The sequence below is a fragment of the Scleropages formosus genome, chromosome 3, assembly GCF_900964775.1.
Source record: "Scleropages formosus chromosome 3, fSclFor1.1, whole genome shotgun sequence".
Lineage (NCBI taxonomy): Eukaryota > Metazoa > Chordata > Actinopteri > Osteoglossiformes > Osteoglossidae > Scleropages > Scleropages formosus.
Window position 1 is genome coordinate 30400621 of NC_041808.1, and position 123720 is coordinate 30524340.

The 123720-nt window shown below is 43.9% G+C and overlaps 1 protein-coding gene across 10 annotated transcripts; it reads left to right on the forward strand.

The window, feature by feature from the left end:
- The first annotated feature begins 21137 nt into the window (after positions 1 to 21137).
- LOC108925945 (protein phosphatase 1 regulatory subunit 29-like) lies at positions 21138 to 92572 on the forward strand. 10 transcript variants are annotated; one of them, XM_018738320.2, is made up of 6 exons: positions 21138 to 21475; positions 23683 to 23844; positions 42211 to 42544; positions 84214 to 87202; positions 87359 to 87447; positions 89917 to 92572. In XM_018738320.2, exons 4-6 carry the CDS (start codon positions 84527 to 84529, stop codon positions 89954 to 89956), a joined length of 2805 nt encoding a protein of 934 aa, XP_018593836.1. In that variant the 5' UTR covers positions 21138 to 21475; positions 23683 to 23844; positions 42211 to 42544; positions 84214 to 84526; the 3' UTR covers positions 89957 to 92572. The 10 variants fall into 10 exon arrangements, with proteins under 10 accessions (XP_018593836.1, XP_018593833.1, XP_018593835.1 ...); XM_018738318.2 differs by lacking the exon at positions 21138 to 21475 and adding an exon at positions 22820 to 22904; XM_018738321.2 differs by lacking the exon at positions 21138 to 21475 and adding an exon at positions 22820 to 22904 and having other exon boundaries at positions 23683 to 23832.
- Positions 92573 to 123720: the final 31148 nt, after the last annotated feature.

The following is a 123720-nucleotide window of genomic DNA, read 5'->3' on the forward strand; positions in this document are numbered from 1 at the left end:
TCGAGCAAACAGGTCTGTGGATGATGCAGTCAACATGGGACTGCACTACATTCTACAACATCTGGACAAACCAGGGACTTATGCGAGAATCCTGTTCGTGGACTTCAGCTCGGACTTCAGCTCAGCCTTCAACACCATCATCCCACACCTCCTCCTGTCCAAATTAACCCAACTCTCTGTGCCCACCTCCATCTGTCAGTGGATCACCAACTTTCTGACAGACAGGCAGCAGATAGTGAGGCTGGGAAAATTCTCATCCAAAACTCACACAATCAGTACTGGCGCCCCCCAGGGATGTGTGCTCTCCCCACTGCTCTTCTCCCTGTACACCAACGACTGCACCGCAAAAGACCCCTCTGTCAAACTCCTGAAGTTTGCAGACGACATCACACTCATCGGCCTCATCCGGAATGGCGACGAGTCTGCTTACAGACAGGAGGTCCAAGAGCTGGCTGTCTGGTGCAGTCATAACAACCTGGAGCTGAACACGCTCAAAACAGTGGAGATGATCATAGACTTCAGGAGAAACACCTCAGCATTATCCCCACTCACCATCATGAACAACACTGTGGCAACAGTGGAGTCATTCAGGTTCCTGGGCACCACCATCTCACAGGACCTGAAGTGGGAGCTCCACATAGACTCCATTGTGAAGAAGGCCCAGCAGAGGTTGTACTTCCTTTGCCAGCTGAGGAAGTTCAACCTGCCACAGGAGCTACTGATGCAATTCTACTCCGCAGTCATTGAGTCCGTCCTCTGCACCTCTATAACTGCCTGGTTTGGCTCAGCTACGAAGTCAGACATCAGAAGACTGCAGCGGATAGTTCGGACTGCTGGAAAAATCATCGGCACATCCGAGTCAGTAAAAGGGCTAGCAAAATCATTCTAGACCCCTCACATCCAGGCCACTTCCTCTTCGAACCCTTGCCATCTGGCCGGCGCTACAGAGCACTGAGCACCAGGACAGCCAGGCATAAGAAAAGTTTCTTTCCTCAGGCCATCTACCTCATGAACACCTAAATCTCTCCCCTAGAGAGTAAACCGTGCAATACATAATGCTATTTATATTTATAATTATTTATCACATATCTCTTACTCACACTCCCTTGCATTTGTATCTAGTGACTATTTTTGTATATTGGGTACTTCATATTTTTAAATATTTTTTATCCCTTGCTCACATACTCTATCTTCTCACCTGTCTTGTCACTGTCATTCTGTCTGTGCTGTGGTAGTTCCTGTCACCAAGACAAATTCCTTGTATGTGCGAACATACTTGGCAATAAAGCTCGTTCTGATTCTGATTCTGATTCATATTAATGACCTTAAACATATGTTTTCTTTTTTTTTCATGTAAAGTCGAAAGTGAAAATAGAAGGCTCTGTGATTTGTGAATAAAATACTCAAAGATGCTGACAAGTTACCCTTGCAAAGCTCTGTTTGTTATTCTTCTATAAAAATGAGACTGACCTTTTCGCTGGTCAGAGTGGGATCTATCAGTGCGTTTCAAAGTATTTGCTGAAAGTACATACAACAGTATATAACATTCACCACCAAAAATGCAGCTTAGGATCAAAGGAGTGGCACTAAGATGGTTTGAGTCCTACCTACTGTCATGCCCCTGCTCCCACGCAACCAGAGACACCTGCGGCTGATCAAGAAATAGGAGTATAAAGGGCTGCTCTGGACACAACGGATCGCAGAACCTACCGTTCAGCATTCTTCAACCATTGCGTACAACCCTGTTCTCCTTGACTCCCTCTGTGTTCCCTCTTTTTTTGTTCTTCTGCCTCCATGTCATCATCTCCCCGGTTTTCTGACTCTCGGCTTGTTTCCTGACTACGTCTTTTGGCTCTTCCCTGAAATCATGTTTGCTCCTTGGTGACCCTTTGCCTGTTTTTTGGACCACGAGATTTCGACTGCCCCGTTGAATAAAACACTTGAGCACCTGCAATTGGGTCCGTCATCTCTCTCCATGCGGAAACCATGACACCTATCTGACAGATCCTATCAAGTGGTTTACTGGAGCTCCTGTTCTTCTCCTCTGCCTCTCTCAACCGGTGTCCCGCAGGGCTTGGTGCTGGGTTCTCTTCTCTTTTTGATCCACACCTCTACCCTCGGCCTGGTCATAGCCTCCCATGGATTCAAATACCACTGCTATGGTGATGATACCCAGGTTTTCCTCTCCATTCCACCTGGAGCATCATACATTTCTGCACACATTGTTGCCTGCCTGTCAGACATATCTGCTTGGATGTCAGATCATGACTTCCAACTCAACCCCTCCAAGACAGAGATTCTTCATCTCCCTGCTAGCCTGTCCTCCTCTCTCTATCGATCAAACTGGACAACTCACTCATTTTGCCTACTTCCTCGGCTTAGAGTCTAGGAGTGACGATTGACTCAAGTCTATCTTTCTCCCAGCACATCAAAGCCACAATCCGGACCTGCAGATACATCCTGCATAATACCCATAGGATCCGTCCTACCTCACAATTGACTCTCCCCTACTACTTGTCCAGGCCATGGTGACATCTGGACTACTGCATCTCTCTCCTGTGTGGCCTTCCTACTACTGCCATCAAACCTCTGCAGCTGATACAGAATGCTTCTGCACGAGTTGTGTTTGATTTGCCAAAGTGTTCCCATGTATCTCCTCTACTCATTTCTCTGAACTGGCTTCCAGTAGCTGCCAGGATCAAATTCAAGACCTTGGTTATTGCCTACAAATCCATCTATAGAATTACTCCTGGCTATTTACAACACTTAATCAACCACTATACCTCAACCAGACTGCTTCACTTGTCCACTTCTGCTTACTTGGTGGTCCCACGCACAAAAGGTAAAGCGCAGAGGTTCTCAGTTCTGGCTCCGTCGTGGTAGAATGACATCCAACTCTCACTCAGAACTGATGAAACTCTGTCTACATTCAAGAAGGGTCTGAAAACTCACCTCTTCTGGACTCACTTTTGCCCATGATCTCTCAAGCTCATGTATAGTGTAAATGTTCATGCACCATAACTTTATGATCATGCCCAGATAAGCCTTTACATAGCCGCTACTCCTGTATTGTATGTAAATGTTTGTGTACTTTTAAAAGAAAAAAAATTGTAAGAATGTGATCAGCATTAGTCTATCCTGAGTTTTGTGCACCTACTCATGCGATGAACATCGGTGCATAAAGTGGAAAGAAACAAACTAGGTTTACTGAAGAATCACATGTTTGCAACCGTCTCTCTTTCTCCTGATGTAATGCACAAGTTGTATCTTTTCTGAGATGCACAAGACACTACTTACAATGGGTCAGTCATCCATACATTAGTGAAACACACTCTCTGGGTCACTCACACACTATGGGGGACTCTGAACAGCATGTCTTTGGACTGCGGAAGGAAACTAGAGCACCCAGAGGAAACCCACACAGACACGGAAAACATGCAAACTCCACACAGACTGAGCAGGGATTGAACCCATATCCTCTCACACCACCCAGGTCCTGTGAGACAGCAGCACTACTTGCTGTGCTACCATGCCACTATATACCAAAAGAGCAACAACCTACTGTAATTTTTTTTAGAGTGGGAATACAGTTTGTGTCCAATGAGACTGACAGCAGCTGGCAGGCAAGGATTTCTAAATATCTCAAGTGTAAGTGAATTTTTAGTCAATATAACTTTTACAGGGAGGCGCAGTGGGTTGGACCGGGTCCTGCTCTCTGGTGGGTCTGGGGTTCGAGTCCCGCTTGGGGTGTCTTGTGATGGACTGGCATCCCGTCCTGGGTGTGTCCCCTCCCCCTCCAGCCTTATGCCCTGTGTTGCCGGGTTAGGCTCCAGCTCCCCGCGACCCCGTATGGGACAAGTGGTTCAGATGGTGTGTGTGTGTGTGTGTATAAAATTTTTACTATATATTGACCTTTTTTCTATGTGCTGTCCAGTTTTAGTATAAAACTGAGAATGTGTTCACATTACAAATTATTCAACATTATATTCACAGAGGCTGGTTTTTGCACTTTTTCTTGGTAACAGTCTGGATAGTTTCTCTCATCTTTGGTACATAGAATCCGATGTCCGTTTTTCCCAAAAATAAGCTGAAATGTAGACTCGTCTGACCACAGAACACGTTTCCACTGTTTTTCGATCCATCTCAGATGATGTCGGGCCCAGAAAACTCGGCGGCGTTTGGGCACAAAATTAATAAATGGCTTCCTCTTTGCATAATACAATTTCAAGTTGCATTTCTCGATGCAGCGACGGACTGTGTTGAGTGACAATGATTTTTCAAAGTACTCCCAAGCCCATGTGGTTATGTCCATCAAGGTAGCATAACGGTTTCTCAAACAGTACCGCCTGAGTGCTCGATGGTCACGCGCATTCAGCAGCGGTTTCCACCCTTGGCCTTTACGCACTGAGATTTTCCCTGACTTCCTGAATCTTTTCACGATATTATGAACTGTAGATGGTGAAAGACCTAAATTCTTTGTAATCTTGCGCTGAGAAACACCGTTGTCACGGTGTCCCCCTGGAGCGGAAGCACTGGACCCAAGTGCGGAGCACAGGAAGGTTTCTCAAGGGGTCATCTAAAAGACATGGTCAAATAAACAGGCAAATGGTCACCGATGTGCAAACGAAATCCGAAAGGAGAATCCGAGAGTCGTAATCCGGTAAACAAGCGAGAAGTCGTGGTAAGCCAGGAAGTCATGCAGATCCAGGAGAGGGCACAGGGAAACAAGGAAGAGGACGCAGGTGACAAGGACAAGGACTCAGGGAAGTCAGGAGAGCTGAGGCAAGGAACATGAATGAGTAACAAGGTTCTGCTAATGCCTGTGCTCCACGCTTTCCTTTTATACACTCGTCTCCTGATCTGCCACAGGTGTTCTTCATTGCGCCAAGGTGGAGGGCGTGACAACCGTCTTTGAACTGACTGACAATTCTCTCACAAAGTTTGGCGCACACACACACACGCACACACACACACACACACACACACACACACATTTTCAGAACCGCTAGTCCCATACGGGGTCACGGGGAACCGGAGCCTACCCAGCAACACAGGGCGTAAGGCCAGAGGGGGAGGGGACACACCCAGGACAGGACGCCAGTCCGTCGCAAGGCACCCCAAGCGGGACTCGAACCCCAGACCCACCGGAGAGCAGGACTGTGGTCCAACCCACTGTGCCACCACGCCCCCCTTGGCGCACACAGTGGTGAACCATGACCCATCCTTGCTTACAAAGATAAAGCCTTTTGTGGATGCACCTTTTTTACTTCATCTTGATAACCTCACCTGTTACCGGTTGAACTGCTAATTGTGGAACCTTCCAGAAAAGTGCTACTTGTAACCTTTTCAGCTGTGTTTTGTCTCTGTCCCAACTTTTTTTGAGTTTGCTGCAGGTGTCACTTTCTGTTGTTTTTTTATATTTACAGAATACAACTAGTTTTGTCAGTGAAAAAACTGAAAATGTTTTCTCTGTACTTTTATCAGTTAAATAAAAGTTTCAGTGATTGAACAAATCATAGTTTTTAGTTGTTGTTGCATTTTTAGAAAGTCTCCCAACTTTTCTGGAAATGGGGTTTATATATGTGTGTGTGTATATATATGTGTGTATATGCAAAGATATATATGTAAATGTTTTTCTCAGGCATTTATTAATTAATTGAATTAGAGATAGGAAAGTGTTAAATGTATCATTACCAACTGTATAACATTTAACACCCAGAATATGGCTATTTTGTTTTTAGCTGAGAGATGGTGTAGAGGAAATATTTGCAATAACAAAATCAATCTTTCAAAGATAAACCACTATTATATATAATTTTAAAACTATTACTTCTGTCTCAATGCTTCTGTAAAGTTTGGGACTGTGCTGCTTGCAGAAATAATTTTCAGCAATGTGCCATCTTTATTTCCTACCCTCTTCCGTTCCCTGTGCTGTCCTAACCGCAATACTACCCACTGCAATATTCTCAGAGTTGTTCACAAACGATGTCAGCAGAGTCTTTATTTAACCCTTTCTTCCTTTCTTGACTCTCTCTGTCCTATGACTTCCACACCAGTGCGTCCAATTAGGCCTGTCTGATTACAAATCTCTTCTGACTATGTGTGAAGTGTTGACTGAAGCGTCAGGTCATATCCCTTCAACTGACAGATGGACAGGGCATTCAAATTATGCCTGCTCTTCCCTCTTTTACCTCCACCTTTCACAAAATAAAATACAGCTTCCGCAGCTTTTCCCATGTAGCCAGCCTTTAAAGTTTCTTAAAAGTTTGAAACTAGACTACAACCACATCAGAGACCTCCATTTTTGCTCCAACCACACACAACAACACCCTGTGCTTCCCAACCTCATTTCTTTAAACTTACAGCATAACCATATTTTTTTCATCACTGCTGGAGCATTCAGAGGCATACCAAGGCTTAGAAAACTCTATTTGGCAGAGAACAGCATAGGTTCCATCAACTGCAGTGCCTTCTTTGGCCTGAAGCATCTCCAAAAACTAATCCTGTTTAGAAATGCAATAAAGGCCTTGTATAATGTCACATTCCAGGGCCTGAGCCAACTGAAAGTCCTAAAACTTTGGAACAGCCTCCTGAAATCAGTATACAATGAGACATTTGGGAGCCTGCCAAGTTTACATGTGCTGGATCTGGGAAGAAACATTCTGGAATACATTGCACCAGGGGCTTTTCAAGGTTTTCCACAGCTCAGGTACTTATACTTGGACCGCAACCAGCTCGCAGTTGTGGTCAAAAGAATGTTCCTTAATCTGGGAAAGCTTCAGGTTTTAGATCTGGTAAGCAACAACCTTAGATTCTGTAATGGGGTTTCCCCAGCATTCCAAGGACTTTCAGGATTAAAAGCACTTAAGCACCAGAAGCAGCAGCCCTATGGGATCCATCGGTTACCAGGAAATGTCTTTTGGGGATTGTGGAACCTGAAGCAACTTTTCCTCTCCTCCAATAAACTTTACAGCCTAAATTCTATGCCTTTATTTCTGCTGCACAACTTCACCTACCTAGAAATGAGAGATGTGTGCAATGGGAAGGCTCAAATGCCCAATGCAAGATTCTCTTCTCTTTCAAAACTCATCACTTCGGTTCTGGAAAACTTTGGCCTCACAGAGATCCAAACAGATATCTTCAACAACCCACCGCTGTGGGATCTGGTCCTTACCAAGAACATGATTCAAACAATCCCCTCTGACATTGACAAGTTTCTGCCCAGACTCCATTTCCTGGATATCCGCTTCAACCCCCTGGCTTGCGTTTGTGCCAACGAGCCCTTCCAACTATGGGCAATCCATTCCAGGGTCCATGTCATCCTCTTCTACTACATTAAGTGTCCACCTAGCAGAGCCACAAATAACAAGATGGAGTTTTTTGTACATGGGCAGCCTGCAGTTTGTGCAGACCCTGCTGAGTTCCTCGCATTCATTATCAGCACCACAGTTCTAACTGGGGTGTTGGGTGGAGGCCTGGGATATGGCAAAGGCAAATGGTACTTCTTGTATGGATATTATATGCTGAGAATCTGGTTAAAAGATATCCAGCTCCGCAAGACTGGTCCCAAGAAATACAGGTACTAATAATATCAATGTTTCCATAAAATGCACAAGGACATAAAAACACATGAATCTATAGTTTTCACAGGGCAAACTGGTCAATGTCATATTTATTCTGATTTAGTGTTATCCATTTAATTAGACACCCTTATTCAAAATTACTTACAAAGTACGCAACAGTCCACCAGTATAGATGTTTAGATGGTATGATAATTTCTAAAGATATATCTTTCATTTAATGTCCTTTCTGGGTTTCTAGGTATGATGCCTTTGTCTCATATAGCTCTCAGGATGAACAGTGAGTTTTTGAGCAGCTGGTGCCCAGGCTGGAGAACGGTGGTGAAGAGAATGGTGGAGGCAGACCATGCCAGCTCTGCTTGCACCACTGTGACTTTCAGGCAGGCCAGACTATTGTAAGCAATATTGTGGAGGCTGTCTACAGCAGTCGCAAGACCCCGTGTGTGGTGTCACCCTATTATTTCAACAATGAGTGGTGCTCCATGGAGGTCTAGGCGAGGAGCAGAAGGGGCACCAACACAATCTTTAGGCTACTGAAAAGTGTGCTGCTTGGCTTCTATGTGTTCTATATGCATATTTTATCAGGAAAATTTTATTTTACTTCACACTAGTTTACTTTAAAGACCATTTTTATGCATGTACTCCACTGTTCTGCATTTTTTTTTTGTTCATTGCTTCCCCACTTTTCTTCTTTCACTTTCATTTTCTTTTTGTCCTCAATTCTCCTTCACTCTCCTTTTTCCTGCCATCTCTCCACCACCTTTTCACTCCCAATCATCCTCCTCAACTCTCTGCTGTCTCCGTTCCCTCCTTGTTTACTGTCTGCTGCTGTAGGTGGCATTGTACTGGCTCTTTGATGAGCACAATGATCTGCTGGTCTTGCTCTTCCTGGAAGCTCCCCCAACTTGGGCCCTGTCTTCTTTTCACAAGCTGAGACGTGTGGTGCATCAGCGGACGTACCTGCAGCGGCCCAGTGATCCATGCCAGCAGAAAGTCTTCCGGGCTCGGTTATGGCTCTCCCTGCAGCTTCCTGAAAGAAATAACATGGAGAACAGTTGTCTCCTTTAGCTGTAACCACAGCGAGTGCCACACTCCATCTTGGAATGTCGACCAGGTGCAAGTTTTAAAGTTTGTGCTTGACTTTATGGCCTTGGATCAATCCTGTGGCACCAGGTAGTGTAGGCTCTGAAGGACATGGTACAAGTGATTTTTGTAACTTGAAGGCCATGTAGGTGTGCTCTTGACAAAGATACTTATGTTATATTGCCATGATAAGTATACACACACACACACACACATTTTCAGAACCGCTTGTCCCTTACGGGGTCACGGGGAACCGGAGCCTACCCGGCAACACAGGGCGTAAGGCCAGAGGGGGAAAGGGACACACCCAGGATGGGACGCCAGTCCATCACAAGGCACCCCAAGCGGGACTCGAACCCCAGACCCACCGGAGAGTAGGACTGCAGTCCAACCCACTGCGCCACCGCACCCCCCTTCCATGATAAGTATATAAAGCTTTAAAATATTGTATATATTTTCTGGAGATTATAACTTGGTATAGCCATGGTTACATATTGTCACAGTTGCGCGTAGCGCGGAGGGACTCAAGTGCAGAGAGTTCGGATCGACGTGCACGGAAGCCGAATCAGAATCCATAATCGTAGTCGAGTGGCAGGCGAGGGTCAGGCGATCAGCAAACGTCATGGAAAGGGCTAGGCAAAGAACGTGGTCAGGGCAGGCGAGGGTCAGGCGATCAGCAAATGTCGTAGGAAGGGCTAGGCAAAGAACGTGGTCAGGAAGAAACAGGCAAAGGGTCGAATTCGGAATGGGTCTCTCAGTAATACGGTTCGCAGGGAAACGAGGAGGCAAAACAAGGTTCCGCATCTGGGCTTCCTCGGCTTCCCTCTTTATAGTCGTTCCCATCAGGGAACGGCAGGTGTCGCGGATGTGCCAGATGCGGAGAACATGACAGTACCCCCCCTCCACAGGCGGCTCCGGACGCCCTGGGCCGGGAAGGGGGACGCCCCCGGGGGCGCGGAGCCGGGCACTCGGGATGGTCCCTATGGAAAGCGGCCACCAGGTCGGGGTCCAGGATGTCTGAAGCAGCCACCCAGGAACGCTCCTCCGGACCGTACCCCTCCCAATCCACCAGATATTGCAGTCGACCTCTCCGTCGGCGGGAGTTCAGCAGGGCTCGGACCGTGTAGACATCGTCCCCTGCGAGGGGTAGTGTCGACGGTGGCGTGGTTTCTACCGGTGGCTGATGCAAGGACACCCCAACCAGTTTCAGGAGGGAAACATGGAACGTTGGGTGCACTCGGAGGTCAGGAGGCAATTGAAGGCGGTAAGTAACCGGTGTGACACGACGTACTACCTTGAAGGGGCCGATGTAGCGGGACCCGAGTTTCTTGGAGGGGGTCTTCAGGTGAAGGTCTCGGGTGGAGAGCCAAACTCTTTGTCCGGGCAAGAACGAAAGGGTACGCCGGTGCCGGTCCGCCTGACGTTTGTGGCGTTCCCCACTGCGGAGCAGGTGGGCCCAGACCGTCCTCCAGACGCGGGTGCTCTCGTGGTGCCATGTCTCCACAGCCTGGACAGGACTTGGAGAGGTCTCGCTAGGAAACAGGACAGGTTGGTAGCCTAGCACACACTGAAAGGGCGACATACCTGTGGATGTATGAGGCGCAGAGTTGTGGGCATACTCTGCCCAGGCCAGGTAGCGTGCCCAGTGATGGGGTTTTTGGGAGCAGTAGGCTCGGAGAAACCGTGCAACATCCTGTTGTAAGCGTTCTACATGGCCGTTGGCTTGCGGGTGGTATCCCGATGTAAGGCTGACCGTTACTCCGAGCCAGCCCCAAAAGGCCTTCCATACCCGAAAGGTGAACTGGGGCCCTCTATCGGACACAATGTCTTCGGGGAGTCCGTAGAGTCTAAATACTTGTTCGAACAGAATCTCTGATACCTCGAGAGCGGTAGGCAGCTTCGGAAGGGGCACCAGTCTGCAAGCCTTGGAGAAACGATCTATGACGGAGAGGATCACAGTCTTACCCTCTGAGACTGGTAGGTCCACTAGGAAATCCAGCGCCACATGGGTCCAGGGTCGGGTCGGCGTAGGCAAGGGTTGTAGGAGACCCGCTGCCTTTTCGGGGACGGTCCTGGTCTGAGCACAGGTGGCACAGGCCTGGACGAAGTCCCTGACGTCATCAGACAGTGAAGGCCACCAGAACCGTCCTTGGACCCGGGAGAAGGTACGTCGGATCCCGGGATGCCCGGCCTCCGGAGCCTCATGGGCCCATTTCAGCACCGTTGCGCGGAAGGAACTGGGGACATACACACGGTCAGTTGGCCTCCCGGGCGGTTCTGGCTTGCTGTCCTGGGCTTCTTGGATGTCCTGGAGGAGTTGCCACTGGACCGGGCCCACCACACATCCCGGGGGTAGGATCTCCTCTGGGTTGGGGGGCAGTGGTTCTGGGTCATGAACCCGCGATAAAGCATCCGCCTTCCCATTCTTGGAACCTGGTCGATAGGAAACAGTAAAGCGGAAACGGGTGAAGAACAGGGCCCATCGGGCCTGGCGGGAGTTCAACCGTTTTGTGGTCTCTAGGTACTCCAGATTTCGGTGGTCTGTGAGTACCACGAAGGGATTGACTGCACCCTCTAGCCAGTGACGCCACTCCTCAAGCGCGAGCTTGATAGCAAGGAGTTCCCGGTTCCCAATGTCGTAATTCCGTTCGGCAGGGGTCATCTTCCTGGAGAAGAAGGCACAGGGGTACAACTTGGGAGGGTCCCCTTGCCGCTGCGACAGGACTGCACCCACCCCTACCGAGGAGGCGTCGACCTCCACCACAAACGGCAAGGAAGGGTCCGGCTGTTTCAGCACTGGGGCGGAGGTGAACCGTGTTTTTAACTCCTGGAAAGCCTGGAAACGTGACACATGTAAAAAAAAAAAATAGTTCATGTTGGTTGAAAACCAAGAAAAAAAGCTTCATAACCTTTCATGCTCTACATGGTTCACTCTTTAGTCAATTATAAAAACAGCTACACCTTTTCAAATACCTTTACAAACATATCCTAATTTGAATGGATTCATGGATTTCTTAGACTATACCCTTTTTTAATTTTTTTCTTTTATAACATCATTTTCAATATGTACCAAGGAAAATTATATTTGCAGTTTATTATGAATTTTATCTGAAAAAAATGCATGACCGCTTGGAATTTCGTAAGGGAAGTGTTTGCAATTAACTGCAAAGGGTGTTAAGTGACACAAGAACTGCATATATCTGTTTGGCTACAGATGCATAATACATTGGCTGTTAATGTGAATTGTAAGGCTCTTTGAAAATATGATTATTTGGGATTTGCATATATTGGTGCTGTCATTAAAAACCATATTTCACACAGAAAAGTGTACAATGCATGTAGTATTTTTGGAAAATGCCCAGAGGTCTGTACAATTACTTAAAGTTTATTTTTGTTCCTTTTGAGCACAAGCCTTATTTGATAATTTGTTAACTTATTAAAAATGTGTTAGAACTGTGCTTCTAACAAGAATTTAAACAAAGACAAGCAGACCATTGTGAGAAGGGATGACTGAGAAAATGAGTATTAAAGCAGATTTGTGTACTGCCTGTATTTAGAGTATTATTCTAAAAAATGTAACTTTTACATTAGTATTTACACTCTGCTAATGACACTACTCTTGTTCATATTATTAAAATACAATCAAGATCTTATGTATGTAGAGTTAGAATTTTCATCTTGGCATTTAATTTGCATTTGTCCAGCTGTAATGACACTTATGCATGCACACAAACACTGGCTGATGCAGCTTGTCCCGAGTGGGGGCACAGCAAACCGGAGCCTAACTGAGCAACACAGGGCGTAAGGGTGGAGGGGACACACCCAGGACGGGACTCCAGTCCGTCATAAGGTACTCCAAGCAGGACTCGAACCCCAGACCCACCAGAGGGCAGGACCCAGCCAAGCCCACAGCACCACCACACCCCTCTTATCACACTTATGCTGATAGTCAAATGTAAGTGATGTAGCAGGAGAACATAATGTACATTTTTTCCTGACATCTACTAATTGACCTCTTTCTTTATAGCCTGGTTATTCTGTAGGAAGCTGCAATTTAACTTAACAAAGAAACTTGGGGGGCACTGGACAGCATACTGTCAGACAAGTGGCTGGCATTGGCTTTGGTTCATCAGTCCCCTTGACGGGTGTTAACAGCCTAATGTGGCTAGTGAAATAGGCCAAGTTGAAGAGGATCATAGAGGGGGAGGGGTCTACTTTTCCAGTCCTCTGTCTTTCCCAAGAAAAGTCTGGTACAAAAGATATCATGATGGTTAAAAATACAGAGTTATCCAAATTATGTCATGACCCCCGGTGTGAAAACTCCAATGGCCACCTGAGACAACAGCACACCTGGCCCCAACTGATCTGACAACATGCTCCCAGCCCTAAAACAGGCTGAGGTCACGTAGGTGGTTTGCGGATTCTCAATCAGCGCTTTGCTACTCTTTTGCGATTTCTCTAGCGATATTTGTTCTCTGACTTGTTTCCCAAGTTCTGTTCCAGTGTGTCCTGTCCCAGTCCCGTGCTCCTGTCCTTTGTGCTCCTGTCCAGATCATCGTACATCACTTTAGTCCATGTCACGCCTCAGTGTATGAGTATCGTGCACATAGACTCATGTCACTTACTGTCAGAACACTCCATGTGTCTCATTGTTCAGTGTTGATCGTGTCACCCGTGCATTTCATTTCTTAATTCGCACATCGCACTTGTATGCACACTCTGCTATTGTTGTTATAGTACTTTAAAATACGTCCATGTTCATTTCACGTCTGGACGTTACTAGTTATGGATAAAAACGATCATGCACGCAACATAAGAATAATAATAATAATAATAATAATAATGTTACTGCAGTATAGCATTACATACTATTTACGACATACTCCTCTTTTCACGTCTCTGTACTGCCTCCCCTTTACTGCCCATTCAGTTCAAGACTCTCACTGTAACCTTTAGCTCTTCATATGGATCTGCCCCTCACTGCTTTCAGAGTCTCATCTCTCCTTATTATTTAGTGCAAGCCCTCTGTCCCATCGCTGATGACCACAGCACAGTAGGTCAAGGGGACCACAGTACCACATTCTCTTTCTTAGCTTCAAGTGTGTGAAATGAGCCTTGTCTTAGCATCACATCTCCTACATTTCTCCTGCTTTTTGAAAAGCCATCTCCTCCTGCAACAATTTGACACTGTTTAGTATCTGTTGTACTGACCCGCAGTGACTTTTGCCAGCACATTTACAGTATCTCCCTGGGTTCCTAGTCATAACATATCCTCGTTTTGATTTTGACACATTGCTCTTGTCAGTTTTCGTGTTTTTCTGTAGGTAGATCTTGTGCTTATCTGTAGTGTAGTACTGTATCTTAGACTGTCGACGGTGTTTTTGGTATTCTATATTTTTGCAAGAACGAATGTGTTATAGAAGCCTGACACAGCATGTTTTGAGTGAAGACAGTACTGTAGTGCTGATTACTTTGGTCATATCATCATTAAATTTACAATTTCCATACTAGTGCCATATGTTAAGTGGGACATCCACCAGTCACGGAGTGATTTCCATCACTGATTTAAATAAGAAGAAAAAAATGAATGAACCTGATAGGTAAGTAATAACTGAAATGCAGTTTTGAACCACAAGAGAGCAGTGTCCCACCACTGATTCCAAGAGATTGCATTTCCTGCGCTACAAACGTTCAAGTATGGACACTTTTTCTCTTTTTTTTTTTTTTTTAAATTTAATAGATTGTTCTGAAACCATCACATGCAATTCACAAAAGGGAACACAAATTTGCACCTGAAAGTCATCAATGAACCAAACAAGAAGGTTCAACCTTGATGACAACATGATAAAAAAAGAAATTCTAAGAAAGATGTTAAGGGATGACATGTACTCTGAGAGTGTTAAATCTGGACTGGAGTGCAATAGAGTGCCGAATCTTTCTCCCTGGGGTGTAAGCCAGGCTGCTGCATGGCATTCACACAGGCACTGTTTGACTTGTTTGATTCCTCACTGACCACATCTGCACCAGTAATCCTGTTGCCATGCACTTTAACTTGACACAACTTGGAAAATCTAGAGGGTTACTGATACTTATTCAGCAGCAGCGTATCTAATAAGCAGTTCTAAATAAGGTAATATTCTTCGCACGGTTCCTTCAATGAGATTAGCTGGGACCACGCAAAAAGCCTTTACCCACAGCAGGAGACAAGTACACAGCCCCAAGGAAGAGTAAATTAATTTGTGTTCACAGATGAATTGATTCAGGCCTCTCAGTACTTTTGACTGATGCCCTATAATGCAGGTTGTTACTGGCTGTATAGAAGTATTACTAATTAACAAGCTTAAAATGGGCAGCAGAAGGAGCTTTGCGGATTAGGAGATATATTAAAGAAAAAAAAAATCGCATTTAGCGCTCAAGTGATGCCCTGTTTTATGATTGAACAAAGTAAGAGATCTGTGCTGACCTGCATAAATGACTAAAATTATAAGCTACCTTGAATGAAACTATCTAATATGCGGAGTAAAGGGAAATGCCTGTGTCTCTTTTTCTGGGGGCCAATGAAACAAGTTTTCTGAATGTCCCAGAATGTCAGGCTCTATTTGAGCATGTACGGCACAGGGTTTTCCAGCTTTTTAAATTAACTTTTAACCGCATCTTCTCTGCCGTTCAGTGTTCTACAGTTTTACTCTTGCAGCGTGAAGAATGGCCTGCATTTTCACTTGCCACCGTTTTTTGGTAAAAAAAAGAACAGAAACTTAAATGACACTTTGAGACAGCAGCGTGATGAACCAGTTTCAGTCTGTGTATTTCTTATTAATTATAGCTATATCCGAGACTTTTAAGGAAACTACGTAGCAAATAAATAGAGGTACATGTTTATTATTATGTTTTTTGTTGCTTAAGCTTAGTGGACCAGATGCTGACAAAAATGACTGTGATGAATTAGTCCTACTCTCATGGCCAGTAACAGAGAGTGAGGATTTTAAGATGAAACACTTTTTAATATGTTCTCAAACTGTCATTCTCCTTTGGCACCCAAAACAGAAGGAACACCATACTGTTGTGTGTGCATTAAGCAGAACGCAACATATAGGATATTTACATTTATTTAGCAGACACTTCTCTCCAAAGCAACTCCCAACAAACTCTGTGTAGTATTATCCACTCACACCTTATTCACCAAGGTGACTTACAGTACTACTTACACTGGGTCACTCATCCATTCATCAGTGGAACACACTCTCTCTGTCACTCACACACTATGTGGGAACCTGAACAGCAGGTCTTTTGACTGTGGGAGGGAACCCACACAGACACAGGGTAAACATGTAAACTCATCAGAATGAAATGGGAATCAAACCCATGTTCTCTCACACAACCCAGGTGCTGTGAGACAGCAGCACTACTCACTGTGCCACCACACCACCATGCAGCCAACCTTTCAAAAATTGTATGTTTATTTTATTTTATAATAGATTTACCTTTAACATTGCTTTGCATTATAAAAAAAGAATATACCCCGTTTCCAGAACATCCATCCATCGGCAACCACTGCTTGTCCCAAGTGGGGTTGTGGCAAGCCGGAGCCTTACCCAGCAGCACAGGGTACGTGGCTGAGGGGACACACCCAGGATGGGATGCTAGTCCATCACTAGGCATCCCAAGCAGGGCTCAAACCCCAGACCTACCACACAGTGGGCACCACCATGATCCCCTCTTTCTAGAATACTAATATCCTGCACTGTAAAAACTGTTGATAAAAAGAGAAGGTATAAATAAGTCTTACTCCAAATCATCAGTTTATTTGGTCTTTCTTTGATTTTTTTAACAGAACCTAACCTGTTAATAAATTGAGGAATTATTAACGTTTCATAGATTGTGAGGTACTGGTTGGATTTATGAACAATTTGAGTTACGAGTAAACTTCTTAACAGTTAACAAGTTGAGTGCATGTCATGAAGAGGTATGTTCCAACATATACTGGAAAGGCAAACATTCCTCTGCATTTATGGCCTCAGAGTATATATTTTGAATACAATTCCTGCATATAGTGTATGGCTGTCCCTTTTTGATGGCAAAAACAGCTTTATTGCCCCCTGGTCTTGTTCTGGGAAATGTCAATGCCCCAGAGCCCTGCTGACACAAAACTACTTTTGATGAATGCTACAGCCAGCATTGCTTTTCCTGTAACGTGCCTTGGAGCGTTGGAAGATTACAAACTGGAACAAACTCCTTGGTACTATAGCAGCCCCAACGTATACCTTCCACTTAGAATCTCATGCAAATTTACACCTGAAATATTTTAAATGATAGGGAACTGAAAAAGTGCATTAAATATTTAAAACAAGGACAAACATTCGCACCATATGATATTGCTTCTGAAATTTAAAGGAATGTTTGCAATATTCATTAACTGATCACAGATTAATACTTTTATAACTTCAAAATTTCTTTGTGAGCCCGTCTCTTACTTTCATAAATTTAGTGTTTATTGAACACATAGCCACCGCCTTTGAGGTGAACATAAATCTTGCACTTCAGTTGTGCCTGATCTGTAGCTGACCAACCAGCATCTGTACATCCACTTGCTTATTTATCTATCTACCTGTTTGCCTGTCAGCTTTACACTAAAATAGCAAATACTCGTGCAAGACGCACCTCAAAACAACAGCGACAGAGACTACCTTTCAAAGGAGAAGGAGAGAAAGAAACAGAGAGCAACAGAAAGACAAGGAAAAGATTTTTTCCTCACTCGCTTTCGATGTCACAGCGCCTGTGTGCATTTCCTTGGCACACAGCTTGGCTCACTCTGTGCACTGTTGCCATGGGAACCCAGCTGCAGTACTTGATTCAAGCTGTTTTGTAAACACTTTTGCAGTTCTAAGGTATCACCCAGCTCTGCACAAATGGATGGATAAAAACACACATCACTGAAGATATAAAATAATGCTTGAACCCCACTCCTTTGTTTTAAGATGCTGCTCAGTGGTTACATCTGAAGCATGGTCAAGCTTCTGATGCAAATCCACCAGCATCACTCAGCACCTTAAAATGGACTCCCGAATAGCTCTACCAGTAAAGCAGCTGGTTGCTGGAGCTTAGATCACATGAATGTGTCCTGGGGTTTGCCTGGACTTCTACTGCAGGAAGGGGAACAGGTTAAGTTGACCAGGTTACTTCCATCAGACCTGCTATGATCTGTAATTTGATGAATATGCTACTGCTCGAGCTGTATATAGTTCCCTCCTGATTTGCGTTCAAAGGCAGCAAGTGGTTTTACAGAGAATATATCTAAGCTTACCTATTTTAGATTCACAGCAATAATTGTTATAAACCTCAGACAGCAATAATATAACGCTAGACTGATGGGACTGCTCTGTCTTGGTGGCTTTGTAAGTGTTGCCAAGTGCCCAGGGGCAAGGTTATTCATCTGGATCAGCTACATAAAGACGGGGTGTTTTTCAGTAAGCAAGCAGTTCATGACAATTTACAAGGCCACATGTACGAGATAATGTCTTGGACACCCTGCAGAGTTAGTACACCCATTAAGGGACATTTTTACCCAACATGGCCTCCAAATGAGCACTCTGAACCTTTTAGTCTGGTTGTAGAAAACTATGCTGTTTCATTCCATTTTCATCCATATTACCACAATTTGCGTTGAGATGATGGCAAAGGAAGGCAACAGGTGCCAGCTTGATGCAACCATTTCATTTGCTTTCCTGTTTCAGTTTGGCATTTCTGAGCCTGGTGTATCAGGCCCCGTCTCTCTTGAATGAACTCTTGAAGCCCTCCGGAGAGGCGGGGGGCTGAGGAAAGGCACAAACTTCAGAGCTGAAATACCATTCCCAAAGTCCTTTTTACCTCCGGCTCTTGGCCCAGGTTTAAAGTAATAATAGAATAGTGTGATGAATAGGTTCCTCGTTTGTTATTTGTCAAGTTGCAGTATCGATCTGCTGGTGAACCATAATGATGCAACCATGGAGGAATATGTCTGCCTGGGGGGTGTTGTTGCAGACATGTTCTAAAATTCTGTCAACACTATCTGTTTGGTCCATTTATGAGACCCTTATCCCAGCCTCTGTGGGTCTCAGTTTCTCACTATAAGTCATGTCCAAACTCTAAGCATATGCACTGCACCAGAAAACCATTATTTATTAGGCTTAGCAAATGGTTTCATCCAATTTACCTTGCTTCCAACTTTATACTACATATTTTACTTAATCAATTCTAGTGCTGTTTTTCAACGTTAAAAAAAAAAAAAAAAAGCAGACCGTCCAAGGACTTGGATCTGCCACAATTTTCTACTTTTTATCTACTATGCTACCTGATGCTTAAACAGATTATGTGTTGACAAGTGTCAGCTTTTGGATTGAAGGACATTGATTCTAGACTCAAAGAGCATTACATTGTGTTGTCTGCATACCCAGGATCATTCCTTTACCATCAATCAGGATGTATCCAATGGCATCCAGAGTATGACATCTTATCAATACTCTCATCACATGTTTTACCATACCACACAAAATATCATATCCATACTTGCAAACTACTACCATACCCATATCCATAAGATGACTGCTGGCATCTCCTGAAGTGCAGAGGCATGGAGTGCAATGGATTGAAGGGATAAAGGTGAAAACTATGGAGTTCTTTCTCACCAGAGTGTTTCATGGATGAATTCCATCAGGGCCTTTGGGATCATCTGGACCTCACTGGGCAAAAATAAACACCAGCTGAATGTCCTGAGATAAGTTCTGACCTGGAGCACTCCATTACCTACAGACACTGAATTCAATGGGGCAAGAAGTAATGGGAGTGTCACTCAGTTCAGTCTCTGGAGTGCTAAAAATGATGCATGATAGTTTGCATGCACACGTATATAATATAAAAACAATGTAAAATGAGAAATGCAGAGCTAAGATGCTTTTCACTCTATATTCAATAGCATTTTACATATACAGAATAATATGAATTACTTTGAGTGCATGTAAAATTTTTGCAAAAAAAAAAAAAAAAAGATTGTTGAGGATACTGTTGCTCCTCATAGAGACAAAATAGGGACCGGAAGGCTGTCTGTAACTTCAAAGTGACGTTCACCTCTGAATCACAAGCTATAAAACGTAAACAATACAGACATGCCTTGGTATATTTATGGACTTGGTTCATAGGCCATAGCTACAATAAAAAGTGGCATGGTGGCACAGTGAGTAGTGCTGCTGTCTTACAGTGCCTGGGTGGTGTGAGAGGACGTGGGTTTGATCCCTGCTCAGTCCGTATGGAGTTTGCATGTTTCCTCCCACAGTTCACAGAGATGCTGTTCAGGTTTGCCCATAGTGTGTGAGTGACAGAGAGAGTGTGTTCTACTGATGGATGTATTGATGAGTGACCCAGTGTAAGTAACCTTGGCGAATAAGGTGTGTGGGCTGATAACACTACATGGAGTTCATTGGAAGTTGCTTTGGAGAAAAGTGTCTGCTAAAAAAAAAAAAAATGTAAGAGACTCAGTAGGAGGGCATGATGTCATCTTCAACTGTGGAGAAAGAGACTTAAGTAATATATGTGAGGAAAATACAACATGACTGAGATATGGATAGGATCTGTGAAAACGTGCATGCTCAGTCCAGTGTAAAATGAGGAGCATGGTGTGTGCTGGGCTCAAAGCCCTGTGTCACCATGAGGGGGTGAAGCACCCATGTCTGCATCTCTCCCTCATGCCCCACTTGGTGTGTGTAGCTGTGCCACCAGTAGAGTGCTCTTCGTCCAGATTGGACCCGCTGAACACACTCAACGCTGTTTCCACTTGGAGGCACCATGGCACCCGCCGCCCTGAATGACACTTACTGTGGATTTACCACATCTGTTACCTGCAGCGCACGCTTCAGGATCGCAGGCCGCCCGAGTCGGTCAAAAACCACACAGACGCGTGATAAAAAAGAAAAATTTAAAGAACTTGAGAAAGAATGCGCCTTTCCTCGCCGATTTTAAGTATTAATCGCGATTTTCGACAGATGTCTGAAATGACTAAGTTCTGCCCACCGAGGTCCAGTGAGAGCCGCAGTTGTTGGGGGGTGACAGGGCTATTCAGGGGACAGTGAGGAAAATCGCAAAAAAATCTACAAAAATGGTTCAACACCCGTCTTTGTCAGCATTTCGCACCGACGCTTCGGGGCGGCGGGGACCGACTGCGGGAGGGCGCGCGCTGCCGCTCCTGTGATGCGCGAGGAATCGGGCGGTGCGCTCCTACGTGCCTGGAGTTCAGAACAGACACAAACCCCTCGAAGACCCTACTGTAAGCGCGCGACGGGGTGCTACTTTCCCCGTGGTCCACATGCACAGAACACGTTCTTGTCCTCATATATGCGGAGGGGAAGCAATATATTTGCGAATCCCAGTCTTTCACTTTTTGCACTCAGCTTACGATAAACGGAATTCCCTTCACCATTTTTTTTTTTTTTTTTTAAATCTCAGACTCACTAGGTCAGCGCTAGCCGAAGGTATTTTACAAAGGATCGTCTTTAGCTGTGTTTCGCGCTGACAGGCCAGCATTCGTGTTCGCGTTGCCTCTTGGTGTTTGTGCGCGCGGGAGTGGCAGCGGCGGTGGCGCGGATCTGGACTCCCTCTGGAAAGCGTCCCTCTCCGACACCGCGCGCGCACACATATCCCCCGCTCTCTCTCTCTCTCTCTCTCTCTCTCTCTCTCTCTCTCACACACACACATAGACACACACACTGCGTGTTTCAGGAAAAACAGCTCTTAATTCGTTCCACGCGGCGGAACGGAGCTCCACCGAGGAACTGCGGCTCTGCGAGGTACTGTGCCGTTTCTTTTCTGTCATTTTTCACGTTTATTTTTCATTTATATGAATCGCCGCGCAGCGGAGGCGGCTGTCTTGCTGGAAAAGTGAAGTGGAACAGAGTGGGTGCCGGGGGTGGGGCGACCACCTGTCCTCCGTGGGTTCTTCCACGCGGACACTGATGTGGAAAAAGCGCATGATGTTTCCATGATCGGGAGTCGGCCGGGTTGCGTGCGTTGGCTGCGATGGTGACTGTAATGCCGCACAGACAGAGCCGACGGTCAGTGGATGCGCTTCGTCTCTTTCGCCGCGGTGCTTGTTTGTGCGAAATGGAGCGTGTGTGTGAAATGGACACGGCGCGTGAAACAGCTCACGTGAAGTGTGATGCAACGTTCATGTAATCGGCCGCTTTCCAAGAACGCGAGCGAACAAGGTTTACGATGCCGTGGTGGGAATGTGTGTGTCGTGCGATGCGCAGAAACGCAGTCCAGTTTCCCAGGTTAAAAAAAAAAAAAAACACGCGACGGGGAAAATAGTTGCTTTTTTTTGTGCGGTTTTTTCCCCTCACCGAAAATTCAGTGTTTTGAAAAGTAAACGCGCTGATGAGACGCTGCGTTTCAGAATATAACTCCTCCCGATTTCGAAGCTTTTAGACGGAATTTATTAGAAATAAATAAATAAATAAAATAAAATAAATAAAGAAATATGCACGAGTCGTGTGGCAACAGTAATCCGTGTGAGTCTCTCGCTCTCTGTCTCTCTCTCTCTCTATCTCTCTCTCACCCCCCCCCCCCCCACACCCCCCCCCCCCCCCCACACACACACACACACACACACACACACACACACACACACACACACACACACACACAGAGCGGAAAGAAGCGCAGTGCTGGGCGAGTCATGCCTTCTCGCTGTCATTTTGCCGACTCAGACTGTCCGAGAATTATTGTTATTGGTATTATTCCATAGGGAAGGACTGGATCTTCATTACCTGTAAGAAAACGCCTGGCCGCCACTCCATGCTGGGCTAGAATGCGCTTCAAAAAGCACCATGTGGAGGAAAGGAGCAGGAGCTTTCGCTCTCTATGTGGGTCAGTCTGACCACACAGGGCAGCACAGAGCATGTGGACATGGAGCAGGGACCGCGTGCTGAGTCGGAGTACGCTGCACTGCACCGCACCGCTCTGTCCAGCTCCTCTCACTGGACACTATCATCCAACCTTTCATTGACTTGCAAGGGACGCTGAGTGGACAGCAGGCGAGCACCCTGGCCGTGCAATCCGAAGGTTTCCGGTTCAAATCCTCCTTGTGCTGATGTGCCCTCGATCGAGATACCTGCTATGCGGTTTCCCTTGGGCAAAGGAGTCAGCTCAGTGATGTAGACGATTCTTTTTCAGTCTTAACTGTATGAGTCACTTTGTGGTGCGGATAAAGCGTCCCAGGTAAGTGCACATGAGCAGCAGTCGGGTGTGACCGTGCTCCATGGTTACCTCCCAGCTGTCACTTTGTGTGTCTCATCTATTAAATAGTCTTAATGCCAATGCTTGCATGAAAGACACATCTGAGAGGACAATTCAAACCTTAGTGGATATGAGGCAAACTTGAATGGATACATTAACAGTGGAAATATGGCCTGCTGTATGCTGCGGACGCATTCCTTCACACCTCTCCGCTATGGTGTTTTTTTCTCTGCCTGACCGAAGGATTTTTACTATGCTATTGACAGCTGGCAGCTGGCAGCTGTATTCCTTAAGGCCCAGGTCCCTGTAGGTGCCCTCCAATTAGTGACTGACGACAGCATGGAGAGAGCGAGTTGATTCAACTCCTCTCTGGCAGTGAGGGCCCTGGGGTACCTGGGCAGGAGAGGGAGGGTGGTGGAGGTGGTGTTGGTGGGAGGGGGAAAGGTAGTTGCTCATGGAACCTCAGCTGCAGAGAAAAGTCTGTTGAGAAGGACTTCCAAGCACAAGAAGCTTGGTGTGAGGAGAGGTGCTGAGGTGGGAAGGGAGGAAATTGAGGTGTTGAACTCTGTCACAGAGACTGCAAATATGTGGACTCATCCAAGGCATGGAATCAAGGAGAGAGAGATAACTCTTACATAGTGATAATACACAGAATCTGTGACTTCTATAAATGAAATAAGCACATGGGACTCTTACTATCCTTCCAGGAAGACAAAAAGTGCAGTAGAACTTAGTGCTCATCATGCTTCTTTCTGGACAGAACCTCTGGAGATCCCACCGTCGAGGGAGGAGATGGTTTCAAGGCAGAGGAAACCAAACAGCCAAGTGGTTTGCTGGATCAAGTCTGGGGTCCCACCTGCAGCTGAGCAAGCTTTTCACCCTGATCCACCACCTCTGCCTCTCGAGAGGGGTGGGCGTGCATGTCAGTTCACTGCCCACACACTCTCATCCCATGCTTTTGCTTTGTGTTACAGTGCCCCACTACTGCCAGCTACTGCCCTGCAGTTCACTGTGCAGACATCCTATCTATTCCGACCCTTCACGAGCAGTATACTTGCCAGACAGGAACGTGAACAAGTTACCTATGTGAAGCAGATGTAGTCCTTCTTGCCAATTGAAAGGGCATCTTTAGCATAAATGGAATGCCTAGAAGGTAGTACTGTCTTTTTCTTGATGCCTCAAAATAGCTCAAATCTAGAATTTAATGCTACATAGGAAATGTTTTTCTGAATATTTCCAACAAGACTCTTGCTAGATATGTGTCATACTATGGAAGATCAGTGCCCTTAAGATTCAAGTGACACATGTGAAATATAGAGATGTGTCAGGCTCAGGGTTGATTACAGATGGACAGGGAGTGGGTTTGTATCACTTTTATTTACTCGAACGACTGTAAAACAAATACAGAAAAATTGCTCTCGGCTATGAAAGGGATATTGCCTTCAGAAATTTTTCTGATTTAACCCCAGTTTACTTTCTCTTAAATTGCTCCAGCTTAATTCAGTGTGATCTTAAGCTCCATAACCACCGCTTAAGTGCTCTTAATCATCTGCACCTATCCATGGCTCATCTTAAAGAGTCAACACTTGGGTGTGTAGAGTTGACATTGTAGTAGGGTGTGGCTTGTGCTAGTCGGCTGCCTGCCACAATATCAGTAATTAATTGTTTTCTGTTTATTTATGTCAAGTAAAAGGCTGAATATTTTATAGACAGTAATGTGTTGGCATCACCAGGTTGCCCTGACCTGTTGTGGTTTTACGAGCCTACTTGACCCTACAGTTTGATTCAGTAGGAAAACCTCCTGCTTTCACCCTACTCTTGTCACCATGAGCCATCTTGCAGCATTTCCAACAGTTTTTTGTTTTTTTTTTTCCTGAAACATCTAATTTCCACACATGTACAAACATTTTCTTCCTAGTCCAGTGATGAGTGTCTGCCGCCATGGCAGATTGCAGAATGAAAAACAATCAATATTGCATCATGGGACATGCGGTGCTCTTACTCATCTAATTTGCATGCATTAGCATGCAACAGCACTGAATGGTGTTTGCCCCCAGAGCGCACAGACATTCTGAGCGTCATGGTTCCTCCGGAAGGTGACGAGCTTCATGTGCTATGCCTCTTGTTTCTTGCCAAGCGTCAAAGGTTCAGCTTATTTGGGTCCGAACCTGGATTCAGTTGCCTACAGATAGCAGCAGGGGTTGGCGCTTTGCTCAGCAGTTTTTTCTTCCTTTTGTAACCATTTCTGGCACAGAGGAACAAAACATTTGCATTGGTTTGTTATTATCATGGAATGATGCATAAGAGAACTGTGAAATGGCACAAAACATCTATGTAAATACATGCACACACCATGTGCCTTTGAAGCCTTGGTGATATTAGAATAAGAGAACATTCAGACTGCATAGCGGTAAATGACAGTTCACTCAGGCTTTTCATCTTCAAGTGATAGTTGGAATAAAACTTTTTCAGGCACAGCATGGTTCGGTGTGAAAGTGTCAGTTACATCGTTCCTTGTGAGAAAAGGCAGTTTGACCCATGCGTGTGTTTCTCTGCGTGCTTTCATGTTTATACTCCACCTGCACTTACAAGGCAGTGAGAAAGAACACATGAAGATCAAATTAAGTGCTGCTGTTTATTCCCTGGTCCCTCCTCATTGGACGATAAATAATGTCTGATTACACTTACAGTGGGGGAGCTCCTAATTACCCTCATTACAGTAATGAATCAATGGGGGGCTGACGACACTAGGATTAGGTCTTGAAATACTTAGCAGGCCTGAAAGTTGGCAGCAGTAGATATTACCCTTTATTTTCTTATTTGCTCACTACTTCACTCATCTGTAAATTCAATCTGGGTTCTTTTCAAGCTGCGTGTTTTTGAAATAACTTGTGAGCACCTTGTACGGTTCTTCTTGTGTAGAGCACACTACATCTTTGATTACTACTTTAATACTAACAAAGCTTATGTAGTTTGTCTTCATTCAGAGTTAGGAAATGTTTCATTACACTTGGAGTAATAGGGTGTGAAAGGTGTCACTGCATGAAATGATGATTAATAAAACTCTTTCAAAAGGTCTCCTTGCAGTGCACCAGTGGCATCTTTGTTTGTGTTTTTGGTACGGCTCTGTGAGCACTGCTCACACCTTGACTGATCAAGCTGTTCACAAAGGGTGGTCCTATGGTCTTATGTATATATTTCTGTTCACATATGTATATTGGAACTTGACACAGTGATGAAGCCACTTTTACTCTATGCTCCGCAGATTACTTACCTTGATCCCGGGAAATAATCTATCTCATTATAGGAGCTCCATGACCGCTGAAAAGTAGGCCACATCGTATGGTTGAGGACCGAAATCAAAAACTGCATTTACTGCTGTTATTTTGCACAGATGCATCTAAAGGTGGAATGGTGCGTCTTTCCGCTAGGATTAGGGAACCTGTTAAAATATTTTGTTCCTGTGACATTTTGACATGGAGTGTTTTCATTCTTGCTTCTCAGCTGGAGTGCCATGCCTTGACACAAAGCTGTGACACCAGTCTAAATGTTTGTCCCTTAGACTCACACGCTGGCAGCCGTGAGCTGGGCCACTGCAGTAGCACCGCAGTGATTGACTGCGAAAGCTCATTACCGTCCATTTAAATTGGCAGCTGAAGCTTGGATGTGGCACAAATGTGCCGATCGCTACGACAACCGCAGTGCGCTGGGATGTAGCTAGTGACAGTGCGTGGGGGGCATGTTGTTGACACTGTTGATAGTAACGCTACCGCGGTGACCGAAGGTACCAGCTTTAGCGGGACCAATGTTTAAAGTGACGCAGCAGCTGTGACAGAGATACGAGCCGTCGCTTTGCAGCAATAGCTGTGGCGGAACCAAAGGAACTCCGAGCAAGGGGCAGTGGTATGGGGGGGCAGGGGTGATCGGTGTAATAGTTTGTGACGATGTGGAGAAAAAGGAAGCGGTGGAAGCTTTCATAAGACAATGAGTGGGCTTGGCAGTAATAAGGTCACGCACAATCTACATTTATGTGATGCTTTTCTCCAAAGCAACTTACAATGTTGTTACTTACAGTTATTTACCCAATTATGCAGCTGGGTAATTTTACTGGAGCAATTCAGGGTAAGTGCTTTGCTCAACAGTACTACAGCTGGAGATCGAACCTGCGACCTTTAGATCCAAAGATAGTAGCGCTCACCACTACACTACCAGCTGTCTATCTAGTGGCACAATTTATGTATAAAAATGATTTTTCATGCATATAGTCTCTTTTACATTTTTAATAGGTTATTGGGTTAGGACTCTGTTAGGGTATGACACAGTAAAATAGGTCCTTTAAAGTTATTAATATTTTCTTCATGACACAGTTTTGTAATTTTGTATAGAAGGAAATTATGGTGGTAGGAGTGTGTGGCATATGACCTGAAGCAAATTTCTCACTTTTCTTCTTCTTGTGGAAATTGCATTTTTATGTCTTGTTACGCCAGGCCATTATTTGGGTTGGCTTGTTGTCTGGGAGAGCTGTTGTGCTATTGAGCAAAATGCTCTGTACAGTTTCAGAGAAAAATACTCACGCGTATGAATGGATAAAGCTGTGAAATGTTTAAATAGTTGTGTGTAAAAGCATCTGCTGTGCTTTTGAGCAGTTAAACCTGCATTCATTTTGTAGGTGTAGCATGTTTCAAGTATCACTATGAGGTAAAGACTTTATTAAGATGAAAATGAATGTTTTTAAGGACTTTTCATGTAAATATGTGAATATTTGGTACAAATCATGTGGTTTTCCTCGCTGAATCTTTGGGTAATTGCAGCAGTAAGATTGCAATTGCATGTGTTTGCAGCTCATTTATCGTATGCCTGAATATCCTGTGGATTTAGCAGATTTAATACAAAATACAATTACCACTTATTTCCAATTATCCTTTCTGCCTGAATTTTCTCAGATGCTTCTTTTCTACACGAGTAACAGATTTGCTTTGTGTTTTATATGCAGCATGAATAGTATTTCTGTTATCTTTGTTTTCAAGGGAATGGCATGACAGATTTGGTCCTATTATGGATCTCGCTTGACTAATCAGAATTAAAATGAACTGCTTTTAAAAGTGTAATTCAATTTAAGTTTTTATAAATTTGGTTTTTATTAAAAGAGTTACATAATACATGAGTGCATAAAAACCTTACAGAGTGAACAGGACACTTAAGATTTATAGGCACAGGTTCAGAGAGCAAGTTTCAGTGCATCAATTTTTCCATACTGTGATTATTCTATATAAGGTGCACTTAATTTCATAAAGATAGGCATTTGGGTGAATATGTTTTCTGCTGCAAAGTTCATTGTGCAATAGCGAATGGCTTTTTACCCATAATCTGTGTGCAGGTGATGGTGCTGCTGAGTCTGCCGTTGTTCCACTGATAGTGAATTGTCTTTCATAATTAGTCATTTTTGTGTTTTGGGTCATCTTTGATGGACGAATGGTTGCCATTGTTTGTCGAGAGACAGACAACACACCCAGTTCGGTGGTGTGCGGTAGTGTTGGCTGGAGAAACAGGCCCCCTCCAGCCATGGCTGACTCAGGGTCATTAGTGTGGTCGTGAAAACTATTCTACATAAACAGTGCCTGGCCTTGCTGGGAGCTTGCCTCTGCTTGTGAGCATCATTAACGATCAAATATCTAAAATAAAAAAATATTTTTTTTGAATACATTTTCCGAAGGGCTGAATTTTCTGCTGCTTTTCTTTTATGGGTGATTTTTTTGTCTTCTTTTTGAGTGACAAATCCAAACCTCTTCACGTAGCCTGTGTGAGGTGACCCGTTGAATGTACTGCAGTGGAATTGCTCGAAAGGATTTATTCTAAGATTGGGACATTGAGCTTCGCTGATGGTGTTAAGCAGCTGTCCTGATCTGCATGAGTTTCGTTGTTCTGCGTGTACAGACAAGAGATTCTCCCTTTACACATTATTGTTAAGCAGCTTTTGCAGACTTTTTAGAGCTTTCTCGGTCCTGCTGTCAGAACCGGAAAGAGCTTCTGCACTGCCCGGTGCCTCAGCTCGTCTTTGACAGCCCCATTTGACTCTCAGTATTATGGAGAAGTCTGAACCACACTGTAATACAGCACCTTGCTCTGTTTCTTCCAGCACCGCAGAGAGCTCCCACATTGCCTTGTGCTTTTCCCTTACATCCACAAGTCCTGCTTGAATTTCAGCACCAAGGACAGCTCTCAGGCTGTCTGGCTTTTGGCCTTCAGAGGCTTTCACTTTCAGCACCATGGAGAGCCCCCTCCCAGCAAGGTCCAGCACAGCAGCATGCATCCCGTTCCACATCCTGCTACTCAGAGGTGAGGCTGCTCCCTGAGAGCACATACAGAAAGGCGTTGCAAGCCAGGCCTTTGCCTTGGAGATAAACCACACTGTCATTTCGCAGCCATGTTGAATAGTACTACGTTCGCCTGTGACTGCAAAGCACACCTTGAAGGCTTTTAGATACAACATACAGCACAGCCTTCAATTCACATGTTTCTGTACAAAGACAACGCATCAGAAAAGTGACAACTTCGCCTTACACGGCGCTGAATTTCAAATACATTTTACTCGATTGCACATTACTTTGTCTCACGTTTTACTCTTGGTTCCTGAAAAGTTCCCATTCACATGTGTTTTCTGCTTGGAAGCATGTAGCAGCAATAGTGAAACTCCAGATTGTGTGATTCTTTTTTTTTTTTTTCCCCCACAAACTGTCCATGCTTCCGGTATTTATTCCATAGTCCCCCAGCGGTCTCTAAACTGGGGAGAGTGCTTGTAACAAAACTTAACAAGAAGACAGCCTGTAAATCATTGCAAAAGCATATGTGTGCGCACACGTGCAAAAAGCAGTCAATATTAGTATCAACCTGCACCCCATCTTAAATCTAGTATGTGAAAATTCTAAACAGTGCACTGATAACACTGGCCTCCATACCCTTTGGGTCGAGTGAGATTTCGATTTTTCCGACCTCTAAGCTCAGAGGCGTGAACTACAAAAGAAAATTAAAATTCAACAAATCAGAGTCTATACATGATTTGTATGGAAAACTCTGTGCCTTTTTCATCTCTTCTTAAATGAATTGATGGTTCACGCAGTGGTTTACATCCCTCAGGAAATGAGTTAACGGGAGATGTTTTAGCTTGAGGAGCTGTGCAGAAAATTATATCTCTGTGTCCTTGGGGACTCGGCTGCACTCAAAACTTTTTTGTTCTGGCGAAATATTTATGGCAGGCTTCCCTTTATTTGCTCTTAAGAAAATAATAAATGTTGAGGCCCATTAATAGCAAGTGGAGACATTATATCTGTGATGTGTGACATTCTGCACAGCAAGGATTTTTTTTACTTTTTTTACATAAGCCTTCTTTTTCATAAATTAGAAGTGTTTTTCAGAGCCTCTCAGATGAATTTTTTATTAGCTTGACTCTAACATGAGCTTTCACTGAAAATATATGGCCCGGTCTTCCATGTCGGTGTGTAGATTTTGTTCTTTACCCGATATGTATGGATCTGCTGGTTTGCTGCGGTTGCAGCCCGTGGAGTTGATGAAGTGCGGTTGAGACTGATAACGACGGCACGTGAAAGTCCTCAATGCCACTTGTGACTGGCTGCTGTTAACTGTCAGGTCAAGTCAACAGTCAAACACCTCACTGCCTCCCAGAGTCCTGACATGCTAGATGGTGTGTAAAATTAGACTATAGTCTCCTCATTTTCTGAACTGGGGGCATGAATCCTGGAAACAAAATCCTTTGTTACTGGTTCAAAAACCCTGCATTCTGTAGCTAGTTTGAAGCAAAACTCCTTCTCCTCTTTCTCCTCTTTCTGGCTGTTCCAGCTAAACTTCAACTGGAATTTACATTGAACACATGATGATTACATTAAACTGAAAATTCTTGTATAAAGCTCTCTTTGGTGTCCATAATGTTGGACCAAATTAATGTTAACCAAAGAGTAATTAGTGTAATGATAGTTTTTATTTTTGTCTCTTAAAAAGAATGGTAATATTAATTATTTCCAGTCATTAGCCACTTAATTGTTCTTAACCCTTAAACGATTCCATACCAATTGCGTGTTTCACTGAAACTAAATACAACACAAATTTATTCTGTCCTGCTTTAGTTGCACACATGAAAGGCGACACATTTTGTTAGCACAGAAGCACATTTAGCGGTTGTGTAAAATTTATTTTGTTTACCCATAATTTAAAAATGATAGAGTCCTCATCTTGACTGTTCATTTTAATGTGTTTTAAATCACGTGTCACATTCTGCCAAAATCCCAATCAAGACTGAGTAATTATGAGCTCATCTGGAACTAAAACCAGCGCATCCAGAGGCCTTCAAAGACCGGGATTCAAGACCTCTGTCACTGATGATGCCACCTGCAATGCAGCAGTGGATGGTGCTGTACTTATGATACATAAATGACACTCTGTGGGGGCCAGTACTACATGTACACATTGCTTTCTGAGGAGGCATCATATTAATATGCAAATCCATGTAAATATGTGCATCTTAATATGCTATCCAGTGAAATGGGTCAAGGCTGTGGTCACCTGGAGAATCCTGCCCTGCACGGCTCAGTGAAGGTACACCACTGCCACCCGAGGCATTACTTGTTGATGCCTGCATAGGATTCTGCAGTCTCAAGTTTTCAGCCAGTATAGGATTTTGAAGTCATGTGGGTTTGTCTGGAGTAATACATTCTTTTACATTCTAGAGACCTCTTGGCATTTTATTATTGCACATGAACAACTTTGAGATGGCATGTTTTTTACCTCTGAACAATATTTAATTCAGAATGAAATCATGTTTCAGTTTTCCTTTCGTCTCTAATTCTCATTTAGAAAATCGCTCTAAAAGTGTTGTCACGCATTCTCTGCGAAACTAATGACTGCCATTTCAAGAATAAATACCCCAAATTCAACTTTACTCACCTGCGGACTGAGACACATTTTGAACTGATGAAATGTATTTGCAAACTGTTTTCTATTAAGTGAGCTTGCGCATGAAGCAATAAAATGCTTCATAACACATTGTATCAATGAAAAACACTTTATTTTTCACTGTAATATAGACCTAATTTGCAATGACTAACACTGGTTTTAACTCTTGAGTGATAAAGTGCTTTTTTTAATGCCTGTAATCAATATGACATTATCACTGAACCATCAATAGTGAGAAGGTCTGGGCAGTTACTGGGTTGACAGATCTGATATCATGGTATACTCAGTATTATACAGACTTTTCAACAGTGTCAGAGCAGGATGCAATGGCCAAGCTGCTGACAGCCTGTGGCAGGTTTGTAGATGTAGGTGACAAGCCAGTACAGGGACAAAAGACAAAGGAGGAAGGGGAGGACTCATCCTTCAGAGAAAGACAGCCCTAAGATTGTTTGATGCAGCTCCCCCCCTAATAAAAAGCCAGCCCTGGCACAATGGCACACAGAGCGCCTGAGCTCATTAGCTCTAACAGGGTAGAATGGTTAAGGGGATTATCCTGACATGGATTAGCAGTGTACATTTAACATGCAGGAGACCAGCAGTGAAACAGGCAATGGAACGGGGAACCAAAGCCCTCCGAAGCTCTGAACTGAGCATCTGAGAACTCCTCTGCAATTTTTCAATAACAGTGTTGGGTCAGCAAATTGGATGAGCAGTTCAGGTTGTCAGGTTGCTTCTGTGACCATAATTAATTTAGACTAATCGTTATTTAATAATTCATTTGCATATAATGTGTTATTTTTTTTTTTTTTTTTTGCTGAGCTTACAGCTTTAAACATTACATACAACTGGATGGTGTATTGAAAGAAATTAAGATGTAACTTAACATTAAAATATAGGTATGACTATGGGGCTTAACATTTCCGGTACTGGTGCAGATTCCTAGCAACGCTTTGGCTGTAAAGTCGATTTCATTTAACAAGTGACTGACCAGATAATGTTTCCAAGGTGGGTACTAGTTGTGGTCAGTATTAAATATTAAATTCAACTTCATTGTTGTTCTTAAGTGCCATCAACTCAGTGTTGGCTCTTACCAGTCACATAGATAGAACGCCTCCCTAATGTTCTGTCCACCACCTGTGTCCTCAGACTGGAAGTGCATCTGTTGCTTTTGAGAGTCAATCCATCTCTTTGTTAGTTAACTTCTGAGTTTTCGTCATTACCATCTTTGCAAGAGAATATGATCTTACGGCACAACCAAAGTACGATAATCTCAGTCTTATCGTGTATGCTTCCAGTGAAAGTTCTGGCCTGCTTTGCTCCAAGACCAATCAGTTTGTTTGGCTGGGTAGGGCAGCTGGTAACGTAGTAATTAGAGCTGTTGCCTTTGGACCTAAAGGTTGCAGGTTTTAATCTCCCCTCTGACTGTAGTACCCTTAAGCAAAGTACTTACTTTAATTTGCTCCAGTAAAATTACCTGGCCGTATAAATAGGTAGATAATCGTAGCCTCCCGTGGGCTTGGCCGGGTCCTGCTCTCTGGTGGGTTTGAGGTTCGAGTCCCGCTTGGGGTGCCTTGTGACGGACTGGCGTCCGGGGTGCGTCCCCTCCCCCCTCCAGCCTTTTGCCCTGAGTTGCTGGGTTAGGCTCCGACTTGCCGCGACCCCACTCGGGTCAAGCGGCTGCAGCCATTGTGTGTGTTTGTGTGTGTAATTGTAGTCACTATAAGTCAATCTGGAGAAAAGCATCAGCTAAATGGATAAATGTAAATGGCTGTCTGTGGTGTTCTTATGTCTTCGCCAGCTCTGGATTCCAAGGAATCTTATGTTTTTTCAGTAACCAGCTTTCACATCCATGTAGTGTTAAAGGTGTTGAGAAACGCTTTGCGTTATAGTCATTAAATAAACACGTTGTCGTCATTGTTGCCTTAAAAGCTCTCTCTTGCTTTTTCATTCACTCCATGTCTCTTTGTTCTCATACATCTCTGCAACGCTTTACTCTGTGGGTGATGGTGCGGTCATAGATTCCTGTAACAGACGGACACTTCATACTAGGTCATCACAAAAATCAGTGGTATGCAGTGACATTGGAAAGCATTGCACTGGAGGCTTGGAAGTGCCCAGTGGTTGCAGTTAATAGGCAGCTAACACTGAAGATTGTTACTGCTAGTTGGCTTTGTGCAGAAAGCAGGGGAGGGGGGGAAAGGGTGGATGTAATTTCCGCCCCACTAATTCACAAACACATCCAGGGGCAGCGTGACCCCCAGCAGCAGGAGCACAGCCACTGAGAGCAGAATAGGTAATGAAAAAAACTGTCGCACCTCTGTAAACACAGCAGAGGAGACCACACGCGCTGTCAGAGCTGGCCCTGCGAGAGAGAAAGGCCAGGATTGAGAGACGGGCAAAATGCAGGGGAGAGAGGGACATGGAAGACAAAAAAAAAAAAGATGGGAGGAATGTGACACACAGAGAGAATGAGCAATTCTGAGTCACATTACGCTGCCACAGAACGTAGGAAGCTTTTTTTTGTTTTTTTCGGTTTCCATACAGTAGCACACAGGATAAGATGTTAAAACCCTTGTGATAAAGGGTTTTAAGCAGAGCATTATTAACTATTCAGGAGTGGCAGTGCTTTTAATAAATAAAGCACTGGTGAGAGCCAGAGAAGAAATAGGTTAAAATTCTCCCTGCTATATGCAGCGTATGTTGTCCCGGCAAGGCAGAAGGACGCTGCAACAAACCCATACGCCAGCAAAGACGTGGGACGTTGTGCTCCGATGCAGCCTGTTGCCGCACTTGTGAGAAATAACGGGATTGTCCTTAACCAGGCCGTCCTACAGTGCCGGTTGCTATTCAGCAGCGTTGGTGCTCACTCTCCGATGCACACGACTGAAGTTGGACTTTTTTGAAATCCTGCGAACCCACCTCTGGCACCTCCCCGGTCTCTTTCTACACGCTTCTCTCGCGCTGTTGTTCCGTGCCTTGCGCTCTCTTCACGTAGTAAACAAGAGCAATTTTCTATAATTTGTTGCGTTTTTGCTGGGTACTTCACGGCACTTTCTTCCTCAGGATATAACAGAAAAATAGAAAACTCAAGCTGCCAGTATTTAGAATAAATGCAGGAATGTTTACCCATATACACGAGAGCGTGCATATTGCGAGTGATTGTACTGCGCTATTGGTTTGAAGGCGTCCCTTTTCTTTACGGATTTCCCACTTCTTAATGGCGCGTGTCCCCCCACCCAACACACACAGTTATTGTCAGATTAAAAGTACACAAGGACCATGTAATGTAGTCACATTCAGTTTGACTGTACATTCATCATTGCTGAGCTGCAACCCTCATCAGTGGGGCGAAAGGGACATTTTTTATTTTATAAACCAAGGGTGCAGCTATTTCTTCAAGCATCGTGCTTTACGATTTTTTGTGTGCTTTTTGGCTTTTGGCTTTGTTTAAATTTCTTGCGTGCTGGCGAACCGCACTCGCGCGTCCTGCTTCTCGGACCAAGTGGAGGAGCCGCGTGAAGGCCTTCCGTTGACTGTGAGCTATGGTACGAACCAAGAGTTTTGTGTATTCAGCCCGTGTGTGATGACACCTGGTGCATGTCATACCTTGTGTCTTTCCGCAGCGCCCATCAGGACTGCCAGTAGTCATCATTAACAGAGAGTCCTGGGGTGAGAGACCTTTTAGCTTTACCTGTCCTTCTTCATTTGACAACTGATTGGCATACGCTCCCTCTCACACACACACACATAGACTCACATCTTCTAAAACAGATTTATGCATTCTCTCATACTATCACGCAGACACACACATTCTCACACAGAAAGCCCCAGAGGGTGCTGGGTGTTTAGTCATTCCAGTCCAGTGGTCCTCAGTTGATGAGAGGAAGCAAGGCTTTATCCCTGGTAGACGGCAAGCTAATGTCTCCATCAGGGTGAGAGCGAGAGGGCTGCATATAAAATACACACTGGCTCTGTCTCTCTCTCTCTCTCTCTCTCTCGCGCCGACACACACAAACACGGACGCGCGCACACACACACACACGTGCATGCTGCTCTGCAAAGCTGAACGGTAGCAAAGGGATTTTTGCTTGGGTGTCTCCACCTGATAAAATATTCCACTCACTGGGAACAGGGTGAAAGGTTGCAAAAGGAGACATGTGCAGAGCTATACTCAGCTTATCCAGCTAAACTGATTGTTCACTGATCCAACAACTTTATTAGATTGAACGTTGTGCCGCGGCTGTTGCTGTACAGCGAAGGGGTGGGGGTGGGGGGACTTGCCAGTTATTTTCAGATGCTCGACATATTTTAATAAGCTACTGCTGTGTCAGAAAACAAACAATGCTGCTCATGTTCTACAGCTGCTGAGAACAAGACACTGTGCAAACTGGATGGTGACGTAGACGCGCCTTTTGCCATGTGGGTTGTGGTGCCAGTCCTGTAACCCCAGTGAGTTCCTTGACAGGTCGCTACCTTGGACGCAACACGTCTTCATGCCAAGACTTAAGACAATGTGAAAAGATCCAAATTTGATTTGTTTATGGCGTTCTGCATTAACAGGGAGCAGCAGAATCCGTTTATGTTGCCTCCGCTGGGGATGTGGAGTTGTGATGAAGCAGATTGCAGATGGAAATTTCTGCGAGTAGCTGAGAGCCTCTGCAGCACACAACCGTTCACAAGTAAAGGTGAAATGCTTAACCTTGTGTATAACGCTAAGCCCAGCAGTGAAAGAAAGCACCCAGACCTCATTTCAGGCATGATAAAGATCACTTAGTCTCTGAACTGTATTCATAACCCTGATTACTGATGGTTTTTAAAGTCTGTTAGGTCGTTGATGGGGAGCTGCAGTGGAGCATGCTTGTACTGTTCTCATCAAATTAATTTTTTCCTTCTCTTCCATCACCACATTCCAACATGCTTATGAACATCTAACACTCTGCAAGTACGACTCTATCGTTGTGTACGTTTTGGATCATTCAGAAACATGACCTTATAATACAAGTGTGCCCAGATATTAACCTTTCTGATTAAATGTTGTTCGATGTCACGGCCTATTGGAGAACATGCCGGAAGCTGTTAATTGGGTGTGAGCAAGCAGAGCTCGGAGACGCCGGTTAGGCTTTGACACGTTGAGATGTGACTGGGTGTGAACGCGGGACCCTGTTGGCCAGGAGAGGTGTGTGTTACGAAGCCGACAGCTTCGCTTGGCCTTGGAAACCAAGGTCTCATGACATTAAAAAAGAATGCAACATTTGGGACAGGGGAGGTGTCAAGGCAACCTAGACTTGAGCTGCTGTAACAGCAGTTAAATTTCACTTCACATACAAGCATCATTGAACTTTCATGGCTTGGTTTCTTAAATCCAGAAGAGGAGAATGTGTCTTAAGTCCAGGTTGGCTGCATGTCAAGGAACACACACACACACACACACACACACACAGTCTGAACCACTTGTCCCATTTGGGGTTGCGGGAGCCTAACCCGGCAACGCAGGGCGTAAAGCTGGAGGGGGAGGGGGACACACCCAGGACAGGATGCCAGTCTGTCGCAAGGCACCCCAAGCAGGGCTCAAACCCCAGACCCACTGGAAAGCAGGACCCGGTCCAACCCACTGCGCCACCACACCCCCTCCATCGTCAAAGAACAAGTAATTGAAATTGCACATGGTCAAAAAGAGGAATGGTTTCCAATCTAGGATCTAGGGTAGTTGGTAATGTAGTTGTTAGAGCTGCTGCCTTTGGACCCAAGGGTGGCAGGTTTGAATCCCACCTCCAGCTGTAGTATGCATGAGCAACGTATTCACCCAAAATTGCACCAGTAAAAACTTTCCAGCTGTGCAAATGGGTAAATAATTGTAAGTCGTGTCAGAGAAAAGCCTCAGCTAAATGAACAAATGTAAATGTACCTCGCGCCCAGTGGGTCCCAGATGGGCTCCAGACCACTGCGACCCTGATCAGGACAAGCAGTTATTGAAACTGGATGGATAGAATCGAAATGGAAGTTCGTCTGCTCTGTCAGACAGCTGAATTGCAGAAAACAGTGACCCAGTGCATGTCATTATGATAGTCTGTCACTGCCAAGGATCTGGTGGTTGAGCATATTGTAAGGGGGGGAATGTTGGTTTGGTTTAAAGTGGCTGCAGCAAATCTTAACAGAAATGGCATTTGAAATAGAAAAGGGCCATTAATTACACTCTGGATAAATGAGGGATGTAATAAGATGTGGGTCACACAAAGAGCTTAGGATTTTTTATCACTGCTCATTAGGCACTGTAAACATTTGCTTGACGACTTCTTCTCAAGGAAGCTTTTTCCTGCTGTGGAACAATGCCTCACAGATTGTGAATGATGAACTCCCTTTCCCGGGGGCCGAGATAAAGTGTTCATTACAAAGGCCTCTCTAAGTGATGCCACAGAGCACAGAATTACAGGCTATCTGCAAAGAACCTGTTAGGATAACATTCTGCATAACCTGAAAGGTAATCTCAACAGCCGAGGAGCTGGATTTGATACCGAAAGGTTTTAGGTTCAAGTCTTTTGGGGTACATGCAGAAAGTTACTTAACCTGTGCACTTCGAAATGTTTCGGTGTGAAATTTTCAAACTCTAAGCAATGTCTGATGTTTCCAAAGCATCTAAATCATGGAATGTTTAGTGTTTTTTTTTTTTTTAATTGTTTGGATATTTACATTTACATTTATGCATGACGATGATATGACGACATTGGTGTGTTGGTTGCATTATTACATATTCGTTTAAGGATTTTTTTTTATTTGATACCCAGCAGTTCAATAATTTTCCTGCATTTTGAAGGAGTAATTTTTATTCACAGTTAGACTGAAGGTTCGTTTTAAACTCATAAACAGCTATAAACGCATTGTTTGTTTTCTTAATAAGCACAGTAAATTGATGTTGTCGTGAGCAGCAGTTCACACTTTTCCAAACCACTTGACTTAAATAGGGTCATGGTACTCTGGAGCCTCCAAAGCTGTGAGGATACATCCTGGATGGGATGCCAGTCCATTGCAGGGTAATGACACACACACACACCCACACGTTCATGCTATGGACAATTTAGTATCATCAGTGAACCTGCAACACGCATCTTTGAACTGTGGGAGGCAACCGGAGCACCCAGACAAGACCCACACAGACACAGAGAACAAGTAAACTCCACACTGAGACTGAGCTGGTTTTGAACCTATACCCAGAATGACCGCTGCACCACCATGTAAGCAGCAGCTATTAGAGAAAGTTTTGTGTAATAATGGCCAGCTTTTGTTAAACTCTTGATTCTGTCGCGCGTGTTGCTTATAAAACAGTAAAAGTGTTTTTACTGTACGTAACAATGTGAGGCCACGACATGCTCCATGTGCAAAAATAACTTTTTGTGATTAAAGCTGCTTTGCTGTGATACTGCAGGCACATCTTTAAAAACCACATCAAGCCTGAAAGCCAACAGCCCAAATACAGATGGAAAGTGAGTGATTGTGCCACATTTACTAAAAGGTTATTTACTTGTTAGCTACTTACTTAAATTTTACAAAAAATGCATATGAATATGGACATCAGATAAAATGCAATGTCTGAAACTGCAATAGATGCTGATGAAGAATCTGTCATTTATAATTTCTTTCCACATCCAGTTGGTTAAAGTGACATCATCTGAAGACAATAAATCGAATGTGCGAAGTACGCAAATACCACGTTTTTACAGTCGTTGGTCAAATTTGACATATACTATTTTAGCATTCGTGGGATATTCTGGGAACCTTTCAGTGACTCTCATCCTCTTGCTCACCCCCCAGCCGGCCATCGAAAGTGATGGGGTAAATGCTTACGAGTGATATGTCACTTGGAAAGGCCAGCGCCAGTCACTGACTCCCAGCCATGTTATTGATGCCAAGGCTCTTCGTTACGCACATCCATTAAGCGCTGTTCTTGGCCATTTCCATCACAATCCGACTCAGCTGGCCCAGGTCCAGCTATCCCAGTTCTGCCCAGTCGGCACACTCTCTTTGAAGGAAGATGCACGTCTAAAAGCAAATAAGTGATCTTTTTATAAGGATTATTGACTAGTACCCTTTTGCACTTTTGAAGTTAACAGAACTGAACTATTGTTACACACTTTGGTGCTGGATTTGTACCGTTCACACATGGTATTTTGCGCTCTTGGGCTACTATGTATGGGCTTTTTCACGTACTGCAGCTCTGCCGCACAAACGGCAGCATATGGTAGCCGCACACACACAAACATTGCACACACGGCTGGGTCTACATGGGGTGCTCGTCGCAAGCTGTGTGAGCGACGAGACACCCACTCACAGGCATGTTTAGCTGACTCCCGAAAGGGGCACGGTGGCAACCCAGCTGACCTTGCAAATGCAGACAACAGCTAGCTTATGAGACACTGACATACCCCCAACCCCCAAACTCCTAAAACCTCCAAATGAGATTGTGCTGATCTTCTGCTTCAGGATCCTGAGACAGATTTGGCAAATGTGGGTCACCGAACAAATAGGAATGGGTATGCTGTGCGCATTTTAGTTGAGGCACACGCTTTTGGAACAGACTGAGGAACATATAATGAGAGTCACTGGGGAAAAAAAACCTCCCTAATATACGACACTGATCTGATTTAGGTTATATCAGCTTATGAATGGTCTGGTAAGGGATCATTGATTAAATACTACAGAGTGATATATTGTCACACTGCTCCTGGAGGCCTTTTTCATGATCTTTGCTGGACCATGTGAAATGTACAGCATGTCCTGGAAGTGCGCAGCATCTTGAAATACTTTGCATTGTAGTGGAAATATCTCAGTGTTCTGACATCATTACCGAAGGCCATCTCTAGGAAGGCAGTAAACCCTCACATGACTTTCCCTCTTATTTTCCCACCAGTGAAACAATTGGTGTTGGGCATTAACCAGCAGACCGGGCCATTTTAAGAACTGTGAGAATACAAATGTTTGAGATCAGTGAAATGTTTCCAGCCATGCACATAGTCTGTGTCCTTCTAAAATTTGCAAAATGTTGGTTGATATGGTGCGGTGGATGAGGTGGTCATCTGCTGCAGTGTGTTGTCCATGAGGTCTCCAGGTGGGACTTTTTCCCTTTGCTGTCAGTGAATGGGCCCACATGGCCCATGTCTATATCACTTCCCAATGAGTCACCTAGAGGCTGGCTGTGTGAAAACAGGGAAACGGTGGAGTTCAACTCCAAGCCGGCCGCCTCCAACTCCACTAAGTGGAAGCGACAGTAATGAACAGTGCAATGTTTTTTGCTGCTGAATACAGTAATAGATTCCAAGCAGAGTCCGTGTTGCGTACATGAGAAAGGAAAAGCGTGCGAAAGGGAAAAAGAGTGGACGGGAAAGGGGGATGGATCAAAATACAGAGAGAAGAAGAAAGAGGTTGTTGCCAGGGACAACGGCGTGGAGGCTCGCACCAAGGCTTCGTTTCAATTTCGACTTAATTTTCTCTCTCTCTTAAACCCTTGTTTGATTATATCACCGTTCTTCCTCCCTTAGAAATGTCCCTCTCCTTCCTCTTCTCTCATTTAAGGTAATCTTCTCAAGTTTTTTTTTTGTGAGACATTTAGCACTCTCAGGCGGGCTGCCTTCTGTCTTTGCTGTGATCCTGTCTCGCTCTTCCACACGAGCACTCCGTTGTTTCCTCTCTCGGAGTCTCTCTCCACTCTCCCCGGTTGGGTTTCCATTATCGCTCCCCCTCTCCTCTTCATTTCTCCTCATATCTCTGTCCTGTCCTGTTTAACGTTCCCACTCGCATTTTCCTTCCCACTGTGGGTGAGGATTTGACTCTTACTCAGCGCCGCGGTCCTGTGGCAATGTTTTCTAGCAGTTTCTACGCCGTGATTGTAGGAATATTAAAAACAAAATCTCATTTGCTTCCATTTACAGACTTAAGAAGTGGCGGTAATAACAAGCCCGTGACTTGTCACCGTGATGGTCTGATTGCCAGCTGTGCAGCAGCTACTGCGCCCACCCCCTGCCGTTTGAACCGTGCTGTAGAAATCCTCGTGTGATTTCAAAATTACATCTGAATTAATTTCATGCTTGGTGCATTTCCTAGGGGTTAAAGTGAATGCTAAATGTCAGCAATAATGTTAACAGCTCAGATTATGGTACTTGTGCCGGGTAATTTCATTATTAGTGCGGTATATATGTGCAAAAGGATGTGCGGCGTATGTAGGTCATCAACTAACACACAGTGTTGATATAGCGCACAATTATATCCGAAGCTGCTGGCATAACCATATGTGTGACTCTCCTGAAAAATATTCCTCTGTGTTCTTTTTCTGCAGAAGTCTCTCGTTTCTAATTGGCCGGAAAGGGTCCCACGTTCTCTACTCCAGGGGGGCCGTTGCAACGCACGCCAGCGGAGGAGCAGATCCCATGCGCGGTACGCTCCAGTCTCCTGTATGTCGTTTTACAGCTGGTTCTAAAGCATGGTGGTCTGGAAATAAGACCCAACATAGCTCCCTTGGCGGATCAGTACTCTAGAGTCCTCCCCGAGTGAGGGAGAGGTGGAGGAGAGAGGGCAAAATCCAGGTGGGAGTAAATAAAAAAAGAAAGAACAGGGAAGAAAGTGAGAGGTCCGTCACTGAAACTGGACTCTGATTGGATGTCAGATGTCAGGTAAGCAGACAGTCTACTTGCAAGGTGTGACAAACTGTTTGGTCGGGCACCCAAACACCAGCGTGAGTTTAATGACAACACGACAAAGCAGCTGAAAATAGTTTTCATTTTATAGCCTTGTTCTGGTATGAAAAATTTAGTTATTTGGCAGTTTAAAAATTCATGTGTTGTTTGATTATGTTCTGCTTCTATTCTTAGTGCTGCTTTACAGCGTTGAAGCTCAAGTTGAAAAGTTTTTTTTTTTTTTTTTTTTTTAAATCACAGCAGCTTGATAGCTACCATTAATGCCGTTGGCTTTACAGGCATGAACGTGGCTTTAGAATGCTACCTGTGTTGTTTCACGGGCTTCGTCTGTATGTGAGTGGTGGCAAACATGACCCAGATAATGTTATTATGCAAGGAATACAAAGAATGAAGCCGAGTAAGGCAGATTTACTGAGAACTTATTTTGTGGAATGCTTAGAAGCCTGCTGAGATTCCAGAGGCTGTGTGGACACTTAGTTTCAGCAAAATCAAATTGATCATATCTTAGTTTTCTGGGGATGTAAAGTTCTTGCATGTGGAGTATCTCTGCAGCTCTGAGACCTCAGGTCAGCAGTGCTATCACTGGGTACCCAGAGGGCTACTGGTTTTGCACAGTATCCTGGTCAAAATCGACTGGAAGGAACATTTCTCCGTTTCCAGAAAACTGTAAGCTTTGGACAGCTTCACTGTTTTACACGCTGTTACTCTGGCATCCCCTTCTCTACAGCAGAGCTGATGTTCATTATGTTGAAGTGCTGAAGGCAGGAGTGGGGTGAAGGAATGCATACTGTCCAGTGAACGGTGAGAGGCCTGCCATAGTTTCATCAACCTTGGTGCCCCGCCATTAAGGCTAGAAATAACTTTTGCTCCACTTTCTTCCCAAGTCTGCTGCAAAAAATATCCCGAATTTATGGTGGCTTGACATAGTTAAAAGCATTAAAAAACCTTTTTATCTAATTCTTGACACAAATTCCAAATATTTATTCATTAATTGAGCAGTTTCTTAGCTTGTTTGAGAACTGTTGGCATTGTTTTGCCAAAACTGTCTACTGATGTATGAAGTGTTGTGTTCCACTCTGCGTCAAGCCTCAGTAACCATACAAATTGACCCATGTTTTGTTGGATAGTGCAGATTCAAGCAAGGCTCTCTGATCACTGAGTGGGGGAGCCCATGGGTTTGAGGTATCCTTCTAAACTGTAGAATTGAGCATGTTCTGGTGTTTGATGCAGAGGCAGAAAGTTTCCCTCTCCCTAAAGCTATCCAAAATCCTTCATGGTGCATCTTGAGCAAGAAAACGCAAAAGCCTTTCAAGGATTTTACATAGAGGTGTCCTTCTGTCTCCCAGTTTATACTTGGGCCCCCTGTGGATTTTTGGGCTTGATTTCCACATTTGTCCCCACACAGTTGAGGATCCCCACGTGCACCTGGGATTTTCCAAGAGGTACGATACTGTTATGGCCTTTCAAAAAATTCTTTACTGGAATACCTGACAGTGAAGGAAGTTCTTGAAAGTAGTCTTCAGAGTCCCCTGTCACGGGTTCCCTGCTAGACAGTAACAACCCAAAATAAAAGCGAGCAAAATAAACTAAAGAAAAGCTGTCAGCAATGGACAGCTTTCCAGAAACTTTCAACATGTAGCTTTTCTTGGGCTTTGTCTATGTTTCGTGTTATTGCTCGTGTTCTATTTTCAGCTCTTCGGCATCTGGAGAGAAGAAATACCAGGGTGTGTTCGTAGGTGCACACGGGAACGGTCCACTTGCCACAGTCATGCACAGGTCTGCGGTGTGACTATCAGGAGCTTGTATGTGTGTGTTTAACATCAGTGCCTCGTCTCAGTGATGAAAACATCCCACAGCTCAGTACATACTTGGAATTACACACCACCTTACAATTTTCAACACATTAGCTCCTTGACTGGTGTCCAGAGCTGCTGTTTCAGACCAGCTGGCTTGTATTTGTATTGATAGTCAGAGATTAGAACTTGTATCCCAGAGACTGGCATGGATTGTCCTAATACGCAATGCTGAATGTTGGAGTACACTTACTTTTTTATCATTTTACTTTATCATTTACTAGTTTTCACTGTATTATTCAGCATACTTTGGGTATTCGTTTCTTTTACTTATTACTGTGACATGCGTGATGTGCCTGTGTAACTGGGTAATCTCCCACCGACCAGGGTTAGGAGGCTAAAAAGCCTTGACTAACTTTTGTTGTAAGAACATACTGATAAGTAAGTTTCATGCTGTATTAGAAGATGGAACACACAGCATGCTGGCAGGGGAGCACACACACAGGGCACACGAGCACTTTAAGATAAGCGTGAGCATACGTCCATCGCCTATCATACGTCCAAGTGTACGCATACATCAGTGATGCATAACACCGAGTGAAATTCTGCAGAACAGTAATAAAACATTTTGATTGAGACGATTGCCAAGAACCTTGCCTCCAACAGTCTGAGAAAAGATCAGTTTGACTACTGGAGTGTATCTCCTCTATCTCGCATAGTTGTTTTTTTTGTGATCTTCCTCCAGAGTCAAGCAGCAACAGAAGCCTCAGAGATTTTCTCTTGACCCGCTCAAGTAATATGAAGGTACCCCCCAAATCTCTCCCCTGTCCCAAATACAGTCCCATTTAGGAAATGGTGCTACCCTGCTTATGTTGATGGTGCTTTTGCTCTGGTCTCGGTGGACTCCTGCAGATTGTTGTTGTACCATCGGCACCTACACGCACAGCTTAGGGACTGCTCGACATCCAGCTGTGCCAAAGGGGTGAAGCCAAGTGTTTGGACATGGCCAAGGAAGTAAACATATCTTGCAACTGCCACACAGTGATAAGCTGGGTCATGGGGGGATCTGAAATGGGCCATCCAGCAGGTGTCCACTACAAGCTGCATGTTGCTGTACAGCTAGAGTTTGTTGGCTATCTATACAATGTCGCTTAGGTTGGAACTCCTCATTCACTGACTCAAATTCATGTTTAATTTTAAAGTGTGGACATGAAAGGCTAAAGACAATGAAGATGAACAGGTCAGCAACAGACCCCGGGTGCGGTGAGGTATTAGTGGCACTTGGATCTGTTTTCCACTCATTGTGCAATTAAAGCATAGTGGCCCATGGAGTCAGTTCCAAAGGTGAATAAGCCTGCCATTCTTCAGGATGAGAAACAAATAGCTGTGGTACTGGAATATTGAGTTTATGATCAAAAGGTATTTTCTGGCTAGGCAATGTGTGGTCCCAAAGAGAGATTATTTATGTTACTGCCTTAGTCTTATATGTCAAAATATTATCTAACGCTTGATATATCAACAGGCAGTTCCAAATGATGCATGTAGAAGTACGCAAATCATGCTATCAAGCCCGATGCTTATCCTTGAATCCTATGTGAAGGAGTGCCCTCCCACTCACAGCATTTGTCTTTGTCTGAATCTCGACAACAGTCCGGCATTTACAGCAAATGGACACAAACTCAGGGAAAAAATGTTGGAGGACTTACTCTTCTTCATGTGTTCCTCGCGACGCCGTAAGATCTCATTTTTTGGACCAGAGACTGCATCTTTGTTGGAGCAACAAATCCTGGGATTACCATTTCATCTGAATCGTTTTAGGTTCCTTGGACAAAACTCAGGACTAATGTTTGCTGGCATGGGCTGCGAAAGAGGGTCGCTGATTTCAGCATGCAGGCCACGTTGAGCTCGTGACCCCATACGCCTTCCCCCAATGCACAGTAAGAGCAAGGAAGCATAGATGTGGCAATTTAGCCTGGCAGATGTGAGGTTTCTGAGGACAGCAAAGAGCACGGTGGCCCCCAATCCCGGGTGAGGTCAGCTGGCAGAATGCAGGACTGCACATGAACACGTTAGCCTGCCGCACTGAAGCTAATAACAGGAGAGAGATGATGCGGAAGCTTAGAAATGCGAGAAGGACAGGAAACAGAAATGAGTCAGAGTTCTAAAAATTAATATACACATTTTAAAAATGCAGCAGTAGAGGAATATTTATTGCAGTACTCCATAATCATGCATATCATATCTGTCATCTGAAATGCACGCGGTTCTGTGCTGTGGGCAGAGCAGCTGCGGTACAGGCTTCAGCAGACAACCTGAGGAATACGGCACCATGAGCTGTCAATGGTTTGTCAGATCACATCCGGCGCTCTCTTCAACGGGCCGCTGGCATCGCAGAAAAGGTCAGTCGTGTCGTTCCAATCGGGATGGGATCCCTTAGGGACGAGCCGAACGAATTGTCTGCGCTGCATTCAGAGCAGCAGACGGTGGATGGTGGTGGTGGGGGGGGGGGGTTTAGTATGTGGGACTGGGATTATTTCTCTGGCTCTCCAGTGATTTCCACCGGCTGAGACAACAGGGGGCCAGGTGCAGAGGGAGACATGGCACTAATGGCAGAAGGGAGGAGGAAGGGCTGCCGCAATCACAAAATCACTAATGCGGGATAGAAAGAAGAAGCCGGGTCCAAAGATTACCTTGCTGTCTGATGTCCTGTGGAAAAGTAGAAAAAGAAAACAGACTTGGTGCACGAGACCGTGACGTGGACCAGTAACGTGAAGGCTGCAGTCCATGCAGGGACCCTTCCGTAAGCCCCTTAAGCATTTTCCAAAATACCTCACGTGTCCAATAAAAAAATTCCCAAGCTGTGAAAATGTGTAAAACTGCACATTCTTGTGACAAGCGTGTCAGTCAGGCAAAACAATAATAGAATTAATTGTGTATGCTCCTGGGGCACATGTTTTGTCTGTGTCTCCGGTGCATCGTCTCAGCATAGGTGAATGACCAGGGATGTTTGTGTCCCTGCACTAGCCCGCTTCCTCCTTTCCAGCAGTGCTGTCTGCTTCCAGGGCCCTGATGGCATTCTTCTGCTCAAACCTGTTTGCAGCAAGGCTCTTCCAGCAGAGCACGCGGGTGCCTGAGCTGTAGTTGCACTGCCACCGCCGCTCACCAAGTGCAGCATAATGGGACTGCAGTGTGGGATTAATTATCTATAGTTGCAGTCGTATTGCGTAATTAGTTTTCGTCTTCATACATATATCTGGTGGTCCGGCTGGATCTTTTACTGAGGCAGTTCAGGTTAAAGACCCTTTCTCGGAAACGCAGCAGCAGGACAACCTTTTAGCCACAAGCCCGGTTCTTTAATCACTAATCTTCTTGCTGCCGTTGCAGTGGTAGTATGCAGGAAATATTTTCTTGCCTTTATGTCGGAGCTTTAGTTTCTGCTTTTGTGCTCCTGATCTAGCTATGATTAAGACCTGCTGCAGCTGTCCCCTTGCACTTGCCATCAGTGGACATGCTCAGTAATACCCTGCGTTAGTGTGTGTGTGTGTGTGTCTGTGTGTGTGTGTGTGTGTGTGTGTGTGTGTGAGAGACTGCCCTAGTGGCTCAGCGTAGGCAGTCACTCGCGGTACTGGCACAGTGGGCTGTTACACTGTGCTCTGCTCTATAATAAGGACCTGCGTGTTGGGTTGGGGGAGTACAAGGGTTGGCAATGAACGATCAGGAAGGGAGGGGGGCAGGAAATGATAGAGCTAGAAAAGGGGAGGCACGTTTAGCGGTAGATGGAGACAGGCATATAATTAGAGCTCTTCTCAAAGGCTGTACCCCAAGCTTCTGGTCGGTAAGGGCTTCTGATGGTACATCGTGGTTTGCACACAGCACGCCCCAGTCGTGGCATTCCACCCCCAACAGCCCCATCATTTGATACAGTAGGGAGCCCGGCAGGGTTTCCATAGAGACGGCCCTAATCCATAGTTACTGTCGAGCTCAGCCATGCAGTTTGTGTGCCTTGTGAGACATATGTGACCATTACTATGTAGTAATGGCTTGGACTGCTGGGCCTGCGAGAGCAAGATGTCCTCAAAGAAGAGTGCAACCAGAGGCAATGTGCCCAGGACATAAAGAGCTGGGATGGGTCCAACAGGAAGGGGTCCCTGTGCTTCAAAGCATGTCCGCAGGGTCCACAGACTGAGCCTGTGAATGCTCCGTGCTCTTGATCCAGGGAAAGAGGACGGCACCCCTCTGCACCCGCCGTACCTTTTATTTGTCAGTTACTTTTTTAAAGAGGACATTCTGTTGTAGGAACTAAGTACAATCAGAAGGAATGCAGCATGCTAAATCCACACATTTGCCGTTAATGAGGGAACAACTTTGCTGGTGTACACCTTCCGACACGGAGTAGGAACAGTTCTACCACTTCATTAACACCTGGATTTACACCCTGGTTTACGTCCACTCACAGAAACAAGGTTGTGTTGTAGTGAAATGATACAGAGACAAACCAGCAGCTTTGGCTCAACACGCTCACATGGCACGTGCACAACAGTGCAAGAATGTCCGTTTCCATTTTCCTCTGTACACCCTCTTTTTCCCACCTCTCTCCACCTCCCCACCACTCTCACCCTCTGCAGCCCCTCTCCCCCCTCACTCTCCCGCTCTCCCGGTCCACATAAATCCACGATCAGTGTGTAATGAGGGTTTTAAGTTCTTTTAAGAGGATTGGGATGCGAGGACTGTATGGAATTTAAGCCGTTAGTAAGTGTGTGTGTGAGAGCGATTGTGAGTGTGTCAAGCTCCCAACCTGCGTCATTTAGGATTACACATCAATTTCAGACGCATGGGAAATGGATGTATGTAGAGATGGAAGATGGGGGACATAGTGTACTGATTATGCTGTTGTACCCACTATACGTACATAATCGTAAAACTATAGTATCATGTTATTTTTCTTTTTTTTTTTTAATAAGAATGAGGTCTGTCTTGATCTTTTCTGGTCTCACATCATCATCTGCAATTGCATCCAGCCATTTTTGTGTCTCGTAAGAATTTTTTCACCTGTATGTATCAATTTTCTCCTCTAAAATTTCATTTTGTGAATGAAATTGATTACTGGCTATTCAAATCACTTCTTAATATATGCGTCCATTTGTTTATTCTGCTGAACATTTTCCCATTTCTGTAGCAGAGAAATCCCGTTGCTCTGGAAAAAGTAAATTGTCCTTAGCATTCCCTGCCATGTCATCTGTCCACAAAATAATATTTTGTTTAGATACATTAGCATGACCACTACTTTTAGAGAGAGCTGTGACATGAAAAAGGAAATAGTTCTCGTAAGAGCATTGTCCAGTTAAGCAAGTTGTGTGGCAATGCAATGTGCGTCTTAAATATCACCTTGGGTGATTTATTACATTACTCTGGGCTGTTTCAGAATTGAGCTGTGCGAATACAGGCTACTGCCGGTGTGGAGAAAGGATTCCAGACCAGAGGGTGGCTGGTTCAAACCCCCAGGAGAGAGGCTCCTGAAAAAGGCATTTATTGGATGTGCATTTTAATGAGCGTGCAGTAAAATGCACATTTAAACTGTGAATTTCAAAGAGGCACTGCCCATTGGTACCTGCTCTGAAAATAAAATGCAATTACTGCCAAGGTTAGTGATGAATTATTTATGGTTTATACATGGTTTACTGGTAAGTGGCACCTACTACATGCATATAACAATATATAACAATAGTATTAATCTCCTATGTTTTGATGTCACTGCTCAGACCGTGGAGGTGTTGTCCTGTCCTGTTGCTCAGTGATCTGAGCTGGACGTTGCAATGCTGACATTCTGTGAGGTTCAGGTCTGGCCATTCGTGGGCTGTGTAAAGAGTCCATGGAGAGGGGCACAGCGTTCTCTGTTTCCTTTCTCCCTGCCAGGCTTGTGTACAGCATGTATCGAAATATACAATACATGTACAAGTTATTGACCCTATACAGAAATATATATTACATTTAGCTGACACTTTCCTCCGAAGCAACTTAATGTTAAGCTGTCAACAATTATTTACCTATGTATACAGCTGGGTAACTTTGCTGGAGCAATTTAGGGCAAGTACCTTGCCCAACGGTACTACAACAGCAGGAGAGATTCAAGCCTGCGCCCTTGGGTCTAAAAGCAGTAGCTGTAACCACTACACTACCTGCTGCCCTCTACATGCATATGTTACTGACCATGACTGAAGTGACTGTGTTTAAAGGGTTTCACGGGCCTTCTATAGTCTGGCACACTCAAAGTTAATGGAATGGAAACACTCATGAATCAATACCTCGGTGAGAGCTGAAGGCGCAGCCGCAGCCAGCCAGCCATTCACAAACACGGAGTGAGCGCTTCCTTTCAGAAAGAGGAGGAACATATCACAAGCAGGGCTTCCTTTGAAATGGCTGATTCTGCAGAAAAGCAGTCATCTGACTAAACCCAAAGAATCAAACAGGTGAATTCTGGGAGGAAACGTAATGAGTTGCCGTTTTAGTAAGCTCACGGTAATGTGTTTCATAAAATTTCCAACGTGCTATTTTTCTGCAACAAGAGCATCACAGTGAAATTGTACACTCTTAGAAAGAAGCTTGTTTATAAGCCAGTCCCAGACAGAAACACATGCCATTGAGTGCTGGGGTCCCTGTTCTCTTCTGAGGTGGATGTAGGAATGTCGGAATGTCTGCCATTTTTGGTCTTGGCTTGGATGCTACTAAATCATCTATTCATCCATCCATTTTCAGTGAGCTCTTGTCCACCTAGAGCCATGGTGTACACTGAATCAGTCAGAAGGAAAAGGGTCTCGCTCAACCGACATTTAATTTTGAAGACCAGATGCTAGCTTTTCACTCTGTTGCTTGACATTGTAGATCGGTAGCGAAGCTAAGATAAAAAGGCTGTATAGCTACGTGAATTCAGGATAATGCTGCCGAAAATGATTGATGTGCATAGCTCGCAGGATTGTAATGCCATATGGAAACAGAAATAAAACCGCTTAGAATAAATCTGTTCAGTTTCAGATATTTAGCTTAAAAAAAGCATTACTTTGCTCCAAAGAGTTGGTGTAGATTTTGCAAGTCTTCACAGTATTTCAGAGATTAAAACATTGTTTCAGCATTCAGTTGAATTGTTGCAGAATATGCAAATTAAACTATATACAGGTGGTCCTCAATTTACGATGGGGTTACGTTCCGCGAAACCCATCGTAAATCGAAAATATTGTAAGTCAAAAATACATTTAATCTCTGCGTGACAGACTGGGAGATGCGGCTTGCTGCCGCTGCCCAGCATCGCGAGGGAGTATCGCTCATCATATCGCTTGCCTGAGAAAAAAAAATCAAAGTTCGAAGTACGGTTTCTACTTAATGTCTATTGCCAGCTCACCATCGTAAAGTCAAAAAAATCGTAAATCGAACCATCGTAAATCGAGAGCCACCTGTATAATTGACTGAAGTGATTTACACATTCAACCTAAAGGAAGAACTGCTTGTTTTTGACCTTTGGGGTTAGAAAAAGTATCATACCTTGACCTAGTTCAAAGTTTAGGCCATTGCTGTGTTTACAATGGGTGGCCATCAGTGTTGCTCACTGTTTAGACCAGATGTGTCAAGCCCCTAGATGACTGCAGTACGCTTTCCTTAACTGGATCACATATCATATTCTTTGACAGCAAATATTTATCCCACCTCTGTATGTTGCCAGAAATATTGCCCAAGGGTGTTGTCATATTTTTACTGTTATCTGCAAAGAAACAAATACGATTGATTCGACTGATTGGTCAGGTTGTGCTTGTAATTAATATGAAGTTGTTGAAGAAAAATCTACCATCAATATCAGTCCACCGTGGACCGCTTGACTGTTTAGATTAAACCTGAGCAAAACAGAATTATGAAAAAGGGCACCTGATACACAAAGGTAAACCACACTCACTTCAGAGCTGAAGTTCCCTTTTATTAAGATAGATATTTCAGTGGAGCACCTCACAGATCTCTCCCGGTAGCTGACCCTCCTTGAGCTTGAAAGTGTGTGTCCTTAATCTCTGTGCACCCTGCTGTTCTAGCCCAGGCTACCCCTTTCTTGTACTTTTACGTCTTCGTCCTTTGAAATTGCAGTTTATATAAGCGACTTGTACACGGTGAAGAGAACCATAACAAAGTTTTTGTGCCTCTCTACTTTATAATCATGTCTAAGGTGCGAGTAATCTCCAGCAGCTGAATGTTAGTGCAGTGTCATCCCTGCAGCGGCTATGCCGTCTCCTCATGGTGACACATTTGTCGAGGAATCTGCGTTACGTGAATCCTTGAGAGCTGTTGAGTGTTTGCTTTCGCACGTGTGCGTGCACATTTGTGAGCTCCTTGGACGACCATTATGTTCCGTCATCCTTTGCTTACATTCGCAGGATACTTTATTTCCATCTTACATGCACAGATCATAGAAGAGACCTGGACTTGTGGACTACTAGAACTTCAAGCTCAGGTTGGAGACGAAGAGAAGATGAATCGCTGCTTGTTTAGTGAACTACTCCCATTTCTTTTTTTCAGATTTCTTCTTAAAACCTGGAAACATATGGGCTACTGTTTCTCTGAGTGTTTCCTGACTGCATTGTTGAAAGGTGCTGGGGAGGGGAGCATGGGAGTGGGGGGAAGGGGGGCAATCTCCAGTCACGACAGACAGCTTTACTGCGCTACAGCTGCCAAGAGCTCATGAGCTCTACATTGGCTGAATTACACCCCCCCCACCTCCCGCCCCACTCACACTCTACCCTCCTTCCCCCTGTTGCCTGCCCACTCCTTCTGTCAGGAAGAGCAGTAGGGAGGCCCACAGAGAAAAGAGACAAAAGAGAACAGTTTGTTTGGGCAAAAACTGCACGTTCACACCATCTGCCCCCTGCATTGCCATTGACAGGAAAGGGCAGGGTGTTGCTAGGATGTGTCGTTCCACCTCAAGTCCTGGAAGGCTGGGCTGCATTACTTCCACAGCTCCCAGCAGGCCTCTCCTGTTTTTCGATGCTGCCTGGTGGCCTTTACTTGCTTCAGTCAAGGCCATCATGGGTCCCAGGCCCAGTTAAAGCAAAGACCATCCAGCAGTAGGCTGCGCTGGAGCCCACTTTACGATACACAGCATAGGGGGCATCCCAGTGTCCCCAGCCCTCACCATTATGTTATTCTCACTGAGTTGTTTGCTCAGTGTTTCTAATGTGTGACACTGTGCAAAAATGAGAATAAACAAGATAAAAGAACAACCCAGTACCAGTAGGTTCATGTAGACAAGCACTGAAATAAAACTAAATGAAGCTTTCTGTCTTTCAACCTGTGGCACTCTCTTTCAAGCTCTTACAGGGCTTTTGGTAAAACCCACAATCAATGCTGCAGTTAAATGTTAATTGCCACTACCCTCATCCTGCCAGACCCAGAAAGGAAGGGAGGATATGCTATTGGAATGGGACTACAGGGTGTGGAGGAGCACCACCCTGTGGGTAATAAGTAAGTAGTTGTAATAGTGTGCAAGAGAGGATTTTTTTTTTGCAGAGACAATGTAGGTAGAGAGCTTTTCCTAATGAAGCCAATAATAAAGGTGAAAGAGAAAGTGTGATGGAAGAGAAAGATAGGAGATGTTCAGAGAAGGTGACAGAATATGAAGGGAGAGGAAGAGGAATAGTGAGAAAAAGAAGCTGGGACAGGACAGCAGAAAGGAAGAATCTGAGATGTGTGATCAAAAGAGCGGTTCTTTCAAGACTCCAGAGAGAGGGGAGAGGTGGGGGCAGATGAAATGTCTGAGATGAAGGAAAAATCCAGTTACAGAACAAGGGAACTGGTAACATGGTGGTTAGAACTGCTGCCTTTTTACCCACAAGTCCCAGGTCTGAGTTTCTCCTCCACCTCTAGTACTCTGGAACACAGTACTTACTCTGAATTGCTATAGTAAAATTACCCAGCTGTATGAATGGGTAAATAATTGTAAGCAGCTTAATGCTGTAAGTTGCTTTGGAGAAAAGTGTCAGCTAAATGAATAAATGTAAAGGTAGAAGGACAGCAAAACCAGATGGTGCAGCTAGTTCTGATTCTCTCTGCACTTCTACCATTTTATGGATGTAAGAAGAAAGCTTGATCCATTTCAGATTCTCAGACAATTAAGGGAGGTCAGCGATTGCTAGCTGTGATTATAAGGCATGACCAGGTAAATATAACAATACTTGCAATTCAAATAATATTCCGGTTCAATAGGGGACCAGAGTTTTTCTTTGAATAGCATAATTGGCCTATAAAAAGGCTCTCGAAACCTTGCAGGGGGTGCACCTTTGTCCTCCCGCCTCACATCGGTGCTCCGATGGCGCTCAGACTAAGGATGAGCCTCTCCGCAATCTCTGTGTCCACCTGCAGTTATGTCGTTATGGTAGAGATATGTATTTTCTTCTCTTGATTCTGCCATGTCTTCATGTAGTATGGGCTAGCAAAACAGGTCACTTGTGCCCATATTTGGCCTTGACTGTCACGCATGTGCTGTAATCACATTTGGTCTTGTGGATAATCCTTTTGAATTCTCCTTTGTATTCCAACCATGCTCTTTGGGAAGATCTGTTTTGCTGTGGGATCCTAGACTGCAGTGAGGGAGCCATTGCTCTCTTTCAAATGTGTGCAGTCAGGGCTCACGACAAACTATATAGCACTTTCATTTTCCTGGATTAAGTAGTCCCCTCTGAGAGAATGGGCACATTGGTCAATTGTGCAGGCTAAAAATATGAGGCAAAGACCCCCATCTCATACTTCCTTGGACTGAGGGCATGAGAGGGTAGTTCTTCTCAACCCAATGACCCTGACGTTGTGAGAATTGTTTTCCTTGATGAAACTGAGCAGGAAGACAGACTGTAGGTTCAACGTTTTCCACGTCTTTGTATTCTATAGGCAGCTTCCCTCTTTCCACTATTGCCCCCATTCCCCTATTTCTGTCGTCTCCACAATATACATCATTGCTGGCCTAAGTATTCGCTCCTGCTTTCTCCCTGCAACAGCCACATTTCTCTCTCACTGCTCTTTGAAGTGCAAACCTTCAGGACTGCTGGCTAATGAAGCTGCAGTTATGCCTTAATTAGACTAGTCTTAAGTTTCTTTGACAAGAGGACAAAAGTACTGGAAATTTAAATAAGAGGCCAGCAGCTATGGAAAAGGGGGATGCATGAGGTTAATAAAGACAAAAAGGAACTAAGTATCAAGATTTTTTGTATGCTTATCAGAATATAAAGGAATGCGTTTGCTGGCCGTTGCTGCAAAAACCACACCGGGACCCTTTTCTCCAGAGAATCCAGCTGTGTGCAATGCCTCGGGATTTATACGTATGGCCTCTAGCAAATTCCAGCTGTGTGTTGCTCTAGGTAAACAGAAAAGTGTATTTTTGGAGGCACCTGAGGCCATACGCTCGTGTCCTGCAGCTACATTACTGATACTCCCATCAGATGCGGGGATGAATAGAGCAACAGCAGAGGAAACTGCCATCCGTCAGTCTCAAACCCGGGACAGCTGAACATTGACAAGAGGGGCAAAGAGTTGCACGATATCATGGGAAGTGACTTGTTAGGGCTGGAGGTGCCAGTAGAGACGAAGTGCACTGTTAAATGTACAAGTTATAAATGATTGCGGAATGATTTTTGCCTTGATATCAGGTGGTAAGGACTGTAACAGTAACCGGCATTAAGACAGTGAATCTGCTCATTTCTAGATGAGGCTGTAACAATCTGCAGCTTTTTCACTTCTGATCTCTAAGGGAGGCCATTTTGTGCTCACCGAGTGTTTGATTCGGGGGAGAGTTTGCTTTACGTTGTTTTGGCAAGGAGCTGAATGAGATTGGGGGCTGAGGCAAGGTCTCCAGAGGTTAATGCATCTAGTCCTCAGTGAACATGGGGTAAGGACCTTGGAGTGCCACCAGGACCCTGGAAAAACAGGATTGCTCCCCCTCCACCTCACAAATCAAGACCTTATTCCACCCCCCAAAAACAATTTACAGTGTGAGAGATTGAGGGTGGAGTTAGTGAAGGAGGTGCATGGAGGAGGATGAAGAAGAAGGCAGAGAGCACAAGAAGGAGGCAGCGTTCGCCATGTTACACAACCACATCTGACAGGGGAAAAAAAAAAAAAAAACACATAGACAGCTGGCTCCCGTGTCAGAGAGGAAAACAGAGGGAGGCTGAGACAGACAGTGAAAAAAGAATGAAAAATGAAGAAGTGTGATCACTTTCACTGCGTGACTCAAGACACAAAGAAACACTCTCTTAGTATCTACTTAACAAGTCCTTGGGAGAAGCAGAAGATATAGCAAGAGGAAAACAATTTCAGAATGGAGGGATTGTGTGTGTGTGTGTGTGTGTGTGTGTGTGTGTGTTTATATTCGTGAAAATGAGTGGAGAGAGAGGGAAATTTCAAGGAGTGAGCTGTGAAGTTATGTAAGCTGACCTATCTTTACTGTAATCAGATCAGTGCCTCTACAGAATAATCCAAAATCAAGTGAAAATTGCCCCAAATGTAAGCAGAATCGAGAAACATTATATGCATGTAAATTCAATTAAAATGGACGAATTTTCAAACCCAACAAGCCTGTAACTGCTTGCACACATGCTTTAAGTCAAGACAATTATTTTATTAGTTTATATGTAGGTTCCTTGTTTGTTTTTTCTTCCCCATGGGTTTTTTTCTCATGGTGTACATATTCCGTTCGTATTTATGCGCAAGTCTGTATCATCAGGTTTCCTTATTCCTCTGCAAAGTGGTGCATCTTATAAGAAAAATGCGCACTTTGTGTACAAAATGTGTCTGCTATTGTCTCATAAAGGTTTTAGAATACATGCAGTCAGAATGCAATGCATTTATTATTGAATACACACAGAGTTATACGTTTAATCCGAGGAAGCTGGTACTAGAAGAAAACAGTGAAGAAAATACGAAAGTAAATCTGTGTGCAACTGAAAAGAAGAGACCAGCTTTGTCCGTACATAGATTCGGACATCACAGATGGGCGGCAACCAGATTAGATTTTGGGGATGGCTCTTAGGAATTTGCTTTTGTGTTCCAGCTGTGATATTTTGGGGATAATACTGCAGATGCTGTGGCTCCAGCCGCAACAAATGCAGCTGTGGTAGCTCTGCACAGTTTACTTGCGCACTAAGTCAAATAAAACGTTGTTTCAGATAATCAAGGACTAAATAGTGTAAGTTTTTGCTTTTACTGGTAGAGAACCACATCGCACCCTTTTGTCTTTATGGGTGTTTCTTTGCTGCCGTATTAATTTAACATCCCACCGTTCTCCAGTCCTGTGTAGCTGAGTACGTTAAAAAAAGTTATGTTTTCTCATATAATTTACCAAAGTGCAGCAAATTAGGTTCCGGAGGTCTAAACAACTGCCTCATGATGTTTTTCAGAGAACTAGAATTTAGCTGGAGGTTATTGCAGCCAAGGCCAGCACTGTGTTATCCAGGTTCTGTTTGGAGCTATTTCAAGGACATGTGTTAAGTGCTGTTGGGCATGTTTGCCTCTACCTGTATCCCCAGCTGGCCCTCAGTTACGTAATGCTCTAATATGCTGCGTGCCTCATGGTTTCAAAGTTGCACCTAATTGTTATGAGGTGGAATTAGGCAATGCCGAGATCAAATGTATTTTCACTTTGATTATTAATCACTGTTGCTGCCGCTCTCTGTTCGGCTATCTGCTCGCTTTCATGAGCTGTTCAGCACAGGGCTGTGCGCTGCACACAGAGGTAATCTGGTAATGGCGCCTTGCTCTTGAGCCACCCGCACACAATGAGGATAGAGCCACACGTGGAGCTAGTGGCAGCCGCGAGTCAGAGGTCAAAGCTAGAGTCAAGGGGTGTAGAGTTTGAGAAGGTTATGGCCTGGCGGCCTCTGCATGAGGACATAATTGGAGGTGTTCAGCAGCTCGCATAAAACCCCACTGAGTTCATTCGAGGCTTTGATCAGAGCATTAAGGCCCCAGCTGAGACGAAAAGTGGGGAACTCTGCTTGGAGACATGAGTTCACATTCATGGAAAGTCAAAATCCAACAGGTACAGTAAAGGCAGATGCTTGTAGAAAGAGTGGGCATAGTATGAGCTCATCTTTCCAGTACAGGGGACTTTGCTTAGACCACTGCATATCATGCTGTCCCTGTCTGCTTTTTGCAATGCTGTGCCATCAGTGCTGAGGGCTCTGCTCATCTCAGGGCATAACTCTAGCTAAAGCAGATTGCACTGGTTGTGGAACTGGGAAGGTATAGTGGCCATACTTGTACAAAAGAAACAACTGACATGCATATGGACTACGTTTCTGTTTGTGGAGGCCTATATAAAAAAATTCTCTTCTGCAAGAAGCACCTTGTTTTAGGGAAGCAATTTATTAAGATCAAAGGGACAGCTTCTGTAGTCTGATATGAACAACCTGTCTTTGCAGTTAGAAGGCTTCCAGGGATGTGTTTTCCCTCATCACTTTCTTTAAAAGTGCACTTCTTTTTTGCTTCCAAAATCAAAGCTGCATTGTGGTCTGTCTAGTACGTCTGGTTCAAGATAGATGTGGACTGTTTGACTTTAAGATCACCCCATCAGTGCCCTGCAGTGCTGTACCTTGTGCTCTAATAAAGCTCTTTTGTGAACTGGAGTGTGAGAAAGGAGCTTAGGAAGGAGTGGGTGGACATTATCTTAAAGCAACATTGTGAAATCCCAGCACTGAGAGGGTATGAAGTAAGATTTGTTGAAATTAGAAGAGGAGAACTACGGGTAAAAGATGAGCAGACCATGTGTTGCCTCACTCAAAGAAAGGTTTGAGATGTTCTATTGGCTTAAGTAGCTCACAGTCCAACACGGCTCCTCCCTATTATCCGGTTTTTTGACTCGTGAGATGTTACTCCAGTGAATATCTTCACTAGCTAGTGCCAAGGCAGAAGATTGACTCTTGATATCCCCACCCTTTGCTTCAGAGGACATTCAGTATTTCACCTACAGATACTGCTGCTGTTGACAGGTTTTGTCCATCTTACATCTTCTTTTTAACTTACTCTCTTATCCCCACACCCCTTGCTAAGTGGAATGTGGATCTTCAGCTTCTCATTGGAACCGAAAATGATGGACCCAGGTAGGGGTGGAAGTAGGCAGAATTTGACTGCAGCAGGCATGAGGACAGTGTTAGCATTTTTTGGAGACACACTAACAAAGCACACCACTTTACATGCAGAAGGTTATGTTTTCCAAACATGTGAAATTGAATCTTCCAGTTGTTTTACACATTTAGCCATGACATAAGATGACATCACCCCTTTACTCCTGACTTCCACTCATTTTGCATCAGCTGATTATTTTAATGAACCACAAATGTTGTTGCATTCAGTTGATTATGCCTGTCTGACCAGTAGTCACTCATAACAATTAATGAGGTTAAGAGGGCTATTTAGGAAATAGTATATAACTGATCCACAGCAAGTGAGCTGAAATAATTGTGGCTCATTCTTACGAATAGCTGACTGGTCTAGAAGCTGAGAACAATTTCTGCGTTGAAAACTGTTTAACGTGATATGAGAGAAATAAAATGTGCAGGTGATTGCATTGGCAATTCCCCATGAATCTCAACCGCGCTCTTGTGTTCACCCTCCCGCTTGGTCGCAGTGGCGCGAATGCCCATCTCTCCACCCACTTGTTGTGCAAAGCATATATTCTCTGCATTAGTAGTTCTGCATCCTGTTCACTCCATTTGCTTTCTGAGCATGTCAGCCCATTCCATCCAGGCTGCTTGGCTATCCCTAAGGCAGTTCAAATTCCCATGCATTAGGTGTATGGAGCACTCAGGACTGGACATGAGAACAACCTCTATGCAGAACCTGAAAGGGTTAACACAGTCTGACGAGGAGGAGAGAGAGGCTGAAAGAGAAAAAAAATAAAGAGAAGGAAGGCAATGCCTTCTTGGCAGACTTAAGGGAGAAGGAACTAGAAGAGTTACAGCTGTATTGACCAGATCATGACAGAATCAATCAGTCCCTGCTGCTAATTTCCTAATGACTTTTTTGAGGAGGAAGGATGTTTTACAACCTGGTGGATCTCCACATGTGGAGGGCCGTAGTGAGATTCTTCATGTTTCGTTTCACAGCCATTCCTCGCTTATTGTGAAATACATGTGAGGGAGACCTATAAAAACATTATAGCTTGAATCGTTAAAACCACTTATAACAGCTGGTCAAATTAAAAGTGATAAATTAGCCTGTGCTTTGGGATATGTAATATATGTCTATACAGGGTGACATGGTGGCACAGTGCCTTGTAGCATGGGTCCCTGCTGAGCTTGCGTGGAGCTTTTGAGTGGGTTTTTTTCCAGGCGCCCCAATATCCTCCTGCAGTCTGAACATGTTTCAAATGAATAAGTGACTGAAGGTGTCTGAATGTGTGCGAGTTTGTTTGTGTGTGTGTGTGTGTGTGTGTGGCTGCTTTGCAATGATCTGATTTACCCACAGTACACTGTGATTCCAGGATAGGCTCTGGACCCAGACAGCCTTGCTTTAGGTTCACCTGTTATGGACAGTGAGTGAGATACATTTCTACACTCTGTAGTCTGAAAGCATTAAAACAGTTGCAGCGGTTATTCTTGGAAGGGAAAACTAGTGTAATTTCAATGATGGCATCTGGTATGGGCTGCTTTAATTTTAATCGGGGAGTGTGCATTCTTTAAAATTTATCCAGTTGTGTTTGATGTACAGGGACACTTTTTAAGAAAACAACTCAAATATCACTGGAATCACTGATTTACCTTGGTCTTAAGAATATACTCTAAGTATATCAGGCGCTCCTGTCAATTTACCAACCCTTTCTTTTAGCGGCTTGCTCCATTTCTCAATGTGCTGCACGAGGGCTCAGATAATTGCAGCTCTCAGCTGCCTCCCTTTTGTTTCACATGAGCCACCCTCTCAGCCCCCCACGCAGCTTTGCCTGCATCTCACCCGTCCGCTCACTTGCATTTTTATCCTGTCTTGTGTTACCCTTCGAGCACTTCCACCCGTACAGTCTCGCTCCCTTGTCCCATTCTTTTTCTCTCGCTAGCTCAAATCTCGCTCCCTCTCCTCCACCTATTCATTTTCCACGTATGTGCTGGCCTTTCATTTTCTTCTTCTGACAGCATCTGTCCCTTTCTCCTGATTTGTGTTTCCCCTATTTCGTTTTTGCCTTCCCGCTGCCGTTTTACGTCCTGCCCTTTCCTCTGGCTGTCCATCCGACTTAGAAATACAGTGAAAAAGACAGAGCCCAGTTTCATTGCTCTCGCTCGTGACATTGCATCCAGGAGCACCAGAGAGGGGGCTAGCAGTGAAGCAAATTACTCTGGAAACAAGAGGAGCGGCAAGCGACAGCGGACTTGGCCGGCCTTAATTTAGAGCCAGAACATTTTCGCGTAACAGGTGGCCCTCACGTCTCCGTGCTAAGAAATTAATTTGCAAATATGCTCAAATGATGCTCATCACATTACAATGCAGTGATTTCTTCTATTTCTTTTATTATATCCTTTTATTATTGACTGACTGATTTCTTTTATTATATTATAATGTAATTATTACATTATGCCTGGCACAGGGGTGCAGTGAGTAGTACTGTTGTCTCACAGCACCTGAGTGATGCGAGAGAACATGGGTTCGACGGGCTTTCAAGTCAGTTGGTGACTCTAAATTGCCAATAGTGTGTATATGTTAGAGAGAGTGTGTTTCACTGGTTTGTAGATGATGTAAGTTGTGTGTCTACCATTGTAAGTCACCTAGGGTGAAAAGGTGGGGGTTGATTCTACTACATAGTGTTCATTGGAAGTCACTTTGGAGAGAAGGGTCTGCTAAATGAGTAAATATACATTGATTTTGAGAGCACCCCTGGATTCTTATAAGGCTGTTATGCCTGTCAAGTGAGCACAGTTGTTTTTTTTGAGCTTTGAAATTTGGTGTCGGCATCATCTAGTTGCAGTGAATGGCAAAATGCAGCTCGGTATGTTTTTGCTTTGCTTTTTTACATCACCCGTGTAGCAATTGGAAAATCACTGCAGGGTACTATTTGTTTGCTTTTCTACTCAAATATGATGAACGAATACACCATTAAAGATGAGCACAGGTTGTAAGAGGGCAGCTCTGCCGTTAAAATCCAGTGCAAGAAAGCCATCTGGGAAGAGAAAGAAAGAAGAAAGCTCGGCTGGGTCAGTTTCCTTTCTGGGAGGGTTCACCTGGAGGACTAGTTTTTGAATGGTACAGTGAGGATTTTTATCTGTCCACAGCTGCTATGGAGAACCTCTTTGAAAGAAATCGGCTTCATCCGGGGCCAAGGGTTGGGGTACAGGGAGCTTGAAAATTGTTTCACATTCAGCCTGTCCCTTGGAAGCACTCCAACTGTGTGATAACTGGCTTCAGGGAGCAGTCACAGAAGATGCCATTGCTGTTAGAGGTTTGCAACACTGATCTCTCTTCTCACTGCAGATGTACAGCAAATCATCATCTGAGTATCTCTAGGGAGTTTTCTGTTCTAATTGCACATGGGGCAGGACTTTCTTGGAGTGTACTTAGTTTTTAGAATTTTATTATTCACCATTGATTATGTCACTATTCACTTTTCATTATTATCATTTACTTTTTAGTTTTCATTTATTATTCTTTATCATAATATTTGCCATGCACTGTTCATATTTATGCACTTTTTCTTGTGTGCCTGTGGAATAGCCTGCTGTACAAAGTAGCTCTGTAACTTGGTGAATTTCCACAGAATTAGAGATCCGAGTTTAAAAGGCCTTGACTACAGGTGGTCCCCGATTTATGATGGGGTTACGTTCCGCGAAACCCATTATAAGTCGAAAATATCATAAGTCAAAAATGCATTTATTACACCCAATACGCACCTCTGCGTGACAGAATGGGAAATGTGGATCGCTGTCGCTGCCTAGCATCGCAAGAGAGCTTGCCCGGGAAAAAAATCAAAATTCAAAATTCGAAATATGGTTTGTACTGAATGTCTATCACCAGATCACCATCGTAAAGTCGAAAAATCATAAGTCGAACCATTGTAAATCGGGGACCACCTGTAGTTTTTTTTTTTTTAAGAACATACTGATAAGTAGGGTTCGAGCTATGTTAAGAGATGGAACAGAGATGTGCTGGGGGCAAGTGCAAAAACACAGGACACAGTGTGGCTGTACTTCCTCTGCAAATCACATCATGCAGAGAACTGTAAACCAACGTTTCGGGCTTTCTCGTACCTTGTTATTGAAACTCCAAAGAACACTGAATTTGAAAAAGAACATTTCCAACACATCCATACTGATAATGACGATAAATACTGAAAAACATGAAAGATCTGGACAGGCAGATGGCACTTTACCTTAAGAGGAAGTCTCTGGCGCACAGATACAAGGTTTAAATTATGAAAACCAGGCAATAAACTGTAGGATTCTCTGCACAGCAATTACACACAGAGTCATTAAAGCTACTTTTTAGTATAGGTGGTGTAAATACATGGATGTTGCAACGTAAGGACTCTGCTATTATATCTTAAATACATTTATTTGATCCCTGTGCTGTGGTATACCTTTGGATCTTTTGTACCTCACAAGTTATCAGTATTCCTGTGTTCTTTAGAGAAAGTGACACATATGTTCTCTGTGGGCGGTGTGTGATAAGTGGTCCCCAGGGTTAGAGTTGTGAGTCTTTTGCACAGCATACTAATAATCTGGGTTTTTCGTTGGAGGGGGGACTAGAGCAGGGAAAGTTTTCTCATTTAGCAGTGCTGTATTGCATTTTGTGTACTTAGCTGTTTACTCATACATGTGACACAGCCTTCAGCACACGAACACGGGAATTAACTTCACATCTGCTGCCCCCAGGTTCCCTCAAAGCGACATTTGTGGGAGAGCAACATGGCTCCTGTGAGTCAGGGGTACAACCAATCGTTTGGTTATCAAGCAGCCTCCTGCACCTTCCGGTGAATGGCAGCAACTTCGCTCATCATCCAGCAGCGGGAAAAAAAAATCCCTATAATCTGTCGCTGTGATTGAAAAATGGCAGCTTTCGAGATTAGCGTTACCTGTCCCACAGAGGTGTACGTCCTTATCGTGCACTCGCAAAGGCAGCAGTCAGGTCGTCTCTTCCGGGGGCAGTGCTCCAGAGACCTGCTTAGCCTGGACTGCTCGTCATTTCCCTCGCCCCCATTCAGCACCATAGTCTCTAAGTGTGCTCTGAGTGCAGCTCCTAGTTCGAATTATGCATCATTGGTCTAAGTGAAGGGTTCTTCAGGCTGCTGTAATTGGGCAGCCAATGGCTTTGCTAGAGCACTGTTTTCACAGCTAAGTAGAGGTTGATTGTGCATGGTTGCCACTGTGGATTTGTGTTGCCCACAATACTTTGTTTACTCTAGGCCCACTGTAGGGAAACAGAAGTAACACTAGCTCTTATTTATTTGTATGTTTCTGCAAACGTAGGTCATTGCTGAAAGATCAATTGAAAAAGTGGCGGTACAGCGACTTATTCTGAGTTCTCTGAAATGAAGCCTTTTTCCAAGCAGTGTCATCACTTCAGTGTACTGGGTGTTTGCAAGGGGTAGCTTGGACCAAGGGGGCTGTTGCAAAGATGTGGTGTGACTGAGGAAACCGACAGAGGAAGGTAGTGGCAATCCTCTGAGGCCAACACGTATCATACCAGAAGTGCAGTAAAGTGCCTTGTCATAGAGCTGAAATGTCTCAGCTCCTTCCCCTCAACACAAAACCAGACTTCTAAAAATAATTTCGGTTTTCCATCTCACTGCATTAGTTTGAAAATGCAAAGGTAGTTGGCTAGTGGCTGCCTGATTTTAATGTTTGGCTTTGTTCTAAATGCTGTTGTAGGTGTGGCACAGTGGTGCAGTGGGCCCTTGCTTTGAATCTGGCTCCTTTGAATCCCTTCTGAGTATTCTTGATTCCTCGTTCATTAGAATGATGTGTTTCAAGTGAACTGGTAACTTTGAAATGCCCTCAGGGTGTGTACATGTGAGTGAAGGCAGCAGATAGCTTAGTGATTAGGCCCGCTACCGTTGGACTTGGAGGTTGCTGGTTGGAATACCCAATCCCGCTGTAGTACCCTTGAGCTTTAATGAAGCCTAAATTGCTTCATTAAAAAAATTACTCACCTGTAGAAATGGATAGGTAATGGAAGGTAGCTTTGGAGAAGAGTTTTAGCTAAATAAATAAACATAAAGTATGATGCATGAATGCCCGATGATGGACTAGCATCCCATCCAGAAATTAACCTGCCTCCTGCCGTATGCTTTGGGATAGGTTTGGGACAACTGCAACCCTACGTTTGACAAACAGCTATCGATAACGGACAGAGGGATGGATACTGTCAAATATGTGAAATCATTGGAGTGTTACTGAAACACTCAGCATATGCACATTCTGTCATTAAATGCTACAGAGGAGCTTCTTGCAGCTGTTCCTGTAAAAACAAGTTGACAGCTCTCCAGGATCAACAAAAGCTGAGATGGAAGCACTTCAGCTCCCATAATCTATAGCTTCAAAATGGCACACCTCACATAGCCATACTTTATAATTCCTGAGGTTTACTGCCCTGTGGGAGTGGAGACAGTGCTACAGGAGCACAAGATTACAAAAACAGTGTAAGATAAGGCCTGAGCTGTGCCTTTGGCAAAATGAGTCTGATTTTCTCCGATGGTGCATATTGCCTTATGTTCGACGTGTCCGCTTTGAATTACTGTAGCTTCATGCAAAGCCTGCAGTGCGCTGACAGCCAGAAACCTGTATCACTGGCAGCAGTCCCTCTGGTATGCTGAGATTGGATGCAAAATAGCTTGTCAACCTCCAAACAAGACTTAAAAATACATATAGTGAAGCATGCAACCGATCAAAAAATTTTATATGCACCAAATTGAGGCCGGAAGGTTGACATCCGGGGTCTAGATAGCTGCGTCTGCCCTTGAGCAAAGGAAAATATTAATTAGAAACTTCTCGCTCATCAGCGTAACCAAACTTTTCCATGGTGCCCCAACTTAGTGAGGTGCTCCTTGGGTTTTCACCTGACAAGTGCTGTGGGGAGGGGGGGAGGTTAAAGGAGACCGATTTTGGCATGGGCCCTTGCTCCGAGCTCACACATGCCTGGCATTTGAACCCTACTCTGTTGCAGCACCAGCTGGCTGTCCCAACAGGTTGACAAGTAAAGGTTGTCTGTGTGTGTGCGTGCGTGCGTGTACAGTTATTTGAGGTCTGAGAGGGATGAGTCATGCACAGTGACTGGCAGTCCCTCAGAATGCCTGGAATGTAGGCTAGCTGGGGTTAGCTGCGGTCACTGATTGTGTCAAACGCCTTGGCGTGCTCCTAGAATTTCAAAGAGGAAGGGTCAGAGAGGTCCATGTGAGCAGCCGGCGGGATTCACAGGCAGTGCAAGCAACACTGTGATGTCACTTTGCAGACAGCGGACAAGGACCCGACTGAACCCCAGCACTGGGGACTGAGCTGTCCTACTGTTGGCGCTCTTGGGGTCTCACTCTGTACAAGGAGCTCTAAGAAGTATAGTGATGAAAAATTGTCACCACGGATTTCAGATGGTGTAGAAGTAAAGTAGAGCAGCATTTTCACAAAACATCTCAGGATTTGCTTTGCACATCCTGTTGCCCATTGTACTGCAGCAAGCTTCTGTTTGTGACCTTCAAACCTTGTACTTCTGCAATACTTGACAATGAGTCCACAGATGCACATGCTTTAATTCAGTTTTGGCCTTAAAGCACCTCGCATTGCTGTTATTTTCTAAATGCTGATGGTGGGCGGGTTCCATGAGCATTTTGCAGCACAACCAGCTTCAACTATAGAATTCTCGCTGACAAAACATGAGATACCGGGTCAGTAATTGTTCAACACCATATAAGATGAAATGTGTCGAAGACAGTTGCTTTATGTAACCCCTCCCTGGTCGTCCTTACCTTGATTATGTGACCCACCCCCCAAAAAAAAACACGTCAGCCATTTTGACTCACGGCTGCATGTCACATCGCATGATAACATCCTCTTTGTCAGGTCCGGGGGGGTGGAGGAATGTCATGTGTGCTCTGTGGCCGCTGCCTAGGACAAGTTGTGGGGGGCTTCGCAAAAGGTCAACACTTTATGCCTTAGGGAGTACCACATGTGCAGGAAATGTTCACAGCTCTAGTAATTCATCATGAATCATAACATGACAGGGGTTAGGAGGTCACCGAAAAGAGATCAGCAGATGGATTGGAACATGGAGTTTTTGAAAAAGTTTGTTAGCTTTCCAAACCCCCTTGGTGACACCATGGGCTCAGCGTGTGGAAAAATGCTGGAAGTCAACCAAGTCAACCATGATTCCCCATAGTGTCAGACTCTCTCTGTCTTCATATCTCAGTGACAAATATGGAAAAATGGCACATGGGGTTTTCAGCTCTATAATTATTTCTCTTCATGGGTTTCCCTACTTACCTGTTTTTTTTTTTTTTTTTTCCTGTTCAGTCATTAGCCTGACAGGCTTGACAATTTAGTTTGTAATTAATTGCTTTTAAGCAGACAAAAACCACAGTCACACGCTTATCTTCTGCTAAGTCTTCAGAGCAAGCTTCCTTCCTTTGTAGCCTCGGTCAGCAGTAATGATAAGCTGCGATAAGCAGCTTTGAATAAAAAAAAATAAATAAATAAAAAAAAACAAAAAAAAAGAGGTATGAAAGAATTTGGGAGTAACACAGAATTTAGGATTCCTCTACACCTATCAGCCAAAACATTAAAACTACTGACAGGTGAAGTGAATAACATTGATTATCTCGTTACAGTGGCACCTGTCAAGGGGTGGGAGCAAGTGAACACAATTTGCGAATTTGATGTGTTGGATGCAGAAAAAATGGGCAAGCATAAGGATTTGAGCAACTTTGACAGGAGCCAAATTGTGATGTCTACACGACTGGGTCAGAGCATCTCCAAAACAGCAGGTCTTGTGGGGTGTTTCTGGTATGCAGTGATTAGAACCTACCAAAAGTGGCCCAAGGAAGGACAACCGGTGAACCGGCGACAGGGTCATGGGCGCCCAAGGCTCACTGATGCCCGTGGGGAGCGAAGGCTAGCCCATGTGGCCTGATCCCACAGAAGAGCTACACACACTAATTGACTGAAAACCTTAATGCTGGCCATGATAGAAAAGTGTCAACACAGTGCATCGCAGCTTGCTATGTATGGAGCTGCGTAGCCGCAGACCAGTCAGAGTGCCCATGCTGACTCCTGTCCACTACCGAAAGTGCCTACAATGGGCACGTGAGCATCAGAACTGAACCATGGAGCAATCGAAGAAGGTGGCCTGGTCTGATGAATCACATTTTCTTTTAGATCATGTGGACAGCCAGTTGAGTGTGTCATTTACCTGTTGAAGAGATGGCAGCAGGATGCACTATACGAAGAAGGCAAGCCAGCGGAGGCAGCGTGATGCTCTGGCCAATGTTCTGCTGGGAAACCTTGGGTCCTGGCATTCATGTGGATGTTACTTTGACACTTATCACCTGCTTAAAGATTGTTCCAGACTACATATACCCCTTCATGGCAGCCGTATTCCCTGATGGCAGTGGCCCTGTCACACTGCAAAAATTGTTCAGCAATGGTCTGAGGAAAGGGGGGCGCGGTGGTGCAGTGGGTTGGACTGGGTCCTGCTTTCCAGTGGGTCTAAGGTTTGAGTCCCGCTTGGGGTGCCTTGCGACGGACTGGCGTCCTGTCCTGGGTGTGTCCCCTCCCCCTCCGGCCCTACGCCCTGTGTTGCCGGGTAGGCTCCGGCTCCCCGCGACCCCGTATGGGACAAGCAGTTCAGAAAGTGTGTGTGTGTGTGTGTGTGTGTGTGTGTGTGTGTGTGTGGTTTGAGGAACATGACAAAGAGTTCAAGGCATTGGCTTGGCCTCCAAATTCCCCAGATCTCAATTCAATCGAGCATCTGGGGGATGTGCTGAAAAAACAAGTATGATCCATGGAGGCTCCACCTTGCAACTTACAGGACTTAAAGGATCTGCTGCTAACATCGTAGTGCCAGATACCACAGGACACCTTCATAGGTCTTGTGGAGTCTGTGCCTCGATGGGTCAGAGCTGTTATAGCGGCACAAGGGGGAGCTACACAGTATTAGGCAGGTGATTTTAATGTTTATATTTATGTTTATTTATTTAGCAGCCGCTTTTCTCCATAGCGACTCCCAATTAACTCTATGTAGTGTTATCAGCCCACACACCTCATTCACCAAGGTGACTTACACTGCTAGATACACTACTTACAATATTTGGCTTGCCTACTCACAGTGTTTGGCTGAACGGTGTATATTCCCACCATCTAATTTCAGTACAGTCATGCATTAAGCAATGTTTCACTTAACGACTAACCATATATACGACGGTGATCCCATAAAATTGTAATGGACCTGACAAATTCTTATCAACTTGCGATGTCATACCGCAACGTGTTACTCATGTGTTCATGGTGGAGCTGGTGTAAACAAACCTACTGCGCTGCCAGTAGTATAAAAATATTTTTATGCCTGCCACCTGGGGGGCATGATGGCGTGGCGTGGCATGGCATGGCATTCAGCTGGTGCCTGCTGTGTGGTGGGTGTGCAGTTCAACACCTGCTTGGGGTACCTGGCGTCCTGTTCTGAGTGTATCCCCTCCCCCTTCGGCCTTGTGCCCTGTGTTACTGGATAGGCTCCCGCTCGCCTCGACCCCACTCGGGACAAGCGGTTGTTGACAATGGATGGATGAGTGCCTTCCACCCTTCCAGGGGCATAGGCCACCAGCAAAGGTTCTCCAGGCATCCCTAAGAGCTGAGATGTCATGAAGTTTCTTTGTTGGCATTTCTGTAGCTGGCAAGGTTTTTATGGTTTGGGGTAGCTAGCTCCATGCCCAACCCTCCTCCTTTCTCAGCCGAGCTTGGGACCATCCATGGCGGAGTTGTTTAGAACAGAGCATATACAGTTTTGTACAGTACATAATACTTGATAATGATAATAAACACCTGTGTTACTGGTTTATGTATTTACTATGCTGTACTTTTATCGTTATTTTGGAGCGTACTCTTTCTACTTACAAAAAAGGTTTACTATCAAACAGTATGCTGCATTACGCTGGCAGCAGCATCAGAAATCTCGTGTTTACCGCGTCTTGACCGCATCGAGGCTATACCATCTAGGGTTGTATAAGTACACTCTGTGATGTTCGCACAACAACGAAATCACCAAACAACGCATTTCTCAGAACTTATCCCTGTCGTTAAGCAACGCATGTTTGTATATGAAGCATATGGACTTTGAGTGCTTCAAGGGTCTTGGGCGTAAGCTGCTGAAATTCCTGGATATTTAATTCATCGTGCAAACAGGCAAGCAGGGCTGGCATTCCTTTGCTGTTCATGTTGGCGGGACTTCATTTAAACCTGCCTTCATACTGCCGCAACAAACAAACTCTGCTATTGTTGGGTCCGCTCTTGGTTAGGGAGGATTTGATTTGCTTTGATGAAGGCGTGACGGTCAAAGATGAGTCAGGCGCTTCGGCTGCTGTGCATGAATCTATTTCACTTTGTGAGTTAGGCATCAGGCAAGGCAGAGGAGTCCATGTCCACGCACCAGTCCTTTAGTTGTAATGTGAAGGAATGCACAAATTCAGAGCAATAGGCAAATAGAGGTAAATGTCTCCCCCAAATACCCCAAATTCTCCTTTAAATGTTGCGGCCATCTTTTACGCTATTTGTCAGTTTCATTACTTCCTGTCTATCCCTCCTCTCACTGTCGCTCTAACCCTGTCTCTGTCTGTTCTGACCTACTTTGGAGGAGACAGTGAAAAAACAAAGTAGCAAATTTAGAGAAAAAAGTGTAATTTTCTGCCATTCCAATAGGTTTCTCCAGGAAGGTGAAGCAGCTAACATTTAAACCTTTCCGTCAGACAAGGGTGGTTTTGTGAGAGGGTAGAGCACAGGAGCCCGTTTTCTTTCGCACCAATGCCATACTCTGTGTGCCTTTTTTAATACATTTTATTTATCCTCCTTTATTCCATATATCTCCATTCATTCCCATTCCTGCACTTTATGGCCACGTTCTGTCTTTTGAAAGCATCACCAGATTTGACAGAACATCAGGGAGAGACCCTGCAGCCCACAGTGGTGCCTTGTGCTCCCCACACTCAGTTAGGGGCAGCGGCCCATGTAGTGGTTAAAGTTGCTGCCTTTGGACCCAAAGGTCACAGGTTTAGACTCCACCTCTGGCTGTATTACCCTTGCGCAAGATACTTACCCTAAATTGCTCCAGTAAAATTTTCTCAGCCGCACAAATTTTTGATGACAGTTTATTTGACTGAGGCAATGTGGTGGACATAACATGGTGGGCATAATGTGAAAATATCACCTGAACTAATATCGACACTTTCTGAACGTTGGGTATTTTGGACAGTGACAGAGAGTTTACTGAGGTGCAGACAGGGTTGAATTGGGTGAGAGTTTTTGAGATGACGGTTTTAAACAGAACGTCCTGATGGTCGGTTGAGTGCTCCGAATATTTCACCATAACTAAAGTTGACGTTTGCGGATGGAGGGCTGCATACGTCCCGTGAGTGACAGCCAGAGTGTGTAAGTGCAATGCAGCGAGTGCAATAAAGATGTGTGGTCTCTCGCAGCTCTCTGTGGTTGCCACGGGGGTCCTTCTCTGCTTCCTATAGTTCATCTATAAAAAGTGACTCCTCAGTCCAAATAAAGCTAAATATGCTGAGGCATAGTAGGCAGGGATAGTGGAGAGAGGGGCAGCACCAGGGCACAACAAAAGGAAAAGGGCATGCAGTGAAATGTCAACTGGGCTAAGTGAAGCATCCATAGGAGGATGTCTGAAACTACAGTGATTAACACGGAAGGAGGACAGATCTGTGACAGTAGTGAAGGTTAATGACAGAAATGACCAAAATGCAGAAATGGGACATTAAAATGCCAAGTGATAATGAGAGACCAACAAATGGAAAGATTTAACCCACCCCCCCATCGCTATCCTGTGACCTAGCACACATAATTCCAAGAATACTCTCCAGATCTGCTCTTTATGATGACACTCTTTAAGGGTGGCATAAATCACAGTCTCGCAATTAAGGCAGCGGCAGACGTCCTGGAAAAGGAAAGAAGGAATTGGGTCTAACCTCCCAAGACATTTAAGTAGTGAAGGTTTCATTTAACTCCTAATAATCTTGCCTTCCACTCAAGCAGAAAAGCTGTGAACCAAAATGGGGAAAAAAAGGGAAAGTGAAAAGGGAAGCACACACCGAGGACCTAAAATGTCAAGTGTTATTTATTATTATTCAGTGTTATGCAGTTTAAATTAATGGAGGGTTTCTCTTCTGTGTTTTTGTGCCATTGATTGTGAGCGTTGGCTTCAAGCCATTTCATGCCCCATTCATCTGTCTTTTCTCTGACATGACAGTCCATGCATAACGCTAGCTTGCTTTGCTGTGGCTTTTTCGGTCGATGGCGGTACAAGGCTTTCAGCGTTTACATCGGTGTTACTTTTGAGGCAGTGTTCTCTGAGGGAAGCTGAGTATGTCCTAGAGCATGTCATTTCACATGCATTACACTTTCTTTTCCCTTTGTTTAAATTCCATTGATCGGTTTAAAGGTAATCCTAACAATACTGACTTGCTTGCGGTACACTTTTTTAAAAATTATAATTTACTTTGTGCACTTTTATTTACAAGGGATTTTTAGGCAGCTGGGTGGCTAATAAAATGAGACTAAAAAGAATTCAGTGCAAAACTGAAATTTAGAGAGCAAAAGCAGTTCTCCTGTTTCACTGAAGTCAAAATGCTTGAAAACCTTTTGGTCACAAAGTAAATAACTTGAAAATAAGTTGTTGTTACTCACCATCGTGGGGGTATTGCAGTGTATATAGTTATATCCATATGCTGCAGACTGACAGCCAAACTGAATTAATTTTATCCAGACGCAATATTATTATAAGAGACAGAAGCAACACTCTGTTTCTTCAACTAATTTTATCCCAAGCAGTGAGTCATGAGGAGGCTTGTTCAGGATTGATTGCATTACGCCACCACTCTGTGCATGTTGACATCAATTAGTCTGAATCAAATCTGTACAAGGAAACCATCAGTAAGCATTAAGGACGAGAGCACATGGGAAGCCGGAGTGATTTTAGAGGAACCAGTGAATGACTGTGGCAAGCGTACTAAAACTTTCTGACGCACAACCTCATCTTCAGAAAGTGTCACGTGAACAACTTGTGCGAGGTAACGTGGCACGGTAACGTTAAGCTGGTCTAACTACATAGGATTTACACAGTATATATTGCAAAGTAACTTTGACCTTGTTTGTATCCTTCTCGTTTGTAGTGCAGTAGCTTAAGGGTGGAAGATTTATTTATTTATTTGTGATTTCTTGCACCAGTCTCCACTAGCACAGGCAGCTTTGTGACATATCTGTAATGTCGCAGCTATGTGACATCTGTAACACCCACTTCCGCATTTGACCGCCTTCACGTGCTTCCGCTCTTGTGGTGGCATGGTATGTAAATCCATCCTCAGCATAGAAATGGAGGTGGGAGTTGGAGCAAACCCTCACTGCCACACTCCTTCGTCGCTTTAACCAAAACCAACTGCAAGTCAAGGCACTGTTGTGCATTCGCTCCCCCTCGTAGTGTTTATTATTTGCTCTGATTGCAGGCACAAATAAATGAGGTTGTGATTTATAAGACGTGGAATATTTGAAGACAGCATACATTACATAAGAGGTGCAAGAGGCTGGGTATTGTGGATGTAGGCATGGTTTTTCTGCATGTCACGAGTGTAACATCAAGGACATCAAACACTCTCACTGACAGTGTCATTAATATCACTGCACTTGCGAAATGTTAATGTGAAAATGTGTTGCTTTGGATGGGGAACGTCTGGCAAACAATGAAATAACGGCAGTACTTTGTCTGCAGGATGGGCTAGCGGGTGGTCCTGGAACTTGTTGACTGTTTGTTTTCATTAACCACCTGACCAGCTGGTTCAGTCTAGTCATTCCATATCTGATAAGACCCCTAAATAGGAAATCATTGCAATTCACCCACGAATTTTAAGGGATCTCATAAACTCATATGTGTTCGCCCGGGAACTGCTGCAAAACACAATGGGAGGGAAAAGCCGAAAGGAAATGAATAACTGCAGATATCGACATGAATATTGCAGGGCTCGGCTGACACGCAGCCATAGGGAAGTAAGAGAGAATGCTCTTTATTACCGCAGTTTAAATGATGTCATAATTTGTATTTATGGTTATTTTTATTTAGTTCTCCACTGTCATTACCGTATTCTCTCTTGTCATTTAATCTGTCGTGTTGCGTGTTTGTCAATTTTATGTTCGGCTAATTGACATTTGCATATTGCGTTGGCAAGTACGGCTGCGCCCGTGCCGAAGCCAGGAAGGCACACGGAATTTAAGAGGCAGCGTGAGAGAAAGAGAGACGGATGGATGGGTGCATTCTGCTGTGGGGAGCCGCCGCAGCAACAGGGTAGCGCCCAGGCCGATCAGAGTTAAATCATGACAAATGGGCTGCGCCTCCCCACCCGCGCTTCCCCCGTCTCCCCCCGGCTTCTCCATTATTTAAGCGCAGCCCGGTGTTGGGAGAGACAAAAATCACGACATCAGACTGAGAGCCCTATTGGCAGCCGGCGCTCCCTATCGGGCCTGGGTATCTGTGTGTAACAGCAGATCTCCCTCCAACCCACCGCCTCCCTGGCAGTGACTCACCTCCCCTTCCTCATTAGTATGCCGGTCAGCGTGCGCAGCCGGAGAGTGAAGGAGAGAGGAGGAAAAGGGAGAAAATGACTCTGCTTCATTGCCTCTCATTCTCTCTCTTTCTCCCTCCCTCCCTCCGTCCTGCTCTGTGTGTTCGGCACATTTGCCTCAATGTGCCGAAATGGTGGGAGGAATCGCACCGTCACAAGCGCCGTGTGTCGCTGCACAGTACGGCAAATGAGCAGAGCCAATAATGCCATTCAAGGGTAATAAACAACACAGAAGAGCCACCGGGGTTGTTGCCGTGCCAACGCCGGGGACGCCGTGTGTTTTCATATCCATTTGCACGCTCTAAGCTCAGTGCTAGGAGGACACAGGCAAATAAGGAACAAGAGACATTTTCAACATAAATACACATATGAGGTTTCTTCCCATAATCTATTATTATTAATTTACCAAGTAGATGCGCTGGTGCAGAGCTGTGACTGAGAACTGGTCTCATATTCGAGACGAGTTAAACGTCTCTCGTAATTAGCCTTTGAGGGAACGTTACAAACACTTTCCCGAGAAGGTTTGCCGTTCAATTAGGTTGATGTTCAAATCAAAACACAAGTTCATCTCTGCACCACGCTTTCAGGTTTGGGGCGTACTTTGCTAATTAGAATAATTAACTGGCAAGATTCCTTTTATTCTTTGATTCAATTAATTTCTTGAGTTATATTTCAAAACATGCAATGAGATGCGATAAAAACGGGCATGCTGAGTCAGTCTCATCTTTTTTCGGACGACTTTTGAATACCAATTGAAGGCTGAGGATGAGCGCTGTCGCAGTGAGCGGGCTGCAGTGGGCACTAATCAGAACCTCTAGGCTAAGCGACCGCACGAGAACGCAGCAGAGCTTGGCTTTCAGCCTCTGTTGTAAATTCTGTAACAAGTTCATTGATTGTTCTGCATTAACAGGAAGCGCTGAGCAGGGAGGGAGCAGGCAGGGTCCAACTGAGCCAGCTGCAACCGCACGTGCCCCGGGTCTTGGCAGAAAGGACCGCAATGACTGACACGGGCATCTTCCTCCTGCTTCCTCCTCTTCGGCATCTCCAGTCACTGACCCTCCCCCGTGCTCCCCCAGCAACCCTGCCCGTTGTAACCCCTACATGTACCCCGTCTAATTGGACACGACATGGACACGAGAAAAGGCTCGAAACAGAACGACTTGTACGCTGACAACGCTGAATATTCACCCTAATCCTGCAGAGGCAACTGGCAGTGGCGGGAGAATCTCGATAGAGAGAAGGAAAAGTATTTCACTCGCACCCCCCCACACAAGCACACACCCACATGTGCACACAGGCTAACACGCAAGCCATCCAGATGTTCTTTTTTCCTCAAATATTATTTAATAATTTGTCTGAAATACCCATTAGTTCTGGTTTGTAAAAGAAAAGTGTTCCGTGTCATTAATTTGTCACGCTTGTTTAAGAGGAATTCCTCGAATATTACCGTCTGTCTGACTGCTGACTGCGGAGGGTTTGTGATTTACCCAAGAATAGCCAACCCGTACTTACCTCTCCAGTGCTTTTTCATTATTCTCAATGTCCACAAGCTCTTTTTCCAGTTGCATGACACTTCAAAGTCGTCACTCAGCTACTTTCAACTAAAACAACAGCAGTAATCGATCCCTTCATTTTCTACACTTGGGAAAGTTACTCCAGATGGCTGCCCGATTCTCAGGTGCTTATAAGCGGGGAATCCACAGTTAAAAAAAAGGCAGTTTTTTGTATATGAAATTTATTTCTTTAGTGTTAGAGACAGGGATGAATGGTCTTTTTAGTAGCAATAATCACACACTATCAATTACGGGGAAATGAGGCATATGGGAAGGGTACAGGGCTAATAACCATTAGAGGTTATTTTAGACGATTGCAGTGATATCCATAACAATGTACTTTACTGTCTCAAATTACTCAGTCACCACCCTTATTCTTCTCTTTCCACAGCATGTTTTGTTTACCATTTATTTTATTTGCGGTTGTGGGATATCTTGCCATCTGGGTTGCGGAACTGCCGTGGACGTTTTTTATTTAGTTGCAATAAAACAACAATTATTGGATCATAAATTTACATCTGTGGTTTTTCGCAGCGACTCCAGCTGCCTGTGCAGCCGGGAAACTGGGTCCTTTTTGATGTTTTCAGCCCAAGTCATGGGATGCAGGCGAGCTGTTTAGGCACGGATGTTAAAGAAGAAGAGAGGCACATTGCGGCATGACACAGAAAGGTACAGGTGAGCCAGTGTGTCTGTGTAAGATAAAGAACCGCACAAATCTGGGGAACATCGTCAAGCACACGGTAAACATGCCGCTGATAGCAACTGCACCGTGCCCTCAGGTTGAGTTTAATGGGAGAAGTGCAAGTGGGAGGAGTGAAAAGGATGAGGAGGCGAGGAAGGTCAGTGTCAGTCTCAGAGGGGGTTGGATTGCATGCAAATAGTCTGCTACATCATACAGCAAGGCGTGGAATGGGTATCGGGGACTAGGAATGGAGTCATGGTGGGGTGTAAAGGGTGGATTGTGGGATTACATCTCACAGGGTTAAGGCAGTATTAGAGCTGTCTCGAAGGACACCGTTGCGAGACAGAGACGGATGAAAAGGCGAGATGGACTTGACGTGAGTTACGAATGGAATGGTGTTGGAAATAACCAGCACTGCGGGATCACGCTTATGTGAACGCGCTGTCCAGCGTGCCGGGATTGTTCCGCACTCCTGGATAATTCGAACGACTGCCTTAATGCTACCTGTTGCTTAAAGCCAGTCTCAGAGGATTCCCTGCTTTGGTCCATGTTAATTTTGCTTACCCTGATTGCCAAACGGGAACTGAGAAGCTGTGTAGTCCGGCAGACACAGAGAGCATGTGTGATTCAAAGGCTTGAGGAGCAATCAGATGCTTGTGGCCAAATCAAAGGAGCAAGCTCCTGTTGAAAGGGTTCCTTTGTCGCAGCTTCAGTAGCAAATGCTGTATTTTTATTTATGTATTTTTTCAATCAACAAACACCAGAATGAGGCACCGCTGCGAAAAGCAACGTGGTCGAAGACGTGCAATGTCCTAATTAATTTAGAATAATTAGAGAGACTAAAGCAGATTGCTCCCATGGAGAAGACCATTGTTCCTGCAACAATGGGCCGGGTTCCCAGGTGTGGAGGTGTGCTCTGGCAGTCGGGTCTACGACAGGAGCAAGGCGTACAATATCCGGGGCCCCGAAGTCACCGTGTGCCACAGCTGGCGATTTTAGTGCTGGGTGGTTCCAGACGTAGCAGGTGGATGCACCCCTCTGAGCTTGAGCCAACCTGCCAGTTGCATACATGTGTTCAGTGGCTCCTCTGAAGTTCTGTAGCGTTTAGGGACCTGTGTTCACAATACAAAGGACGCCAGCGGCTCCTGTAACAACTCAGATACAGCAGAATCATCAAGCTGTGTAAACACGTGCTGCGTAAACCTGCGCTCTGTATAGAAGTCGCTGCTGATCAAAGTTTCTGCTGAACAGCTAAACAAATGTGGCAGGTGTGCAGATATCACACGGTGGAGCACCTTGCATGTTGTCAGAGCACCCAGCCCTGAGGACCAAGACTTCGGCAGACTCTGCTGCAGACCACTGCAGCCATGTGCCGCTTAAATATAGCAAATGACTTGGTGCTGAATGGAAACAATGCAGTATCCTCTTATTTGTATGGTGGTGGGGGGTTAGGAATGGTACATTGAGCCCCACTTGAAGCCTTTTTAAGAGAGTGGGCAAATTGCAGTGGTCAAGGGCAGCCTTATTTAGTTCTCTCATTACCTTTCGGAAGCATGGGCAGGGCAAACGTGAATCTCCCTTCAGGCAAGTGGGTCGAAAGATGTCAAATTGTCCACTGGTCTTTGGGGGGGTAGTCTCAGGTGTCCGACTAAGTCATCATCATGGCTGCCCTGCTGCTATGACAGAGGCCACCCTTCCGTGACCCTGTCAGAGGAGCTGATGGGGTCATTACAGGCAACAAGGCCCAGGCTGCAAGTCTGTCACCAAAAAGGTCATTGGTTCACGATCCCCATAGCCCCACAGCTGTAATCAGGGCTGCTCCTTGAGCACAGTCAACAGACTCGCGGCTGGGCCTGGGGGACATGTCAATGCCCTCTTCAATTTAGTTATTGCCTTATTTTGGGTGTATTTCATACAAATTCTTGTACACTGAATATAAGAGAGTCTGAATTCTGTCTAGAGAGTACTGCTGCAGCATGTCTTTATTTCCAAAATGAAGTCTTTGCATTTTGTTGGAAGGAAAATGCATTTTTCAGAGGGGGAAGGAGTAATATTGAGTCTGTCATTTCTCAGATGTACAGAAGTACAGTATTTTGTTCTGTTTTGTTCCGTGTCATTTTTTTCCCCCCAATTCATTTTTCCAGGAAGACAATGATAGTATCCTGTCTACGATTAGAACCATGAGCCATCTGCTCATAAGGCACAATCGTTGACCACTGCTGTGCCCTGAAACCCATTAGGAGAGTCCTGTCATGCCCGTGAGCAAGAGACATTACATATTACACTTGCTAGGGATCTCAAACAGTAATTTGACAGCAGCCCGAAGGTGCTCGTAACATTGCAGAGGTGGTTGGTGGGGGTTAGGGGAGAAACATGGTGTTGGAGGCTTTGGCACAGCCCTGCGGAAAGCAGCTGTATGGAGTGAGTACTCTGCATGTGTAATCGGACACATGCAATCGATACACGCCACACACTCTGTGTACCGTGTTTCTTACGGTACAAAATGTATGCAGTCTGTCGGCATCATGGCCGGGAGAATGACGTTAGTCCGCTGGCTCTGAACACTGTTTTTCCTCTTTCATCAGCATTACATATATTGGAAAAGTGTCAAAAATAGGGAAAATGTTATATTCCATCCATACAGTTTTAAAAGACTTAGAACAACAGCAAAGAGACCATCAAACCATGTTAATTAGAATTTTTAGAGAGCCAGTCCAGTTGAAACTGCAGACACTGCTAATGGATGGTGGTGGAGTGACTGCTGGCTGAGTTTTGTTGCTGCCGTGATTTCAACAAAAACGGTGGCAAATGTTTGCATTGTAATGTGTTTCAACAGCTGTTCAAACATGTTGGTTAGAGTAGTGCATGCAGGCGTGAGGTCCCTTGATATCAGTATGTGAGCTAGGCACTTGGTGATACCCACATACACTTTAGTCTACATCTTTGTTACCTTGTTACCGTGGCTATGGTGTGATGGTGGTTCAGGGACTATGTGGGTAACACATTTAAAAAAGAATGCCTCTGTGCTTCAGAGGTATCCCACCTAGTTGCATCAACTATTCGTTCTCCCTCACCGGGGCATATACCTTCCCCCCACTCCGCAGCCCCAATGTAGATCTAGTCCTAATTAAACATTCCCCTGGGCTGCGCTATGTGGAGCGTTTAATTAGATCAGCGCTCTGTTGGGTGGAAGTGAGGAATGACTGAAGGAGAGGAATGAAACGATCTGACACACAGGCCGAGAAGAAGGGGAATGTCCTGGCTAATCCACACCGGCACTCCCGTCTGTCACAGAAATGCGTACTGAGCACAGCTCTGTTGGATATGTGTATACGCACAGAGTATTCAGTCAATGCACAGAGAGACTGAAAGCACATGTCTAGAACACACCCCCTAACACAAGACAACACACAATTCCTCACACTATTTTTATGCACTAAATTATGAGTTCTCTGGCTTTAACTTTTTTCATTATTTGGTTATGTATATTATTCAGAACAATATAATGCCCATGTCACGTGGAACAGAGGACACAGGGAAGGCTGGACCCAAGCGCAGGATTGTTTATTTGGAACTGAGGGATCAGGCGAGATCTTGTTGTCGGGGGCGGGCAAAGAGCTGGTCGATCGGTGGTCAGAGTGGGGGCGAAGATCCGTAAATGAAGTCAGGGAGCGAGGCGAATGGTCAGCAGTCAGGGAATGAAGAACAGGAGCCAGAGATGAAGAAGAACAGGACATAGGTGCAAAGGGGGACGGTTGTCTCAAAGATTCTGCGAGTGAGAACGGGCTCGGGAGTGCCTTTTGAAGGCGAGCGCTCAGATTGCGGCCAAGAGCTTCAATCGGAATTACGTGCTGCTGTTTGTGGTGCGGGTGTGGACGTAACAGCCCATTACTCTGTAATGTGACAGACACACACCAATGATCCTGAATAAATTGATCCAGGTTACCGTGGTTCCAGAGCAGCTTACATTATAAAGCTATTTGCAGTGATTTGCCCTTTTATACAGCGGGGTAATTTTTACTGGAGCAATTCAGGGTAGGTACCATGCTCGAGGGTATTACAGCAAGAGTGGGATTCGACTGTGCGTGCTTGAAGTGCAAGGTGGCAGCTTTATCTAGTATGGCACCTGTTGCGACACATACAACAGAGGGGGCAGGACACACTAAAATAACATGGGAATAAATAAATATCACATTAGGACAAGTGTAAAAGTGTGAAAAATAAAAAGTACTGAGTGCTCAGTGATACCCCAACAGCGTGAAGAGCAAAAATAACTTCAGGAAGTGCTTTGTGGAACAGTGCAACAGCTGGGCCATCCTGTTGCTGAAGATGGTCTTCTGTTTAGTCATGGTACATTTACATTTATTTATTTATTTAGCAGACACTCTTCTCTAAAGCATCTTGCACCAAACTCTGTACTGTTATCAGCCCACACACCTTATTCACCGCAGTGACTTACACTGTTAGATACACTACTTACAATGCATCCATACATCAGTGGAACATACTCTCTCTCTCTCTCTCTCTCTCTCTCTCTCTCTCTCTCTCTCTGTCACACACACACTATGGGGGAACCTCAGCAGCATGTCTTTGGACTGTGGGAGGAAACCAGAGCACCCGGAGGAAACCCACACAGACCCAGGGAGAGCATACAAACTCCACACAGGCTGAGCGAGGAACGACTCCATGTCCTTTCGCGCCACTCAGGCGCTGTGAGACAGGAACGGTATACAGTGGTAGCATGCAGAGGGTCAGAGTCAGTGTCAATAACAGCTTTTTTTGCATCTGTTAATAAAAAACTAACAATATAGGTAGTTCCTCTTAGAAATTTCAGAAGAAGCTGGACACTGATGAATAAATCTGTTTAAAACTGAGATGTTATAAATCAAGAGAGCAACTGTTGCTTTTATGCCAAATGAGGTTTTGCCATCTCAGAGATTACTTTCCTGCTGTCAGCTGTTTTTAGAGTATTTTGAGTCGTGAAATATTACATTTACATTTAGTTCTCTTAATGGTTCCTTATGTCCAGAGTGACTTACAGCACTAGCACAAATACAGCACTTTTAAAATATTGCCAAAAGTACAGTTACATATTATATAGTTATTAATGGCATGAAGTAACTTGTGCCTTTTCATAGAAGAAGAGTAGAAGTAGACATGGCAAACTCAATTCAAGCTGGAATTTCAATGAATGTCAACCGTAAAGGGAGCTGATCTGAGGAAAAAATATCAGAAATGCAATAAAAGTAAAATGCGTGCAGTTTCACAAAGGTTTTTAGTTAGTCTCATATTGAGAGAACCGTGGTTCATCCTCTACACTGTACACACACAAACACACACACACACACATCATCTGAAGCCGCTTGTCCCATGCGGGGGCACAGGGAGCCAGAGCCTAATCTGGCAGTGCAGGACGTAGGGCTGGAGGGGGAGGGGACACACCCAGGATGAGACGCCAGTCCATCGCAAGGCACCCCAAGTGGGATTCGAGCCCCAGGCCCACCGGAGAGCAGGACCCGGTCAAGCCCACCGCCCCCCACCCCGTACACTGTACTGGACAAATAATTTCACAGCATCAGCTCTCAGCCCCATATCAAAGTAAATAATCCCTACATTTGGAAGTCAGTTGGACAGGTAAATGGCATGAGGACAAATGACATCTGTCCATGATTGCTAACATTGCCTTTGGCAGCAAAGTAACACGTTTTGTTGCAATAACCAAAATAATGTTTGAGCTCTGGGTTGGACAGTCTGTTGGGGGTGTTGTCAGAGGACTATTATGGAGACCATTTTTCATGTTTTTCATATGTCCAAACTTTGCACTGCTTAAATATGCACACTATTCCATTTTCCATTGACTAAGGACTGCCCCCACGCACTGTGGTAAGTAAAACTGAAAAACCATATTCCGTTCTATATTGTTGTTTATACAACAAACAACCAAAGAAAAGGGACCTGTATATGTTATTTGACATATCATCTGTGTAAAACTCTAGGAATCAAATTGAAAGCCCCAGATTTTGGAGAAAAACATAAACATCAGCTACGATTTAAGTAACAGATAAAGACTTTTGAAAATCAGCAGTGCTAGTCTAGAGTAGAAAATAATCCACATTTAGTCTTGTTCAAGCACACACACACTTTCAGAACCGCTCATCCCATACAGGATTGCGGGGAACCGGAGCCCACAGGGTGTAAGGCCGGAGGGGACACACCAAGGACGGGACGCCAGTCCGTCGCAAGGCACCCCCAGTGGGACTTGAACCCCAGGCCCACCAGAGAGCAGGACTGTGATCCAACCCACTGCGCCACCGCATCCCCCTTGGTCAAGCAGTACATTTTAAATCATGTGTGCAAGATTTCAATTACACGGGTATAAAGATTACGGAAGTGATTCTTCGTATCTTATAAGATATTGACCAACATGTGGTAACAGTATACCCTGTTTATTGCTTCACTGTAGGTTATCCTAATAAGAATGGTCATTTTCCATTATGAAGAGTACATGCACTAAAATACTTTGGATGATGCTTAATAAAAATAGCTGTCCTGTATTGATGAATCTGTTTCTTTTATTTGAAAAAGTTTAAATTTAATAAATGCAGGACTGTAGTTTGTACCAGATTACAGCCTGATGCCCAAAGGACCCATCTATCATGCTCTCAATAAATCACCTTGTTATTGCTGTAATTGCAGAATAGGTGTAAGACTTGGTTTAATTTCTGCCCAAGAGCGATCATTTGTGTGATGTGCTCTATGATTAACATGTATAACAGCACTTTTTTCTCACGGTCCCCCTTTCACAGGGTCTCTGCATTGTTCTCCCCTTCCTGGGAAGAAGAACAGGTGAAAAAAGAGACACCATGAGGAGGCCCTGTGCTGCAGAGCGTAGCCTGCCATGGAATGACCCGGAATGGGGACTGTGCTGACTGCCTTGCTGCACTTAAAGTTGTGATTGCAACTGAAAAGCTCTTCTCTCCAGACATACTTGGCCCCTTGACACTGTCACCATTACCTATTTTCTGAATCTGTGCCCCTTTGATACTCCCTGAGTTAAACCCAAGCCCAAAAACAAAATTCTTTTCCTTCCCCCAACTCTCACACAGTTTTGTTTCCATCATGAAGATCTTCTTCCCTTTGTCTGCCCATCCTTGTCCTTCCATCTCAACACTTCTCTTCTCCCTACTCCCACTTCTTATACTCTTGAGGCTGCCGGTGCTGGTGCAGGGTGACTGCTGGCTTATAGAGGGGGACAAGGGCTATGTGTGGTTGGCCATCTGCAGCCAGAACCAGCCCCCCTATGAGACTATCCCCCAGCACATCAACAACACAGTGCATGACTTGCGCCTCAATGAGAACAAGCTGAAAGCTGTCCTGTTCGCTTCACTGAGTCGCTTCACTAACCTGACCGATCTAAATCTCACCAAGAATGAAATTTCCTACATAGAGGATGGAGCCTTTGCAGGGCAGGCCAACCTGCAGGTTTTGCAGCTGGGCTACAACAAGTTGACCAATCTGACGGAGGGCATGCTTCGGGGCCTGGGGCGCATGCAGTGCCTCTACCTGCAGCACAACCTCATTGAGGCCGTTGCTTATAATGCCTTCTGGGAATGCCCTAGCCTCAGCAGCCTGGACTTATCCTCCAACAAGCTGGCACGCTTGGATGCCTCCACCTTCACCAGCCTCAGCCGACTGATGGTGTGTGAGCTGGCTGGAAATCCTTTCCACTGCAACTGCGAGCTCTATAGTTTCCTCACCTGGCTTGAAGCCTTCAACAACGTGACCCACACCTACGATCGGCTGCAGTGTGAGACCCCTCGGGAGTTCTTTGGCTTCCCTCTGCTGAGTCCTGTTGCCGGTCATGGGCGAAATGCCCGCACCATTCTGTCATCAATGTGCCGGGACGGCATTTTCATTACCGGGATAACTTCACTACCCCCAGATTCTGAATCCTCAGGCGTAGGGCCAGACATGTCAGACCGTGTTGGACCTTTTCACCAGCCTACCACCTCTTCTTCTGCTGACTCCAGCTACAGCCCTAGTATCAAGCTTCAGCGTGTTTCATTGACCACAGCCTCCTTGTTGGTCCAAATCCCCAGACCCTACAGCAAGATGTACATCCTGGTGCAGTACAACAACAGCTATGTGTCTGATGTCATGAACCTTAAAAATAAGAAGGAAATTGTAACCCTGAGCAATCTCAAGGCCCACACTAACTATACATTTTGTGTGGCCTCAATTCGTGCTTCCCAGCGTTACAATCACACATGCCTGTCCTTTGCTACACGTATGCTGAATTCAGACAACATAAGACCCACTCCTTCCACCACTACTCACTACATAATGACTATCCTGGGTTGCCTCTTTGGAATGCTTATCGTGCTAGGACTGGTCTACTATTGTTTGCGCAAACGCCGCATGCAAGAGGAGAAGCAAAACTCCATTTGTGTCAAGAAGACTATTCTGGAGATGCGATATGGGCCAGAGGCAGCTGCAGCTGCCGCAGCTAGCGACCCTTCAGCTGTACAGAAGCTTCATGAGCACCACCAGCACCACCACAGCAAGCTTCCACCCTCAGCCTCATCTAGCACTGGGATGCTGCATGGCTCAACTGCCACAAGCTCTTCCCGCCTCTCTTCCATTCCCCAGGTGGAGAAGATGGTCACTGCTTTTTCTGAAGCCATGGCCTCAAATAAAGGGAACTACATGGATGTGAGAACTTCTGTGTCTGGGGAGGACAGAAGTAGAGACGGTGGACTGCCAGGCATGGGAGATGATAGTTTACAAGAAGATGAGGTGTCCGACATTGGTGAGGACTCGGATGATGATGGCCGAGGTTCTGCATCAGAAATCTCCACTATTGCCATGGAGGTGGACAAAGTCAACCAGATCATCAACAACTGCATTGATGCTCTTAAGCTGGACTCTGCAGCTGTGGCAGCTGCGGCTGCTGTGGCTGCCTCCACAGTAACAAGTCCCACGTCCCCCCCTCCAACTTGCACATCTCCTTTGACCAGGGGCCACATCCCCATGTCATCTGGCATTACTGAAACTTGTCAGATCTTAGCTTCTCCAAAAATTCCACCGCCACCTCCTCTTCCCTTTTCCCTGCCTCACTCAGAAAGGCCAGGGATCAGTGGTGGTGGCTTTCTCTCCCCTCCTTATCGCCCCCCTCCACCTGCCACAGCAGTCCGGCCTTTGCAGAGGCACTTGAGTGCAGATGCAGCAGTGGTGGTTATGGGGTCTGCCAAGAAGCAATGTAGTGTCTCCTCTAGTGGCTCTGTGAAGAGTGCCCGCGTCTTTAGCCTAGATGTCCCTGATCCCCGGAGCATGGACCCATGTCATTATCAGGAGAAGGGTAGCCCAGTAGGGTGCGGGGAGCCCCTAGACAGACTTCCCCTGGTGGGGTCTGGGGGAGGTGGGAGTGCTGGCAGTGGCGGTGGCAGCAGCAGTGGTGAAGCTGGTGTAGGCCCAGGTGATCAACCACAGACGGAGGCGCATTCGGACTTCCCCTGCGCCGAGCACCGTCACTCTGTCCCAGCCCTCTACTATGAGGGTTCTGCCAACTCTCCCACCCAGAAAGCCTCCTTTCTCAATCCCCTTACCCGTGCCAAGAGAGACGCTACCTCCTACTCCCAACTCTCACCTCGTCACCACAACTTCTCTGGCTACTCCTCCAGCCCTGAGTACTCCACTGAGAACACGCTTAGGATCTGGGAGCGCTTCCGACCCTACCGGAAGACCCCTCGGGAGGAGGCCTGCTACGTGACGGCGGGGAACGCCCTGCGTAAGAAGGTACAGTTTGCCAAGGGTGAGGATCTGCATGACATCCTCGACTACTGGAAGGGTGTCTCTGCTCAGCAGAAGCTGTGAGGGGTAGTGAGCCATGGAAGGGAATCTTGTTAGGAAACAGCAGACTCCTCCATTGGCTGAGACTTTGATCCTCTCTAGGCCCTGACCAACCACAGATGGGGATGGGATGAAGGGTGGTATGCTGATCAAAGTAGGTCTAAAATTTCAACGTCACGCAGGTTTGTCCGGTAAGTGTTAAAGAAAAATCAGAGAGCAACTGGAACTGATAAGTGTAAAGAGACATGGCACAAGCTAACAATGCAAGGCAAGACTATGTGCTAATTCTAATATTACCACTTTCTTTCATGTTTTCTGCCTATACTTTTACTTGGCACTGGAAGGAAATCAGTCATATCACTTAGTCAGAAATTAGTTACCTAGGTTACTGTATGAACATTTATGAATATGACATACTACAGGTTGTATGAGCGATAGGCCTGGGCACTTTAGGTCTGCAACCAATGTTGGCAGATCTTAGAAGAAATTTTTTAATGTACGCAGGGCACTATGTGCAGGTCGTGTATGATGTGCCTGGCCTGGACAATACACGAACTCCATTTCAGATAAAGCAGTCTTGCTCAGCTTCCACCTCTGGCCTCACAAGTGCTGAGAGCAGTGATGAGATTTAAATTTCAGTTAAGTGTGTCATGAAAAACCTGCCTTTAAAGCATAAACTGGGGAATTCAGGTCTCCGTTAGCTCTGGGCAGAATCTCACACCATAATCTAGGGCAGCGGTGTCCAGAAAGGAGTGAAACTATATGCAGCCTGTGCCTGTGTCTCCTTTTTGTCTAAACCCAGGCAATGAGAAACCAGGGAAAAAGGCACACAAAAAATTCTGTTGAACAGGACACCTGCATTCTCACACTCAGTGCACAAGCATTTTATTCGAGAAACATGTAAAATTGCTTGCTCCAAAGCTATTAGTGTATAAATTTTGTCTAATTTTGTTTCCTAAACTTTAATTATTTTAAAGTTGATTTCAGCACAGAAATGTAAATTTAACACTTTTTTCATTTCATGAATTTATAAAATTAGTTTTCACCTTTTTATATATCTACTCTGCATTTAGTTAAGTGGAATTATTGATTAGTAATTTGATTTTTGTTTTCATATAGCCTTTTTGGTTATCGAAAGTCCTTTAGCCTCTCATGTGTTCATTAATTATTGGGACAGAAAAACATTTCAGTTTACATAGATACATTGTACAGTACAGTACTGTATACAGTATGCACACTCAAAGACCACTGTGTTTTGCTGGGAAAAACAAACACACAAATGAAAAGATTAGTCTGCATTTCCAGACTCCAGTAGGAGCTGCAACCGGAGGCTTACTGTGACTCATGCCAACCTCAGACAAAGGACATAAAACATAGTCATACACACACACACACACACACACACACACACACATACACACACTTGTTCTTATAAAAAAACAAAGACTGAATTTCCTTTCTACGTTTACAGAAAGCAAACGGTCTTATAAAGTGCTCCTTCCAGGAAAAGCGGTGACTAAGGTGACTGAGTGGAGGGGAAAACGCAATGACACGTCTGTGAAACAGATACACGGAATACATGTGAAACCTCTGTTACCTCCCTCCTGCTTTATTTTTACTTTATTTAGCGAAGAGACAAGCATAAAAGAAATTCAGGACCAATTGCTTCTGATATCAGCTTGGTTTTTTGATCGTTTAAAATGGTGGTACTGAACCTTAGTTCCATGGGCCAATCCCTTCAACCAAAGGTACTGTGCAGCCTCACTGGGGGCCTATTTGCATTGTTTCTTCAAGAAGACAATGTTTAATAAGTGGCAAATATAACGTAGGCACTGCTGCATTGGTCTTGGGAGGAAAAATTGCAAAAGTTAATCTCTAAAAGGATAGGCTTCATGCTGAGGTCAAGGTGCTTGCTGAATGAAAAAGGTCCAGACCTTCTGTTTTTTACTGGTTTCCCCTTGGGAGGTCTTGCTGAACATAGCAGCTGTCAGTATTCTGGTGGGCAAATGATGCAGGCAACTCATGGATGGCCTAGAATTTGAGTTCAATACCTTTTTTTCCTAGGACAGGTGTAACAGCTACAGTCATTTTTTAAACCTATAGTTAAATCAGTATCGACAGAACTAAGTATCCAGTACTGGATCACATAGAGTTTTAATCAGCTAATTCTGTGTTGCTAGGAAAGGGTTTGTTCCGTAGTATGGGCAATATTTGTGTGCATGCAATCGACCAGTGTTAGAAAGGAGGGGTGGTTCAGATTGCATTCAGGGTCAGTTCCATGTTCAGGTACGAAAAGTATGTGTGAGAGAACAGAGCTGGCCTCACCACATGTGTCATAAAAGGATTGAGTCACAGATGAAGCAGCGAGAGACATTGGGATTGCGTGACATTAACCATTTTGAGCTTTCAGCACTGTCACGGACGCAAAGTGGATTAATTTCTTACGGTGGTTCTCGCGGTTCCTGAGCTCTTTATCCCTCTTATTGCTTTGGAACCTTTTATGAAAACAATTGACTGGGACAGTTGCAGAATACAATAACTACCACACAATCGAAGCAACAATTTTTTAAACACACCTAGAAACATCTTGAATTTGTAGTAGAGCACCTCGCCAGGAACTTTCCGTTTCAGTGATTCTGTCCTTCCTCTGCACTTTACAGTGTCCAGGAGAAAGGGTGGATGTGGCCATACCCCCACTGACAGCTACTGTAAATCTGTAATGGAGGCATCAATTTCCGGTAAACACTGGCTCTGAAGGCTCGCTGTCAGCTTTACACTTATGTATACCGATATCTTTACTCATAATTTAAAACCCTCAGATCTCACCAGCTGACTTTTAAGTTGCATATGTATTTCAGGAGACTGCCTCAAAATATTTCCCAAGGGGCACTGGGTGTTTCCTGTAGATGTATTTTCTAATATTAGGATTGCGGCAACAGTTTTGACCTTAAGCTTGTCTAAGTGACATCCAATTTACTGGCCTGTATTCTTTGTACCCATTGAAAAATGTAGGTGGGAATCAGAAGCAAAAGCTTGCTTGAAAAGGAATGCTGTTTTCTGCAGTGCCTTAAAGTTTTCACCTTGAGTTGAAAGTTACTACCAAGTAATCTTTTTTTTTTTTTTTTTTTTTTCTATCCGTGGCTTACTCTTTTTCCTGTTTACGTTAGACAGGTTTATTTTGTCATTGAATCACTGAGAGAAGGAACTGTCAGACATGAGCAGAATCAAGTGCTGGATTTGCACGAGCTCAGAGATTGTTAAAGGACAAAAAAAATGGGGCTCCAGTAAAGGATGTCCTGAGTGCAGTTTTCAACATAGGGTCTCCTTAACTGGATTAACTCAAGATCCAGCTTTCCATCTGTCATCTGACTCAAGGTAAAATAACATTTATACGTGGATATATAGGTAGAAGAGAAGAAGAGAAATGGGTGAACAATGAAAAGAAAGAAAAGGAATGTGACAGGGGACAGGGATGGTGTGACATTTAATCTGACACATGAAAGGTGGTTAAGTATGATGTAATGGAGCCTTTGACATTTGAAAGATGAGGGGGAGGTTGGGAAGGAAAAGAAGAAGAGAGATGTAACAAAGGGAGAAAAGTTGGAAAATTTATTGAAATTATGAAATGCCTAACAGAACAAGAAAGATTCTTTTTTTCCCAATGGTGTTGTGCTCATTAATTACTGGGGCCTACAAGTTGGACCCTGTGCACTGACAGGTGATACCTATTGCCCGAGTGAAAATCATCAATCCATATGAATCAATCCAATTTGTGTCGTGCCACTTAATATATGTGGTTTCAATGTGTCCATTTGTGTGCCATGTGTCTAATTTGGTGCAACGAATACACTACGTTTTGAAAACACCCTAATGTCTCTCATTAATTGTGCGTATTACATATTTCTTCATAATGACCACAAATCTGTGTGACATTTGCAGGATTCCCCTTTTAGTAGTTAGAAGTATTCATACAACACACAAAATCATCTTTATGATTACTCGTTCATTTAGTCCCCCCAAAGTCACTTACAATGTTAGGTATATGGACTAAACTTAGTTATTTGCCCATTTGAACAGCTGGGTAATTTGTACCGGAGTAATTCAATGTAAGTAGAACTGAAGGTTCTACAGACGGCGCAGAATTCAAACCTTCAATTAGAAAGTGACAGCTGATACCCCTGTTACTCACTGGCGCCTTCTCTCGTTCACACTACTTCAGGTTTCTTGCTAAATTTTTGGTTCTTTAACTAAGTCCCTTCTCTAACCACGAGAGAAGCCTTCTTCGTTGGAAGAGCGTATGATCATACCTGTGGTTAAGTGTACTAACAGTGGAGCCTGGTTCTGATGGGACTTGCATTAGCGTGGAATTTTCACATTAGCGTGGTTCAGACGCATTCTGTTTGACGGAAGCGGATCGGAAAAAAGCACATGTTGATTTTTTTAATGGGCTGTTTGGCCACAAAGATGTGATTTAAGGTTCAGCCAGTTTTAACTTTGAGCAGCATATTGACAGACTGAAAGAAAGGAGCACTGAGGATTTTAAACAAAACCCTAATTACTGCGGCAATTAATAAGAAAAGGCAGGTACAGCCTTCAGAGTTTCTACTGTTTTTGCAGTCTTTTGATTTACATTAGCTGTTTTTAGAGGCATCATAAGAGAAATGACATGGAAATGTAGGTGTTTCCGGGGGTGTTTCAACAAGGCAGTTTGAAGAAAATTCTTTTCCTTTTGTGCTTTTCCTTTCATTGCACTCGCTTGTTGATTTCCATGATTCACGCACTGCCGTATAGCAGGTCGTGGAGGAGGCTACATTACTAGAATAAGGCTAAGAAATGGTTTGCTTGGGACTAACTGCCCTTGTTTGCATTTGTAAACCACCCCTTTTATGTACACACAAATATATATGTGTCTATTGAGAACAGTTATCATTAAGAAGCAAATTTTAGTTTTGGAACTTCGCCCGGCTTGGTTGAGCTTGCTTACTGAAATATTACGTGCCAAAATGTGGGATGTGTTGCCAACGGTAGATTTTTATCAAATATAGGAAAATGTTTTGTTTTTTATTTTGTTTAGTTAGATTTTCTCCCATCTAATTTTTTTAGTCTTTGAGTTCTTGTTACAAAGACTTGGGAAACAAATACAACAATCTGTGAATTTTGTACACTTAAATAACATATGACTTTTTTACCGAGCTCGATCTGTATGTCATTGTTCTTATTTTTCTTTTGGGGTGAGATGCTTCAGGGAAGGGAAGTTTTTGGATGGGTTAGGGATACACAGTGATCTGTATTAAAAAGTAAGAAAAAAAAAACATTAAAAAAACAAATGTTATATTTGCATGATTTCCTGTATTTTTCAAATGAAAAAATATATATTGTTGTGTATTATGGGTGGATGTGTGTCAAGAATTAAACAATAGGAACTACAATATTTGTCAGATATTTGTTCTTTTGAGGTTTAGGATTAGATTTCTTTTTTCTGTTTATTTTTCCATGCTTTGCATCCAACAATTATAATTATCAATTCTAAATATTGTATTTTATATGTCACTGTTGTAATTGAAAGAATTTATATGAAATGTAAGCAGATGTGAAAACTGGGACAAAAATTTAGGCAATGACAAAGCTAAATTTGGGATCAAGTACTCCTGGGTTCCATCTTATTGTCTTGCCTTGTAAAATGATTTTTAAATCAGTTATCATTGTAAATCTGTTTAAGCTGGGAGTACTTCCTCAACAACATCAATTTGACAAAATTCTGGAGAATCTAATTTACCAGAACTCTGGGGGTAATACTATGCTATATAAATAAAGGAGTATATTTACATATATATATATATATTTGACCATATTACTAATATTGAAATTAATGGCATTCTACATATCTGTCTTTAGAATAGGTTTTTCAGATTTCAGTTTTATATTTTCATTATCTTCACTTTGATTAGAACGTCGATCAGTTTCAGAAAGTTCTGCTTCATTTTGAGCAGCTGAAAAACTGGGGGTTAAAAATGTTTTAATTATCAGTTCCACTTAATTCTTTGCAGTGATCATTGTGTACTTCATAGGGCAGATTTCATTAGTGAAAGGTTCTAAGAGTAATCGTATATCTTTCGTTATTCTGTTACATATAATATTCTGTTACATAATATTCAAATTGTAGCTTTCAGCAATACCCCCATTTTACACTGAGATATAGCAGAGATATCCATTTTGCTGCAAAATCAAAAAACAGCAGTGTCATTATGTCAAGTGGCAAATCCAAATAAAATGTTTTGCATCAGGTTAAATGTTAGACTACCATGACATATAGCTACATGCACTAAGCCTCAACTTTTTTTTTCGATGTTGAATATGATTTATTTTCTTTCTGAATCCATAAGCAGTGATGCACATGTGGTCACTGGCAGTAACTTTAATGAAAAAAAAAATAAAACCTGAGCACTGTCCAGCTAGTACAACCTACATGTGAGTGTGGCTGTCCAGTCATAAATCACTGAGCAAAAAGTCCAGTCCCAGTTTTTCGAAAAGCCTGTTCCTTGGATGAGCTCTTTGAGCCCCTATACTGAATTGGCATTAATCTCCTTCGATTACCATGCGGTGTCCAACACAGTCTGGATGCTACTTTTGTCCATAGTACCTGTAATTTTATATTGTGTTCAGACAAGAAAAATCAACTGGTGAAATTAAGTTGTTAAGCAGTAATATAAGGGTAATAGACTTACTTTCTCTCCATAATAAGCTTTTCCATGGCAAAGCTATGGCCTTTAACCTAGAAGAAGAGATGAAAGTGAAGCTGAAAAAGATCATTAAAACTTTGTCAAGGGATGAGAAGAGCCAGTTGATTTTTTTTTAATGAATCTATTACATGAACTGTGTTTTTTTCTTTATTCTAATCTTTGTTACAAATTTCCAAAAAAAAAAAAACTTCTGTTCTAAGAAAAAATAAAGTCACTAAATTTGGTTTGCTTGCTATATTCTTTTTTTTATAACATTCAACTTTCTCCTCCCAATTTCTGTACAAAAAGATCTATTTCTATATTTGCAATAAATTTGTAATGAAAAATTAACATTGGAGTTGTCTTTCTTTCTCAATAGCTCTCCATGGTGGAGAATGATCAACCTCACGTGCTGAAAATAAAATCATCCCGGCAGTGTGACTGAAGACAAAACTGAACACCACTGATACTCCCCAAGTATACCGCCTTGTCCCTTGCATACGTGCAGTTCAACTTGTGTGGAGGTGAGAGGGAATGTAAAGTGCGCTAAAGGAACAAGGTCCTTCAGCTCTAGTACTTAACCTCAGTTGTTATAGTAAAATATCTGTTTGTACATGTGGGTAAAATTGAGTAGTTGCTGAGAAAAGAAAATGACAAAGGCAGCATATATTACTGCCATGATTTGGATCTTTAATTTTGGAAGTCTCATAGCTTTCAAATCAGGACTTAAAATAGCAAATGCACTTGGAGTAGTGGAGGGCAGTCTTGCAGCACTGCCCATACTAATATAAGCTATGATGCAGTGGTGCATCAGTGAATTGATTTGGCATGTTGAGTTGAGAAGCATGGCTGAATCCATAAGTCCCCATTCAGTTAATCCAAGACATTTGTTCATGGCAGACGCCCCTCTTTCTGTGATAAAAAGCTTTTGATGAGGCTGAATATGTTTCCCTTGTTTTGGGGTTGTTCGTGCTTCTCAATAAATACTATATGTGTTTCTTAAATTTGGTCTTCAGTGTATGGTCATGCATTGTCCCCTGTCAAAGCGAATAGAAGGAGATGGAGAAGGTCCATTGTATGGTTCTTTAAGTAGAAGAGTCAAGGTTCAGCATATTCACATACAGTATCATCTCAAGAGCAATGGCTCCAGGTATCCTGCTGGGGAAGGTTTTTTTAAAATGAGTTGCTCTTCTAAAGTATTAAGCTGTATAAAATGCAGAAGTACAGTTGCATAGGAACAGTGTCATAATCACAGAAAAGTAACAATTCCACTGATGACCCTAGTGAATCTTTGTGTTTAACATTTAACAACTGCATGAAACACACTGTCTTAAAAAAACACAAGATAAACAGAGGTGAACTGTAATGCAGCAAAGGAAACTACTGTGTGAGCAGAAGACAAGTTTTATAACATTTCACTGTCAATGAAGAAAAAAAAACATTAAGAAAAGCTCCCTTTGGCATTTGGAGTACATCAAAAGGCAACGTGCAAAGGAATAAAAATCTTGTTAGATGGGAAATAACAGATTGTATATTTGTTTGTGTAATTATCCATTTTTATATTGCTATATATTGTACATTGCTATATTTAGAATTGTGGACATTCATGTTTGCATTTGGCCCATATAGTTTGCTTTTCCGCTCTGATTTTAATACAAAGGTAATTATCTGGTAAAAAACTGTTGATCAGCAGTTGTTTCAGTAAAGGGCTACATTAATTTCCTTTATTAAACATGTCAAAGTGCAATAATGACTGAGATAAATCAATGAGAAGGAGGTGTACGTTACAAAATTGTTGCTGAATCGAGCAAGATAGGGAGAAACATTCACTCCAATGTGTCTGTGGCCCAGTCATTAGAAAGCAAGGCAGGTTCATATTTCAGCAACCAGCTCCTTTTTTCTGGCGAAATCCCGCACTTCAGGGTCGTTCATTCACACGGTTAATCTACGTGTGCCAGCATACCTTATATGGGTGAATGTTTCAATATAAAATATGTACTTATACATGTTTGCACATATATCCACAAAAGGGAAGAGGTCTGACAGTGTTGCTGACAGTTACATTGGGGCAATTCACTAACAAAGCAGTGTTAACATTGTTACTCACTACAGAGCAGTTATTCTAACTGGTCCTTGCTGATGAAACATCTGCAGTGTTTATATGTACCTAGTATTGCCTTGCGGGCTTTGGATCAATTAACTAGTTATGATAAGCGGCAATTATGTCCTTTAAATGTGCAAATGTATCAGTTGGTCCAAGCCACAGACTGGGGATCAATCCAAGTGATTACAGTTGTAGTTGTTTTGATTTGATTGATTGTGTTATCGTAATAAGGTATCCCTATTTTGTAGCCGCACTGCTCATCTCACTGTGAAATGGGAGCAGTCCGTTGCTTGGTTTTTGAGAGAATCCCTATTAACGTGTCGATTTGGCATTGCTCCTTTCATGGTGGGCTTCCTCTGTTTTATAGATGGATCCCGGCAAACGGACAGATGCTCACTGACTGACTTCAGATCAATCCATGTGTGCCTTCAGTTCCTTCAGTAAGACTCCCCATCTGTCCTCTTACTCAGTAGTACAGTGATTTCTCCTTGTCCTTTTTCAATTTCCCCTGCCGGCTTAACCACCTCCGTTGGGTCGCGCAACTTGTACTCAGGCATTACGGACAGGAGTGGCACAGTTTTCATCAGAGCATTCACAGATATGTTCATCTACTAAACAAGCTGCTGTCAAAATGCGGTGGCTGCAGAGCGAACAACGTGGTGTGTGTTGAAAACAGTCAAGTTGGTCATGTCCACAATGTTTCACTCCAGGTCATGAGGTCTGACATCTGCCAGTCAATGGGAAAACTGAAGCAGTCTTCTTTCTGAACTCATCAGCAGTGACCTTAGGTTTGCGATCCCATGATTTCACTTGTGTTCTGTTCACTTCTCTACTTTGCCATCCGTTCTCAGAATTTTTTCATCTTTACATATCCTCAAAATCCTCACTAAATTTGATCCCTTAAACAGTGCTGGTTTTAGTGACAGGTGACTGAAAATGCACGCTCACACGAACGTCCTACAGAATCTCCTGTTCTCAGTTTTCGTTCTACTTACCTCATCCCTCTCGCCAAATCCCACTCTCATCGATTCTCCATTTCTCCAGCTGACTTTCTTCTCTTTATGCCTCTCACTTTCTCATTTTATTCCAATTCACCCCGTTCCCTCTGAGGTTTGATTCATCCCCCCTTCGTTTTCACAGCCTCATTCGTGAAGGATTTATTGACATTGAGGGCTTTCATCCTATGTGCCAAAGATATGCGATAACCTACAATAACTTTTGTCAAAAAAAAAAAAAACACGAAACTGTTTAGAACTCACTTGCTTTTTTCCACACTCTGTTTATCTGGATCTCTTGTTCTCGCTCTCTTCTGGCAACGCCACCACACCCTTCCCCTCCTTAACCTCTTCTCCGTGGTCTCTCCACTGCAAGATTTGAATGTGCTGTTATGTTCCTTATTTTTGTTATCCACCTGGAGCACGAGTTGCTGCTGTCTGAGTTCCCTGCTAAGATTTCACTTCAGCACAGCAGAGCATGAGCAGTCTGAGTCAAGTAGCTTCAGTGTGCATTTCCTCTCCTTCAGCACTGCGCTGATATGGCCACCAGATGTAGTGTCAAGATCCACATCTGAGAAACGTCTTCACTTACTCACTTGCAATGTATCAACATAGCTATACAATGGATAGATTGTGCCAGGGCAACAAGGGCCACAAAACATGAGAATATTTCAGATGAGAATTTGAATGTCCAATGACCACAACAATTTTGAAAGAAATGATGTCTAAATAATGCAAGTAAACATACCCCAGTATCCACCCTTAATCAGTTAACTAAAAGGGGATGCATAACATAATGGCAGCTCGCGGGAGCCTATTTTCCACTATACCTCATGGAAAACATTGTATTCAGTTCCCGGCCCATCCCAACCAGCCAACTTCTACAACCACTTATCCTAAACGGTGTCATGCCGAGCCGGAACCTACCTGGCAACACAGGGTGCGGGGCCGAGGGGAGAGGGGACCACTCCGTCTCAAGGCACCCCAGGCAGGGCTCAAACCCCAGATTGCGCATACAGCAGGCACCGGCTGAACCTGCCGAGTTACCACACCCCCAACCCAAGCCCATCCCGAAATCGCCAAGCAGCTTTGACAAATATCTTTAATAATGATAGAAAACACTTATGATAATGTAATGCATAAATTGTACTTTTGCTGAGATGTACGTCACTTTGGACAAAAGCGTCTGCTGAATGAATGAATGTAAATTTAAATGTAAATGATAAATTGAAATAATCATAATAATAAAGTACAACAGCACACTATACATTATTTATTTAAATTTCCCAGAAATATTGTAATAACCCCCCTAGACTGTGCTGTCGATGGTGTTACAGAAAGACGGCTCGGGAGACAGAAGTGTTGGAACAGGAGTTTTATTGCGCCTCCGCATTGTTAGACAGCGGCACTCACAGAGCACACACACACACATGCCTGTCCAAAAGCTCTAAAGAACAGAACAACACGGGAGTCATTAATCCCTCATAACTCCCCACAATAGTTGTCCAACTACTATTTACATCCACAGCAGCAGTGCTGCATTATGGGAGAGCTACTAATCCCATCACCACCACTACAATATGTTTTCTATCATTTTTTTTTTGTCATGTTCAGTAAGAAAATGTGTTCTTATAGGCTAATTTTTACATTTTCTCAGAGATGCTTTGAAAAAGAGGCGTTCTAGCAGGAAGGATCAGGACAGATAGTGAAAAAGGGTATTAATTTTCAAGAGGAGTTATAGTGAAAGCGCTGATACCGGGAGGGCAGATAGTGGGGTACGCCTTTATATGTTCACAGAGAGTCACGAAGTTGTAACTTGTGTGTGCAAAGAGTCAGAACATATCTAAAAATGATTTGCTGCCCAAGAGATAAAATTGTTAAAGCACATTTCACATTTCCAGTGTTCCACACCACAGCCACCCACAGCCAGCTACTTCATGTTACTTTTGCTGTTGGATCAGCATTAGCCATCGGATTCATTGCTTCTCGAGAAGGTTGTGCAAAAGGAGAGGTTGATGTAAGGGTCTCCCGTTGAAATTTCTGAGTGGGAAAAATCCTTGCAGAGAAAAACTTTTAAAAACAGTCAGAAGTTGAACTTTGTGCTTTGCCTTCATTTTTACATTCCATGAACTCAAAGCTCCATACTGTCTGCAAATGGAAATAATAAATAAAGCATGGAGCATGTGAGGAAGTGAAAATCAATTGTTTTAAATCTAATAGGAACGCAGAGAGGGAAAAAAGTCTTTGAACACTACAATATTCATCACTAGAATGAAACAGAAGGAGGCAGGAAAATAAAATAATAATAAAATAATAGCGGACAAGGTGGATTTAAATTTAATCCACTGCCCACACAAAGCATCCCAAGTTATCAGCACTGTATCAGTACTCCATTCCAAGAATGTTACTTGGCTGGTTAGAAGATTATCAACAATTTAACTCAGTTTTTTACTGTACAAGAATTACAGCAACTGTCAGTGTTGTGTTTCCCAACTGCCCCAGTTCTCTAGCTCTCTGAGCAAGGTCCTTACCCTAAATTGCTCCAGTAAAAATAACCCAGCTGTACAAATGGATAAATTGATGTAGTTAGATTAACACTGTAAGTCGCTTTGGAGAAAAGCATCAGCTAAATGAATTAATGTAAATGTAATTCAAAGTTTGCTTTGTATTTCTATGTACTAAGATACTGCTAAATCCATAAGTTTAGAGGTAACTAGAATTCTTTTACCATTAGTCTATAAACTGGTGATAAGCTAAGAAACTGAATTTGTTTGCAGCCATGCATCGCAATTATTCCGGTACAAGGATGTCTGTTGACCTGGTGGGTCCACCTCTTTAACCAGCATATCACTTACTCGTCACCTTCATAAAAGGTTATTTGTCACCGTGGTTCTGTCAAGACATGTTTACTGGGTCCCCACAAGACACCCGATGCCCTCACAACACACTAGAAGGAATTCTCATTAAAGCTGAAAAGTGTGATCGTGTTACACTTCTCTCCCAAAGTTCTGAAAGGAATGACTGACTGACACCACAAGCCATATGTTGTATAATTATTAGGGACGTGAACTGACACCCTTAAATTCCAGGAGGAGTTGCACTTGTTATCCATGAGAAAGGTACGAATACCTTAAGAAAAGTGCCAAATATTTCACATCTATCTGAATTGGTGAAAACATAAGTTGCCTCATTTAAAAATGCCCACAAATAACAACATAATATTAAAAATTAGATGAGCATTCATAACTTAATATACCCTAAATACACACGCTGTCTGAAACCGCTTGTCCCGAGCAGGGTTGCGGCAAACCGAAGCCTAACCCGGCAACACAGGACACAGGGGAAACACCCAGGACGGGATGCTAGTCCATGACAAGACACCCCAAGCAGGGCTCGAACCCCAGACTCACCAGAGAGCAGGACCCAACCAAGCCTGCTTCGCCACCATGCCCCCCCCTACCCAAAATACAATTTGTTTACAAAAAAAAAGCTGTTACTTCACCATTGCTCTATTATTTTGCACCAATAATTGGACTGTTTTAAGATTCATGCTAGAGGACACAATTTCAGCAGCTTGAGTCTCATCATCCACTCTTTTGGCAGCTATGTTGGTGTAATATGTTTATAGTGAAGTAATACAACACTAAAAATTCATATTTTTGAGCAGTGACTTAATGTGCACATATGAATGTATGGATTACCATATTTTTAATCCTGGCAGATTTAAATTTATATACGTAAATTATGAATTAATCGCATCAATCTTAAAACTCTGTTTTTGTGCTGTTTTTTCAGTATGTCATTGTAATTGTCAGTATCCTTTCATGTTTATTTATGATTAAACTCAGTATAATATATGTTCCACTTCAGTAACTGCCCTTGTAGGTCCTATACTCATATCCCAGCGTAACAGCTGAACCTCATCTTGAGCTTCATATGCGGCGAGTTTTATCCTCAGGCCGGCAAATGAGTGAAACCTCATATATGAGTTATGGAGCGCTTGGTGGGGAGCCGTACCCTTTGGTCTGCAAAAATAAGCCAGTTACTGCTGCATAGAAGCTGAAAAGTTTTTAAATAGGCCCTGTGTATCATGAGTGGCTTCTTCATGAGCACAGAGGGGTACTAGCTGGTAGGAAAATCAACACTAAAAACAAAATCCTAGGGGAAATTGCTTTCCTAAATTCCATTTTTCAGTCAGATGCCTGGGGGAACATAGGAAAGACTGGTGTGGAAAAGGAACACAAGAAAAGTCTCAAGTATGTTAAAAAGAAGGACCATGCCTTTAAGCAAGCTTGGGCTTCTTGGCCATTCTTTAGCCATTCATTCAGCTGAGTATTTTAACTAAGGTGTTTTGTTGATGGGGGATGTGGTGGCACAGCGGGCTTGCTTGAGTCACGCTCTTTAATGGGTCGGGGGTTCGAGTCCTGTTGGGTGTGCCTTGTGATGGACTGGCATCCCGTCCTGGGTGTGTCCCCTCCCCCTCCAGCCTTGCACCTTGTGTTGCTGGGCTAGGCTCCAGTTTGCCACAACCCCACTTGGGACAAGCAGTTTCAGTCAGTCTTCTGTTGATGACACGCTGGAGGGTCTACTAATGACACATGAACCAGCAACCATGAAGTTACCATGTTTGTCACCCACTACATTACCTGCCGGTGGGCCTCTCCTTTCAAATCACATCATCGGTAGTTTGTCGGATTAGCTCTTTTGAGGGAAGTTCAGCTCACATAAATATGAACTGTGCTGAATGTGTTCTTCAGTTTTATAAGTCGTGGCATGAAAGGAATGAAGCGAGGTAATTCGATGAATTTTTCTGCTGCGCTGTACCTGGGACAGCTCAAAAGTCCTCTGTCTTGATCACTTGAGATCACTTGTGTTCTGTTTGCACTTGGAGGGTCACGTTCGTGAACCGTTGACAATTCTGCCATCACAGCATGTCTCTATTTCAAAAATACCATGCAGAATCGTTTGTTTAAGGGTAAACATTTGAACATATGCAGCCCCTCAAGCCTTTTAACGGTTTGTTGACTGTGTCGTCCACATGCCTCTGCATGAATAAATGGTGTTGGTGTTGGAGGTACTTGGACGGCAGCGACCCATGGGAAGTCCCTGCCATTCCTTTAATTTTCAAATCGGCTCTGCCTGGGGTGTTGTGTAGTAAAATTGCTTACAGAATAACAGTATATCCTCTTTATGTACACACTCATTAGTAGTCAATATTCTTTGTTATTACAAATGGGCACGTACATGGGAATTAGATGCATTTCCCCATTGTACTGAAAAAATGGAAACGCTGTTGGAAACAGGTTATTTCTGGCACTGCAGTGCTCAACAGTAAAAATGAAAGAGATAATTCAAGCAGGTGTCACTTTTTTATTACTAACACTGTATTATCCCAGAAATAAATGCATCTTTGTTGCATTAAAGCAAACACGGTTTTCAAAGCATAATGAAAAAGTGAACAATAGCCAGTTGTAATGCAGTTTAGGCATTCTGGTTACAAGCAGCAGGGATTTTAATGTTGTGAGGGTCACCGCTCTGCGGGTTACCTTGTCGAAGAGAAGAGGATTAAAAACTAAAGAAGAGCACGGAGTCGAATCCTCCTAGTTTTGCTTTTTGACATCAGTTAATTTCCAGTGACTTAAAGTTTTCATTGCAAAAATCACAGAGCACCTCTTCAGAACGTCAGTCCCACAATGCACATGCCTCCCATTTGAATTCCCTACTCAACGGAAATGACCTGTAAGCAGTCTTTACATTTACATTTATTCATTTAGCGGACGCTTTTCTCCAAAGCGACGTACATCTCATCGAAAATACAATGTGCGCATTACATTAGGAGAAAGAGACATAGCTGCAGATGCGTGATTGTTAAATGCAGTTTGTTTCTTTCCACCGTATGAACTAATGCTCATCACACAGGTAGGTGCATAAAATTTTATCCAAATATAGACGATAACTGATCACACACACACACACATTTTCTGAACCGCTTGTCCCATACGGGGTCACGGGGAGCCGGAGCCTACCCGGCAACACAGGGCAGAAGGCCGGAGGGGGAGGGGACATACCCAGGACAGGACGCCAGTCCGTCGCAAGGCACCCCAAGCGGGACTTGAACCCCAGACCCACTGGAAAGCAGGACCTGGTCCAACCCACCGCACCACCGCGCCACCGCACCTCCTGCTGATAACTGATCACCTTCCTGCTATTTTTTTTTTTTTAGATACGTATAAACATTTACATCTTCACTAATACCTGACCAACAAAACTTACGGGGATGTGTGGTCTTGCGCGAACTTTGTGCGGTAGAAGCATGTCTCTTTATAAATCCAGGACAGTGAGGACAGGTGTTTGCATGCTGTACTCCATACATCCGCATTATAGACGTACCTCAAGCTAATGTCTGATCGGTGCTTTTTCCTGTCGTTTTGCGTACTGGATTTCAATATGGCAGGTGTGAAAGTTGAGGTGTATGCCAGGAGACTGTGAGGTCAGCTGCAGAATAACCACATCTGGGAAGCTGCAGGCAAGTTCCAGAGCTGGCCGTGTCATAGGCATCACACTCGTTGCCACAGATGCCTGTAGGGAGTAAGCTGGTGAGCCCTCTGATTCGCAGGTTAATGCTGGGTGTCCACAGACATCTGCGTGAACGTGGCTTCTGGCCGGCTGGCTGGCACGAGCACTCCACACCTTTCTGCCTGGGGAATCAAGATGAGGAAATGGCCTCAGGGTACCATCTGCAGGATAAATGCACTCTCTTGCACTGTAAACTAGTGTGCAGTTCCAAGGGAGCACTATACCTCCCGATTCCATATGGCGAGTACAGCCGTCCCAGGAACTGCAGACTGCTGAAACCAGGATTGTTCCTTTACATCAGAGCAAGCTTTTAAAACTCCTTTACAAAGCTTTACAATACAGGCAGTTCCCAAGTTAGAAACGTCCGACTTATGTACAACCCGTAGTTACGAACCACCTCCTTACTGACTGGAAATAATTTTTTTTGTCACCTTTAAGTAACAGTGGAAATAAAAACTTCATAATTAAGCCTATTTTCTTATAAATTGAAGTCACTGTACATGCACTTATTTGTAATAACAAAAGGCGCTACTTTGCAATTCGCATCAAAACTTTACATGTCTACAGACACATAATGTTTTATTATTATTATTATTATCATCATCATCATCATCATCATCATCATCATCATTACATCATTACATTGTATTATCATTATTATTACTGTATTGTTGCATTAAAGATGTTTTCGTGTATCCGGAAGTGTTTCTTTAATGTTTTTTATGCACAGAAAGGTACACGATATACAATATCCTAAGACAAACATTTGAGTAACTAATGTTAGATACCCACCATACCTAACTGTTCCAACTTACATACAAATTCGACTTAAAGACAGAGTGAGGACACGGAACTCTTTCGTAATCCAGGGACTCGTGTGTCAAATGCCTACGAATGAATTAGGTATCACTAGTGAAAAGCTAGAAATATTAATTTCCCTTTCTAGATTTTTCGGCCTGATACTCTGGATTTGTTCAATTCTTCATTCTAGTCCTTCTTGTAGGAGGAGTGTACTGTGTGTCAAGCCATTTCAGTTCCTTGCACATCAAAGCTGTTGACCATCACAAAAAGAGTTGGCAGCGGATCCTAGAGCAGTATGAGCAAATGTCCTACACATGACCTCAGTTGACAGGACTCCACAGGGCTCCTTGAATGCAGAACAGTAGCAGACGGGTCTGGATGGTCTTTAATTAATGCATGCGGTTCTCGTCCCAGGCCCTCGAGCACCCCCTGCCCTGCCAGCAGACCCTAACCGAGGTGTCCACTTCTCTGTACTGAATAACCTCTCTAAGTACCTCTGTAAATATTTCATATTTCACACTCACAATGGTATGTCGAGCTTCTGACGGTCAGAAGTCTCCAATTAAGAGAAGAGGGAGGGGCATAAGTGCATTGGTGAGTACTGTTTTCCTGTGAGCTGCAGATGATGTAGAAGCTTGGGTGAATTGTGTAAGATAACATGTCTACACAGCCCGGAATGCCTTTGTCTGAATATTCCAGACGTACATGCTCATATCCAATCACACACATGCAAAAGCTATAAGTGTACTGGCTGGAGGTGCTGCCTTTGAACCCAAGGTCACAGGTTCAAACCCCAGCTGCAGTATGCTTCAGCAAGGTACTTACCCTAAAATTGCTCCAGTAAAATTACTCAGCTGCATAAATGGGTGACCTATTATAGGTTGCTTCGGAGAAAAGCATGTGATAAATGTAAAAGTATTTGTGTCCAAGTAGCATGTCATACAAGTCATCTGTCAATTACTTCCAGAAAAGAGGAGAGGGACTAACACCAGTATTTTTAAAGCCATGGCTCCCAGACTGCTCCTGGGCTTCTCCTCTGAGAAACAGACTCAGCAGCCCTGTGTAGAACAGATGCAGCACAACAATTTTCAGCCACACCTTGTTCACAAATGCGTCTAGTGAATATGAGAACAGGGCCTGGAGCTTTCCGTGGTTCTGAAGCTGCACTGGTCTCTATTAGCAATACATGTTTCTGTGTGTGTGTGTGTGTGTGTGTGTGTGTGTGTGTGTGTGTGTGTGTGTGTGTGTTGTTGACTGAGCCGGCTCTTGATGTTAATCCCACTAACAAGTCCACACATGAATAGACAGATAGACTTAGGCACATTTACAGCAATATCTACAAAGTAGCAAGAGTGAAGAGTGGATAAATAAATGCTAAAATCTTCAGAAGAGAAAACTGGAACAGCATCATTGCAGATGGAGTATTTAGCTGCATTTTCCTATGAAACTCCTCCCAGTACCTTCCCAGAGGCAATCCAAGGAGGATCTTCACGGTTCTTACTTTGATTGTCATTCACAGTGCAAGATTTTCCTTTGAAGGGGAGGTTACAGTGAAAGTCAGTGTTTTGCATAATGAAGGGCAACTAGCATCCATGCTCATCAAGTAATCCGAGTCATTCTCGCGAGTGCTGTTTAGCACATTTGGTCCTTGGTGAAATCCCCACCCACAGATTCCACTCTGGGCAAGCCTGGGGGTGGTGCAGCAGTTGAGGTGTCCACATTGCATAGGTTTTGAATAGTGTCATTCACATGGATACAGTTGAACATAAAAAATATTTGGCAACAATGTGGAAAAATGTGGATGTAGTCTGAAGTTGTTTTCAATTTTTTGCGGAAGTCCAACTTGACCATTGGGGTGAAAACCAATCAAGTGCATTTTATTGCAACATATTTCGAAATAGACAATTTATCCAGAGGATGAGCTGGTCACAGTTGAAATGTTTTAGGGGTTGCATTACCATTAGCATTAACATTAGCGTGGGATACCCAGATTCTGGATCACTGCGTGTGACTGGCATCGTGATTGTCAAAGTTGTTTCAGAGGAGCAAATAGACGCATCACTACAGCTGGAAATGCAGCTGAATGAATTGTATCTACTACGGTTCGCTTTAAGGTAGCCTGACACTATGCTGCTGCAGTGGCGGGGCTCACCAAAGAGGATTGCTCCAGAATCTGATGTGAGAGAGAATGTAATCGCAGTTGTCCATCCTGTGTTGCGTAACGTTCAGTTGTGTAACAGGACTACATAAGAGTCACTTCATAAGTGATTTTACCTAATGAGGCAGGTTAGGTAGACAGAACGTACTCCTCAGCAGATGTAAGCAAGCTGGGGGTAGAGGATCAGGACAACACCACCGGGAACAGAGAGGATGTCTGGGAGAGCTGTGGAGGGAGATCCGAGAGTGTGGGATGACCCAGAGGACTGGAGCCAATCCAGTGACTGATTCTGGTGTGGAATCATCAGTGACAGAGTCTAATAGTTGCTTTTCTCAGTTGGTTGGTCCAGAGTGCGTGGGTTGATGGAGTCACCACAGGTGGCTGATGAACCAATATGCTGCATAGAAATGCAAAATTTCATGTAGTGGAACTTCAGTGGAAGGTGACGGGGCTTTTCGAATGAATCAGTGGAGTAAAGTGAGGATACGGCAAGAAATGCACGGTGCAGTGTATTCGAAAAACGACACATTCTCGTTACGTAAAAAGTGGAATCAGCCAGCTTGCTAAACAGAAGGTCAAAGTTGTAGCTTGGACAACTTATAGCTGGCAGCCAACGGCAATGAGTCACGCTCACTTGACATGGTGGTATGTTCTGTGCTGATAAAATGTTCTAGAATGTTACACGATGTCACATTTTTCTCTTGCATCTTACTGTTGGGTTGCCTGAACAAGACTTACATGTATGAGGATGGCGGTAAGAAAATGTCCATGCCAGAACAAGGAGGCTCTGAACTGAAAAGTGTGGCTGAACTTCATATTTTGCGTGCATCTCTGAATATGTATTTATTGCATTCTCTAACATTGTTCACACACTTCTGCAGTGTATTGCTTGAGTAGTCTTGCACGCAAATCAATAATGCAGAATCTATAATCTGAATGCTCAAGTAGTTTATAATGAACTGTTGATTTTTAGCTCACTGATCAAACTCTTCCAGTGGGAACCAGTGAATATTTTCTTAGGAACAAAAAAGAAAGAGCAAAGAAAAGTCTTCTTTAGGCTCTGGCTGAGTTGTAGGATCCTCTCTGAGGCAGAGACATAGAAACTTTCATTAAAAAATGAGAATATTTCATGAGAGGCCTGTAACTAACTGTGGCAAACTGCGGGCAAACAGGTTTCACTTCAGTGCATCCAAGATGACTTCTCTGAGATTGTACCAACTTTTATTTAAACTTTAAGCACCAATAAATCATTGCTGACTTTGCCAGCTGTGCATCACAGGAATCTAGACACAACTACATGTGTAGAGAAATTGTATAGTAAGCATATCTGGAGCTAAGAGATTTGTTCCCCAGCACATTCCCCACTAGTATGTCACTGAGTGCTTTCCTTCCCCGACCCTGACAAGGGTATGCAGAGGCTGTGCCCCATTAGCTGGTGGCTTGACCTCTTCTATTAAAACAGCTCTCAGGCTACAGTAAGGAGAGGACTCATCTTGCTCATACATAAGGGCCCCGGGGCCAATGACAGCCTTGCTGTGTAGATGCACATCGGAGATCAGAAAAGCTCAACCCGAGAGCTGGCCAGAGGGATGGACGAAGGTTTGAGGTAGGGAAGCGTGGGGCAGCACTGTGCTTCGTCTGTCAGCATAAATCTCCATCGGGCAGCCAGACAGTGTGGGGCTCGAGAACATTTGTGGCACATTAGGCACATGTCAGGCCAATGGCCAGGATGAACACAGTACATTGCAGTAAGCTACATGTACCTTAGAGTCGACATCTCCACCCAAGCACACAGTTCCATGGCTTTTGACCTGTTGCACAACTCATTTTCAGTGTAATTCTTCAGGTCCCCTTGTCAGCCATCATCCTGTAGAAGTGAAATGTCCTCATTTAATCACTGTATGCATGAATTTCCCTTGCAATTTAACACTTTGTTCTTTTTCTCAACTGTTTATTGACAAATTTATTAATTGAATCTCTTCTGAAGAGTTCCCGTTGAATGATTTCCTCAGGGGAGCAAAGCCCCTATCTGGCACTTGAATTTGGAGAACCTCAGTCATTATTCAGTTTAAGTGAAACACCACCGATTGCTGTTTGTAGTGTAATAAAAGCACCTGTGGTTTTATCTTGATACTCCTGCTGTCCAGTCTACTTGTCTGTATTCCCCAGCTGTTCCTCCTTACTTTTCTCTCCTTTTTCATTCCCCTCCTTTTCTCTCTCTCTCTCTCAGAGATAAGTGCTTCTTCTGAGACAATTTACCGCTTGATTGATTCTCACCAACCATGAAACGGAGCATGGGAGCTGGGGGCTTGAGAACATGAAGATTTTAACTTGCTTGGTTTTTTATATTTACCAGAGTTGTATTTACCAGAGATTCATCTTATCTATAACTGAAGAGTTTTCAAATGTATGGATTCAATATGCAAAAACTTGAGCAATTGCGATTATTCATTTGCAGTTTAGTTTGCCATGGTGGCACAGTGGGCAATATGGATACCTCACACCGCCTGGGTTGTGCCATGTGCTTGGCTACCCTGTGATGGATTGGTGAAGATTTGGAGTGCACTTTCACCAGCCTAATTCCCTGTGCTTCCTGAATAGGCTGCAAACCACTGCAACCCTGCCTAAGAGGTCATAGCTGGTGAGTAACTTGGAGTTTTGGTGTCATAACTATTTAATTTAAATACAGAATTAAGCAATAAATAGTGTTGTTTAATTATGATGATTAGTAATACTGAAACCTGACAGTGAAAGCTTAATTCAGCCTGCACTATGACAGGCAAATTTAATGTTACAGGCAGCTAGGAAGACTTTAATAGAGTAGCTCAGAATCACCTAGAGGAGATGTGTGATGTATTAAAGTTGATCTAGTCCAGTACTGAAAGTGCATAGATCCGGAAAAGCATGTGCCCTATCTACCTTTGAGAATTTAGCCGGTAGATGCAGTGTGTCATATTTTAAGTTAAGCTAATTTTGATGGAATGATGCAGAAGGCAGTATTGAATTTTCATGAGCGTAAGAGGGTATGTCAAAATTTTGAAGTCTCGTGTGAGCTCTGGAAATCAGATGTACTTCAAGAACTGAATTCTGTACTAAGGACTGGGCCTTGTGTGGCACTCATTGTCCACAGAGGAGATTAGATGTAGTTGGCAAAGGACATACAAAAAGTCTTCCACCTAAAATGTTCCCAGTGACAGACGTGGGGTATATGACTAATATTAAGTGTGAAGCTCTCAGCTGCTGGGTTATCTCCCCTGACTAACAACTGTAGTGGATTAACCGGTAGAATATAACCTTCTGTTACGGAGAAAGAAGACAGTGGTTTATAAATAGTTTCATCTATTGTTTTAGATAATACATGGGAAGAAACAAACCTGCTAGTACTTTTGCACATATGACATCTTAAGAGAGGGTTAGGGAAGAAAAATCACAGGCCTGCTTACAGGTTGAGGATGTCAGCATTGCAATGGTAAAGAGGGAGGACATCACGGCTATATCTTGAAGGAGATTAGACAGAGTAAGATTCCATAAGGCAGCAGGGGACAAGAGATTACTTTTTAGTCTCCATCTGTTTATGGCATGATCCAGGTTCTGAGGAGCTTTGAGAGGAAGGATGATGTAGAGATTAGTGATTTACTGATGTCTGCACCTCTGAGGGTAGAAATCAGCAGAGAAAGATGAGATGGACAAGGAAGTTCTAGAAGAGGATAAATGAAACATTGAAAGGGGTCCTGTCATCAGCCTTGATTTTAGTATGATAAGATGTGTCTTTTACAAGGCTGAAGAGGATATGTCCAGACAAGACAAGAATACAATGCACACCTAGAACTTAGCCAGATTGACATGGAGTTGTAGTAAGTAAGAGAGTGAAAGGTTGGGAATTACAGTATAGCCTGGCCGGGGGGTAGGGGACAGATGGTATAATGATTGGGTAGCTGCAAGAATGGGTGTGAGATTATTGAGGGCAATAAGGGCAGATTGGAGAGAGCTGGTGTCAAACACTTATGAAGTTGTAGGTTGGACATTATACTACAGGTGGTGATCTTATATAGGGGCTTAATGCAGAAGTGATATGGCTTTCAAAAAGACAAGAAGGAGGGAGGTCTGATGGCAGTCTTTTGTTGAAGGGAGAGGTGGTAGAGTAGTGGTCAGAGTGACTGCCTTTGGATGTGAAGGTTACAGGTTTGAGCCTCATTTCTAGCTGTAGTACCCTTGAGCAGAGTACTTACCCTGAATTACTCCAGTAAAAATTACCCGGCTGTACAAATGGATAAATAATTGTAAGTTACTTTGGGGAAAAGTGTCAGCTAAATGAATAAATGTAAAGGAGGGGGTTGACCATGGGTGTTTGATACAATTGTCCAATGACTCTGTGAGATCCCTGAGTTATACACCTAGATTGGAACAAGCACAGTTCCATTCTTCTAATGTGTGAACAGTACAATTTCTGAAAAACTCACATGCATAGGTTCATTATTAGCACAGTGCTACAGTTCCCTTGTCACAAATGCTTACTTGTCTTCCATAGTCAGTCTGACATGTATTTCAGCCTGCTAATAATTGCTACCACTGGGGTAAAATTAGCTTTTGTCACTGCATTTCAGTAGTTATTTGTGGGCCAACTTTCTGTGACCACATAGAGTATTCCTAAGATAAGAGAGTTACACAGTGAGGTTGTGTGCACAGTTGAAATAGACTGAGAAACTGGGACAGTGTTTTAGTAACAGGGAAGAGGAGTCTTTTTTGCTGTCAATTTTCCCCTTTGGCTGCTTTCTTTAAATGAAAAGTATTTAGTTCAGTGATTGCTTGAAAACAGAAATAAATAATGGTGTGGTAGAATGGCATTTGGGAATGAACATAGAGTAGGATAAAATCATGGAACAGAGCCTTAGTAGAACTATTTATATATAGTACAAACCTTGCATTTATAGAAGAATACACAAGAATGAGAAAGACACAAGCTAAGATCTGCTCTGGGGAAAAAAAAAAAATTAAAAAGTGACAAAATAGCAAGAGTGTGGCTTCGAAACTAATTAAAATTTGTAATTCACGCCTAAATACTACATGACCTGAATGAGACTGAAATAAGGAAAAAAACCCAAAACAAATTCCATATATAGGTGGACCCCGACTTACGATGGGGTTACGTTCCGCAAAACCCATAATAAGTTGAAAATATTGCAAGTGGAAAATCCATTTAATTCACACCTCTGCATGACAGAATGGAAGATGTGGATTGCTGACACTGCCCAGCATCACGAGAGAGTATCGCTCCGCATATCTTTGGCCTGGGAAAAAAATCTAAATTTAAGATTCAAAGTACAGTTTCTACTGAATGTCTATCGGCAGCTCCCCATCATAATGTAGAAATAAGTTGAACCATCGTAAATCGAGGAGCATCTGTGGTACTATATATCATGTAGTACAGCACTGTATATGGTATAGTATATACAGGTATTTACAGAATGAATATTCAGAAACTCACATTTACTGCACTCTTCAGTAAATGTGGTATGAACATGTCATTGGAGAATAATAAACTCACATGCTTAAAGGTGTCCATGGGATGTCAATGTTGGACTGAGCAGATGCTGAAAACAGTATATTGAAGCAACGGTGCTGCTAAGAAGTCTCGGGTGGTACATTACGCTGATCCCCTTGTCAGATGCTGCACTTGAAGATACCCTCTGTAAAGGCCTATCTGTAGAAACAAGCGGCAGAAGGAGTGGTCGCGTTGTTAATGGCCTCCTGCTCTGTGCCGCAGTTTGTCATGATCTGCTGAGGGTAATTAGAAAGACAAGACGGGGAGGGCTCTGTCCTCACTTTGTTAGCACCAGGCCTTGCTCTCCTCTTTCCGTCCTTGCGCTCTCCCTTCCTCCCCCGCAGTTTCCTGTTCATGACACCCGGGCAGGAGAGTAGGAGGTGTAGGCAACTGGTCCCTCTGTTCCGTGACCTCCATGGATAGTAAAGATAGCCCACTTTCACCTATGACCAGGAGTGGAAGTAATTAAATCTTTTACTCTCCATGGCCATTTTAAATCCCACCACTTTAAATAGTTTCTGGGCCCCTCTAAATTGTGATCTAAATAAGCTATTATGTTTGCTAGCAGAAGTACAGGTTGTGCAAAGTTTTCAGGGTAAAATTGCAGTATAATTAATGAAAACAACTGTATAGCGGTACTTAGTCCTCCAATTTACATTAAATAGGCAGAGCAGCTCAGGGAGGATATGTGGGAGACAGAGTGGGGACAAAGAAGTGAAGAATCAGATAAAATATGGGCAGCACGTTCTGAGCCAGTAAAATATTTAACGGTATCAACCTAAACAATATACAGATGTTGCTCGATGAACGATGGAGTTAGGTTGCAATAAACCCATCGTAAGTCGAAAAATCGTAAGTCGAAAAAGAATACAGTACCGTACCTATCGAATGTCATAGCTCAACCATGCTGAGAACTCGTACCATAGCCTACATAGCCTGGGAAAATTTAGGCAGGAGACATATATGGTCGTTTAGTATACATGATGGGATGCGAAAACACAAAATAAAAAAACGTTTTCAACACAGTATCGGTTGTTTACACTTGCGCTCGTTTACACTCGTTGACGTGATCGCTGCAGAGACTGCTAGCGTGATTGAGTGAATGCTGCAGCTCGCTGTCATTGCCCAGCATCAGGAGAGAGTATCCTACTGCATATTGCAAGTGCAAGAACGGATCGAAATTCAAAATTCGAAGTACGGATTCTATGGAATGCGTATGGCTTATCGTAACTTTGAAAAATCCTAAGTCGAGCCATCAAAAGTAGAGGAGCATCTGTAATGAAATACCCAACGGCACATAATGATAGTTTCTTTGCATGAAAGTAAGCAGGAGAACAAAATATTTTGAAAAATAATAATATAGTTGAGTAATACAGACATCATCTGAACTGCTTGCCCCATATGGGGCCGGAGCCTAACCAAGAGATGCAGGGCGCAAGGCTGGAGGGGGCACACCCTGGCTGGGACACCACTCATCACAAGGCACCCCAAGCAGGACTTGAACCGCAGACCCACCTGAGAGCAGGACCCGGTCCAACCCACTGTGTCACAGTGCCACCCCAGTTGAGTAATAGCAATACGATATTTAACTACAGTCAGCTAGAAGGTGTGAGGAAATATGAAGGTACTCTAAGAGAACAGGAGGAAGACATTTACATTTACATGTATTCATTTAGCAGACACTTTTCTCCAAAGTGATGTACATCTCATAGAAAATACATTGTGTGCTTTACATTAGCAGAAAGAGACATTTACATGCAATGTGATTCTTAAATGCAGTTGGTTTCTTTCCATCATATCAACCAATGTTCATCACACAAATAGCTGTATAAAACGTTATCCAAATATGCACAATTCCTGATCACCTCCCTAGTAACTTTTTTTTTTTGAGATACCTATAAACATAATACATCTGGGAAAGGAGGGAAGAATAATATGCTGAAGCATTTAAATGAACAGTGATACTGAAAAGAGGAGAACAATAAAATCAGAATGTGGGGAAATTAAGTGGGAGAGTACAACACCATTAAGGCAGTAAATGTCAGTAAATGTCAGTAAATGAAAGAAAACAGACATTGGGAACACTACGTCTGGAGTCAGGCAGCGTGTGACAAAAAGAAATCCATATATCACTGAAAGCGACAGAAGGAAACATTGAATACATATAACATTTACGTGAGGGCAAATGAAGGGAGACGATGGAGGATGGAGGAGCGAATGAAGGAATGGAAAAACAAATGAGCAGATGAGAAGAGGAAGCACATAACAGTTGAGTCCCAAAAGCAATGATACGGTAATGATGAGAGTGCCTAACCAGACACAGCCCCAGTCCCTACATGCCCACATGTGCTGCTCTCTGACATGAGCCCACAGACGTCAGCAGCAGGTCGAGAGTAACTAGGGAGGGCCTACATGGGCACCAGACTCCATAACCTTACCTCCTTTCTTGCTTTCTCGTCTGTTTCTTCTTATCCTCCTATCCCATTCAATCCCAGTCAGTTCGCAAGCCTCTGCCATACCAGCATTGCACTTCCTGCACTTAACCGATTCTGTAAAACTAACTACGGTCAGCAAAGCGTCTCTGGGTCGCTGAACAATGCAAAGCTCTGTTCAGGCTCACGATTCGTCAGACCTCAATTTTACACGTGTTGGATTTCACAGACCGTGGCACAAAATGTTCCAGAAAAAAGTAGAAAAATCATACATTTCATAAATGTAAACACACACACACACTTTCTGAACCGCTTGTCCCATTTGGGGTCACGCGGAGCCTGAGCCTAACCCAGCCACACAGGGCGTAAGGCTGGAGGAGACACGCCCAGGACAGGACACCAATCGGTCACAAGGCACCCCAATGGGGACTTGAACCCCAGACCCACTGGAGAACAAGACCTGGTCCAACCCACTGCGCGCCACCCCATTTTGTAAACGCCTGTTTTATAAACATAATACAAGGGACGATACAAACATTTCACAAATTTTTGGCTTCTTAGAGAAAGTTATTAATGCATAAAGTATTGTCAGTTATTGAAAGTAATTTCAAACAATTCTGATATTATTGATTTTGATTGATATTAGCCATAGGTGAGGATCAAACCCAATACCTTCGGAACTAGGAGTTTGATGAAAAACATCAGACAAATGAGAAAATGTTTACAAAAGTGGTCCTATTACATGAAACCTTTAAAAATTATATTTTATGCTTATACAAGACTTGATCACCTGCTACACCGCAACCAGACCGCTATGTTCTGCCACATCTACTTACTTGGTGGTTCCACACACAAAAAGTAAAGCATGGAGGTTCTTGGTTCTGGCTCCATTGCGGTAGAACGACCTCCATCTCACTCAGAACTGCTGAATCTCTGTCCACATTTAAAAAGGGTCTGAAAAGTCATCTCTTCCAGACTCATTTTGCCCATGATCTCTTAAGTTCAGGTGCAGTATAAATATTCATGCGCTGTAACTTTAAGTTCATATTCCGGATAAACCTTGACAAAGCTACTCATGCAGCGTAACGTAAATGTTTTCATGTATCTTAAAAAAAAATTACTAGGAATGTGATTAGAAATCGTCAATATTCGGATAAAGTTTTATGCCGCTACTCGTGTGATGAGCATTGGTTCATATGGTGGAAAGAAAGTAACTGCACTTACTTTCAAACTGCTTTCAAACTGCTTATTGATCCTTTGAGATACACACTGATACCAGTAGTTAATCATTTGGAGAGTTCATATGGTCTCCAGGTATCCCCTTAGAGTTGACTGATGTGCAGATGACATTTAACTGCTATCGATTGTGTAAATAAACATTTCCTTAGGTCTTGCATTTCCGTAACAAAAAATGCACAGAAAATAAAATGAAGGCTGACAACCGCAACCGTCCTCTCAAAAGCACTTGTACGCTTGTAACCTTTAACTCACTTTGGGATGAAATGTTTCAAATGAATATGGTAGGCAGACAGCACTGAATGGAGTGTTGGGGAGGTTGTTCTATTGCTTAGCTGACAATATTATTCAGTGCAACCTACAGCATTACTAGTTTATACAGCTAGGGATTTCTGCTGGAATAAATCATGCTTATGGGTATTACAGAAAGCCTCCACCTGAGGCCTTGATCCAGCAAAGTTGAGTTCATAAGGCCCTTGCTTCGGCCTCTGTGCTTTACTAACAGCTGAAAGATGCAGATGATTCAATCGAGCAGACAAGGGAGGGAGTGAGCAGACCAGGACTTGGAGACTGCGGGGATAGATATCAGACTCCAAGACCAGTCGATTCCTCGTTCAAATTCCCAAACACTAAATCACTTCACTGACACTTTTCTCCAAATCACCTTACAATATCAAGCTCTCCACTTGTACACCTCAGTAGTTTTTACAGGAGCAATTCAAGGTTGGTGCCATGCTCAAGGGCCCTACAGCTAGAGTGGGATTTGAACCTGCAACCTTTGGGTCTAAAAGCAGTAGCTCCAACCACCACGCTAACAGCTGTATCATGTTATGGTTTCTACAGCTCAAGCCACAAGTTAGTATACCATAAAGTGCTTTTTTTACCTTTTTAAAATTATAAATAAAGAGTAGTGCTTGCTGTTACTTCCAGCTCTATAACTGACAAATATACTGACACGTGGCCCCGGTCTCCTAGCATAGAGGATGTCCTCAATCTGAACCTTTTCCTCCAACCCGGAGGTGACGGCGCTTTGTAACAGGGTCATGATCCCACAGGGCAAGGGCAGGTGATGCACAACGCTTACCGACTCCCATGTGACCACTGTGATCAATATGCTCACTTAAGGGCCACTGCGGTGGCACGAAGTCGAGAGAAAGCCCCCCCGCTGCACCTCCTCTGGGGCCATCCTCCAAGTAGGAAACAAGTCCAGTTGCTGCCAGAAAAAAATCTCCTCCTGGTACAGGGATTGCAGGCTTCCTTGTTTCCTTCGGGGTAACTTGGGGGAAACTTTGCAACAGGCACATGTGGCTACAGAGTACGCCTGAGGAAGATGGGACACTGTGGAGGTCCAGGATTAACAGAGTCCAAAACCTGCGGGGACATGTGGAGCGAGATAACATTTATTGAGGGGAAAACTAATCAGAAGCCATTTAACTGGGGGATTCTGGGACAGGTGGTCTCTAATCCATGGTTGCAAAGCCCTGTATTTAGAGTCTGTCAAGACTTCTTTTCACGTCATCCATTCAGCAGGACTCTGTTGTTGCCAAAAATGCCTTCCGGTGCCAGCATGGAAACACTTATGTATGGAAACGTATATAAAGCTCAGAGGTCTGGCAGAGCGGGATGATTACATCTTATACACTGGTAATTTTAAGTGTGTCTTCCGAGCACTGCTCCGTTTCATTAGTGCCCTCGTCTGGCCATGATTTTACTATAGAGCCCCATGTTGCCTGCGCTCTTACTGGTTCCCTCCGAGACAAGGTTGGCACGGTTAGCCGTGGAGCAGGACTCCGTTTGTGTCCTGAGTCGTATCTCACTCTTTGTTTTGTGTCTGCAGAAAGAGCGAAAAAAAGAGAGACAGCTGTTACGAGCAGGGCTGGGCTGCAGGTAGTAAGGTGGCTTTGACATTTTTTAGAGTCCAACACTCTACATGCCTATTGCCTCTTATGCGATCACTTTTCCACCGATGTCCACCTGCTTCCTTAAAATGTGGTCACTTTGCAGTGGAATATTTGTCCGATTCCGATAACCCGTTCTTGTAATGAATTCACCGCTCGTGTACGAATGGATCAACTGCTGCAATCAGGCAGTGGAAAAAAAAAAAAAAAAACCCACTCTGCAGAAGACAAAACGCATTCGGTGCGCGGGGGTCTGCTGGCACAGCAGTGACTTTGTGGAGAGCCTGTTTCTCTGCGCCTGGAGCGCCTCTGCTCTTCAAACGACTTCCGTTTCCCCTACTTCCTCCTTTCCTCTGTAGTGTTTGACAAAGCATCGAGACTGTCGCGAGTCCTTGGGATTGGTCCAAAAGCGCCGTGCTTTAAAAGGACCATAACAAATGCCATATAAATGATGGATTAAATCAGCAGAACTCAATAACCGGGATTAATGTGTTCATGTAAATGATGCGCTTTGCTCCCAATATTAAAGAATTCAAAAGTTCTATAAATTCTCCTCCCCAAGCTTTGCTTAAAATTTGATTTGCTTCATTATTAAGTCATAAATGTTAGAAACTAAAGTAGCACAGCGTCAGCAGGTGGCAGGAGGATTTTTCACACTAGGTTTAAATAACACCTAATAACGTTAAGTACGGTGTTAATTTGCATAAACTCAGCGAGTGTAAAATAGCGCGGTACTGGGGTGTGTAATTGCTGCCCGAGTTTTTGGTCAATAGCACGAGATCTTTTTTTGGCTCAGAGAGTTGGTGACAAAAATGTTTCTACAGCAACATCTGTAACAGAAGCAGCCCTTTTCTGTCTTCGTTTTTCACGCCCTATCAAAGTATGGCGTTTCGGTGTTTTACATGAGTATGTCCATATTTTTGCTGTTACGACAAAAGCAGTTCTGATATGTATTCAGCGAATGTGTTTCAGCAGAGTCAACATGAAAATAACCTTTTAAAGCCAGCTACACAAATATCATATAACTTAATAACATAAAGATTTACTGTAGTATCACACACCCTGTCTGAAACCACTTGTCCCATGCGTGGAGCCAGAGCCCAACCCAGTAACACAGGGCGTAAGGCCAGAGGAGGAGGGGACACACTCAGGGCAGTACGCCAATCCATCACAAGGCACCCCAAGCGGGATCCAAGACCCAGTCAAACCCACTGCACCACCACACCACCACCACCCCCCCCCCCCCACTCCTGTAGTATCACAAATAAGCCTAAATTAAACACTGATTTTAAACTCAAAGTTACAAGATTAAGTCCCATGAAGAGCCCTGCTATAATACCCTGAACGTACTTATCCAGGATTACCTTTACCAATATGTAACAACATCAAAATCCAGTTGTCCAAACATTGGAAACTTATTAATTATACAATTTAAAAGAAAAGTCTGCAGGAACATTTTGTAGATAGAAATATAATCGCCACTCATCGGGTCCAGCCGCCTTCCTGATGGACGCTTTCATGCAGTCACCCGTCAAACAATTTATCCCTCCATCGACCCCTCATGTGTTACCGAAGCGTTGGCCCATCAAGTATGGTTCTAATCGCTTTGCAGTTCGATCAGATTGATCACCCGAGATCTCAGACTCCAAAGCTATGACTGACAGAATATAAATCGCTGAGAGTGGTTGGATGTCAGCATCTCTCACTGTCACAGGTGGGACTTTTTGCTTGACGTCATATAAGGCCTTCCAGCCCCTATGCAATGCTGCAAAGCAGAAATCCATGCCTGTAGTGAAAGGTTAAAGATGTCACATGTGGCAGGTTGTATATTTGTTATTCTGGAAGAGTCAGAGCAGAACTTACTACACAGCGGTACCAGAAGATCAGCAGTGCCCTGGTTGCAGACCAGAGTACCCTGAGCCCCAGAGCGCTGACAATGTGCAAATAAATGTAAGGCAGCATGTTGATAAAGGAAAAGGTTGAGTAAGGTACTTAACCTGAAATGAAATATCCCGCAGTGTAAATGGGTAGAAATGTATTGTGAGTGTGTGCGCGCGTGTGTGTGTATATATGTGTATATATATATACTGTGTATATATATATATATACACACACAGAAATTTGTAGTATATCCTTGAAATAAATGAGCTACTGTTGCCCAAAGCTGTATTGCATATTATATTTGCTTATACTTTTTTCCAGGATGTTTTACCGGAATATGTTGGGTAAAGTTCCTTTCTCAGTTCCCATCCTGTGCTTTTGTAGCCATAGCAGCCCTTTAATATATTAATATTGATAATTAATATAAAAAGCATTTATATAAAATATCATATCTCTTTGCTGGAATATGATGAGAATATTGCATATCTGCTTTTAAGATTTTAATGATGCCATCCATTTTTAAATTCATTAGCCATAAAATGCTTTGGCCTTCCTGAAGACCTCAGATGTGTTGCACTCCAGCGGCTGGTGTCCGAAATTCGGCGTAAACAACATGTACGCTTGAAAAAGGCACAACTTGTGCTCATAGTTCCAAAAATGTGAGGATGCTTTATTCCACCTTCTTAATTAAATTTGGTGCCACTGTGATGAGGATTTTATTCAAGCATTACATTTCTAAATGGCTCACACACTTTTATTTAATTTGCACTAACTAATTTCTTTATTGCCTCTGCCGCAGATCTTACAATTGTATCCTTAAGTCACATAGAGCTTGTGTACCATTTCAAAGAGAAAAATTAAACACCTGCAGTGTTCAACTGCATATTAGCTGCCACTGTTGCAACGGTTTGGAATTGGAAATTAATTCTAAATGTTTGATGCAGCTATATTGAATATTTATGTACCGGATAATGTTTATTTTTATAGCAAAGAAATATTTGTTACGCTTTCAGATTTTTCTGCAACAAAACCTCCTTGTATTCTCCTCACTGTCGTTTTGCTGAAATTAATTCATAGTACAGTTAACATTATTCATACAGCATTTCAGCTCAACATCCTTTGTGAATTTTGCATTCTATTTCAGTACATATTGGTGTTTATATAATCATTGATTAATACTTGTTCACCAGCAAATAAGTAAGACTGCTATTGCCTGAAGACTTAAAGTTCTGTGACTTAAATTACAATCTAAAATAAATGCAAAGCATCATCTGTATCTGCCCTTTTAATATAGTGATTATATTAGTACCACGTGATGCAGTCATGATTAATTTACAAGAGCTACTAACACCATAACTGTTCTGTAAAAACTGATTCAAAGGATTACGGTTCACAATGATGTGAAAAAGAAATGTTCTCCTTTCAGTTCCACGGCTGGACATAACTAACCCAGATCTAGTCCTCACCAAGTCCTAACAGTAGATGAATTCAACCTCATGCGACAAATAACACATAAGAGCTTGTCACTATTTATTCAACAAAAACCTAAGTGAATATGAAGAAGATGTGTTGGGGGGGGGGGATAAGAGCCCCCTGTAGCAACAATATAATCATTTTACATTTAGCTGATGCTTTTCTCCAAAGTGACTTAGAGTAATAATTATCACAATTTATGTAGCCATTTATACAGCTTGGTCATTTTACTGGAGAAATTTAGGGTAAATACCTTGCTCAAGGGGGGTGCGGTGGTGCAGTGGGTTGGACCACAGTCCTGCTCTTCGGTGGGTCTGGGGTTCAAGTCCCACTTGGGGTGCCTTGTGGCAGACTGGCGTCCCGTCCTGGGTGTGTCCCCTTCCCCCTCTGGCCTTACGCCCTGTGTTGCCGGGTAGGCTCCGGTTCCCCGTGACCCCGTAAGGGACAAGCGGTTCTGAAAATGTGTGTGTGTGTGTGTACCTTGCTCAAGGGCACTACAGCTGGAGATCGAACCTGCGGATCCAAGGGCAGTAGCTCTAACCACTTCCATACCAGCTACCCAGTATCATCAAACAATATGAATTTATCTATCTCCTTCAGTCCAATACCTTAGTGATGTTGAGGTCTGGACTTCAGTTTGGCCATTCCGACATCCAAATTCTTTTTGCTTCCAGCCATTTTCTCATAGATTTTCTGGTACACTTATCACCAGTGACATAGCTGTGAGACAGATGATCTCATATTTTCCCATTGAATACACTGAAGAATTTACAGTGGATTTAATGACCGGGCAGCATGCGGATCCTGAGGCTTCAAGATCATCACCCCGTTGCTACAGGTTTTGGCCAATGCTGCAATGTTCCTTTTGGAGGGAACGGGTTTTTACTCGCTGCCCTTCCATGAAAGCTATGCTTGCTCAATCTATTCATAATGACTGAGACACGAACTCTCACGTTTGCCATGTTGACAGAGACCTGTAGACATCTAGATGGAGCCAAGTTCTTCTCAGCATCATGCACCTGTGGTTATGTGTTACTGTTATGAAGAGTCATTTACGCACCACCGTTTGGACTTGCACAAGACTAGATGATGGTTACGTATGTCCTGGTATGTAAAAGCATAGAACTGAAAGGGGTTTTGCTTTCTTTTTCATATCAACAAATACCTAATAGTACAAAATGAAAAACAATGACTGAAGTCCTCACTTGTAGTTTTTATTATTCAGCCGAGGCGGTCGCTTTGTGAACTGTCAGCGTGAACATGTGGGATATTCAGATGTCCCCGCGATTGAATTTCAGCGCATTTTATTAGAAAAATATGTGGAATATAAACAACTTTCCTTGCATCTCACTCGCTCCGAATCGCATTCATTTTCCAGCGATAGCTGAAATGTGAGATGAAATTCCTGCTAACCAGATTCCACTTAGCTGTTTCATTTTCGCTCCAGTTATTTATAAAGCTTGCCTCCGAGGGAGATTACACCGAGTCTTACAGCAAATCCTCCAGCCGCAACCTATATAATTGTTATGTAATTGTTGGCGACTGTGTGTCAGTGAGTGTTTGTGCCTCTGAGAGTGTGTTTGCTGCGTTTCTGAGCAACGGTCTGAGGATCCCGCTATTGTGTCGAAAGATCGGAGGGCGGATGGGCGGGAAGATAAATTGTAAATGCTTGAGCTGAGACAACAGGTCACTGAAATGCACTTTGTCAGAAGGAGATGGATAGAAAGCGACGGGCAGATTGAATGGGGCATCAGCTCAAGTAAAACAAATTGATCCCTGCTTTAAATGAATGGCTTTTTCTAGACAGTTACATGATGTAAACACCTCTGCTGGCAGGTGTGTAGACAAAGAAGCCTTTGTTTACAGAGCCATTGCGTGCTGCGTGGTTTGGGGGTGTGGACAGCGGGAGCATTTTGGGAAACTACAGGTGGCAGTGGTACAGATCCTCCTGTAGGTATGTTGGAGCCCAGTGAGTGAGCAGCAAAGCGATACCCATGGCGTTTGGGCTAGACCCCCAACCCGACATTCAGCGCAGGCCATCGGGTGATCACCGGGCCACTTCTGAGTCATTCTTTCCAACGCCGAAGAGATGATGATCAGCGCCGGGTATAGCCAGTGTTGGCTGTATCAGTAGGTCGAGCATGTGCTCTCCGAGCTGCGGAGATGTTCGGCTTGTGAGCCGCGATAGGTGGGCTGAGCGCTGACTGCAGGCTCCAAGAGTGAGCATCTCATATTCCCTGCCAAAATATATCTTCGCAGGACACCGCAGCCCTAAAGCCGAAGCAAGCGAGGGCCGCTCTCGAGCTCGGCACCACAACGTGCTCGACCTTTTCATCAACATTTGCCTTCTTCTCCTCTCCTGACAAGACGACCACCTCCTTTTCACAATTTCATTCTCTGCATCTCGTAAGACACTTAACGGTGCGCTGTTTTTTTCTTTTTCAGACGTGCGTCGGTATCAGCTGTACGTGTTACCCGGGAGAGGTGGTGATTAGCGAGGTTGCAGAGCTGGCGTCTTTAAACACACGGAGTATTGTCAGGGGAACAATGTCGAGATAAGCGATGGTGTGTTTTTGACGGTAAAGAGTGTGGGTGAGCATTCCCGCTGTAGCGTCCTCACAGACAGCTGTTAGAAGCCCACTGCGAGAC

Coding starts and splice junctions, on each gene's coding strand:
- LOC108925945 (XM_018738320.2), top strand. CDS start 84,527: ATGAAGATCTTCTTCCCTTTGTCTGCCCATCCTTGTCCTTCCATCTCA. Junction 87,203..87,358: donor GGAACGCCCTGCGTAAGAAG/GTACAGTTTGCC, acceptor GATCCTCTCTAG/GCCCTGACCAACCACAGATG. Junction 87,448..89,916: donor ACGTCACGCAGGTTTGTCCG/GTAAGTGTTAAA, acceptor TGCACTTTACAG/TGTCCAGGAGAAAGGGTGGA.